The sequence below is a fragment of the Ursus arctos genome, unplaced genomic scaffold (genome assembly GCF_023065955.2).
Source record: "Ursus arctos isolate Adak ecotype North America unplaced genomic scaffold, UrsArc2.0 scaffold_2, whole genome shotgun sequence".
In the NCBI taxonomy this organism is placed as follows: Eukaryota; Metazoa; Chordata; class Mammalia; order Carnivora; family Ursidae; genus Ursus; species Ursus arctos.
The window spans coordinates 97,357,446-97,483,010 of record NW_026622874.1 but is presented as its reverse complement, the minus strand read 5'-3'; the positions used below and the strand labels follow the sequence as shown (position 1 = coordinate 97,483,010).

Genomic DNA, 125,565 nt, shown 5'->3' with positions numbered 1-125,565 from the left:
CTTGATGCAATGTTCCATGATTCATGACTTGCATATAACACCCAGTGCACCATGCAATATGTGCCTTCCTTAATACCCATCACCGGCCTATCCCAATCCCCCACCCCCCTCCCCTCTGAAGCCCTCAGTTTGTTTCCCAGAGTCCACAGTCTCTCATGGTTCATTCCGCCTTCTGTTTACCCCCCTTCATTCTTCCCTTCCTTCTCCTACCGATCTTCCTATTTCTTATATTCCATAAATGAGTGAAACCATATGATAATTGTCTTTCTCTGCTTGACTTATTTCACTTAGCATAATCTCCTCCAGTCCCATCCATGTTGCTACAAATGTTGTGTAATCGTTCTTTCTGATGGCTGAGTAATATACCATTGTATATATGGACCACATCTCCTTAATCCAGTCATCTGTTAAAGGGCATCTCGGCTCCTTCCACGACTTAGCTATTGTGGACAATGCTGCTATGAACATTGGGGTGCATATGGCCCTTCTCTTCACTATGTCTGTATCTTTGGGGTAAATACCCAGTAGTGCAATTGCTGGATCATAGAGTAGCTCAATTTGAGGTGTTTCAAACATACATGATCTGGAGAAGATGGGCCCTTCAAGTAAGATCTGATGATGAAGGTTTTGCTATTACACATTTCTACATTTTTCAAAAAGAAGAGAATGTCCCACACCCCATTCTCTGGAAGAGGAGGAAACATGCAGAGGTGGATTTTCCATACTGCTAGAGTATGCACAGGACACAGTCACCCTCAGTGGGGGAAATGTCCCAACAGAATTTAAGTTCATTAGGATGTGGACTTTCAGACAACCAATGCAGACCAACCTCTGGTGAGGCCGAACCCAAGAAGCTTTTCTCTTCTTCGCCTACCGACTTGCCTTCAGCTACCTCTGAAGCTCAGCTTTGTTCTCTAGCAAAACCAGAGATTGAATTTTATTAGGCTCTGGGAACATTGTTTCCTGGGTTAACTGCTCAGAGGGATGGGATTTTGCTATCATTTTCTAACTTTGGTGGGTGTGGGTCTGGCACAGTGATAGTTTGGGAGTACTGTTGGCCCTGGAAGCCCTTCTTCCTTCTTCTCTTTCTTCCTTCATCCTGTTTTTTTTAAAGATTTTATTTATTCATTTGACAGAGAGACAGAGAGAGCACAAGCAGGGGGAGAGGAAGAGGGAAAAGCAGACTCCCTGCTGAGCTGGGAGCCCAACATGGGACTCAATCCCAGGACCTGGAGATCACAACCTGTTCTGAAGGCAGACGCTTAACCATCTGAGCCACCCAGGCGCCCCTCTTCCTTCCTTCTAAACTCTCAGGGCCTGTGTATATGAGACAGTGATGCTGCATAAGTGTGTCTCTTGTGCATATCTGGGCTCTCCTGCAGGTAGGTTTCCCTAAGTCTAGACTTGGGGAGGGTGTTTGTGACAGACACTTTGGTTGCCTATCCAATATCCCATTTTTGTTTGGGACAGAATATAGCCAAATGTGATACATTATTATCATGTGGGGTATTATTATTGGCTTAAGCCAGTCATGACATTCACATTCCATACTTCCCTAGTCTTCTTGAGAATTCTGGCTAATAAGATACAAGGAAGGTCTGATGAGAGATATCTGAGACAGCTGTCACTCACCTAACAAAAAGGATCAATAAAGCTTGGGTCACCCCCTTTTATTTCCACCTGAGATGTGGATTCAGTGTCTGGAGGTGTGTCAGCAATATGCTGTTTCAAATTTTGTTCCTCCTCCAATACCTCCACTACTGGTGCTGGGTGTCATAGGAAGCATTCATATCATGATAGAATTTCTGGCTGCTTCTTTGTGTGGTGATGTTGGGTTGGCACAGTGTGGGGAGGAGTATTCCTGGAAGCCATTCCTATACGGAGACAATTAGCTACAACTTAGCTATACATAAGAATGACTGCAAACCACGTTATATCAAAACTAAATGTTCCTCAACTCAAATTTCTCTTAACAGGCTCTAAAAAAATGCCTGTGACCAACCACTCCAATATCACCTGACATGGAGGAAGTTGTAATAGACAGATACATGACCTTAACAGATAGAGGTTAAAACATTTCACTACTGTAAAATTTACAGAACTACATGACATTGCTAGCACCCCTCCCCATGGCCTTGGTAGGGATCTGAGCAAGTTAGAGTCTGAACTTGAAGCCTCATGTTATGACAACAGCAATGCCAACTCTACACCCTACTGACTGCAATATGAGAGACCATAATTTATATGACTCATCTCAATTTCAGAGATGTTCAAATATGAAAAAATGCACAGCTTGGAACTGACAAAATATGATATTTACAACATATATAACAGACAAAGGATTAATGCCCAGATGATAGTAATGACCACAAGTCAAAATGAATACAATTAATAGTCCAGGGGAGAAATAGGCAAAGTATATGTATAAGCATGTTACAGAAGGGGAACTGTAAAAGAAAATGAACATCAGAAAAAGATGCTCAATTACATAATTTATAGGAGCCAGGAATGGTTACAGAAGAGCCAACCACAGTGGCTTAAGAATAATGGTCTTATTTTTCTCACATAATGAGATGTCCAGGAATAGGACATCAAGGGCTGTATAGTGGCTTCAACAGTGTCAGCAAGGATCCTGACTCCATCTGCTGTCCTTATTATGTTGACTTGCTGCTCCATCGTGCAAGGTGGCTGTATCTCCAGTGCTCATGTCCACGTGCCAGCAAGTAAAACGGGGAATGGCAAACTGCTTGGTAGATTTTCTCCTTTAAATTCAGAAAGCAAACACTTTCCCAAAAGCCCCACCCAGAAGACTTTGGCTTTATATGTCATTATCAGGTGTCAGTTGGCCACCAGAGCTAGGAGAATGACATTATCATGATTGGTTGAGACCAGTTACCATTCAACCTGGCGGGCTTGGGACTTGGGTAAGGGCCTATCTTCCCTGAACCTCAGGGCTCTCTGAGGTAGTGCGCTAGTAAACCAGCTCTCCAGAAAAACTAGAGTCCTGGTTTAGAGGTTCTGTTTATAGAAAAAGATGTTTAATAGATAATTGACAGTCCTTTGCTATACTAGATATCACCTCTTCAGTGTCCACCTCAGATATGACCAAGGTGGACTATGCATAAGGAGAAACTTCCCAGATGATGAAGCCAAGGACCATGGAAAATGAAGTCTGGGAAGCCCTTCCCAGGGAATGGAATGATTACATATTGAATGCTTAGCTGTTCCCTTACCTTCCCAAACCTCACCTCTGGCTTTCTTCCCAGACTCACCTCCTAGAAGACTGATAGCTAAGCATAGGCCACCAACCTCAAAGCAGAATCCTGGAAAATTTCTCTGAGGAATCTGACCTGTCTGAGAGGAAAGACCTACTGGTACTAACATACGGGTTCTCCAATAAATCAGCAGGCCCAATCACCCAACAGTGAAAAGCCACCACAGCTTTCCATCTGTTTATTGCTAGTATATAGAAATAGCTGACTTTTATATATTGGTTTTTTATCATTTAACTATCCTAAATTCACTTTTTGATTTAGTATTTTCTACTTAAGGTTTTCTTTTTAAATGACATTTCTCCCCCATAAGTGACATATCTACAATGTTGACTTTCCACTCCATTAACATGGTATATCTCTTAATTTATTTAGGTCTTCTTTATTTCACCAGTGTTGTGTAGCTTTCTGTGTACAGATCTTGCACATATTTTATTACATTTTATATTTAAGTATTTCTTTTTTTAGGGGGCACTATTGGAAATGGTACTTAAAAATTCTTTTGTTTCCAATTGTTCGTTGTTCATATATAGAAATACAATTGATTTGTATATTGACCTTTCCCTTGTGAACTTGCTAAACATATTTATTAATTCTAGGAGATTTTTGGAGATTTCTTGGGGGTTTCTACATGAGAAATAATGTCTTCTGTGAATAGAAAGGGTGTTATTACTTCCTTTCCAATCTGTGTACCATTCTCCCCCTTGCCTTATTGCACTGGTTAAGACTTTCAGTACAGTGTGAAAGGGGAGTGCTAGACATCCATGCCATATTCCAGATCCTTGGGAAAAGCATTCAGTCTTTATTACGTATGATTAAGTAGATTCCCTCTCTCAGGTTAAGTAAATTATCTTCTATTTCTCCTTTGCTAAGACTTTTAATGATGAATAGATGTTGAATTTCATCAAATGCTTGTTCTGCATCTATTAAGATGATCATACATGTATTTTCCCTTAGGCCTTTAACGTGGTAAATTATATTTATAGATGTTTGAATGTTGAATCAGCCTTGCATATTTGGGATATACTCCACTTGGTAATGATGTGTTCTTCCCGGAAGGTTTTTTAACTGCTAATTCAATTTCTATGATAGATACAGGGATATTCAGGTTATATATTGCCTTTTGAATCATCTTTTGTTGCTTGTGTCTTTTAAAGAATTTGTCAATTACATTACAGTTGTCAAATTTACTGGCTTACATTTGCTCTTAGTGTCTCATTATTTTAATATCTGTAGAGTATTTATTGAGATATCTCTTGCTTTCCTAATACTGATAATTTTTGTCTTTACTCTCTTTTCCTCACCATTTTAGGCTATAGGCTTATCAGTTCTATTGATCTTCTCACAAAACCAGGTTTCAATTTATTTTCCATAATGTTTTTGTTTCCTATTTTATTTATTTCTGTTTTGATACATATTTTTTTTCCTGCTGACATAGGGCTTAATTTGCTCTTCTTTTTCAGTTCCTTAAGGTGGAAACTGAGTTCATTGATTTGAGATCTTACTTCTTTTCTGACAAAGGCTTAAATTTAATGCTATAAATTTTCCTTTGAGTATCTCATAAAATTAATAAGTCTGTTTTTATTTTCCATCCATTCAAAACACTTTATAATATCCTTTAAGATTTTTCCTTTGACCCATGGACTATTTAGATGTTACCTAGTTTCCAAATATCAGGGGGATTTTCTAGAAATCACTGTTATTGATTTTGAATGTGATTGATTGATTTTTAAAGATTTTACTTATTTGAGAGAGAAAGAGAGAGCGTGAGCGGGGGGAGGGGCAGAGGGAAAGGGAGAGGGAGAGGCAGACTCTGTGCTGAGCGGGGAGCCTGACGGAGGGCTCCATCCCAGGATCCTGGGATCATGATCTAAGCTGAAGGCAGACGCTTAACCAACTGAGCCAACCAGACACCCTGATTTCTAATGAATTTTAAATGTGGTCAGATAACACAGTTTTGTTTGATTCAAATATTTCTAATTTACTTAGACTTGTTTTATTATCCAGAATATAATCTAATTTGTAAGCATTCCATGTGCATTTGAAAAGAGTGTGTGTTCTGCTGTTGTGGGGAGCGTTCAATAAATGACACAATTGGGTCAAGTTGGTTGATACTATTGTTCAAATCTTCTGTTAGCTTATTTTCTGTTGACTTAACACTTTCAATTATGGATGAAGGGATACTGAAATTTCTAATTGTGAATCCGTCTACTTTTATTTGAGGTTCTGTAAGTTTTTGCTTCATATACTTTGAAACTCTGCTATTAGGTGCATAAACAGTTAGGTCTTTTATGTCCTCTTGATGGGTTGATGAATTGCTCCTTTTTAATGTTATAAAATAACTCCCTTTATCCCTTCAGTTCCAGTCCAACACCTCAGGGTCTATTCTAGTCTTCCCCTTTCCGTATCTGTAACTCCTTCAACAATGAGAAGCTGGTTTCTCATTATCCCGAATGCATTTACTTACTTGCCTGATTTCCCTGTATGAAACCAATTTCCCAACCTTTTCCTGCTCTTGCCCAGCTGCCACCCTTCTTGACTGCCCTCTTCCATAAACCCCAAGGGCTTATTGCTCTATAGTGATAATCAGGAAATGCCATCTCTTGGGGGTAATCTTTTCCTCTATCAGGATCATATCCCTAAAATATATACTCTATTCTAAGACAGCACTTTTCTACTGAATTATCATCTCCTGTTCTCTGATAAAGAACCCAAAACAAGAAAGGATGTTCAAGAAGAGATTCTCAATATCACCAATTAGTCATAGCAACAACATAAACTTGTCCCAGGCTAAATGACAAAAAGATGGAAGTAATGCCCAGAAAAAGGAGCTGTAGAAGCAACTCAGTTTGAAGGCAACTGTTATTTAGCTTAACATAAATGATTTGTCCTTTGTAAATACATAGATTTGTATCTTTAAGGTTTTTTACTTTTTTCTCTATTTATTCCTGGTAAACCTTCTTTTTGAAGAATTCAACCATTTTTCAACAGAATCAAGGGGAAAAGAAAACTTCTACATATGCACAGAGGTAGAGAGGGAGAGCAGGGTATCCTCAGAGACACGATATGGAGGCTATCACAGTTTTAAGAACTAGAAAGGAGCCAGGTGAGCTGGAGCAGAAATATAGCACCTTGGGGAAAGAGAAAGCATGGATAGCTCAAGTTTCCATCCTCCCCTCAAACAAACAGTTTTTTGGGCTAGCGTTTTTCCATTACAGCTACTCCTACCTGATATAATTTGCTCATTCTTTTTCTAAGAGCTTGTCCCTTTTTGTCACTTCTGTTTCTAGATTAAAAAGAGGAAAAAAGGAATGACAAAATGAAGATATTCCCTCAGCCTCCTTCTCCTAGTTGAAAACAATTGATTCAAGCTTTATGGACAGAGAGAGACAAGTGGAAGGAAATATACTTACACAAATTGCAATGACTGATCCCACAACCACAGTCATGTGCCACTTGAACTGTCTGATGAACAGGTCTGTGGAAGCCTGGAGTTGTTTACTAGACATCTGGTATACGATCAAGACCCTAGATAGATAAAAGTGTAAAATCAGGAGTGTCATTATAAACATGGTGAAAGAAGAGTTTTCTACTGACTCCCCTATAAAGAAGACCAATAATGACAATCACTGTGGATAAGGGGACTTTTATAGAAGTTCAGGTGTCCAGTGAAGAGGTTTCAGCACACCCTTGGAGCTATTATGCCAGCAATTCTATTTATGTCCACAATAAACATATAAGAATGTTCATAGCAGCTTTATTCATCAGATTCCCAAATTGAAAAAGAAAACAGAAATATCCACCAGTGGAAGATTAGATAAGCAAGTTTTTTGTTTTGTTTTCTTTTTCTGAAAGCCTGTCTTTATTGACCATTTGTTCATGGGATTAGTTTCAAATGATGTCTTTCTAATCCTTGAAGGTGCAAATATGTGAGAGATTTTTAAAAGCCAGACAGGGGTCACTGGAACGCCTCTCTCCTCTCCACACACACACAGGTTATCACGTCACCCACAGGAGATAAGCAAGTTTTGGTATCGTCATACAATTGAGTAACAACTAGCAAGAAAAAGAAAACAACTACTGATAAATTCAACAAAATGAATGTCTCAAAAACATAAGGTTGAGTGAAAAAAGCAAAAAAAAGGTACGTATTACATGATTCTTTGAGCATGAAATTCTAAATTCTTTTTTTAAGATTTATTTATTTATTTTAGAGAGATAGTGCAAGCAGGGGGAGGATCAGAAGGAGAGGGGGAGAGTATCTCCAGCAGACCCCCTCCTGAGCATGGAGCTGGATGCAGGGTTTGATGCCAGGACCCTGAGATGATGACCTAAGCTTAAATCAAGAGTTGGATGCTTAACCGACTGAGCCACCCAGGCACCCCTTAGTAAGAAATTCTAGAAGAGGCAAACTAATCCGTGGTGATAGAAATCATAATAGCAGTTGGCTCTGGTGGAAGGGGCTGAGCAGAAGGGAGCATGAGGGAACCTTATGGGGTTCTGGAAATGTCCTTTATCTTGAATTGGGTGATGGTTTTATATATTATATACATTTGTCCAAATTAGTTATACACAGATCTGTGCATTTGACTATATGCAAACTACACCTCAATAAAAAGGAGAAAAAACAGGGACTAGAGAGAATAAAAGAAAGACATGTATATTCATATAATTCATAACTAAATTTTAAACAATATTAACATGGTGGAGATGGTGGATAGAGTAAGATTAAGGGATGTGAGAGTATACTAAAGTATTTGTATTTTTTAAGGGGGAATATATAGATAATGATATACTTCTTTTTGATGCTATTTTAAATGAAATTGTTTTTAAATTTTATTTTTGGATTGTTCACTCATAGTGTTTAAGAATATAATTTATTTTCGCATATTAATCTTGAATCTTGAACCCTTGTTGAACTTGTTTATTAGCTCTAATAGTTTTTAGTGTATTCCTTAGAATTTTATTTATACAAGATCATGTCATCTGGAAAATAGAGTTTTAGTTCTTCCTTTCAAATCTATATGCTTTTTATTTCATTTTCTTACTTATTTTCTCTCACTACCTCCAGTGCCATGTTAAAATCAAAAGGGGTAAGTAAACAAAAGACATCAATAGAGGTAGGTAAACACAAGTACAAATAATGAATATAAGACTAAAAATAGAATGCAAAAATGTTTAAAACATAAGGAAAAATATTTGATTCATCCATTGGAAAGTAGAGAAGGAGAAAGAAAGTGTGATAAATGGGAAATTTGAAATAAATTAGAAGAAACAAGTCCTAATTTATATAGTTATTGCAATAAATGTAAATAGGTTAAACTCACCAATTAAGAGACAGTGGAGTGCAATCAAGAGCATATGCTCTGAGCGGATATCTCACTCCCAGAAAACACAGAAAAGAAGGGCCTGGACTTACTACATCTAACCTCTCCTCCCAAACTCACCAGTCAGATTCAATCTCTCTACCCCAGAAGAGAAATGAATGAAGAGTTTAAAAGCTGACAGAAACATTACACTAATGTCTACCCCTCCTAGGTGGAAACATCAAAAGTGAGGAACAAGTGTTCTCTCCACCACAACCTCTATAATTTACAAAGAACTCTTACAAATAGATTAGAAAAAGATAAATAATCTCATAGACAAAGGGGCAAAAGTCATAAATAGTCAATTTGCCAAACAGCCAGCCATAGGAATAGATGCTCAAATTCACTTGAAGCCAGAAAACTATAAATTAAAACAACAATGAGAAATAATTCCCTATTTCTGCCTGGAATGTGGAGGAAATGAAAGGAGAAAAAGAAATTATGCTTGTGAAACTTTGAAGTGTTCAAGCCTTTTTGGAAGGCAATCTGGCCATATCTATTAATATTTACAATGCATATACTCTTGAACTGGCAATTCTGGCTCTTAGATAGCTATTCCAGAGAAATAAAAGAACTTAGTTGAAAGGAACAGGATATTTATTGCAGCATTGTTCACAGTGGTCCAGACTGGAAATCAAACATATTTATCAATAGGGGGATTCTACCATGTTATGAAATGAAATGTTGATATGGAATAGAATTATAGTGGGTAACTTGGCAGTGTGAACATAAGGTATTACCAAATAAGAAAAGCAAGGTCGGAAGCCTGGGTGGTACAGTTGGCTGAGAGTCTGACTCTTGATTTCAGCTTGGGTCATAATCTCATGGTTGTGGGATTGTGCCCCATGTAGGGCTCCGTGCTCAGTGTGGAGTCTGCTTGAGGTTCTCTCCCTCTGCTCCTCCAGCTTGTGTGCTCTCTCTCTCTCTCTCTCTCTCTGAAATAAATAAATAAATCTTAAAAATTAAAAGAAAAGCAAAGTGATGAAAGAAAATATGGATTAAAGTATATCACATTTGAAAACCAAGAAAAAACCTATCTACTTATTTATAAGGTATGTGCATATTACATAAGCATAGATACATAAACATACATATATATCTGTATGACAGCAACTGGATATGAAGAATATAAAAGGGTACACAGCAGATAAAAATATTGATCATATGTAGGACAGAAACAGGGAGATAGGGTGTTCATTTAGGAAGAAGAAAGAGGGAGAGAGAAAGAAATTCATGACATAAAACACATGCACACACACACTCACACAAAGTATGTGTAATATGATCCCATTGATGTAAAACTATACACATGTATGCCTGAATGCATAAAGAGGTTCTTGAAAGGATGGTCACCAAAATGTTAGTTATCTCAAGGTAATGAGCTTTCAGGTGTCTTTTATTTTCCTCTTTATATTTCCATGTGTTATTCAAATTCAAATAAAAAGCACGTGTTATTTATATGATCACTTTTTTTTTTTGAGAGACAGAGAGCATTGGGGGAGGGACAGAAGAAGAGGGAAAGAGAGAATCTCAAGCAGGCTTGCCCAGCATGGAGCCCAACACAGGGCTCAATTTCACGACCCTGAGATCGTGACCCGAGCTGAAATCGAGTGTCAGATGCTCAACAGACTGAGCCATCCAGACGCCCCTATACAATCACATTTTAATTGTGGAAATAAAAAGTGCACTTTTTGGGAGGAATTCTCTTCCTCCTCCATTGAGGCTAGATCCCAAGAAAAGGCAGGATTAAGTGAGGGCAAAGACAGGCATACCCCCTAAGTACTGCCTTGGTGTCTGGTGACATGTTTAAGTAGGAGAGGACCAAGGACTTGAGGCAGGGGCTAAAGATGAACCTGGTGGCCCAGGAACAAAGCCAAGGGAGGGCCCAGACGACTATTTATATAGGGCACACGGGCCTGGGGGCTCTTTCAAGTTGTCTACAGCCAGAGAGAGATACCGCCACTGGAAACCTGGCCTGGAGCTTGAGAACCAGGCTTTCCACTGTCCAGCATGAATCCTGGGAATGGCAAAGAGCTCACTGTCCCAGATGCAGTGGCAACCTGGCTGTTGGGTAGGATGGGGGACCATCAAGCTGAGGATAAACTGAGACTCCTCTTGACCTTCTGCACTAATTAATTAATTAACATGGGGCTTGAACTCACCACCCTGAGATCAAGACCTGAGCTGAAATCAAGAGGTGGACGCTTAACTGACTGACCCACTCAGGCACCTCACTCATCTGCATTAATTTCTGCCTGTTCTCTAATCCAGAACAGCAAAGAGCCCTGGGCCAAAGCAATAAAGCCAGTGTGTGGTGTTACTTGGTAACATTGCCATTATTATTTTCCATATTATTGTCTCCAAAAGTGTCCATGTGGAGACCAGGTGAATATATAATATGCAAGTGCAATTAAAATTAGGAGGCCCCAGAGGCACCTGGGTGACTCAGTCAGTTGAGCATCTGACTCTTGATTTTGGCTTAGGTCATGATCTCAGGGTCATGAGATCGAGCCCCACATCAGGCTCTGTGCTGAGCATGGAGCCTACTTGGGATTCTCTCTCTCTCTCCCTCTGCCCTTCCCCTCTGCTCTCTCTCTCTCTCTCTCTCTAAAAAAGAAAAAAAATTATGAGGCCCCATAACAATGTGAAGAAATAATAACAGCAATAACAGTAATAGCAGCAACACAAGACACCTGGGCAGATTTTTAGCTTTTGCCCAAATGAAGATGGGAGGCAGGGGGGAGTGTATGAAAGAGATTCAGTCCCCCAATGGCTATTAGCAAACTCCAGATACATTCCCATTCCATTTGTTTTCTTGAAATGCGAGGACTTGGGCCCCAGTTTTATTCACCTACTCACCTCCTTCACCTCCATCAAGCACCTAGAAACTCCAGCCCTGCTTTCTTGTTCCTATAACGTTGGATAGACTTTCTTAAAAATCTAAGAACTGGGGTGCCTGGGTGGCTCAGTCGGTGAAGTGTCTGCCTTCAGCTCAGGTCATGATCCTGTGGTCTGGAATCGAGGCCCATGTCAAGCTTCCTGCTCAGCAGGGGCGTCTGCTTCTCCCTCTCCCTCTGCTCCTCTCCCCCCTTGTGCTCTCTCTTTCTCAAATAAACAAAATCTTTTTAAAAATTAAAAAAGAATAAGAGCTACTGGCACTGCTCTAATAAATGCAGTCATCCTACACTGTCGGCCATCTGCTTCCTGATTATTACATCATGTTTATTCAACATCTTATCAAATCTAAGGCAAATACTAATAAGAGAATTTCACTTGGGACAGAGCCAGGTATCTCTTCCCCAGCTTCGTAAAGCAACTGCTGCCTACTCTTTTATTCCTCCCCCTCCAACTCCTCCTTTAGTAAGGAGCTATGTCCTCCTCTGCACTTACTTCTTGGGGCTGTTGGAAGACCTAGGAATCCAGACCATCCCCCCTTAGAAATGCCAGACATCCTACCACTCAATTGCTCCTTTTCACTCCTGGGACTAGGTTGTAGGCTCCATATTCTTCCCAACACAGCTCTGGGACCTAGGCAGACACATTCGGCCAGAGCATACCAAGAAGAGGAATCAATCTACCTAATTATAAATGCTGCCCAGGGCAGAGCCAAGTTGATGACATAATTCAAACCCCAAAGGGATGCCAGCAAAGTCATGTCAGAGAAGCTTGTTCAGCTAATGGATGAGTAAGTCGCTACTGCACATAGACTTGAACATACTTTTGAAATTTGGATGGCAATCTGCAGGCATGGCTCCCCAGCCAGCACTGTATTCAGGACCATCTAGATGATTGCCACGCATCAGGCAATGGTCAATAGGAGCAGAAAGGGAAATAAGAACCATGGTGGTCCCTTGCCACCCAATGCCACCTCCCTTTCCCCTTTCCCCCAGTTCATGAATGAGAATGAGCTTGCAGTGAAACCATGAGGTAGGTTACAGAACCACAGGGTCAGCTATGGGCTTACTAGTGTGGCCCCACACTTCAAGATAGCTTAGCCATTATCCTTGGCTTTGCACAGCTGGATGCTGGCTCCTGGCTTTCAGGGGTGGACATCTGGTATCCTATCCTAGAGATACTCCAATCTTCTAGAAATCAAAGTTCCATCTCACACCCCTCCCAACCGTGAACCCGCTTCCAGTTCTCCACAGGGTTGCCAGTGCTAATTGCCATCTCTGAGGTCTCTTTCTCCATTAGCTTTCTCAAGTTTCCCAGCAGTATTTGAAACTGTTGACTATTTTCTCTATCCTGAAGCCTTACCAGAGTCTCCTGTCTTCTTGACCACTAGGCACTACCTCATACCCCCTTCTGCGGGCATTATCCAATGTTCTATTTGTACATATCACTTTCTCAAAACCAGGCACCATATCTTGTGCCCTTCTTTATATTCCACACAACATTCAAGACAGTAATTGCCCAGATTGTGATTTTAATCCATGCTTGACAAGTGGTTGCTTGACAAGTAGCCCAAATGCCGTGTTCCCTCAACCCAAGTCTGCCCATGTCTCCACTTCCTTTGCTCACATTTCCTTTCTGACGCATAAGCCTGCTTACCTCATCTCAGGATACCTCTCAGCTCTTCTTGCTCTTTCTTTCCTTCCTTTACAAAGTCCCCAAAGTCTTGTTTCCTCTCTTCATAGCAACTCACACGGTAACGTCCTGCCAATGCCTCAAATATCGCCAAAGTACAGCATCTCCAAACATGTGGGTGATGCAGCCTGTCAGGCACCCAGAATGAAGTCAAATGTGGAGAGAGAACAGCTGTAGTAGGAAAGAGAGCCACGCTTCGTAGCAGAATAAACTTAGAGTCTGAAAACACGACAGCAAAGAAGAAATGTGGGAATAAGTCTGAAGGCAAGAAGAGCTGAACCACTGTAGAACACTATGGTCCAAACCCCCAGACAAAGAATAATGACTTCCTCTTCCCACTCACTAGACAGCCTTGTCTACTGACGTCTGTAGAACAAAGCAACACACGGGGGGAGAGGGCCATGTATGTCTCCTTTCTAAAGAGAAACTAGACTTGAATCCCATACCTAAGCAGATGTGGGGAATGTGCAGGGGATGATGTCCTTGCTTAAAGACTGAGTGCTCTTTTTCCTGAGTCTGAATTTTCGTTGTTTTCTATGTAGCACTCAAGCACTAGAGGAGAAAAGGGACTCAAGCTGGGAGAAGGTTTCCCAATGGTGTGGCTGTAGGAAATGCATGAGAGGTTGAGAGAAAAGAGAAACTCTGAAATCCAGAGTTTATATAGGAAAATATTATTTTGATTCTATTTCCAAAATATATAATACAAATTATTTGATCAGACAAAATAAGAAAGATTGATGTACAAAAAGGAAAACTAAGAAAGCAGAGAGGAAGGTATTCTGGTCAGGGTCTGGTAAGGAGACAGAAATCCACCAGATCAAACAGAGAATTTAATATAAAGAATCATTAACCCGGTACACAGAGTTGTGCAAAGATAACTGGAAAAGCAGAATGAGAACACTATGGTGTTATGTAGATTCCAATGGCAGGAAGCAGCCACCACCCTTGGGACTGAAGGAGCTGAGAGAAGTTGTTAGAATGACAAAAACTTAGAAACGTAGGGGTCCATGGAGATAACACTCAGACCTCTGCACAAGGGCACTGCTCAACTCGTTCTGAAAGTGCTGGAAAAACCACAAACTGGATCAGCTTCTGCTCCAGCAAGGACCAGGTGCTGTCAGCATGAGGAGGGTAGCTGATGCTCACTGGAACAGGACACAAGCAGCAATCCCACAAGAAGCAGATGGGAATAGCAAGTGCCGTCTCTTTGTTGGAGCCTTGCCCTCTCCCTCTGGCATTCCCTATTAGAAGATTCTAAGAAGTAACCAGCAGGTAGAGCAGAGATGTTTGCAGAGTCCCAGGCCCAGACTCACAAAGTCGAGCATAGAAGGGTAAGTTTGGAGCTGAGAGACAATTGTGTATCTAATGGCAGAGGTAGACAAACCAGTAATTGAACTTGTTGCTTAGAAATTGCTCCTTGTGAGGAGTGCCTGGGTGGCTCAGTTGGTTAAGCAGCTTCCTTTGGCTCGGGTCATGATCCCAGGGTCCTGGGATCGAGCCCCATGCCAGGCTCTCTGCTCAGCGGGGAGACTGCTTCTCCCTCTCCCTCTGCCTGCTGCTCTGCCTACTTGTGCTCTCTCTCTGTCAAATAACTAAATGGAGAAAATCTTTAAAAAAAAAAAGAAAAGAAAAGAAAGAAATTGCTCCATGTGAGCAATCAACTTAGCCTTAGGTTTTCTAGCAACAAGGCCAACATGAAGGGATATCAAATGTTTTCTTTCCCAGTAAAGTTAAGCGTTCTGAACAGTAGATTCACGACAGCCATGTTTGTTCCAAAAAGGAAAGAAAACTGTATTATTATTATAGAAACCTAATAGAAACAGAAGAGAAAAGGAATCTACATATAGATGAAGATTATAGTAGGCAATAAATGAGAAAAAGGCAAAGTTACATCAAATCAGGTACTTACGAGAACCAACCTCATCAGGTGGGGAAGCCCCGTGGAAACAGCCAGGCTGGGGTTCTGACTGAGAAGCCTGGGTGGAGCGTCCTCTCCTCGAGTGAGACTTCCAACCGACCATCCCCCAAAAGGCCATATATATAGGGCAAACAACGGGGTCTGAAATTAAACATTTGTTTGCCTACGTGCAGTCTGGAGTGAGCTACATTTCTATGTTGTCGTTTTTCTATATTTTCAAGGAGCCTGGGCTATGTGTGTCTGCGTCCTCTCCTGGATTCCATTCAGGGGCTCCAGCCCAGCCTGGAGCAGGAAGAGATGTGAGACAATATTTGTAGCTCTTGGCGTCCAGAACAGAAAGGCCAGTTCTGACCTGGAGGTCAGATAATATATTTCAAACCACCAGGCTCCCAAGATCATTCACACAGCATAAGTCTCACAAACAATATTCCTTAGCCTGCCTGTGTACATGCAGGCCCAGGTGGTCGGCTATGTGGGACAAATCACAAGAACACCTGTCCATATAGAACAGTAAGGTACAGCTTTGGAGAAAAACGCTCTGTTAACTAAACTGTAGAAGACACAGGGAGGGAGGAGGGTTGTCTGGGGGAGAACTTGAGAGAACAAGGTCTCTAAGGGAGTGGAGCTTGGCTGAGTTGGGTCAGAGTTGACTAAGGGAAGGGAGTCATGCTCAGGAGTTTGCAAGGTGAGGGTCCAGCATGCTGGTTTCTCTCTGGGTCAGGGGTTTCCATCATGGGCTATGGTCACTTTCAGCTAGCTCTTTCCTGAATTTTCAGGCAAGGCTGAGAGCTGAATACAAAATAGGTACTCATCTAAAACCATAGCCAGAAAGTGTTAAGCATCTACCTCCAGGGTATACCTTGTAAGGCAAGGCTCAAGCCCTGCTACTAGTCCAGGAAACCACTTGGGGCATGGTATGTATACAAATCCTCAGGGATCTTCTTCTTGCTTAATTCTGCTCTCTCACCTCTCCCCTCACCCCATTCCCATCTCAACAACGTTGCCATGTGATTTATATCATCCCTGGGCATCTCTGTTTCCCAGCCTGGAATGCCCTTCTACCTAGAATGTCCTAGAATGCTCTGTGCCTGGCTAATTCACAATCCTCTTTTAGAACTCAGCTCAAGTAGCTTCCCTTGGTGGAAATCTTCCCTAGGCCCCGAAGCCTGGGCCACATGCCTATCCTGCGTACTCTCATAGCTCACCACTTACCATATGAAGCTGTAATTGCCAGTTACCAGGGGCAGTATAATCACTTACTTTGATTAATCAGAGTTCCTACTTTCCAGAAACAGGAGTTAATTCGGTTGAGTAAAGAATAATGGATATTAATAGGAGGATTCTGGGTACCCCCAATACTGCTGGGAGATTCGAAAAGCAAGCTTGAATGCTAAACTTCCAGGAACTACACCCTACACCATGCTCCAAACATGACTGCTGAGGCATCCACCACCACTGCTGCTGCCTGATTGAGCAGTAGGAAAAATCCCTGCTGTTGTTCACACCAAGGATGCCATTGACCTTGCAACCTCCACCACTCTTGAAAGCCATGTACCTCTGCTATCACCCTGACTAGCAAAATGGATTCTGTGAACCTTATTTTTCAAGTCACTCGTGTCTGAATTGAAGGATGGGATATTATGGAAGCCAAGAGAAAAGAGGGTCCATAAAGGAAAGAGTGGTCCATGACCACTGTTCACTTGTGCTGGTGTGTGCACACCAGAGAGAGCACAAGTGGGGAGAAGGGGTGAAGGAGAGGGAGAAGCAGACTCTCCGCTGAGCAGGGAGCTCAATGAAGGGCTCCATCCCAAGATCCCGAGATTGTGACCTGAGCCGAAAGCAGACACTTAATCAACTGAGCCACCTAGGCACCCCTAAATAAGTAAAATTTCTAAAAACAAAAAAACCAAAAAAAACCCAACCAGTCCAACTTAGACAATAAAACTATCGACTGCAGAATTCGCATGTGGAACATTTACAAGCATTGATTGTATACTGGGCCAAAAAGCAAGGCTCATCAAATCTCAAAAGATTTAAATTCTATGAAATATATTCTCTGGTCAAAATGCAATTACATTAGAAATCAATGACAACAGTATTAATGGAAAGATGTTCATTATATCTCAGTTGAAACCAAATTGAATGACAAATTCAGTATAATCACAATTATTCAATATAATCACAAAATAATTCAACAGGAATTTTTTTTCAGTTTCATAAATTGGTTGAAAGATTTCTATGGAAGCACAAAAGTCCAAAAAAAATTGCCCAGGCCCTTTTAAAGAACAAAAGTGTAGTCTTGTCTATCAGAAATGAGGAATCACTACAGAACTATAGTAATGAAGACTGGATGGTATTGGTGCTGGTACAGACAGACTCACTGAACCGAATAGACAGCCCCAAAACAAACCAATACACGGAAACCTGATTTACGAGGAAGGTGCACTGCAGAGCAATGGGGAACGGATGGACTTCTCATTTAATGTGCCAGGTCAATCAGGTACCCAAACATCCCAAACTTTTTTTTTTTTTAACGTTCTTTCATAAGTAATCCAGAGAAATTAAAATTAAAACGACATTAAGTCACACCCACAAATTTTGCCAAATATTTAAAGATGATAAAATCTTTTAAAATGATAATATCAAATGCTGGCAAGAATGTGGAACAACAAGAGCTGCTTGTGAAAGAGTAAACAGGCAAAACCACTTTTGAAAAATTGGCAGACTCCAGTAAGTCAAAAGGTACATCTACTCTCTGATCAGCAAAACCACCACCAGGGGACACCCTACAGAAACACCTGCCCGTGTAGGCTGTAAAGTTACAGGTGCAAGAACACAGCAATGTTTCATAATAGCCCATCAACAGTGGAAAGTAAAAATACAGTGTGATATAATCATACAATGAAACATCATGTAACAGTGGAAATGGATCAATTGCAATTACATGAAGAATATGGATGAATCTTAAATACCTTATTGAGCATAAGAAGCCAGACAGGGGCGCCTGGGTGGCTCAGTCGTTAAGTGTCTGCCTTGGCTCAGGGCGTGATCCCAGTGTTCTGGGATCGAGCCCACATCAGGCTCCTCTGCTGGGACATCAGGCTCCTCCGCTGGGAGTCTGCTTCTTCCTCTCCCACTCCCCCTGCTTGTGTTCCCTCTCTTGCTGGCTCTCTCTCTCTGTCAAATAAATAAATAAAATCTTTAAAAAAAAAAAAAAAAGAAGCCAGACAAAACAGAATTCATAGTGTATGTTTTCATTTACATGAAGTTAAAAATCAGGCAAAATGCACATGTATTGCTTGGGAATGCCTTATAAGATGGAAAAACCATAAAGAAAGATAAGGGCAAAAATATTATAAAAGTTAGAATAATGAGTACATCTAGAATAATAGGAGAGAAGGAGGGGCTACAACTCAGGAGAGACATGGTGTCAGGGGCTTCTGGAGTAAGAATTTTGTTCTCTTTCTTATTTTGGGTGGGAGTTATATGAATGATCATTTTATAACAATTTGTTAAACTGTTTTATGCATTTTCTGTTTTATTATATTTTCTAATAAAATTTTAAGTAAAATGATGTACACCCATTTTTCTATATGTGCATGCATACACATACATTTAAATCCTTGTATTTGTAAAAATCCTTAATATGTATAAATCCTTATATTCATATATGTACATGCATACCTATGCACTTAAATCCTTATATTTGTAAAAAGAAGTGTCTGATGCATAAATAAACAAAATAGTTGCCTATAGATGAAAGGGAATGGAGTTTGAGGGCAGTATGGACACAAGACTTCTCTTTGCATAATTTTCTGTACAGTTTTGCTTTTTGATTCATGTATATGCAATACCTATTAAAATTTTAAATCTAAAAAGTGCAGCCCCTGAAACTGGGGACATAATGAACAACTTGAAATATTTATCAGGTTGCTAAGAACCACAAAGAGAATGAATTTATTTCAAGTGGCTTTACAACACAGTTCTTTGTACTTGGTTAGGGGGATGCATTCTAAGGACAAAAAAAGTTTACAAAGGAATATTACAGTTGGTTCAAATCATATAAAGTTCACACTTTGTGACTGGTGGCTATGTCTCTTATGTCTTTTTCAATCAGCCCCTCTCCTCCACTTGTCCCACCCCCCATTTGCAACTATTTGTTGAAGAAACCAGATTATTTTTTTCTGTAGAGCTTCCTGTGGTCTAGCTTTTCACATCAACACTGTTTAACATTTTCTTTCAGCCTCTGTATTTCCTATAAATTAGTAGTTAGATCTAGAGGCTTGATCAAATTCAGATTCCAATTTGTTGGTGGGGGGGGCAAAGCTTCAAAAGTAATGACTGTGCTTCCATCTGGCACCATATTGTCTGGATATCTCTACTTTTTGTGATATGACAGCTATTAATGATTACTGAATAATTCTATCAATTCACAAGGGGTTACGAAATGATGACATTCTAGTGTTATCATTCCTTCTTTATTTATTAGCTAGAATATTGTTACAGAGAGAAATTTCCCCTTGCCAACCATTGGTTATATAGGAAAGACAGGATAAAAACTTGATTCTTTCCCTTTACGTATCAGTTTTTAAAATGAGTTGAGGGGCGCCTGGGTGGCACAGCGGTTAAGCGTCTGCCTTTGGCTCAGGGCGTGATCCCAGCAATACGGGATCGAGCCCCACATCAGGCTCCTCTGCTATGAGCCTGCTTCTTCCTCTCCCACTTCCCCTGCTTGTGTTCCCTCTCTCGCTGGCTGTCTCTATCTCTGTCAGATAAATAAATAAAAAAATCTTTAAAAAAAATGAGTTGATTGCCTAAAATTCTCCAGTGTTATCATTATAAATTTGTGGATTTAAACACATCTGTTGTGTTTCAATCCAGTGGAGCAGTTTTTGTCCTTGTTGATAATCAAATGTCCTTTTTTATTTTTTTATTTTTTTTGGTCCAGCGGAAGCCTCTTCAGGTCAGCTTCTGAGTTCTTTTGATAAACCCTGGTCATCTATAAACCAATCTTTGACTTCATTCAGTGGTTTTACTGTTTTTTTTTTTTTTAAGATTTTATTTATTTATTTGTCAGAGAGAGAGAGAGCACAAGCAGGAGGGATGGCAGGCGGAGGGAGAAACAGGCTCCCCACTGAGCAGGAAGCCTGACGCGGGACTCGATCCCAGGACCTTGGGATCATGACCTGAGCCAAAGGCAGATGCTTAATCGACTGAGCCACCCAGGCATCCCTGTTATTTTTAATAGTGGTATTGTTTCTTTGCAATTACTTTTTTTTAGAATGATAGTACATAGCAAGTAAGTAATTGTGGGGCTTTTTTAAAGTTTTTGTTTTAATTCCAGTTAGTTAACATACAGTGTTATATTAGTTTCAGGTGTACAATATAGTGATCCAACGATTCCATACATCACCTGGTGCACATCACAGCAAGTGAGCTCCTTAATCCCCATCACCTGTTTCACCCATCTCCCCACCCATGTCCCCTCTGGTAACCAGCAGTTTGTTCTTTGTAATTAAAAGTCTGTTTTTTTGTCTCTCTTTTTTTCCCTTTGTTCATTTGTTTTGTTTCTTAAATTCCACATATGAATGAAATCATATAGTAGTCATTTTTCTCTGACTTATTTTGTTTAGCTTTATACTCTCTAGCCCTATCTATGTCATTGCAAAGAGCAAGATTTCATTTTTTAATGGCTGAATAATATTCCATTGTGTGTGTATGTATACATATACATACACACACACACACCACATCTTCTTTATCCATTCATCTATCGATGGACACTTGGGCTATCAAAAATAATGCTGCTATAAACATGGGAGTGCAGGTATCACTCTGAATTAGTGTTTTTCTATTCTTTGGGTAAATACTCAGTAATGCGATTGCTGGATTGTAGGGCAGTTCTATTTTTAACTTTTTGAGCCCCTCCATACTGTTTTCCACAGTGGTTGCACCAGTTTGCATTCCCACCAACAATGCATGAAAGTAATTGTTTGTATTATTAGATTTCCAGTGTAAGAGAAATGAGATACAAATATAAACTCAAATAAGAAAATAAACCACTAATTCTAGAATAAATTTGAAATATCAATATGAATTCATGATTTTTAGTCTATCTGTGTATCTATCATCCATCTGCATTTTCTTCTGTCTGTTAAATGATCTAGAAACAATGTTACCCCAATAATCATGAGCAGTCACAGTGACCAGATTCATTTCTAATTTCATTCTATTCATTTCTTACTTATGTTTTTTTCCCCTTTGGCAAAAGGTTTTTTTTTTTTTATAATAATATTTTTTTATTATATTATGTTAGTCACCATACAGTATATCCCTGGTTTTTGATGTAAAGTTTGATGATTCATTAGTTGCGTATAACACCCAGTGCACCATGCAATACGTGCCCTCCTTACTACCCATCATCAGCCTATCCTATTCCCCCACCTCCTCCCCTCTGAAGCCCTCAGTTTGTTTCTCAGAGTCCATAGTCTCTCATGCTTCATTCCCCCTTCTGATTACCCCCCTTCTTTATCCCTTTCTTCTCCTACCGATCTTCCTAGTTCTTATGTTCCATAGATGAGAGAAACCATATGATAATTGTCTTTCTCTGCTTGACTTATTTCACTTAGCATTGTTTCCTCCAGTGCCATCCATGTTGCAGCAAATGTTGAGAAATCATTCTTTTTGATAGCTGAGTAATATTCCATTGTATATATGGACCACATCTTCTTAAACCAGTCATCTGTTGAAGGGCATCTCAGCTCCTTCCACAATTTAGCTATTGTGGACAATGCTGCTATGAACATTGGGGTGCATATGGCCCTTCTCTTCACTACGTCTGTATCTTTGGGGTAAATACCCATTCTATTCATTTCTTTTTTTTTAAATTTTATTTATTTATTTATTTATTTATTTATTTATTTTTTTTTTTATATTATGTTAGTCACCATACAGTACATCCCTGCTTTCCGATGTAAAGCTCGATGATTCATTAGTTGCGTATAACACCCAGTGCACCATGCAATACGTGCCCTCCTTACTACCCATCACCGGTCTATCCCATTCCCCCACGCCCCTCCCCTCTGAGGCCCTCAGTTTGTTTCTCATAGTCCATAGTCTCTCATGTTTCATTCCCCCTTCTGATTACCCCCCTTTCTTTATCCCTTTCTTCCCCTACCGATCATCCTAGTTCTTATGTTCCATAGATGAGAGAAATCATATGATAGTTCTCTTTCTCTGCTTGACTTATTTCACTTAGCATTATCTTCTCCAGTGCCGTCCATGTTGTAGCAAATGTTGAGAATTTGTTCTTTCTGATAGCTGAGTAATATTCCATTGTATATATGGACCACATCTCCTTAATCCAGTCATCTGTTGAAGGGCATCTCAGCTCCTTCCACGATTTAGCTATTGTGGACAATGCTGCTATGAACACTGGGGTGCATATGGCCCTTCTCTTCACTACGTCTGTATCTTTGGGGTAAATACCCATTCTATTCATTTCTAACTCCATGAATTCTTGGAGAATCAACACATGCTAGATCTGGAGCAAAACAGTACAAAGGGAGCCGGGGATATCTTGTGCTAGAAATCACATTAGTGAAGCTTTCTAGTGTTGGAGGTATGTCAGAAAGGACACAGAGTCAATTTGGCAGAGATCGTGAAAATTTGAATATTAGAGAAAAGAATGAGAGGGAATAATTAGAGAAAATGATAATTTTATAAAAGATTGGCTCAGTCATGCCAAATTTATAAAAATCTAGGTATCCACAATGATACTAAAAAAAGATAGTCATTTGCTACCATTTTAAACCAGCTCTTTTCTTTGCAAATTGGTCATTAAAGGAAAACAATTGAACTTTCTCTTGCCTTTCTGGGAGAAGCTATCTTTCAACTAACCTATTAGCTTCAGTAAATGAGAGGAAGCATTATTTTTATAAAAGGCCAGCCGGTAACTGTAGAAAGAACAATGGAGTTAGAAAACCACTCTTTTTGGGGCGCCTGTGTGGCTCAGTTGGTTAGGAATCTGATTCTTGATTTCAGCTCAGGTCATGATCTCAGGGTTGTGAGATCAAGCCCCCAGTCAGGCTCCGCGCTGGGCAGCATGGAGACTGCTTAAGAGTTGCTCTCACCTTCTCAATCTGTCCCTCCTCCCCTCTAAAAATTTTTAAAGAGAAAGAAAGTCACCCTTTTATAACACTTATAAAATGATTGATACAGGCAATCATCATCAGCTGTATTAAAATTATTAGGAGAATGGTTAATGGGGATTTCTGGAATTCATACAAGGCCAAAATGATACCACTAGATTACTTTCTGATCCCAAGGGGGGAAACATAACTCCTGTGGAGGGATCAGGCTTATATAACCTTATCCAGGGGCGCCTGGGTGGCTCAGTCGTTAAGCGTCTTCCTTTCGGCTCAGGGCGTGATCCTGGCATTCTGGGATCGAGCCCCACATTGGGCTCCTCCGCTGGGAGCCTGCTTCTTCCTCTCCTACTCCCCCTGCTTGTGTTCTCTCTCTCGCTGGCTGTCTCTCTCTCTGTCAAATAAATAAATAAAATTTTTAAAAAAATACCATGGGAATGGTATTGATGTCCCATGTTTAAAAAAACAAAAGAAAAGAAAACAAAAAACCTTATCCAGTGGTTGGTCACTCATGGTCATGGTCTACAATCAATACTGTGCATATCTCTAAATGTGTGGCAAATAGATTTTACGACATCCCTTTCCAAATGCTTAAGTTAAATCTATCAAATCTTTAACTCTTATTTTTTATAGGGAATACAAGAACTAGAGGACTAACTAAATGTTACCATCAGGAAGCAAGCAGAAATATCCAGAAGGTGGGACATTTGACAGGACAATTGGCCCTGACTTTTCCACTAAAAAGGATAAGGAAAAGGAAGGACTAGCTGGGTTTAAAGAAATCAAGGGGTTGGGGCGCCTGGCTGGCTCAGTTGGTGGAGCATGTGACTTCTGATCTCGGGGTTATGAGTTCAAGCCCATGTTGCATATAGAGATAAATAAGCTTTAAATAAATAAATAAGCTTTAAAAAAAAAAGAATGAAAGAAAGAAATCAAGGGATAAACCACCAGGTCCTGGAATGGATCTTGACTTTGAAAAAACAATTGTATGGGGGCACCTGGGTGGCACAGCGGTTAAGCATCTGCCTTCGGCTCAGGGCATGATCCCGGCGTTACGGGATCGAGCCCCACATCAGGCTCTTCCGCTATGAGACTGCTTCTTCCTTTCCCACTCCCCCTGCTTGTGTTCTCTCTCTCGCCGGCTGTCTCTATCTCTGTCAAATAAATAAATAAAATCTTTAAAAAAAAAAAGAAAAAGAAAAAACAATTGTATGGAATTTTGAAGGACAATGGAAGAAATTTGATTATGAACTGTGTATTAGATTTAAGGAATTATTACTCATTTTGTTCACTGTAATAATCTTATTTTGGTTATGTCTAAAAATATTGTTTCTAAAATATTTCTACTGAAATATTTGGGAGTGGAAGGTCATGATTCTGTAATTGACTCAGATACTTAAGCCTATGAAAATAAAGTAGAAAGGGACAGATATATGCCACAGGAATGTAAGGGAAATAACACTGTTGAGAGGGAAAGTGACTCAGGAGGGAGGAGAAATTGGTAGAGTGATGTCCTTGAACAGGCAGGAGGGGACAAGAACTAGAGGGAAGTGGAAGAACCAGTCACAGACAAGAGCAGGGAGGTAACTTTACAAAAGCAGGTGGGAAGATGGAGAACTCTAGTATAGGCGCCAGGAGGTGAGGAAATGTGCTTGTGGGAGAGTCTGCAATTTCACCTACAGGTGTTTTGTTTTGTTCAAGAGAATATGTTAGGTCATCCGCAGCGGGTGAGGTTGGGGAAGGTTTCAGGAGACGCGGGGGAAGCAGTCACCTAGGAGCGGCCGGTGGAAGTAGGGCAGTGGCTCTCAGGCTTCAGGGCACATCAGCAGCACCTGGAGGTCTTGTTGAAACAAAGACCGGCTCCTCCCCAGGGTTTCTGACTCAGCGGGTCTAGGGCTGGGCCTGAGAAGCTGCATTTCTAACGAGCCCCCAGGTGATACTGATACAGCCCATCTGGGGACCAGATTTTGAGAACCACTGTGATTACTGTGCTTCACTAGGGTCCCCTTGAGGTGTATGGTCTGCGTTTCAAATGAGAACTGTCAGCATGATGGAACGTTTTCCTCCAGGTGTGTTCTGCTGCACAGGTGTTGTTGCAAAAGAGGCAGAGGGTTGAATGAGCCAGAGCCAGAGATTATCACCAAAATAATCATAGGGGGGCTCCTTCTTGTCCTTCTGGATTCAGCTCAAATGAAACTGCTCAAGAAGTACCTTCTCTGACCTTTTAATCTAACCATCGTCCTCCTCCTCCTCACCGTCTTGCACTTGCACGTTGTTTTCTCTCACGGAACTTCCCACTGTCCAGAGCTGTATGTGTATGTTTTTATTTTGTTACTTGTTTCTGGGTCTTTCCACTAGAGTTCATGCACAACAAAACAGGAATCTTGTTTGTTTGTTTGTTTGTTTTTTCGGTCATTGCTATGTTCCTAGAACCTGGAACAGTGCCTGGACACCAGAGGTTCTCAGTAATTACTTACTGATGAAAAATAAGCAGGTGTGAAAAATAAGAAAGGGAGGAAGGGAGAGAGAGACAAGGAAAAAACTTACATAATTACAAAAATAGAAACACTGTTCATCGATATGCTTAAAATTAATATAAATACTTTGGAAAAATGGGCGTCTAGCTAGTTGCTCACCACCCCATTTTCTCTTCCTGAAGACTTTGTTTCCTAATTTCCCTGAGTGGGTTGTGGACATTGGAATTTGGGCAGCAAAGATGTATAACGCTTCCATGCCTGGACATAAAACACCCCATATAATCTTCTATTCTCTCTCTTTCTCTCAATCTCTCTCTCAGTGGGCCAGATGCAGAGGATCCAGTAGTGACCCTGGGAGGCTCTGAGGGACACTGGGGACTTAGGATGAAAGGGACCTTGATTTTAGAGTCACTGCTTAAAGGACAGCAATATGGAAGGCCTCCCTCAAACACTTACTGGACTCCGGATGAGCTCAAAATAAACTTTAGTATCAAGCCATTGAAAGTCCAGGGTTCTTTTTATTATGCGAAAAAGAGGAATGTCACAAATTGATTTATCAGGAACTACCAGTGTATCAATTAGAATCCAATGAGAAGAAAGAAACACACAGGATTTAATTTGAACAGGGAAAGTTAATGTAAAAAATTATTAATTATAACAGGGTAAAGAGAATTCTAAACAACACTATAGAGTTGAGGGAGAGAACCTGAATTCTAGAATAATTTTTTAGCTTACTAATTTACTCTAAAGTGGTATCTATTCTATTTATCCCATCTACTGAGTGTTTTCAAAGAATATTTCCACTTGGAAGATATCTACTTGGTTCTTTGTAGTATGTAAAGAGTTCAAAGTAACATATACATGGATTACGATAAAATTGACTCCAGGAGGGATCTGAGCTTCCACTCCCACCTGGAAGCAACACGGCAGACAAGGTGCAGTGAAGAAATGCTAGTTGGCACTGTGTTTCCCTGTCCCTGATGTCAGCAGGGCAAAGTGGGGAGCTGAACTTCCACCTTCACCCAGTGGCAATGAGACAGTGAGCGTTGATGCTCCATTGTCACCAGGCTGGCATCAGTAGGGCCCCGAAGACAAGTGAATACACACCCCACCTACATCTGCATGCCACACCTAAACAAGGTGACTGCCTGCTAAAAAGAACAAAGGTAAAATAAGACCCAGAGTCTCACAAAATAATTCCCAGAATGTCCAGTAAATGATAGAAAATCATTCATCATACCAAGTGCCAGGATAATCACAACTTGAATGAGAAAAGATCATCATCAGGTGCCAACGTCAAGAGTACTCAGATGTTGGAATTACCTGATTAGGATTTTTAAAGCTCCCATCGTAAAAAATGTTTGAATGGGCCATTACGAACGCTATATTAGTACAGCTACCATTTAAAAGACTGATCCTTCCAGGGGCACCTGGGCGGCTCAGCCACTTAAGCACCCTACTCTTGATTTCAGCTCAGGTCATGATCTCAGGGTTGTGAGACTGAGACTCGTGTTGGGCTCCACTCTGGGCATGGATCCTGCTTAAGATTCTCTCTCCCCTCCTCCCTCTGCCCCTCTCCCCCTGCTCGCTCTCTTAAATAAATAAATAAATAAATAAATAAATAAATAAATAAATAAATAAATAAATGATGGACCCTTCCAAATGTTGGCAAGGATATAGAGCAACTAGAAGTCCTACCCAGTGACGGTGGCAATATAAAATGGTACAATCAATTTGGAGGACGTTTTGGCAGTTTCTTAAAAAGTTAAGCATATACCTACCATATGATCTAGCCATTTCACTTTAAGGTATTTATTCAAGAGAAATGAAACATATATCCATACAAAGACTTGTGCACAAATATTCATAGCAGCTTTATTTGTAATAGCTAAATTGGAAACAACCCAAATGTCTATCAACAGATGAATGGATAGTCAAGTAATGGTATATCCGTACAATGGAACACTACACAGCAGTAAATAGGGTATGAACTATTGCCAGATGTGGAAATGTGGGTGGATGTCAAAATGATTATGTTGAGCAAAAGAAGTCACACAGAAAAAAGAGTACCTATTGTACGGTTGGTTACAAGTAGCTCTAGCAAATGCAAACTGAGCTAAAAAGACAGAAAGAAAATGTGTAGTTGCCTTGGGAGGAAGTGGGAGTGGAGGAGCAGGAAGGATTAGGAAGGGCCATGAGGACACTTTCTGGGGTGGTAGGTATGTTAATTATCTTATGAAGATTATCTTATGAAGATTGTTTTCCAGGTGGACGTATGTATTATAACTTATGAAACTGCATACTTTAAATATGTTTATGGTTTGTCAATTACACTTCAATAAACTGTTTAAAATAAAGGAGAAACTCCAACTAGCACAGTGGCTGAGGGTGACAGTACAGGACATTTCTAAACTTTTCAGGAAGTCAGGAATGTATCTGAGCTTCCCACCTGAGATGGGAGATAATATGCTCAAATGGACGTTCTTCAAAAACATGGTAAGCAAGAGCTACAATTAGCTTGTTGTTAACTTTACAACTGAGTTCACATAAGGTATGGTCACTGAACATATGGCTAGCTTTTCTATTCTACCTTCCTCCTCCCCAGATATCTTCAAGATTGTTAATAACTTTGCACAAGGTACTGCCTTCTTGGGACATACTTTTATTCTATATAACTGCTAGAGATGCTAAATGTTTGTTTTTCTTTTCTAAATGGGAGGTAACTCACAGGTCCTGTGATAGTGACTATTTAGAAAAGTGGTACACATGGAAGATTTGGGGTTTGGATCAATTTAAGTTTGGAGGGGCTGAGGAAATTGCATGCACTGAGCAGAAGTCACTCAGGTTTTAGATTCTAAGAGAACCACAGCTTGCTCTACCAGCTGCTGCTCAGAAAGAAAGAAAGAAAGAAAGAAAAAACAGAGAAAGGGAAAAGAAAAAGAAATTGAGGGGGAGTTTGGGACAAAAGTTTGAATTTTATGTTGTTTACAGTAATTTTACTTAAAAGAGAGTAAATGGGGATTTTATTTATTAACTAAGTAGGGGAACCTTTTGTATTATCAGAAATTATATTATTTGAAGGCTTTTTAAAATGCTGTCATTTGAGCTCATTACATAACATCTGGTTACCTAAACTGGAAAGGTAGTGCAACAGTAATAATTACATTCTCCTAGCTCAGACTCCTTCACTCACTTGCCCTTGGAAAAGTCCCAGCATCCTGCCCCACCTCTCTACTGAAAACGTAGGAGCCTTGTCTCTAAAAACCCTCCTTGTTCACCTTTTCCTTCATGTCCTGCCTTCTTCCCCCAGAGCCACTCATAGCACATGGTGTCTCCCAGGTACTCCCATCACTGCTGAAGTGTGGAGTCCCCCATCGTGTGGCCATGGCCAGCCAGAAAGCCCAGGATGCTGTCAACAGTGGAGAAGTGGCGAGAGCAAGACAGCAAGTGCCACACATCCCAGTGGTAGAACAGCACAGGAAAAACAGAAGAGATCTAACATCTATAACTTACAAAATGCCAGGCACTCTCTTTTGTGCCTTATATGTATTATTTCATTTACTTCTTCACAAAACCCATGAAGTACTATACTATTCTTATTTTCATTTAGAAAAGGAACATGGAAGCACCATACCATATACAAAATTAATGCAAAGTGGATTAAAGACTTAAATGTAAGACCTTAAATCATGAAACTACTAGAAGAAAACTTAGGGAAATAGCCTTTTAACATTGGTCTGGGCAATTATCTTTTTGGATATGACAATAAAAGCACAGGCAGAAATGCAAATACATGTATGTGATTGAATCAAACTAAAAAGTTTCTGTACAGCAAAAGAAACAATCAAGAGTGAAAAGGCAACCTATAGAGTGAGAGAAAATATTTGTAAACCATATCATTGTTAAGGACTTGAGCTCCAAAATACATAAGAAACTCCAACAACTCAATAATGAAAAAACTAATACCCAGTTAGAAAATGGGCTAAGAACTTGAGCAGACATTTCTCGAAAGAAGACATATAAATGGCCAACAGGTATAAGAAAAGATGCTAAATATCACTCAACATCAGGAAAATGGAAATCAAAACCACAATATCACCTCATACTTGTCAGGATGACTATTATAAAAAAAACACACAAACCCAAAACAAAGTGTTGTCAAGGATGTGGGGAAATTCGTACACTTGCAGCACTGTTGATAAGAATGAAAAATGGTGCAGCTGCTGTGGAATGTAGCGTAGATATCCCCCCCTCCAAAATTAAAAATAGAACTACCGCATGATCTTAGCAATCATACTTATTTTTTAAAGATTTATTTATTATTTTGAGAGAGAGTGAGAGAGTGATCATGAACAGGGGGAGGGGCAGAGGGAGAGGGAGGGACAATCCTTAAGCAGACTCCCTGCTGAGTAGGGAGCCCTACAGAGGGCTCGATCCCGGGACCCTGAGATCGTGGCCTGAACAGAAATCAAGAGTTGGCCATTTAACCAACTGATATCCAGGTGTTCCTAGCAATCCTACTTCTGAGTATTTATCCAAAAGAATTGAAATCAAGATCTTGAAGAGCTATTATCATTCCTATGATCATTGTAGCACTATTCACAATAGTCAAGATGTGGAAATATCCATCAACAGTTGAAAAGATATAGAAAATATGGTATGTATATACATTATTTAGCCTTAAAAAAGAAGGAAATTCTGCAGTATGAGGGACAACTGGGTGGCTCAGTTGGTGAAGCATCTGCCTTCAGCTCAGGTCATGATCCCAGAGTCCTGGGATCAAGTTCCGTATCAGGCTCTGTGCTCGGCAGGGAGCCTGCTTCTCCCTCTCCCTCTGCTGCTCCCCCTGCCTGCGCTCTCTCTCTCTCTTTCTCTCCAACAAATAAATAAATAAAATTTATTTTATTTATTTATTTATTTATTATTCTTTTTTAAAAGAAGGAAATTCTGCAATATGAGACGGCATGGATGAACCTTGAAGCCTGTATTCTAGGTGAGAGAAGCCAGTCAGAGAGCAACAAATATTGCATGATTCTACTTATAGTAGGTATCTGAAACAGTCAAATTTATGGAATCAAAGAGTGGAATGATGTTTGCCAGGAGCTAGGGAGACAGGAAATGGGGAGTTACTAATCAATGGGCATAAAGTTTTGGTTAAGCAAGATGACTAAGTTCTAAAGATCTGCTGTACAACATTGTTCCTATAATACTGTGTTGTATATTTTTAAAATTGCTAAGCAAGTAGCTCTCACACTGCATTCTTAACACAATAAAATTTTGAAGTAAAAAACAAGTCATTTTCATCAAAAGACACTATTCATGTGAAAGGCAGGCATGACGTAGAGCTGGAGAAGATATTTGCAACATATGCAACAAATGAAGCGGCTGGTATCCAAAATCTGTAAAGAATTCCTGCAAATTCATGAGAAACAGACAAATGACCCAAGTAAAAATGGCCAGAAGATAACAGGCATTTCACAGTAGAGGAAATTCAAATGACGAATAAACAGATGAATAGATGCTCAATGGAATTAGTAAGAAAAGAATGAAAATTAAAACCACAATGAAATACCTCTACATATTCTAAGAGACAGACGATACCAATGCACATGAGGATGTGAAGCCACTGAATCCCTCATATTTTGGTAAGAGAATAAATTGGGCTAACCACCTTGGAAAACTGGCAGTAAGTACTGAAGTTTAACATATACCTCAGGACTAAGCAGTTTGGCTTGTTGTTGTACACCCAACAGAAAGCCCTGCATATGCACACCAGGAGACACGGACAAGAAGATTTATAGTAGCAATGTTTAAAATAGTCAGGAACTGAAACCAACTCAATTGTCTATCAACCACAGAAATGATAAATACATTGTTGTATTTTCATACACTAGAGTACTATGAGATGAAAATGAATAATAGCTATACACTACAATATAGATGAATCTCACCAAAATATTGAATGAAAGAAGACACATCTTGGGGGCGCCTAGGTGGCTCAGTTGTTAAGCATCTGCCTTCGGCTCAGGGCGTGATCCCAGGGTCCCGGGATCGAGCCCCGCATCGGGCTCCCTGCTCCGCTGGGAGCCTGCTTCTTCCTCTCCCACTCCCCCTGCTTGTGTTCCCTCCCTCGCTGGCTGTCTCTCTCTCTCTGTCAAATAAATAAATAAAATCTTCAAAAAAAAAACAAAGAAAGAAGACACATCTTAATGATAAAAAAAGAAGACACGTATAAAAGAGTACATAACGTATTTCTATTTTTATGAAATGCAAAATCAGACAAAAATAAACTATAATGTTTATATTTGGAAAGAAGAGAGGATGGTAGTGACAGGGAAGAAGGCATAAGAGGGTTTCTGGGGATACTGGTAATGTCTATTTCTCGACTTGAGTGATGATTACGCAGGTGTGTTATTTTTTTTTTAAGATTTTATTTATTTATTTGACAGAGACAGCCAGTGAGAGAGGGAACACAAGCAGGGGGAGTGGGAGAGGAAGAAGCAGGCTCCCATTGGAGAAGCCTGATGTGGGCTCAATCCCAGAACGCTGGGATCACGCCCCAAGCTGAAGGCAGACGCTTAACGACTGAGCCACCCAGGCGCCCCCAGATGTGTTATCTTTTATTTCACTAAGCACTTATGATTTATATATTTTCATGTATGTTATAGTTCAACTGTTTTTTAAAAGATTTTATTTATTTATTTGACAGGGACAGCCAGCAGAGAGGGAACACAAGCAGGGGGAGTGGGAGAGGAAGAAGCAGGCTCCTAGTGGAGGAGCCTGATGTGGGGCTCGATCCCAGAATGCTGGGATCATGCCCTGAGCCGAAGGCAGACGCTTAACGACTGCGCCACCCAGGCGCCCCATAGTTCAACTTTTTTAAAAGGTGGAAAGTTTTGGCTGCTACACCAAGAGTCTGGCTCTTTCTCACAGTGAAAGGTTACTCTGGAAATGAAATCAACACTTTCCCTGGACCAGATTATTAAGGAATTGGGGTTTCCCTGCCAAACTCCTTCATACTTTTAGAATAAGGACCAATCTTGCCAGATCAACCATTAAGTGGAACCAGAAATCTATATTTTCATTTGAAAGCCCCTACTGTTTATCAACAACCCATTCAACTGTTATAAACATGAGTTTAGAAAGTCCACACAAAATGCCTCTGTAGCTATATTAAGCCCCAGAACTCCAGTTTTGACTTATGGACAAACAGGGAAATGCCTTCTCTCAGAGATATTCTTAGCTTCTTGCCATACCCATGTTTCCAGAAGACACAGCCAATTACCCACTCTCTTTCCAGATGGATTTTTTTCCCCCCTGAATCTCTGCTTTTTTCTCCTTCTCTTTTCTAAAAAGCAGGACTGGACATGATGGATTTCCATCCCTTTCTCTTATACTGGGACAGAAAGGAAACACTTTTGAAGGGTGAGGAGAGCAGATAACCATGGAAATTGCTTTTCTTTTCTTTTTTTTTTTTTTTCTCCATAGGGATTTTCCTTGAACAATCTCTTCTGGATTTGTGTTTTGGATTCCCTAATAGACTCTAATACCCAACCACTCACCCTCCTCCTAGGGATGATGTCCCACCCTGCAATGGCTGTCCCTGGAGTCCCACAGGGGCACAGGTAAGGAGATTGAGAGCTTCCCTCAGTCCCCTCACCCAGATTAAAGCATTCATCAATCCAAACCTTAGGCTGCACAATGACAGAACACAGGAGCCAATGATGAGAAGCAGCTGAAGCAAGCATGGTACTCCCCCAAGCCAGAAAGACCAATCCCACAGTCAGAATCTTGTACCCCATGAATGGATCCATGACAGCCTAGAGTTTTCTCTTAAATATCCAGTATGAACCACGGACCCATGCACAGCATAAAACAATAAAAGTTTAATAGGCCTTCCTAACATTAAACAGTTAACTCTAGCAACTTTCCAAGAAAGGGTGTGGAAATTGTTATATGGCATAAATGCATGTTCTGCCTAATACTGCAAACTCTTCCAGGCCCTGTGTCTCTCAAAATCCACCCTTCTAAGTCCTAGTCCCCCATCCCACTCCCCTCAACCCCTGGAATCCTAGTGTCTCACTTTCTGTCCTTTGGAACCAATACAGCTTCCTGTAAGCAGGCAGATTCCATTCTGGGGTGCCAAGGACCCCCCACCCCCACCCTGGGCCTTTGCATGAAGTCTGGCTTACACATCTGTGGGCTTAGTTTTTTCACAACTGTTTTAGGTAATAGTTCACCATATCCAAAAGCCATCAATGAGAGAATTTACATTTTGTCCTTCACTTTAAATTTTCACATAATGTATTTGGTGTTCATTGTAGTTGTTTTATTTACATTGTGACTCTGTAATGGGGGGACTTTGGCATGACAAATTCCCACTGTAGGAAAAGGGTATCTATCTGAGGGCGTCAGAGTGGATTATTCCAGAAGGCAATGATTAGCAAGAATAGCAGATATAAAGGCAGCTACCACTCCTAGGGGTGAGATCCAGACCTTCTGGAGAGGGCTCAAGTCAAGGCCCACTAAGTGGCAGAGAAGTCATTGTGGTGTCACAACAGTGGAACTTGCTGTAAACCTACCTTATGGAACCTCCTGGAAATCAGTGCTTTAAGGTGTTAGTGAGAGGTGTTCAAGGGGGAATACCAGGCGAATGCATAAAACCGCGCCCTGCTGAGCCCCGCCATGTAGGAATGCACAAAACCCACAGTGCATTCACCTGAAGCATTTTCCAGCTACCTCAGTTCCCTGGATGTGTTAAGAGCCACACCCACCCAGATCTCCTGTTACAGCTTTGGCCCATTTTAGATTTCCTCTCTGGCCACTCACAGTTCTGAAGCTGCAACTTTTCCAGTGCCCACTTCCACAAGCAAATTTCAGGTCTTTTTCATATAAAGTGCCATATTTATTGTAGTGTTTATGTATTTCACAAATGGGTATAAAGTGTGAAATCATACTACTGTTTTAGTAGGTTCGTATCGTTTTTCCAATGTGTCACTGACAGTTTTTGAGGATTATGCCCCTAATCCCATTTTTCCCATAAGCCCTGTGGTTTTCACTGTGTGATTTTAGTGATTTTTAAGAGTGCATATGTTGTGTTATTGCAGAACTGATTGTATATACAACTCTAGGCTAAAACATTTAAAAATCTTGGTGAGGGGGCGCCTGGGTGGCACAGCGGTTAAGCGTCTGCCTTCGGCTCAGGGCGTGATCCCAGCGTTATGGGATCGAGCCCCACATCAGGCTCCTCTGCTGTGAGCCTGCTTCTTCCTCTCCCACTCCCCCTGCTTGTGTTCCCTCTCTCGCTGGCTGTCTCTGTCAAATAAATAAACTAAATCTTTAAAAAAAAAACAAAAAATAAAAATCTTGGTGAAATGGGTGATTTCTAGGGAATTTTCAAAATTGATGTAAGAAGAAGTTAAAATCCTGAACTGATTACAAATCACAAATGAGATTTTTTTTAGGTTATCAACAATATACTACCAAGAAAGATGTCTAATTGGCTTTGAGGGTAAATTCTTTCAAATGCTCTAGAAATAAATCATTTCTATACTGTATAAATGCTGCCAAACATTGGGGAAAATGGAATATTTCCCAATTCATTTTATGAAACTAACAGAAACCTGAACACCAACTCCTGGCTAACATACACAACACAGAAAAAATACAAAACCTCCTATCCCTCTCACTTAAAAGTACAGCTGTAATGACTGTAAACAAAATATAAGCAAATCAGATTTGACCACTTTTTTAAAGGATCATAATCACACTGTGACCAATTTGGATTTATTATGGGAGAGGAGGACTAGTTATACATTAGAAAATCTATTAATATAGTTTATTGTATAAATAGGAGAAAGGACAATTCAAATAGGTGCAAAACCTATTTTGCGAAAACCTATTCTGTGAAATTAAACATTCAATAATTTTAGTGAAGAAAAGCTCTGGAAAAGTAGAAATAGATAAATATTTCTATATCATGAAAAAAAAATTTAAATCTACCTCAAACCAACAGCTAATATCAAAAGACAAAAGTAAAACACCCCAAATTTTCCTGTTAAAATAATATGGTACTTTACTATAATACGAGGATTGTAAAGTGCTTACTAAGTAAAGTACCAGTCAATATTCCAAGAATTTTACATTCAGTAGTTAAATCCTCAGAACAAACCTATGATGGAACTATGCCCAAGATTTCACAGTAGGACATAAAGTTTCTGTTATTCATGGGTGATATCGTTTCCTAGAAACACAAGGGAAGCACCTGAAAATTGCTGGAATCAATTATAATTCACTAACATACTTGGTTATAAAATATTTAAACAAAAACTAATAGCTTTTCCGTATATTTTCCCACATACTAGCAATGGTTAGTCGCCAAAATTTCAACAGAAATGAATTTTTAATTTTCTGTGAATAAAGTGATAAAAGTATAATATGTATGTTAATTCAAAAGTATACTAAATGACACGGAAGAAGAGTTAAATAAATAGATGTATCATATTCTTGGATAGGAATAAACAGTGTTGTAAATACCTTCATTCTCTCAAAATTAATTTATAAACTTAATGCAATTATGAGTAAAATTCCAAAGGGGTACTTCTTAAATATATTTTTCATATTTTATTTAAAAAATTGGGGGGGGCACCTGGGTGGCCCAGTTAAATGTCCATCCTTGCCTCAGGTCATGATCCCAGGGTCCTGGGATAGAGCCCTGGGCCAGGCTCCCTGCTCAGCAGAGAGTCTGCTTGTCCCCCGACCTCTGCCCCTCCCCCCTTCTCACAGGGTCTCTCTCTCTCTCTCTCTCTCTCTCAAATAAATAAAATCTTTAAAAAAATTAAATAAAAATAAAAATTTTAAATATAAATTCAATTTAATATATAGTGGATTATTAGTTTCAGGGGTAGAATTTAGTGATTCATCAGTTGCATATACCACCCAGTGCTCATTACACCAAGTGCCCTCCTTAGTGCCCAACCCCTCGCCTACTATCCTCCAGCAACCCTCAGTTTGTGTCCTGTAGTTAAGAGTCTCTTATGATTTGCCTCCCTCTCTGTTGTTCTTGTTGTTGTTTAAGATTTATTTATTTGAGAGAGAGAGGGAGAGCACAAGTGGGGTGGGTGGGGAGGGGCAGAAGGAGAAGCAGACTCCCCGCTGAGCTGGGAGGCTGGCGTGGGGCTCCACCCCAGGACCACGACCTGAGCCGAAGGCAGATGCTTAACCGACTGAGCCACCCAGGTGCCCCTCCCTCTCTGTTTTTATCTTATTTTATTTTTCCTTCCCTTCCCCTATGTTCATCTGTTTTGTTTTTTAAATTCCACATATGAGTGAAATCATATGGTATTTGTCTTTCTCTGAGGGGGTATTTTTAATCTAACAAAATAATCATTGGGTTCATCTGGGAGAAAATGTTCAAAAAATCACCAAGAAAATGCTTAAGTAATGAGAGGTACTTTGATCTTAAAATGTGCTCTGAACTAAAATGTGCTTTAAACTACAATAAATAAAAAACATATTATACTGAAAACAGACTAGAGACACTAATAAAACTGCAAAATCCTAGAGAGAAAAGCTAGACTCAGACCAAGCATAGTAATTAGCATGTGATAGAGGTAACATTTCAAACCAGTGCAGAACAAAGACATTCAATAAATGATACTGTGGGGTTTTTTTTGGTTTTTTTTTTATAATGATTTTTTATTATATTATGTTAGTCACCACACAGTACATCCCCGGTTTTCGATGTAAGGCTCGATGATTCATTAGTTGTGTATAACACCCAGTGCACCATGCAATATGTGCCCTCCTTACTACCCATCACCAGCCTATCCCATTCCCCCACCCCCCTCCCCTCTGTAGCCCTCAGTTTGTTTCTCATAGTCCATAGTCTCTCATGTTTCATTCCCCCTTCTGATTACCCCCCCTTTCTTTATCCCTTTCTTCCCCTACTGATCATTCTAGTTCTTATGTTCCATAGATGAGAGAAATCATATGATAGTTGTCTTTGTCTGCTTGACTTATTTCACTTAGCATTATCTTCTCCATTGCCATCCATGTTGTAGCAAATGTTGAGAACTCGTTCTTTCTGATAGCTGAGTAATATTCCATTGTATATATGGACCACAACTTCTTAATCCAGTCATCTGTTGAAGGGCATCTCGGCTCCTTCCACGATTTAGCTATTGTGGACATTGCTGCTATGAACATTGGGGTGCATATGGCCCTTCTCTTCACTACGTCTGTATCTTTGGGGTAAACACCCAGTAGTGCAATGGCTGGATCATAGGGTAGCTCAATTTTTAACTTTTTAAGGGACCTCCACACTGTTTTCCAGAGTGGCTGTACCAACTTGCATTCCCACCAACAATGTAGGAGGGATCCCCTTTCTCCACATCCTCTCCAACAATTGTTGTTTCTTGCCTTGTCTATTTTTGCCATTCTAACTGGCGTAAGGTGGTATCTCAGTGTGGTTTTGATTTGAATTTCCTTGATGGCTAATGATTTTGAACATTTTTTCATGTGTCTGTTAGCCATTTGTATATCTTCATTGGAAAAGTGTCTGTTCATATCTTCTGCCCATTTTTTGATTTGTTTATTTGTTTCTTGTGTATTGAGTTTGAGAAGTTCTTTGTAGATCTTGGATACCAGTCCTTTATCTGTAGTGTCATTTGCAAATATATTCTCCCATTCCGTGGGCTGCCTCTTAGTTTTTCTGACTGTTTCCTTGGCTGTGCAGAAACTTTTAATCTTGATGAAGTCCCATAAATTCATTTTATCTTTTGTTTCTCTTGCCTTTGGGGATGTGTCATGAAAAAGGTTGCTTTGGCCGATGTCATAGAGGTTGCTGCCTATGTTCTCCTCTAGAATTTTGATGGATTCCTGTCTCACATCGAGGTCTTTCATCCATTTGGAGTTTATTTTTGTGTATGGTGTGAGAGAGTGGTCAAGTTTCATTCTTTTGCATGCAGCTGTCCGATTTTCCCAGCACCATTTATTGAAGAGACTGTCTTTTTCCCACCGGATGTTTTTTCCTGCTTTATCAAATATTAGTTGCCCAAAGAGCCGAGGGTCCATTTCTGGGCTCTCTATTCTGTTCCATTGGTCTATGTGTCTGTTTTTGTGCCAGTACCATGCTGTCTTTGTGATCACAGCTTTGTAGTACAGCTCAAAATCCGGCATTGTGATGCCCCCAGCTTTGTTTTTCCTTTTCAACAGTTCCTTGGAGATTCGGGGTCTTTTCTGGTTCCATACAAATTTAAGGACTATTTGTTCCAGTAGCATTGAAAGTGTAGATTGCTCTGGGTAGCATGGACATTTTAACTATGTTAATTCTTCCGATCCATGAGCATGGAATATTTTTCCATCCTTTTGTGTCTTCCTCAATGTCTTTTAAGAGTGATTTATAGTTTCTAGAATAAAGGTCCTTTACGTCTCTGGTTAAGTTAATTCCAAGGTAACGTATGGTTTTTGGTGCTATTGTAAATGGGATGGATTCCCTAATTTCTCTTTCTTCGTTCTCGTTATTCGTGTACAGAAATGCAACTGATTTCTGAGCATTGATTTTGTATCCCGCCACGTTACTGAATTGCTCTATAACTTCTAATAGTTTGGGAGTGGCTTCTTTTGGGTTTTCCATATAGAGTATCATGTCATCTGCGAAGAGAGACATTTTGACTTCTTCTTTGCCGATTTAAATACCTTTGATCCCTTTTTGTTGTCTGATTGCTGTTGCAAGGACTTCTAGCACTATGTTGAATAATAGTGGCGAGAGTGGGCATCCTTGTCGTGTTCCTGATCTTAAGGGAAAGGCTTCCAGCTTTTCCCCATTGAGAATAATATTTGCAGTAGGCTTTTCATAGATGGCTTTTATGAGATTGAGAAATGTACCTTCTATTCCTAACTCTGAAGGGTTTTAATTAGGAAAGGATGCTGTATTTTGTCAAATGCTTTTTCAGCATCGATTGAGAGGATCATATGGTTCCTGAGTCTTTTCTTGTTGATATGATGTATCACGCTGATTGATTTGCGAATATTGAACCACGCTTGCATCCCAGGAATAAATGATACTGTGTTAATTTGGGTGTAATTTTCTAATTAAAGAGTAAAAATTTTGAATACAAAACAAACAAATCTATTGTTTTTTGAAAGTAAAGACTTACTCTTGCATTGGAAAGGACTTTCTACTGTAGTACAATACACATAACATGGAATTTATTATTTTAGCATTTTAAACTGCACAACTCAGTGACATTAAGTATATTCACAATATTGTACAACCATCATCACTATCTGCTTCCAGATCTTTTAATCATCCCAAAGAAAATCCCATATCCATGAAGCACATTCCCCATTTTCCCCTCCTTCCCACTGGCAACCATGAACTTTCTGTCTACGGATTTGCCTATTCCAGACGTTTCATATAAATAGAAACATACATATTGTGCCTTTTGTTTCTGGCTTCTTTCATTTCACATAATATTTCCAAACTCATCCATGTTTTAGCATGAATCAGTACTTCATTACTTTTAATGGCTGAATGATATTCCATCGTACGAATATACTACTTTTTGTTTGTCATTCATCAGTTGATGGACATTTGGGTCGTTTCCACCTTTTGGCTATTGTGAATAGTATTGCTACAACCATTTGTGTGAAAGTTTTTGTGTGGATCTATGTTTTCAATTCTCTTGATTTATGAATTTTAGGAGTGATTTCCATTTCTGCAAAAAGGCCTTTGGGATTTTAATAAGGATTACATTCAATCCCTAGATCACTTTGTGGTATGATATAGTATTGTCATCCTAACAATCATTAAGTCTTCTAACCCATGAATTTGGATGACTTTCCATTTATTTAAATCGTCTTGAAATTTTTCAGCGTTTTTTTGTAGTTTTCAGTGTACAAATCTCACACTTCTTTGGTTAACTTTATTTCTAAGTATTTTTTTCTTTTTATGTATTGTAAATGGAACTGTTTAAATGTCCTTTTAAGATTGCTAATTGCCAATGAATATAAATACAACTGGTTATGTGTGTTTTGTATCCTGCAACTTTGCTGAATTGTTTTATTAGTGCTAGTAGTGCTTTTGTGGATTCTTTGGAATTTTCTCCCTCCCTCCTCTCTCTCCCTCTCTCTCCACACACACACATACACACACACACACACACACACACACGTCATCTGCAAATAAATATAGTTTTACTTCTTCATTTCCAATTTAGATGTGTTCTGTTTTTCTTGCCTAGTTGCTCCGCCTAGAACTTCCAATACAATGCTGAGTGGAAGTGGTAAAAGCAGGCATTCTTTTCTTGTTTTATCATGAAAGGATGTTGGATTTTGTCAAGTTCCTTTTTTGCATCAATTGAAGTGGTCATGTGGGGATTTTTTTTTCCTTCTTCCTATTATTGTGATGTATTACATTGATTGACTTTTGTAAGTTGAACCGTCTTCACATACCTGGGATAAATCCCCCTTTGTCATGGTGTATAATGCTTTTAATATGTTGCTGGATTTAGTTCACTAATACTTTGTTGAAGATTTTTGCATCTGTGTTCATAAAGAATATTGGTCCGTAGTTTTCTTTCCTTGCAATGTATTTTTCTGACTTTGGTATAAGGATAATACTGGACTGATAGAATCAATTAGGAAGTGTTCCTTCTTTTCTTGTTTTTTGGAAGAGTTTGAGAAGAATTGGTTTTTCAAATATTTCATAGAACTTTTCACTGGATAACATCAGTAAAGCCATCCAGTCCTGGACTTTTCCTTTTGGGGGGGTCTTTGATTACTGATTCCATCTCCTAACTTGTTATAGGTCTACTCAGATTTTTAAAATTTTCTCTGAAGTCAGTTTTGGCACACTGTGTGTTTTTAGGTATTTGTCCATTTCATCTAGATTATTTAATTTGTTGGCATGCAACTCTTCAGAATATTCTTTTATAATCTTTTTCCCCCAGTAAGGTCAGTAGCAATTTCATTTTATTAATTTGAGTCTTCTTTCTTTTTTTTTCATAGTCTGGCTAAAGATTTGTCAAATTCATTGATCTTTTCAAGGAAGCAACTTTTCGTTTAATGGATTTTCTCTATTATTTTTGTATTCTCTACTTTGGTTATCTCCACTCTAATCTTTATTATTTCCTTCCTTCTGCTCTCTTTAGGTTTAGCTTGCTCTTTTTCTAGTGTGTGTGTGTGTGTGTGTGTGTGTGTGTGTGTGCGCGCGCAACGCCAAGGGACAAATTCATAAGAAACTTGACAGCTAAATTACAAGAAAAAAATTCAACTTATATACATCAAAAAAACACATGAATAAATTAAAAGACAAAAAGCAAACTGGAAAAATATTTAAAACCTGTGTCAGACAAAGGTTAACATTCTAAGAGCTCCTGCAAACAGTAAAATGAATATCCTAGCAGAAAAGTAGGCAATAGACAGGCCTAAGACAAAGAGTGAAAGAAAAATCATCCTAATGGTTACTAAACATATTAAATTCTCAACCATAATTGTGAATAAAGAAATTAAAATAAAAGACATAATAATTCTTCTGTTAATTTTTTTATTGGGGTGAAATTCACGTAACCCAAAATTAATCATTTTAAAGTGAGCAATTTGGTGGCATTTAGTACATTCACAACATTATGTAACTACCACATCTATCTAGTTCCAAAAACTTTCATCACCCCAAAAGGAAACTTGGCATCCATTAAGCAGTTACTCCTCACTTCCCTTCCCCCCAGCTGCTAGCACCATCAATATATATTTTTTCTGTCAAAGAGGAAATAAAGCAGTGATAATTGACATATCTGTACATCAGAATCACCTGGAAAGCCTCAAAAATTCCAATGCCCAAGGTCACATCCCAGACCAATGAAATCAGAATCTTTGGAAGTGGGACCAGGGTATCAGTATTGTTTAAGGTTCTCTACATGATTCCAATATACAGTCAAGGTTGAGAATGATAATAATTCTAATTCTAGTGAGTATATCCTAGTATAGGGTGCTCTGTAATTTGTACAACTTTTTGAAAGAACTGTCTGGCAATAATAATAGCTCACATGTATTGAGCTCTTATCATGTTCAGACACTAGGCTAAGTGTGTTATTAGTTCTTTTAATCCTCACAGCAGCCCTACTGAGCAATGTGCTCTCACCCTCATTTTACAGATGTACAGAGATACAGAGAAACTAAATGATGTAACTAAATTACATAGCAAATAAGTGTTTTCAATCTGTGCTTTAGCCACTACTCTACACTGTGGACTGCCATCCTTTAAAATGCTCCTTCTAGAAAGTTATCCCAAGGAAATCATCCTGGATGCACACTAGAATTTTCAGTGCATATTGTTTAAAAGTGAAAATTGAAAACAATTTAAATACCCAGATGTACAATAGGAAATTATTAAATTACATAAATTATATGATTGAATATGAGGTAGCTATTTTATTTTTAAAGATTTATTTATTTATTTATTTATTTGAGAGAGAGTGAGAGAGAGAGAGAGCAGGGGCAGAGGGAGAAGCAGACTCCCCAATGAGCAGGGAGCCCAACGTGGGACTCGATTCCAGGACCCCAGGATCATCACTCAAGCCGAAGGCAGACGCTCAACCCACTGAGCCACCCAGGCTCCCCAAGGTAGCTATTTTTTTTTAAAGATTTTATTTATTTATTTGACAGAGATAGAGACAGCCAGCGAAAGAGGGAACACACGCAGGGGGAGTGGGAGAGGAAGAAGCAGGCTCATAGCGGAGGAGCCTGATGTGGGGCTCGATCCCAGAACGCTGGGATCACGCCCTGAGCCGAAGGCAGATGCTTAACCACTGTGCCACCCAGGCGCCCCCCAAGGTAGCTATTTTAAATGAATAGTTGAATATATGTGTGTACACAGTTGAATTATTGGTAGGCCAAAAAAATGATAAAAAGAGTACGTACAATGTGTGTTTATATATATCTGATAAAATATACTCCAAATGCTAATAGGTATCTCTGAATGATAGACTGTGGATAACTTTTATTTTCTTCTTTTTGCATATGTATATTTCCTAATTTTTCTATAATGCTTATGTATTTTTGGTTTTTAAAATAAAATCCTAAATCCTGTAGGACTGGAACTTCATCAAGATAAAAAGCTTTTGCATAGCAAAGGAAATACTCAACAAAAACCAAAACAGAATGGGAGAAGATATTTGCAAATGTCTTATCAGATAAAGGGCTAGTATCCAAAATCTATAAAGAACTTATCAAACACAACACCCAAAGAACAAATAATCCAATCAAGAAATGGGCAGAAGACATGACAGATATTTCTCCAAAGAAGATATCCAAATGGCCAACAGACACATGAAAAAATGCTCAACATCCCTCAGCATCAGGGAAATACAAATCAAAATCACAATGAGATACCACCTCACACCAGTCAGAATGGCTAAAATGTCACGAATTGACAGATGTTGGTGAGGGTGCGGAGAAAGGGGAACCCTCCTACACTGTCGGTGGGAATGCAAGCTGGTGCAGCCACTCTGGAAAACAGTATGGAGGTTCCCCAAAACGTTGAAAATAGAGCTACTCTATGACCCGGCAATTGCACTACTGGGTATTTTCCCCAAAGGTACAAATATAGTGATCCAAAGGGGCACCTGCACCCCAAAGTTTATAGCAGCAATGTCCACAATAGCTAAACTATGGAAAGAGCCCAGATGCCCATTGACAGATGAATGAATAAAGATGTGGTCCATATATACAATGGAATATTATGCAGTCATCAAAAAATGAAATCTTGCCATACACAATTACGTGGATGGAACTAGAGGGTATTATGCTAAGCAAAATAAGTCAATTAGAGAAAGACAATTATCATATGATCTCACCGACATGTGGAATTTAAGAACCAAAACAGAGGACCATAGGGGAAGAGAGGAAAAAATAAAACAAGACGAAATCAGAGAGGGAGACAAACCATAAGAGACTTTTAATCATAGGAAACAAACTGAGGGTTGCTGGAGGGGAGGGGGGGAGAAATGGAGTAACTGGGTGATGGACATTAAGAAGGGCATGTGATGTAATGAGCACTGGGTATTATATAAGACTGATGAATCACAGACCTGTACCTCTGAAACCAGTAATACATTATATGTTAATTATTTGAATTAAAATTAAACAAAAATAAAAATAAAATAAAATAAGTTTAAAGGAGCACCTGGCTGGCTCAGTTGATAGACTGTGGGACCCCTGATCTCAGGGTTGTGAGTTCGAGTCCCATGTTCGGTGAAGAGATTCTTAAAAATAAAATCTTTAAAAAAATAAAATAAGTTTAAAATGTTAACTGTCTTCATCGACAAACCTCTTCCATCCCTTTGCCTTTGGGATACAGTATACTCTAGAGACCTTACACAAAACCTATCTATGCTCGCATCATCCCCTTCCCATTTCTGAAACTTTTGGGTTCTGGTCTATACTATCCCAAGCTGTCTCTGGTCCAGATGACAAGAGAATTAGATGTCACTATTTTCTTTAACCCCCAAACTCAACTTGTTTCCTTTCCCCCTTACACCTCCTATTGCCTTCATTTCTTCAAAACAAACAAACATCAAACCCTCTAGTGTTGCATGGTTGAGGAGCTAAATGTGACTACAGACTTAAAGAGAAAAGCATAGAAATAAAACCTACCCCATCCCTTCTCAAATATTTTTCTTCTTTCTCTTTCTTTCTTTCTTTCTTTCTTTCTTTCTTTCTTTCTTTCTTTCTTTCTTTCCTTCCTTCTTTTTGTGGGGGCGGGGGGCTTCTCCTTTATCTTTTTTCTCCTTTTCCCTGAAAAGAAATAGATAACGTACCACCACACTTCCCTCCCCCCCAAACGCCATCCTGGATTCAGGTCATACTTACTGTTACTATCCAGCTGCTTACTATACATCTTGTATAACTTGCTTAACCTGTTTCTTCTGTAACTAAATTAAACATATCTACCTTATTTGTGTTACAAAGTAGTTGTGTTGATAAATATAACTGGCGAATGTTCTGAAGACATAAAATACACTTAATAAATTCTTAAAGAGGCAATTTTTTCCCTTTAATTTCTTCTTTTGCTCTCCTGCCTCTTTTGACTACCTGTTAGATTTTCTTCCTTTTCTGTTCCTTCTTCTTCCCATTTTCTCCCTCCTCACTTCTTTTCATTTATTCATTCTGCAAACACTGATCAACAGTTGGGTCAGGCACACTGCTAGGGTTCTTTGAAGAGCTCACAGCTAACGTGGGCAACCTGGCTCTTAGACCAGTAGCTGCAGTATAATGTCTAAGTACTAGAACAGCAGAGAGGACCCTGCAACAAAATCTGGGCGCAGGGAGTCTTCACAGAGGAAGTGGTGGTTTGAAGAGGGCCTTGAAGGATGAAACTGTTCACAGATAGGCAGAGGAGGGAGGGAAGAACATCCCAGATAGAAGGGCCACATGCACAGAAAGAAACATGGGTAATCCCATAAAGGCAGAGGCAGAAGATGCAGTTAGAATGGAAGGTTACAGCCACATCAGGGATGTTTTTAAACCTGACTAGAGAGTTCGGACTTAGTAACCCAGCTCAGGGGTTCCTGGTTTTGTTTTTGTGTGGTCTCAGGAGTGGGCTGGCAAGATCGTTGAGCGATCTCCCCACCTAGGTGGGGAGGGGTTAGCAGGTACCAGCTGTGCAGAGAGAATTAGGAAGGTCTCATGCCAAGAACTTCCTAACCCCTCACTTACTTGCCCTTTGCTTCTCTCTTCCTTCTTTTTTTCCCTTCCCTCTCCTCCATTCCTTCTCCTTCAATCTCCTTTCCCTTCTGCCCTTTACCACTCTCAGCTCTCGGTGCATTTGGAGCCAGAAAGGTCAATGACAGCAATAGGAATTCTGTGAAAGTGCATTGGTGCCCACATGGTAGGGGCAAAGGGTGGTGTGGGAGGTGGTGAGCAGGGATCCCCACCGAGGCTCTTGGTCATTTGCTTAACTGTAACACACTTGCTTGGGGGGAAATGAAATAAAGCACAAGGAAACAAAAATGAGAGCAACAGGCACAGGATTTGAGGGAGGGGGTTTTCCAACCAAAGAGGCAGGAGGAAATCCATGTCCATGCTTCTATTGTTTTAATGCAAATAAACAAAGTGGTCTGAGGTATGGACAGTGAGAAAGTGAAGTCTCCTTCCCTCAAGCCAGGGTCCTGAGCAGCTTGCCAGAGTAACTCAGGGCCATGCCCTCCCACCAGCCCCAGGACCTCCCCCAGTCGTGACTGGCAGGACCAATTACAATTGGGGGCCCAGTGCAAAATGAAAACATTGGGCCCCTTGTTCAAAGATTATTACGAATTTCAAAATGGGGACCGCAGAGCATTAAACCCAGCACAGGCTCTTCTTAGCATGGGTCTCTCTGTGACTGTACAGTTTGAGCACCCATGAAGTCAGCCCTGATGAAAGGCGATGGTAAGATGGACAGGACAGGCACAATACACAGGAACTGACTCAGGCAGTACAGGAAGTGAGGCGGTTGGGTTCCCACCGTGGGGTCTGTGGACTATCTGAAGTATTTAAAATATTTAGTAGAAATGCATGTTGAAGGTATCCAATATCCAGTGGATATTGGAAGTAGAAAGGAAAATTTTAATAAATTTGAAACAAAAACAGGGAGAAGGTTACATCATAAATGCAATGTTATAAAAAGAGACTAAAAAGGGCGTCTCGGTTGTGGCCACTGCAACAAACTCCCACAGACTGGGTGGCTCATAGACAACAGAAACTTAGTTCTGGAGCTTGAAGCCCCAGATCAGAGGCCAGCATGGTCAGGTTCTGGTGAAAGACCTCTTTTGAGTTGAAACTGCTGACTTTAGTTTTATCCTCATGTGATGGAAAACAGAGACCAGAAGGAAGCTCTTTCCAGTCTCTTCTTATCAGGGCACTAATCGCATTCAAGGGCTCCACTCTCATGACCAAATTACCTCCCAAAGGCCCCACCTACTACCATCACATTTGGGGTTAGGATTTCAACATATGAATGGGGGTGGGGAGACACAAACATTCCGTCCCTTAACAAAGTCATTGGTGACGAAAAGGTTAAGAATCATGAAATAAAACTAAGTCATATCTTTACATTACAATGTAGTCAACTTGGGAGGACTGACTTTCTTTCTTTTCTTTTTCTTTTTTTTTTTTTTTTTGAGAAAGAGAGAGACAGAGACAGAGTATGCACGCACTGTGGGCAAGAGTGGGGGGTAGCAGAGGGAGAAGCAGACCCCCAGCTAAGCAGGGAGCCGGGACTCGATCCCAGGACTCTGGGATCATGACCTGAGCTGAAGGCACATGCTTAACCAACTGAGCCACCCAGGCACTCTTGGGAGGACTTTATGAGGGAAAAGCCAAAATCAGAAAAGACTCTTCCGTGTCCAACCAAGGAAAGATCTTCTTGAAGGGCCTAACACCCCCCTCCCTGTCTCTGAGTTGATCTGGAACTTGGTTAGACCCCCATGCTCCAGCATATATCCCTCTGGGTTCACACTACCATACCATCCCCATCTTAGCCCCTTCCTGGTCTCCCACCCTTACTCTCTTCCAAATATCTGACAAGACTTGCCCAGGTCTTTCTTCTTTTTGCAATGGCTACACTGTCATTTATTTAAGGAGAGCAAAGGGTCACCAAATTTGGCTGCCTTACCTCTTGTGGGTGGTTTTATGGAAAGGGAGGTGGGGATGAAGGAGAGGGAAGGCTAGCTGGAAAAAAGATGATATTGGATTTGTGGTCCTGAATTTTATTTGATTTTGTTTTGCCAAATTTTGAGAAAATATGGCCCCAGTTTATGAACATTATCTTGGTTTGCAAGGCAAGGGCTAAATTCTAATAACAGCCCTGAACTGAGGTTTCAGGGGCTGAATAGAGGACGAGGATGAGTTAGTATTTTCAAATACAAGTAACACAGGGCCATTACTCCATAAACCAAGAAAATGTTTTTTAACAAGTTCACAGTGATGCCAACAGGACTCCTAGCAATCAGGCCCTATGGGATCTTGTGCACTAGCAGCTCTGGGAATCTACACATCTCCAACTTACTATCAGGATCCTTTAAATACAAATGCCTGCCCCAACCAGTACACACTCAGCCTCTAATAAAAGCAAAAGAGCCCCTCCTTACTCTAGCTCCCAGTCAGCTTTGTCACTTGTTGCTGACTGGCTGCCCCTGGGCCTTGGCTTTCTGGCTCAGTGTGCCACTCCTCTGAGGCCACATTTGTCCACCCTAACCTGCTGCACTCCCAGCTCCACTTCCTCAACCAGGAATGGGACTCAAGCTAATAAGTGTTCAGGACCTTTCCAATCCCATCGCAAGTTGTTCCTGCTATCTGCCAGCAACATGTCCTTCCCCCTCATTTCTAAACAATGTCAGCTCCTAGCTCACTGTCTCTCTCTCCAATTTCTTACCTTTCCTAACACTCAGCAATTTGAAAATCCGTATAGATGGACCTTTCAACACTATACAACTTGTCACTTCTGTGAGCCTGCTCTCCATCGATGACACTGTCATCCACCCTCTTCAGTCACTCATGCTGGGCTGACCATTTTACACCTGGGCCTCTGTCCTCAAACTCCAAATATGTCATCTCCTCTTCTCTCTCAGGCAGTGGCTGTGGTTCTCATTTCTGAAAAAATTTCACAGACTCCCCCACCCCCATCTTCTATCTAGCCATCAGAATCTGTGTCCATATAATCAGCCTGCCCATGAGTTGCCAGGGATGAACCATCTATATTTGTATCTAAAGATAATCCTTCACTAGACCCCATCCTTCCTCACCTTCACAAGGCTATTGCTCCAGAAATTCTTCTTGCTCTCTCTTACATCACCATATCCCCCCCTCTTTTCTGAGTTGTTCCTATCGGCACACAGCTATGCTTTTATTTTCCCTCCCTTGACCCCACTGATGACCGAGGTTTGTTCTGATCACTGACGTAGCCGGCCCTTCTACCAGCTACTGCCCCATTTCTTTGATCCCTTTGCAGTAAAACTTAAAAGTAGATGACTCTACTCAATGTCATTGATTTCCCCATTCCCATTCTCTCTTAATCTTGTTAGAATCAGACTTTGTTTTAACCATTGCACTGAAACTGCCCTTCTTGAAGTTATCAATGACCTTTATAGCACATAATCCAACAATCAATCACAGAGTGAAGGTTCTCAGCACCTATCAGCAGTGTCCACACCAGCTAGTTACTCCCTCCTCCCTGATACACGCTCTTCACTTGTTTCCCAGGACACCTCACTTTCCTGGTTTCCTTTGACCTCACTGATTGTTCCTTCTCAGACTTCTTTGCTGATTCCTCCTCTTCTCACACCCTCTTGATGTTGACATGGCCCAAGGATCAGACCCTGATTCTCTTCTCTATTTACACTCACTCCCTTGCTGAGCTCATCCAGTCTCGTGGCTTTAAGGACTATCTATCTACCAACAGCTCCCAAATTTATATTTCTAGCACGTAACTCTTTCCTGAATTCCAGATTCATATATATCTACTCAAAATCTCCACTTGCATACACAGCAGATAGATGTGGGGAAAATGAATTGTATTTCCACCACCACCAACTGCCCTCTAAATAAACTACTCTATCCTTAGCTTTTCCCATCTAAGTTGATGATAATGCCATCCTTCCAGTGGCTCAGGTCAAAAAATCATTATTGCTTTGTTTTTTTCTCACATCCTACGTTCAATGCATCAGAAAATCCTATTGGTTTTACCTTCAAAATGTATTTACAATCTGACTACCTCTCAATACCTCCACGGCTACCACCCTGGTCTACGTCACCGTAATCTCTTACCTAATTGGTCTTCTTGCTTCCACACTTACCTTCCTACAGTCTTTTCTCAACATAACAGCCAGAATGATCCTTTTAATAGTGAGATCATGTTATACCTCTGTTTAAACTCCCTGGTGACTCCCTATTTCACTCAGTATGCATTCTTCACTCAGTATGCAATATCATCTCCAAGGGGATGAAATTTGTTTCTTAGGGGCCAGGGGGTAAAAAAAAAATCTTGGATATTACAGTGGTTTGTGGTCCTCTGAAGGCCACAGTACATAGAAAAATATAAGTTTATCTATGGTATTAAAATTTTATGAGAAGGTAGCAATTAGAAAATAAAGTCTAAAGAGCCTCCTAGGGAGCATAATACTTGGGGGGAAAAAGGTTGACAACAACTAACTCAGAGGAAAAACCAAATTCCTACACAGCTGTATATCATCTGGCCTCCATTACCTCCCTGAACTTTTCTCCTACTACTCTCCCCTTGATCATTCAGTTTCAACCACACTGGCTTTTTTTGCTGATTCTCAAGTATATCAGTCATGCACATTCATACACACACACACACACACACACACACACACACACACACACACACACTGAGACTTTGTGATAGTTACCTCTGCCACGGATACTCTCTCCCAGGTTTCCTCCAGGTTGACTCTCTCACCTCCTCCCAGTCTTTGCCTGAGTCTTCCCAACGTCTCCTCAGAGAGACTTACCATGACCACCCTATTTAATACTGTAGCATGTCCCCTCTTACCCCACACTCTGGCCCCCATTTACCTTGATGATTTTTTCCCCATACCACTTATCATCTTCTAACACACTACTTAATTTTCCTCCTATATGTATTGCTTGTTTTCTGTTTCCATCCACTAGAGTATAAGCTCCATGAGGGTACAGATCTTTGTTCTACCCACAGCCTCTAGAACAGTGGCTGGCATAGAATCGTAGCTCTCAATAATGAATGAATGAATCCTTTTCAGCCCTACAGGAAAAACTTAAATCCTAGAAGGAATTATAACTTCAGTTGAGTGTGAATCTATAAATGGAAAAAAATATGAGGCCAGGGCTGAGGATGTGACTCATGGCCACATTATTAATTCTGTCTGGGACCCCTCCTTAAGGTCATAAAAATAACTAGAAATTCAGGCATGTTAAAGCTGTATCTGGAGCCTAGCCCAGGCGGAGAGGGACTTTTTGCCTGGGCTTCACATTCACGAAAGCCTCAAGGTAGGTTTTGAACATTCCCTCTAAAGGCGGTTGGTTATATATTCAGCCAGAGACATGCCCACAAGAAAGGAAGGAGACTTTTCAGATTACGACTTAACTGGTGTCTCATTACAGTATTCTGCCTCACGGATTAACTTTATAAACATGGCAATTATTGCAGGACTGTCAAAATCATAAAGCTTTGTAATATCTCTGTGTTAAAAGCATTCATATGTTAAATCATGCCACAATTTTGGAACCCTGTTTTTGCTTCTCTTTCGTTTTTCACATACTCTTAAGTTTGAGAAATGAAGTGGCCTGAGCTTTGAGAGAGCCTGCATATGTTAGATGAGCTTTGTCACCTCTTGGCCACAGAGAACCAAGGAAGTGGACTCTCCAACATTATATGGGCTCCCAGCACTCACAGGCTGCCAGGCCCCAGACACTCAAATGCCTCCTCCCCTTCTGGCTCACCAGTGCTTCCCCCAAGATATGTACTTACAAAGCACATTCTTTCCCCTTTGCTCAGTTATCCCATAATAACTGAGGGTGGAGGCAGGGGAAAACCAGTGGGAAAGGATTACCCACAACTGCAGGCCCAGGTATGAATGCTGCCACAGAGACCATCACAGCAAAGGGGCACCCACCCTCTTTGGGTTTTGCGGCTGTGATTGTTGACTTTATGTGTCAACTTGGCTAGGCTAGGGGACCCAGTGGTTTGGTCAAACAACAGTCTAAATTATATATAACCTATCAACAGACTTCCCAACCCCCACTCTGCCTTTCCTGGCTCTTAACCCTGACACATCCATTCAGCCAGCACTTTTTGAAGACTGTGGGGTGATAGTCATTATCTTTGGGAATAAAATGTTAAAAACATCTCAGCCCTAACCTCTGTACTGCTCAGCTTGTAAGTGAGCTAGGTGGACAAAGAGTAGCAGTGAAGTGCAGGAAGTTCTACACTAGAGATATGAGCCCCGTCGATCCTGGTGGGACAAAGTGTGTATGTTGGAAGGGATCAGGTTGGGAGAAAATAAAGGAGTGTGTAGTTTCCAGGCACTTCCCAAAGTCCCAACCTCCAAATATCATCAAAGTAGGGATCAGGGTCAATATATGAATTTGGGGGTGGGGGCACACAAGCATTCAGACTATAGCAATTATCAATACTTTGAAACCGTTTGTATCTCTTTCTATCCCATCCCCCTCTCAATCCCAGAAATAACCATTATTCCAATTTTTAAAAAGCATTCCCTTGATCTTTATCGTTTTGAGGTAGATAGGTAGATAGATTAGATAATATCTCCTATTCCAAGAAGAGTGTCTGGTACACAGAAGGTGCTCAATAAACACTGGTTGAATGAGAAACTTTGCCCTCTACATGAGTAGTATGATTTGTGAAAATGAAACAATTCTGATGATGGCTGATGAGCATTGTCCTGTGAAGGGCTCCTCTGTGTCAAAGTAAAAACAAGGAATTTCTGAGGTAAAATTAAATGTAGCTTTAAAAAGTAATAATAACTGTAGTTGGCTGATGGAGCAATGGGAAAAGCATAAGACTCAGTGCCAGCAAAATTAGACTGGAATCTGGCTCTGCCACTTGCCAGCTAGTGTGCCTGTGAGCAGGGCTCAACCTCTCTTAAATTTGCACCCCCTTATCTGCAAAATGGGGATACAATTACAGCGTGGTTAATGAGAGGGATAGGTAAATGTATGGATAAAAATGCTCTGAAGAGTAAGTTAAAATGATGCTATGGGGGCACCTGGGTAGCACAGCGGTTAAGCGCCTGCCTTCGGCTCAGGGCGTGATCCCAGCGTTATGGGATCGAGCCCCACATCAGACTCCTCTGCTGGGAACCTGCTCTTCCTCTCCCACTCCCCCTGCTTGTGTTCCCTCTCTCGCTGGCTGTCTCTATCTCTGTCAAATAAATAAATAAAATCTTTAAAAAAAAATGATGCTATGAAGTGTCATCAATATTTAAGGCCAAGGAGGGGCGCCTGGGTGGCACAGCAGTTAAGCGCCTGCCTTCGGCTCAGGGCATGATCCCGGCGTTATGGGATCGAGCCCCATGTCAGGCTCCTCCACTATGAGCCTGCTTCTCCTCTCCCACTCCCCCTGCTTGTGTTCCCTCTCTCGCTGGCTGTCTCTATCTCTGTCAAATAAATAAATAAAATCTTTTAAAAAAAATTTAAGGCCAAGGAGAGCCTTTGCAAATTAAGCATCTCCACATAACTTTGTCTCTACATCCTCCTCCCAATTTAAATCTTATGTTATAAACGTACCTTATTTTGGGGCGTCTGGGTGGTTCAGTTGGTTAGGCGTCTGACTGTTGATTTTGGCTTAGGTCGTTATCTCCGGGTAGTGGGATTGAGCCCCGTGTTGGGCTCTGTGCTGAGTGTGGAGCCTGCTTGGGATTCTCTCTCTCCCTCTGCCCCTCCTCCCCCATTCAGGTGTGCGCACTCTCACTCTAAAAATAAAATAAATAAATAAACAAATAAACATACTTCATTAAAAAAAAGACATCCATCTTCTCTAATGAACTTTCTCCTCAAGCAACAGTACTTAGTTTTATTTTATTGAGATATAATTCACATATAGTAACATTCACCGTTTTAAAGTGTTCAGTTGAGTGGTTTTGCTACATTCACAGCCTGTGTAACTGTCATCACTCTATCATCCCAGAACATTTTCATCACCAACTAGCAGTTACTCCCCATTTCGCCCTCCCCTCGCCCCTGGCAACCACTGATCTGCTTCGTTTCTATGGATTTGGCTAGTCTAGACATCTCACCTAAATAGACTCATACTCTGTGCGGCCTTGGGTATCTGATGGCTTTCACTTAGCGTCATGTTTTCAAGGTTTATCCATGTCGTAGGACTTATCAATACTTCATTCCTTTTTACAGCTAGAGGAGAGTCCGTTGTGTGGATATACCACGTTTTATTTACCTGTTGCTGAGTTTATGGATATTTGGGTGGTTTCCAGCGTTGGGCTATTATGACTAACGCTGCAGTGAACATTTGTGTGCAAGTGTTTTGCGTGGACATGTTTCCAGATCTCTCAGGAGTCCATCCAGGAGTGGAGCTGCTCACTGAGTAACTCTAGCTGAACTTTTCCAGGAACCGCTGATGGGTTTTCCACAGCAGCTGCACCACTTCACAGCCCCATCAGCACTGCACGCGGACGCCAAGTTCGCCACACCTTCACCAACAAGGACTAATTATTTCTAGAATCACCCTTCATTTTACCTCACCAACACTTTCTCGGTCACATTGGTATTGCGGGTCTGGAAACTATTTAAAACAAAAGTTTTCGAGGTGACACTCGGGTATTAAAACAATGACTTCAGAGTACTGTTTCTAATTTTTCCTGGCAGGGAATATTCACTTGGCGGCTGCCTAGGGGAGGAGGCGGGGGACTAGACTCACAGTCACATCGTTCCTCACAGAATCCCGGGAGGAAAAGCCGCTTTGGGAACAAATCCCTGTCTTAAAGGGAAAGTGTCCTGGAATAGGGATAAGAGTAGCATCTGACTAGCTCTTCACGTGCTTTTATGTCATTTCACTAAGTTCTCACCCATAGTCACACCGGTGAGCAGTTTCGCCCAAGCTGAATGTCGACCCTCAGCGCGCAGGCGCACACCCTCAGCAAGGCCTCCTCCCTCGAGCCCCGCCCCTCCAGGCCCCTCCCTACGCCGACACGCCCCCTCCCCGCGAGCTCTGGGGCTGAGGGGCGGAGAGAGGGCTGTGACGGAGGGCCTGCCACCAATCCGCTTGCGTCTTCGGGAAGCGGCGCTCCGCACTGGCAGATTGAGGCTGATGATATACTCATGTTCCAATCCGCACTTTGGGGGCGGGGCTAAAGTCCAGGGGCGCAAGTCTGGAGGGGACCGCCTTGTGGAAGCACGTGACCGGGGACTGGAGCCGGAAGCTACCTATCTGATAGGGAGCGCCCCCAGCACCTAAAGCTGCGATGGTGAGTGAGGACGCATGCGCGGGAGTACGCGCTAGGGGTTCTGCATCCTTGTTTCCCAATCTTTTTGGTTCCCCGCACTAGGGCCTGTACTCCGCCCTTACCTCCTAACCACCCTGGGAAGCAGAAAGAATGGAGATGGGAGGGAAGGCGACGTAGAGGGCTGAAGAGGGATCTGTGCGAGGGTGTATGGGCGCTGGGGAGTAGTCTGCGGGGGTGGGGCGGGCCACCCGGGGAATTGGAGATGGGGTGGAGTGGGGGAAGGGAACAGTGGAGCTGCGGAGGCCAGCGGAGCCCAGGGTCAGAGGGTGAGGAAGATGGGAAGCTCAGCAAGATCAGTGTTGAGGGCTTTGTAGAGGAAAGAGGGTATGGAAGGGCTAGCTGGGGAAAGAGAACGTTTGGGGAGGCCTTGTCAAGAGAGACTTGGGTTTGCAAGTGAAGGGCATCTAGAGACATCCTGGCATGCTTTTCACTAATTGCATCTTTACCCACTAGACTTCTGCACTGACCCAGGGGCTGGAGCGAATCCCAGACCAGCTGGGCTACCTGGTGCTGAGTGAAGGCGCAGTGCTGGCGGTGCGTTCTGGGCAAGGGAGGGGGTCCACCAAGGACACATAGCCCCGTGATCCCTTTTAACATCGCCTAAGGTTTAGCCTAAGTTATCTCTATTCTAACTAGGTCTTAGCTATCATGCTTGGCAGATAGTAAGCTTTCAGTAACCAAATAAATCTCTGGAATCATAGTCTGGTAATTTTATTTATTTATTTATTCGACAGAGATAGAGACAGCCAGCGAGAGAGGGAACACAAGCAGGGGGAGTGGGAGAGGAAGAAGCAGGCTTATAGGGGAGGAGCCTGATGTGGGGCTCGATCCTATAACGCTGGGATCACGCCCTGAGCCGAAGGCAGGCGCTTAACCGCTGTGCCACCCAGGCGCCCCTAGTCTGGTAATTTTTTGAGGTAAAAGAGGTTTAATGACTTTAACAATGTCAGACAACTAGTTACAGGTTTGTTGATAACTGACATTATCCAGGTTTTCTCGAATATGTCTTTATTTGGCATTTATTTAAGAGGCTTTGTATTTTGTTTCATAGTACAATATAGTGTTAAGCTCTCTAGAAGTTTTTAATGGAGCTGGAGAGACAAGGCTTAAGGATAAAGTTGAAAGCAATGCAAGTGGTAAAGACTAGTGAAGGAGACCAGAAAATGAAGGATTCGACCCTTGTGTTGTAACTTGCATTATGACAAGGAGACTCTTGGAGGAGCTAAGAATTCAGCTGGGCTTAAAGGATGGATGGTTGTGAACAGGCAGAAAAGGAAATTATTCAGGGTTGGAGTGGTGGGTTTGTGTTGAAAAGATTTGGAAAGGTTTGGAAACGGATGTGGTCAGGAAAGATCTCACTGTGGAGGACTTTCAAGGCTGGGATGACACATTTGGGTTAATCTTGAGGGTAAGAGGAGCTTTGAAGGGTTTCAAACAGAAATGTGAGCTAAGGGGGCGCCTGGGTGGCGCAGTCGTTAAGCGTCTGCCTTTGGCTCAGGGCGTGATCCCGGCATTCTGGGATCGAGCCCCACATCAGGCTCCTCCACTAGGAGCCTTCTCCTCTCCCACTCCCCCTGCTTGTGTTCCCTCTCTCGCTGGCTGTCTCTGTCAAATAAATAAATAAAATCTTAAAAAAAAAAAAAAAAAAGAAAGAAATGTGAGCTAAGGAAATAGCTGAGCAAGATTATTCTATTAGATGTGAAGATAGGCCAGAAGGGGTGGGATTCAGAAGGTGGGGGCTGCTGCGAAAATCTAGGTATGAGACAGGTCTGGTGGCAGTGAGACGGAGTAAGGAGAGAAGAAATTTTAAAGGAAGAATCAATATATCTTGGTAATGACTAGAGATAGGTAATAGAGGAGACACTTCTCCATCTAGTAAGACTTTGAACCCAAGCCTAGAATGATGGTGCCTTAACAAACAGGAAATTAAGAAAGGAAGTGGATTGGGGAGGGGGTGAGTTAAGGAGAATTTTGATGACTTGACTTTAGACAGCAGTTAGTATATATTGCCAGGAGCTGTTTTGAGCACCTCACCAATATCTGTGTAATCTTCACAATGAGCCCATGGATAGGACTTGTCCCAATTTACAGATGAGAAAACAGAGGTACAGAATGTCCAAGAGAGCAAAGGGCACTGAATATGACCTAGGTGGGAGGTCCATGTTGACGAGGTGGGGAGAGGAAATTGAGACAGTCACCAGAAAAGAGGAAGCCAGGCCACAGTCACATCATTACCCAAGGGCTAGGTAGTAGGGAGGGGCTCAAGGATAAAGAGGATATTCGTTTATGTTTCGGATTCTGCAGACAGGGCAAAAAGTAGGTAGACTGAGGAAAAGAGGGGGCCTTGAACCTGTCAGTGGTGGGTGGGCACAGATGTTTGAGAATGGTTTTATCAATAAGTGGGGAGTGGGGGAGAAATCAAGTTTCAGCAATTAGGAAACAATGGTCAGTAAAGAAACGAACAAGAGTCACTGCTCACTGGGGGAAGCCCCATATTGTAAGGATGAAAAACAAGATGGTATCAAGAGGGGCAACAATATCATAGAGTTTCAGTCTTGTTTTTCCAAAAATGGAGGTGACCTTAGGGGTATTGGAAAGTTGAGAGGGAGAGGTTACAAATGCTAGAGCCAAAGTGACTTCCTAGAATTCTTTCCCAATTCTGTTCCCTAATTTCTGCCATCCTTCCTCCTCCCTCTGCATGCAGTCATCTGGGGATCTAGAGAATGACGAGCAGGCAGCCAGTGCCATCTCTGAGCTGGTCAGCACGGCCTGTGGCTTCCGGCTGCACCACAGCACGAACATACCCTTCAAGCGCCTGTCGGGTGAGCCTCAGCCCCTGCCCCCCTGGTGGTGGTGGTGGGAGGGGGTGGGGGTTGCCCCCAGAGGCTTCTCTTCTCAGGGAAAAAAAAAACAAAACAAAACACCTGTCTCCTGCCAACCTCCCACCATCTCCCCCTGGAGTCCCTGGTCCCTTTAGGATTCACCCCTGCATCAGAACTATGAGAAAGCAAGAGAAGGAAGGAGACATAGTGGAGCCCTCTTTACCTTCAAATCTCTGAGCCTTGAACTATCGAATGCCTTTGGCTTTTGATCCCACCAGTTTGTGTGACCCTAGAGTACCCCCACTAACTCTGTACTCCCTTCCCCCTCCTGGGCGGGGGAAGGTGTGTCTCCTCTCCAGTGGTCTTTGGAGAACACACGCTGCTGGTGACCGTGTCAGGACAGAGGGTATTTGTGGTGAAGAGGCAGAACCGAGGCCGGGAGCCTGTTGACGTCTGAGCCTGCCAGAGGGCAAGGGGCAGAGGTGGATTGGGTCCATGGGCCTCTGTGATGAGGAAGACGCAAACCTCCTCCACCTCTTTCTTGGCTTGCTGCTAGAACTAAGACTTTCTGCTCGCCCACCTCCCCACCCCTACCTGGAAGGGCAGAGGCTTGGGGACTTTGCACTGTGTCAAGGAGAGTGAGGGCAAGGTGATCTCCCTCTTCCCTCCCTCCCTCCCTCCTAATAAACATGAATCTGATGTTCCCAGGCCCAGGGATGTGTGTATGAGAGGGCGTGACAGGGGGTGGGGGGATATACCCCAAGTCTGTCTTCTGTCTTCTAGGGAGACAGTCACAGTCATGTATGTGGGCCCAGAGGGGTGGGGCAAGGCACCTGGGCATATAAAACTGGCAATCAGAGGCTAATATGGTAGGAAGGGAGCTGTGGGGAGCTACTTGGTGTGCATGTTGAAGGGAACCACTCTGAGCCCCTGGGGTCTCTGCTCCTGCCGCCAACACACAAACGAAAGTCATTCTTCTCCCTCCTGAACAGGCATTTAATAGTCTTACTTCAGTTGGAAGCAGTAGTTGGAGAATAAGTTACAGGAACAGACAGATCAAAAAAAAAAAGAAGAAGAAAGAAAGAAAAGAAAACCCCACACAACTTAAAGTGCTTCAGGCTGCAAACGTAAACATGAGGGGCAGGAGGAGGCCACCTGGCTTTCTCCCCTTTCCCCTGAGACAGGAGGGTCATTGTCGGGGTCCCTTTACCATCACCACCCTCTAATCTCAGCCCTGCGGGTGGGTGGGAGGGAGGGAGGGAATGTCAGAGGCAGGAGAGACAACTTAAGAGGAACAAGGAATACACTTTGTAAACTTAGAACCAGGGTACAGGGCGGGGGGCAAGGGAGCTCTTGGAGCCCCTGCCCTGGCCTCGGGGTGGGGCCAGCCCCCCCAGGGAGTCGGGGAAATACTGTTGGCTTAGTGCTGTAGCCATACCCGCCCATTTCACAGCTTCTTCCCTCGTCCCTCATCAGCAGACACAGACAGGCGGCCCTGCTGGGCCTCCTCATCCACGGTGGGAGGCATCCCAGGGGAGGCACAGTCTGGAGCGAGGACCCCCTCCAGGGGCTTTCGGTTTCTGGGAGTGTAAGACGGCAGAGAGTCCGCACGGTGCTACTTGACAGGCTCCACCACCAGGACCTTGCACTCACGCTTGGCAATCTTGTCCAGAGAAAGCACAGCCTTGTCCGGGGGCAGGTAGAGGGGGCGGCCCACAGGGGAGGCCACAGGAGGCGTGATGGCCCTGCGCTCCATCACGCTGCCCGACCTGGGGGAAGGCAGAGGCTGTGGGTTCCGGTCAGACCCCAGGACCCTTTCCTGCTCCCGCTCCAACTCCGGCCTCCACCGAGGCCAGCGGCACCCCTCCCACCTTCCATACCTCATGAGGTGGCTGCGGGAGGGCTGTTGGTGAGAGAAGGACTGAGAGCGGCCCAGGCTAGCCTGGTGTCTCTCCACCAGGTCCCGGACAGCAGGGCTGCTGGGGCTGCTCTTTCGAGAGAGGGGCCGGGCCTCAGGCGGAGGGTGGGACACACTGGCGGTGAACTGCAGCTTCAGTTTCATGTGCTGGCTCAGCTGGTGCAGGGGGACACAAGTCAGCACTCCAGCTCAGCCTCCAGGCCCCAGCCTGCCTTTCCAGTCAAGTTCCCCACTTGCCCCGCCAGTGTGGCATCGAAGTTCCACCTTCCCTCGGCCCCCGCTGCATAGTACCACCCGTGGTGTTCTGTCCATAGTGGCTGGTGCCTCTGACTCCTCCCACCCTGACATTCTACATAACCCATCACACAGTCCAGTCCCTCCCCAGCCCACCTCGAAGAGCCCCGTCCTCAGAGCCTGGAAGGCCACACTGAAGGTGAGAGCGCTGCCCTTCCGGGAAAAGCCTAGGTTGTTGAGGGGAGTGTGGCAGACAATGGAGTCCAGGGCTGCCTGCATGGCCCGGCGCTCCTCCTCACACAGCTGCTTTCCTGGGGGAGACCGGGGGTGGGGTGGGGGGGGACAGAAACAGTCACCAGTAAACTCATCTGTACGGTGCTCCTCCGTTCGCAAAGGGCTTTCATGAGCACAGTCTCATTTGCTCCTCAGAGCCACTCTGGAGTAAACTCCGTATGTATCATCTTTTGCTGAACTTTATAAATAACAACAGCTAATACTTAACTGCGTGCTGAGGTTCATCCTGACCACTTCACTTATGTTAACCATAAATCGCCATAACAACCCCATGAGATATTATTTCCCCCCTTTTAGAGAAGAGGGATCTGAGTGAGCCTCAGAGAGACTAAGTGACTTACCTAAAGTCACACAGCTAGTGAATGGGAGAGGTAGAAATCAAACATACCAGGGAGCCCAGATCCAGGGTCAATGCCCTTAAAATCACAGTCCCACTGCTTCTCTAAGCTTTCCATCGGTGACACTATGGAGACCACCCAGGTACAGAGCTGAAGTAGCCTGCCACAAGCCACCCACCTCCATGACTTCCTTTCCCCTCCTCTTTTGGGACAAGGCCCCAGAGGCTGACAGCCCACCTACCAGCCTGTGCATGCTCCGGGGTCCACACAAGCCTCACAGCAAGGAAGTCTTGGAGATTGTTGAGCAGTGTGTAGGTGACCGTGAACCGCTCATAAGTCCGAACAGGGGACTCACAAGAGGCAGTCATCACAAAGCATGGGCGGTCCAGGCGGATGCTGGGCAGGCTAGAAGCAGTGAGAGAGGGAAGCGAGGCATGTGTTGCCAAACAGGTGAACAGGACGGTGCCCAGCGGGGAGTCCCACAAACTCACCGGTAGTGGGTGTAGATGCTCTGGGTGAAGGGCAGCTTTGGGGTAGACCACTGAACCACAGCAATCAGGGGAACTTCTAGGCCCTGTGGGAGAGACAAAAGGAAACATCACGTGCATCTGAGGTCCCTTTCCATCTTTTGTCATCCCCTGGCCTTTCCCTCCCACTGTTTTTTCTTAACCTTGCTCCTTGAGCATACCAGCCTCTTTAACTCACCTCCTTGGCCCCTTGAGGGGGTTGCTCACCCCCTCTCAGCTGAAATAGGAAGTTGTGTTCCTCCAGGGCACTAAGCTGGCAGGGGAAGCAGCCAGAGGTACCAGGGAGCCGGCAGAAGGAGCCCATGGAAACTTCCCCAGACTGGTGACTAGTTCAGCAGAAAGAGGGACAGAGCTTGGTCTTTTCATGCCAGAGCTCTTGGCCCTACCCCCCATCCCCACTTCGCAGCCCTGCCCCCTCCTCAGAACCTCACCAGACATTGTCCACCAGCAGCACAGAGCCGTCGGGCATGACAGGTAGATAACTAGCGTTGAAGTTTGGGAGAATACGGATATCCCAGATGGAAATTTCCTCCTGGGAGGAGCTGTTCAGCACTGTTGGAGGTAACCACCTCAGCTCAGCTAAGAGTACCTGGACCCCTCAAGCCCCGACTTTACCCCTCCAAAATTGACTGATCCCCACCAGTGTGCCCACAGTAACTGCCACCCAGTCAATGCCCTTGCTGCTACCCAAGACCTGAGCCACAGATCTGCTCACCCTTGAGCACGGTCAAGTGTTTTCCAGCCACAGTGAACTGGCGGCATTTCAGAACCGGAGGGGGCAGCAGAGTCAGCAGGGTGCTCACTGCAGGAGAGGGCCCAGGCAAGAACTGATGAGCTGGACAGAGACCTCACCTCCAACCCACAGTTCTAATCTTCCTCTGCTCCCCGGATCAGGCACTTGCCAGTATCACCCCTCCACTCTGGCCCCCAAATTCCAGACTCTAGCATTTATTCTCCACATTCTCCCCACCTTGGGCCTTGAAAGCGCTCTGCTCCCCCCGGAAGGTCTCCCCAGGAGATCGGGTCTGCAGCAAGCGCAAGTAGCCTTGATCTCTGACCTCTGGTGCCTCAACCTCCCGTTTCCACACAGTCACTACAATCTGAGCACAAGGGGCACAGGACCTCGGTCAAGAGGAGAGCCAGCCAGCCCAGCCTTAGAAAGGGAGTCTGAATTAGGACAGCAGCCCCACCCCTTGCCAATCTTACCTTGGCCTTAGGTGTCCCTGGGGGCAGTCTATCCAGTGAAACGGTGAGTGGGAAGATGACCTCATCTGTGGACACAATTGGTTCCTCCACAGGCAGCTGGGGTTTGTGAAAGGGGTAAGAGGGCGGGAGAGTCAAAGAGGCAGCCTGCGGCGGTCCCTTTAAGATGTGATGTTCTCGGTTCTTGGCCTCTGCTCTACTCCGTCATCTGCCTCCTTCAGGCCCCCCAGCGTCCATCCCCTCCGGTCTCTGGAGCCCAGCAAACCGCCCCTCCGCCCTGTGCCGTGTCACCCCAAGCTCCTCACCGTGGTCGCTCCCCCTGAGGTAGCAGGGCCCGGGCCGTGGGTGAGGAGGGGGCTGCAGCCTCGAAACAACGCCCCACCGCCAGGATCCCCGCCCCCTGGGGGTTCGGGATCCTGGTCTGCGGAGCCACCGCCCCCGGGCGCCCCGCCTCCGGCGCTGACAGAGGCCAAGGCAGCCAGGGCCGTTGATAATTCTGCCCAGGCCCCTCGGGACCCCAAGCCCGAGCCGCCCCCGGCGCCGGACCCCGCTCCTCCCCGGCAGCGCAGCACCAGCAGGAAGCGGACAGTCTCCCCCAGGTAGAGATGGTTGCGCCGGGGCAGCGCCCGGTACCGGCCCGGGTCCCCCGCCAGCTCCGCGCGCGGCGGCAGCGGCACCGCCGGGAAATACATGGAATAGTCACACTGGGACTCCATGGGGCGGCGAGGACGGCGCGGGCGGGGGGCGAGGGGGCCGCTGGGGCGGGGCCCCGGAGTCCCGACACCCGACCGGTGCTGCGCGCGGCCGGGCCGGCCCGGGAGACCAGCCGGGACCGGGAACCGGGACAACGAACCCGGAACCGAGACCCCGCAGGGCCGGAACCGGGCTGCAGGGCCGATTGACTGGAGAGAAACCGGAAGCGGAAAGGAAGGGGCGTGGCCTCTGAGGCCCCGGAATTTGTGGGTGACCGGACCGCTGGGGAGAGGGGCGGGGTCCGGCTGGGGTTAGGCTGCAGTAAGAAGGGTTTAGGAGAAACTACAGGACAGGACAGATTTCTTAGAGAAGAAATATTAAAAGAACCCCCTCCAACTCCGCTTCTCCCAGGAAGATGCTCCATTCTCTCCCCTTTCCGCCCTACATAAAGCAAGTCAAAGGTTCAAATTATTTATTCATTCAACAAACATTTCACAGTGAAATGAGCATAGTCCAGAACCAAATAATTCATAGAGAAATGGACGCATTATTCCAACCCACACGTTCCAAATTTTGTCTTGCCTACTCCATGATTTGCTCCTCCGGGGGAATCTTTGAGAGTGCTATAGGGACCTCCCAGGGGGGTTGGAAAGGGGAAGGGGGGAAATGGGCGCGGGGGGGGGGGGCGGTACTGCAAGGAGCTGAATGCCTGGAATGCCTTGGCACGGGCTGGAAGACTTGGTGCCCACATCTGTGCAAAGTTTCATTCAACCTCTAGGGCACAAACATGCTTTCAGAGGGAAGCAGAAGTGGCATCTGGCCGCCCCATACTCAGTCGTGTGTGCCCACGTAGCTTCGCTGCTCTTCAGCCTAAGACTTAGTGGTCTGATGCCTAGGGGGAGAGTATCCTTGAAGTCTTAAGGGGCAGAGAGACTGTTGGGGGAAACTGCTTGGCATCTAGCTTGTCCTTGTACTGTAGCTCAGGGGTAGCCAGACGCTCACACGCCTCCTGGTCTGCGAGGCTCAGTCCACTCCGAAGTACGTAGCCCAAAACCTTACCTGACCCAAACTGGAAAGGGCGGAACCGTCGGTCAGTGATATATTTGGGGTCTAAAGCCTCACCCCCCTCTAGACAATGTTTAGCCAGGGCCTCTCGGCGAGCCCGGAGCTCTGCCACAGCACTCTCCAGCCGGCTCTGGCCGTATTGATTTATCCGTGCCCACAGACTGTGGTTGAAGTGAACGTAGAGAGCCCAGTCCAGGTGGTTCCAGGCTCGGGCCCGTGCATTCAGCTGCCTGTCCTCAGCGGTCACTCCACCATTGCTGACAGCGCCTCTGCCCTGCTCACCCCCAGCCTGGGCGTTGTGCATGAAGCCCACCACGTCATCCAGACCCCAGCACAGAGCATCTGCTAGTAGAACCAATGACTCATCAAAGTACTCGGCCACCAAGACCAGATCAAAGACAGAGTCCAGCCAGGCCAGGCTCCACTGGATGAAGGACGAAGATCCCAAATCTAAAGAGGCAGGGCTGGATGTCTGGCTGTGACCACCAGCAACTGTGGGAGCAGGATGGAAGATAGCATTGGGATCCAAGGGGTGTTGGGCTCGGGGGCCAGTGCCAGAAGGCAAAACATTCAGCTGTGGGAGGTTGGGATCTCTAGGTGGATGAGGATTCCCTCTCTTGGTCTTCGTCTCTGGGGGGAAGGGGAGACCAAAGTCAAACCACAGCAAGTTGCGTGCATAGTGGTCCCCACGGGCCCCAGGTCGATAGAAGGCTCGAGGATTGGCCAGGAAGGCAGCCAAGGATGGCGCCTTGCGGAAGGCTGATGAGGTGGATTTATAGTAGGAGAAAGCAGACCGGGCCAGAGCTGCGGGGTCTCGGACAATGGAAAAGAAGAAGCTGTCAGAAGGCATGACCTGAAGTACCTGCAGAGGAGAGAAAACAGGCATAGGGAGAAAGAACTGGGGCAGGAAGAAACTAAGAGCAAGCCCATTGTCAGCAGATCCCCTAGATTCCTCAAACCTCCTTCTGGAAACTTCTGGGCTCTGCTGGAAACCCCCAGCTTCCTACACTAACATCTTGGGCCAGTTACTTAACATCTCTGAGAGTCAATTTGCTCATCTGAAAAATGGGGATAACCATACCTTCCCACTGATTACGAAGGTACACAAGATAAAGGGTATGAAGGAACCTGGAACATGGGAAGCTACTCGAGAACATTAATTTCTTTGGGCCTGTCTGTATGGCTTTGGTCAGTAAAATCTCTAAGAATCAAATGTTGTCTTCACTTCTCCAACGAAAACCTATTAGATGCCTACCCTGGGACTCTTGGTCACAGCTTCAAGAAAGGAACTGGTCTCAGGCCTCCTCCAGGTGGGGATGTTGGGGGGAGTGGTCACTGGCAGCAAAGAGGGAGGAGAAGGGCCAACCATAATGCTGTCTCAAGTATAGGCATCAGGTAGGCAGGCCAAGCCCAGGATGGCCAAAGGCTCAGAGGCATCTTGGAAGGTAAAGGACACCCCAGGACTGGGCACTGGGGAGCTATGGACACTTGGTAGGGTGCTACCCTGAGGCCTGGGACACGTGATTCTACTTCTCAGCAAGAAGGATGGTGAGAATTGGATTGAGCCACACCCTAGGGTGGTCCTGCATGCAGATCCACATCAGGACCCAGCTCCTGGGCTCCCCGAAGGGTCTCTGCCTCTGAATATGGCTTGTCGCTAAACCTGACGCCCTCACACGACGTCCTCCAATCTGCTTTGCTAATGTGGGCATGCCTGCAGAGCAAAGCCTATAAACTGTCTCTTTGAAGGCAGGGGAGAATGGTGCGGAGAACAGTCTGTGGCATCACGTGGACCTGGAATAAAATCCCAGTTCAGCCATTTACCAGTTATGTTACTTTAGGCGTTATTGAAGTTCTCAGAGCCGTTGTCCCTCCATCTATAAATCTGGGTTAACACTTACCTTGAATGTGGAAGTGCGTGGAACATGGTAGGTACTCAGTGAATGGTGATGACAATGAAGGTCAAAGGTCAAAAACCAGAGAAAACTGCCTGAAAGATCATTGTCATCACCTCGCTCCCAGCAGTGACCCCTCACTGCCCTTTAGGTGATACTCATGACCCTCAGCTGCTTTCTCCAGCTCCAGCTTAACAGGACACACACACACACATACCACGATGACCACCACCACCACCACCGCATCTTTGCTGATATTCCACTCCCTCTAAAATACCTGATATTCTTCTTACTACAAAGTTGAAGTCCACCCTTTCCTTAAAAACCACTTCCCCAGAAGGCCCCGCCTCTTTTGGTGAATTTCCTCCCCGCAGTTGCAAATACAAACACACATACACATGCACACGTGCCAGGGAAGGCCCTTTGACTTGGGAGCAGATGGGCCTGAGTTCACATCTTAGCTCTGTGCTTTCTGTGAAGGAGGCCAGTCACTTAGCCTCTCTGAAACTTGACTTCCTCATCTGTGTAATGGAGACACTTAAAATGCCTTTCTGGCAAGGTGATGGTGAGATTAGTACCCAGCGGTCAGTAAGTATTCAATAAAAGTTCCTTCCCTGTATATTTTCATTTGCACCTTGGTTTTGTTTGCCCAAGAGCTCTCAGGTTCCTGGTGGTGTATGGGTGAGTACGTGAGCACATGCACACATCGCCCCCATTAGAACTGGGGAGGAGGGGTCGGGACCAGGCTAGGGCCTGGCACGCAGGCTTGGCATGTAGCTGATTCTCCACATCTGGCAGTGGAAGATGGTTAGAAGACAGTGGGTGAGCAGGGGCCCTGGTAATGTCAGTAGAAGGGGCCAAGAAGAACAGCTGGGGTGAGAGTCTGGGGGGTCAGAGTTGTCAGGGCACTGATACCAGGGGGGTAAATTGGTCAAGGAAAGAGACTGGAAAGTTCTAGATGGGAGAAAGCAGGACTTTGGCTCCCAGAAACTACTAGATAAGGGACAGCTGAGGAGAGGGGAACAGGAATCTCTGTGGCCCCCATGCCCAACTTTTGGGTGAAGGGGTGCCTGGGAAACCCCAGGCCAGGGGCATCCTCCCCTGGTGGTCTTGGCCACAGGACTAAGCCCATGTCTCTCCAATCCCAGCCACCCCCTCTTACACCCCTCACCTCTTTCAGGTTGAACCTCATGTGATGACAGAGGATGTGGAAGGCCGGCTTGGTACCTCCACCCTGAGGGCGGTAGCCTTTGACCCGAGAGGCCTGGAAAAGCCTTGGGTAGCCGAACTGGTAGCGGGCAGGGAGGGCAAAGCGCAGCCCGTGTCGGTCCCCGTAGCGATGAAGCAGATTCAGCACAGAGCTGCTCCCAGATTTATGCGTCTTCAGGAACACAAGTCGCTGCCGGGGCAGGCAGGAGGAAACAGCCGATCCCGGAGATGGGGCCAAGGGCTGTCGGAGCTGCAGGCCTGGTAGCCTGGAGAGAGATGGGAGGGGAATTTTCCTGTCCCTCATCAGCAGGTGGGCGGGCATCTTGTGGAGCAAGGACAGAGGACACAGAACCTCCTCTCAGTCCCCAAGAGTCACAGACCTAGGTGGCATGGGGCGGAGCAAATGGGGGGCATCTATCAGGCATTGGGACAAAATGGGAACTCACCTCCTCTGGAAGGGGCCCCCCCAGAGCTGGAGGGCAAATCCGATGGTCATGAAGACTCCCAGAGCCACCCCCAGGCTCCGAGGCCCCCAGAGGCGCATGGTCCTGGTAGGAGTCAGAGGGCCCATGTGGCACAGGTAAGGGTGATGCTAGCGAGGGACAGGGCAAGGGCCAGGCACAGAGGCAGAGACAGCTTGAGACAGCCGTGCAGCCGTGGAAGGCGCTGGTTCGAGATCGGGGGGTCATCCCCCAGGCCTGTTCGCAGCCCTGGTTGAGTCTGCCCCCTGAGTTAGCAGATTTTTGCCTCTGTCAGCGTCTAGAAGGGAAATGAGGGGGGAAGGGGGGAGTCTAAGGAGAGGGTAGAGCCTTCTCTCCTGCTGCTACAGCTCATTCCAGGAGTGGGAGCCTGTGGGGCGGGGTATGTGCTCTCTACACCCGTATCTTCCAGGTGGCCCACAACTACTCCTCTACCAGCTTCCCTGGCCCCCCCGCCTGCAGTTTCAACCTGAGCCTCAGGGATTTAGAAGGGGAGGAGAGAAAAGCAAGACCCTGTGAGAAAGACCAATCTGCTCATGTGTATGCCGGTGAACATTGGCCAGCCCCTGGCTTCCCTGGCTTCCTCATGAGCTCCTCTTCCTGTGACGGATGGGGATGGAGAACCCCATTCTGAGGCCACGAGGGGCAGCCATAAGGAGGGAATGGGGGGGGGGTCAGGGGCACAGGCTACTGAACCCAGGGAGGTCAACTACAGGAACGACTTTGTCATGAGTAGGAGTCAAAACTGGGCATCTCTTCCCCCTTCCGAAGTGCTCTCAGCACAGGGCAGACCCCAGGGGAGACGTGGGGTTACTGATGAAGCTCAGCTCCCCGGACACCCCCTACTCCCCCATGCCGGCTTTCCAACTCCCTCTGCACCCAGAGGAGATTGAGAGGGTGGAGCTGGAGAAGGGGGAAAAAAAAACAAAACCTCTGCGACATAAAGATACTGAAAGCTACAAACATGGAGCTTCTGAGCTCCTTCCCAGGCCCCAGCTTCCTAATCAACGGGGAGTCTGGACCCACCCCTTCAGATCACAGCCGCAACCATGGGCCACCGCCCCTCCAACAAGCCCGGACAGCCCCTTTCTGGGACAAGCCAGGAGTGACCCCAGGCAAGGAGAACCCACATTTGCTACCTAAAGACCCGCCCTCTCTGGCATCACCCCCTAATTCCCTCCCCCAACACAGCCCCCAGGATCCAGCCCCACCAGACTCCCTCCTGTGTCCAGATTTCTATTCCTTCCATCCATCTCTGTCTCCTCCCCTTACCCCTATTCCAGCCCTCTGTCCCCTCCAGCTTTGGTGATTGCTCAGTCTGTCACCAGCTCTTTGTTGGCCCCCTCCGGGGTTCTCTCTATGAACCCCCCAAGTCTCCTCCCATAAATTCGAGAGTCCCTCCACTGGCCGCGGCCTTGGCTTCACTTGCCCACTCACCAGGCCACCTGAGGAGCAGCAGGGAAATCGGGGTCTGGCCCTGCCGCCCGCCCCAGCCACCGCCCGGCTCCGCGCTGTGCTCAACTTTCCCCATAAACTTGCTCCGCGCCCAGGCTCCTCCCCCTCCCTCCCTTTGTCCCGCCAGTCCCTGCAGCTGCTTGGGCTTTAATCGCGTCTCTGGGTCTCTCCCTCCCGGCATCTTTCCTTCGTCAGGGCGCCCAGCCCTCCCTTGGAAGACAGCACTTCTACCCTCCTTTCACACTTAAGAAACAATTATACCTTTTCCTCTTAGCTTTCTGCAGAACAAAAGACTCATTCAGGCAACAGAAAGAAAGAAGGAAAGAGAAAATAACAGACAAGTTGAAAGAAGACTTTGTCAAGGACGTGACAAGGTAACCCCCAGCTGACTCAGAGAACAGGGGCCCCCACTTTGAAGGCAGGGGGCAGCGGTGTGGTAATATTAATGGCACCTCAGGTTCAGAAAGAATTTTGCAGAATTTTGCCGGTCCCCACAATTCTCCCCATTTTACAGATGAAGGGGCTCAGACCCAGAGGGTAGGCAACTTGCCCAAACGGAATGACAGGGGGCACGTTCCAAGAGAGGTCAGGAGCCTCTGCCAGGAGCATGGGCTCAGAGAAGGATGCTAGAAGTCCAGAGTCACACACAGGGTCCAATACGTTAGCTGTTTATTTGTAGAATAAACACTAAATCCAACACTGAAATAGGAAGTGTGGAAGCTTGTGAAGGATGTGGATGACAGAGATTATGAGATGAGCCCTTGTTTTTCTTTTTGGTATTTTCGTTTAAGAAATTGATGCCGAGAAAACTCCATAGAAACCAGGCCCCCAGATCTTGACCCTATTCACATACCCCAGTCCCCTGCCCTGCACCCCATCAGCACCCAGCTTTGCCCCTATGAGACCAGGTGCCCCACCCTTCCCCACGTCCAACTTCTTTCAAACCCCACCCCCAGTCGCAACTCTAAAACTCCTCCCTTTTTCCTTGTTGGGGCTGACAACTGGCCCAACAGAGGCTTGGTTGTCGAGTACACCTCCTTCCTAAATAAATACCCCTAGCCCCCTCCTCCCCAGATTGTAAATGAAAAAATAAATATTGTGAACACCCACCCACCCACCCCCAACCCACCAATGGTAATCTCCTGGATTTGGGGCCCCAGCCATTCACCCAAAAAGTCCCTTTCTCTACCTCTCTGCATCCCCCTTCAACTCCTCCCCAGACCCAGCTGAGGGGCAGGGGGGAGGAGGGGAAGGGCCATGAACCCTTCTGATGCTAGGGCACCCCTCCCCCGTTATCTTGGTCCAAGCAGGGCCAGGGCTGAGAGGAAGAGAATGAGGATGGGTTCGGTGTGAAAACCAACAGATGTCCCCCCAGTCCTGCTCCTGCCCTGGTTGTGGCGGACAAGGACACCTCCTCCTTTGCCCCCACTAACATCCCTTCGAGGAGGGCGAGGCAGCCTGGCTGGAGGGGCCACAGCTGCTGCCCCAGCCATCCAGTCATCTGCATAGTGCTGTCCCTCTCCAGAACCACTGGCGTCTTCTTCATCTGCAGGAAGGAGAGGATCAGAGACAGGGCTGAGAAAGAGGCAGTGGGAGACAGACACAGAGAAAGAGGCTGCGAGGAGAGAGATGTGTAAACAGGGAGGAAGAGAATTTGAGGTAACAAACAGAACGGAGATGGGGTGCCCGGGTGGCTCAGTCGTTAAGCGTCTGCCTTCGGCTCAGGTCATGATTCCGGGGTCCTGGATGGAACCCTGAGCCCCACATCAAGCCCCACGTTGGGCTCCCTCCTCAGCAGGGAGCCTGATTCTCCCTCTCCCTTTGCCTCTACTCCCCTCCGCTTGTGCTCTTACTCATTCTGCTCTCTCTCACTCAAATAAGCAAATATCTTAAATAAATAAGTAAATATCTTCAAAAAATAAAAACAGAAAGAAGAAATGGGAGAGAGAGACACAGGTAGTTAAATGGAGATTGGGAAGGGGAGAAAGTGAGTGACAAGAAGGCAAGGGGAGAGGTCAGACAGATGTGGGAATGAGAGACAAGAAAACAGACAATGAGACAGAGACAGAGACAGAGAGAGAGAGAGAGAGGGAGAGGATACACAGGAAAAGACAAAAACAGATGCACACAGAAGCAGCAAGCAGACAGAAAGAGGGGTGTTGGAGGAGCGACAGTGCGAGACAGAGACAGACAAACAGGAGGAGAGGAAAAACGAACGTCCCTCTGTGCCTTGCTTCTCTGGCAAACTCTATCTCGGGAGCCAGCCCAATGGTCCCCCACCCAGCTTCCCCACCTCCCCCAGGTTGCTCGCCCTCCCCAACAACCCACACCCTTTTGCTCCATCTAAGAGGCTTCCCACTGTTCTTTAAGAGTGTTTTGGTGTCTCCCCACTGGGCCGTGAACTCAGGATGGAGACCCTGTCATAGGTCTTTTACCCCTCACCTTTGAGGTAAGCGTTCGGTAAAGGCGTGTTCAAGAAGGAATGAATGAATGAGTGAGTAGAGATGTGGGGGCAGGGGCTCAGAAGGCAGTGGGCGGGGCCGGGTCGGACCGCAGAGAGCCGGAAGGGGCGAAGCCTTCGGGGCGCCCGGGGCTCTCACCCCAGTCCTCCAGTTCCAGATCGCGTCCCAGCGCGGCCACCCTCATCCTGGTCGTGGCCGCCCGGAGCTGCAGCCGCCGCCTCCGCGTCTGGAGGTCGACGCTCGAGTCTTCCTTGTCCATCTCTGGGTTGTCGAGCTGCTCGGACGGAGACACCCCGACCACCGGCGACAAGTACCTGCGGGCAGAGCAGCCCCGAAGGCTCCCTCCCGGCCCGCCCGGCCCGCCCGGCAGTCCGCCCGGCCCGCCCGCCGCCGCCCGGTCTCACCGGCCCCGCCCAGCTCCGGTCCAGCAGGGCGCCGCCTCCTGCGAGATGTCCGCTGCCATGCGGGAGTCCCCGCACACCGCCAGGGGCAGCCCGGCCCAGAAGCCCCTCACCCGGCCCAGCCGCTCGCGGAGCTCCCATACCTGGGTGAGCGGACAGCGCGGCTGGACTGGAGCAAGCGCCCTCCCACTTCCCACCACCCACCCACCCCCGTCCCCGCCCCCTTCGCCGCCCCCTCCCCCGCTCCGCGCCCCCACTCACCAGGCGATTCAGGCTGGTGCCCCCGGCCGTCGTGGGCCTCTCCTCCTCAGTCCCCGGAACCCCTGCCGCCCCCGCCGAGGTCCAGAGGCGCCCCACCTCTTCCCGGGGGGCCGGGGCTCGGCGGGTGCGACCTTGTAGCCGTTGGGGGTTCCCACATTGCTGAAACACCTAAGGCACAAGAAGAGGACCCCTCCGTCATCCTGTCTGAGAGCCACAGTGTCCCCACTCCAACACCCCAGTCTCCCTGACACCCCACACTGTCCCCCGACACCAGACTCTCAGGTCCACTCATCTGTCTCCTGTATTCCAACACCCCAGCACTGTCTTCCCCCCTCCTCAGGCTGACACTCCCACCCTTCTCATGGCCCCTGTACCTGGGCTGACACTGCCACACTGTTTTCCTGCAGATACATCAAAGCTTCTGAGATCCTCACCCCAATGGACTGGGCTGCCAGCTCAAAAGAAAAAGAGCCCTGGAGCTTCTCAGCCAGGAAGAGGAGACCATCTTGAAGAAGGGGAAGAAAGAGAAAGGGTGTCATGAGGGACTGTGATGTTCCCACAAATCCCGACCTGGGTCTTGGAGGGAAGCAACAAGGTGTTGGATAGGAGAAACTCACATGAAAACAGTCTCTCAACTCCATAAGGTTTAAAACTCCCTCCCCAGTCCACCCCAAGGCATCCCGAACACAAACAGCCCTCCCAGGCCCTCCTGAATCCCCTCACCCAGATAGGACCCCCAGTCAGGATCCAGTCCCTGGCTGTGGAGACAGCCATTGGCCACATTGAGGCAGAAGCCCCTGCAGGGTGGCAGCGAGGGGATGCCCCGACAAAGGGGGCAGCCGGTCAGACGCATCACAGCCCTCCTGCAGCCTTCAGACATGGGCACCTGGGGGCAGACAGCAGGACTTGTCATTCACAAACACGGTGGCTGCACTCAGCCAAGCTTGGTGCTGGACAGAGAGAAATCAAATACTCCACCTCACCTTCCCCAGGCTCTCTGTGGAGAGCTGGATGTGAATGTCTAGGGTTAGTGACCCCATGTGGCAGCAGGTGAGACCTGAAGACTGCCACAGATCTGATAAGGAAGTTTCCCAGGGGCCAGGCTGCAGATACCTTCTTCTTGGGGGGAGGGGGGCAGGGATGGAATTAGAGAGGCAGTGGGGAAAGCGGTCTGAGAAAAGATTCAAGAAGAGAAAGCCGGTCGTGGTTGAGAAGAGAGGAGACTGGGGGGGGGGGGCGGTTCAAGAGGTAAAGATGGGAGGTCAGGGAGAAAATGGATGGTGAAGAGAGGGCTTCGAAGGCCAAGGCAGGAATCTGACCTAAAGAAGCAGGGAAGGGGGAGCCATGGAGCGGTTCTGTGGGAAACGGCGGGGCGGGGGGGGAGGGGGCGGGGGTGGAGGCAGTACTTCAATCTCAGGCTGCTATGAAGATGAGCAGACCACCAGAGGCTCGCAGGGGTAGGGGGGAGTCATCAGAGAGCAAAATAGGGTCAGAGAATGGGAAGAGGTCATGGATCATGACACAAGGGAGATTTCACTCCCAACCCCTCCTTCCTGCTTTACCCTGGATACTGGGGCCTCGGGGCTGATACGGGAAGGTCCTGGACCTCTCCAGCTGGCACCTGACTCTTCCTCATAGGTCCTCTCTTACTTCTGCGTCTCCCTCCCTGGGCCCTGCCCACACTCACGCCCCCTCTTACCTTAAGTGTTTCGCTGACCACATCTCTTCCAGTTTCCAGGCCCTGGATAAAGGCCCGGGCAGCCACCAGGGCCCGGGTTATCTGGGGCAGGGGAAAGAAGATGAGAGAAACCATAGGGCCAGTCATGGTTCAGTCAAGACTGGAGCCAAGAGACTACACCAAGGGCACAAGCAGTGGGGGTTAGGTTTGTGGAGTTATTGTGGGGTTGTTAGGACTGTCAGGTGGTACAAGAAGGCAGTTTCAAGAGGCTCAAAGGAATTATAGTCTAGAAGGATAAAGGGGAACTGGGTTTGGGAAGAAATGGAGGGATAGTGTTTTATAGGGCTTGGCAATAGAAGGATGGCGTATCAGAACAGACAATGAACTTGACGCCAGAAGACCTGGGTGTAAGATACACCTCTACCACTTACTGGCTGTGAAACCTGAACTTCTGGGAGGCTCAGTTTTCTTGTCTGTAAAATAGGGGTACTACTATCTATCTCAAAAAGTTACAGTAACAATTAAATGAGGTGCTGTAAATGGAAGTCCGTCTCAACTATTAAGTGCCTAATTCATGGTTAGTTGAACCACAGGAAATTAAGATATTAGGATTAGGGAGCAGTTGGCAGAAAGGTGGCTGGGGGCCAAGAGCAGGTGAGTGGGTCAGGGATTCGTATGAAACTAGGGCACAGAATGAGAGTGAGGGGGTACCCAATTAAAGGAGACCAAAGAGCACTGGGTCAGGCAGAGGGGACTGGGGCTCAAGATAGGGGTCACCAGGTCAGAGATGGCTGCCATACAGGATGGGGGAGATCACCAGGTCAGGGGTGAGTGGGGCATGAGAGGGGGGTTGGGGTGAGTGGTGCACAGCTCAGAGGTCACCAGGTCAGAGGTGGCTGAAGCTCAGGCTTTGGGGCCTCTCACCTGCAGGTGGAGGCGGTGGGGTGCGTCCCCGAAAGGCTTCAGAGAGTCATCAGCAGAAGAGGCGAGGCGAGTGAGGCAAAACAGGTAGTCGGGGGAGAAGGTGTACTGTGGATGCAGCAGGGGGAACAATCTCTCCAGGAGCTGTGCCCAGAAATCCACCAAAGCGTCATCTAACCCCTCACCGGACCTCTCATAGTAGTCCCGCAGCCGAGAGAACAGGCCACTGAATACAGGGGCGTGCTGGGAATACAGGTGGCCGAAGGAGCGGTGGAAGAGCAGGGCCAGAGAGCGCTCAGATGACAAGAGTATCTCCCGAAAAAGCTCTGTGGCAAATGTGGAGAAAGGAGTGTGAGGTGGGGTGAGGCCAGAGAAGGATGGAAAATTGAAAGGGTGAAGGCAGGAAGAGACGGGGATGGAGGGGCAAGAGAAAAGTGAGTTAGAGCCTCAGGAACTCTTAAGAGACCTGGGAAGCCTGGGAAGGGGGGGACCAACATTGGACAGAATCTGGGAGTGGTGGTGAAGAGGAGCTAAGGCAGGATGTTTGCTGGGGTCATGAGCACAGAGAGGAGGTGTGAGGCCAGGTTTGGGGACCCCAAGTCCTCACCATCAAATTTTCTGTGCCGGGCAGCCAGTGTGTGAACAAGGAATGAGCCGTTCTCCTCCACCAGGCCTCGGAAGGTGGTCTCAGTCTCCCAAGTCAGCCTCTGCTCTATCTCACTGGAACAGCAGGTGTACTCCTGGGGACAGATCCGGAGGTGCTCACCTGGACAGAGGAGACATAGAGGAATGGGAGGAGGGGGAGTGTTATCATGAAATTCCTTCCTCCTTCTGTCTGTCTAGGGAGCTATCCTTTCTCTTCTACCTGTCTGCTCTTTTTTCTATTGTCTCTCCCTCATCCCCACCTGACCCTATCCCCTCCTTATTTTCCCCTCACGCAAATGGAGTCCATTGGCATTAGTCATGGGATCAAATAGTAATGAGCCAAATTAGTGATCAGTGTCCCCAGATGACCCTCCCCAACATCACACACTCCAGGCCACTAAGGACTTACAGGGCAGCATTTATGGGAAGAATGGGGTTTGGAAGGGTGGGGTTACTAGGTAAGCAATAAAGTATTATCAATGAAGGGGCTCCTAGAAATAGCGATGGGAACAAATAGAACTGTGAAGAAATACAGAGGGGGGTGTTAATTACTAGAACGGGATTCCTAGGGTGGGGGTGGAGTAAGAAACCTATTATGTGAACAGGAGGCTTATTGTGATCCTGGTAAGTAAGTTCAGGAGAAGAGATATTACCGGCATGACTATGGCATGAAAAGATTATTATAACGGTAATTCTGAAAGGGAGAAGAGTTATTGTGAACTGGGGAGGAGCCGCCCCCGCCCCCTCCCTCGCCCCCAATTCTCTAGTCTTCCTCTTTCTCCTCACCTGAGATCAGGGCGGGAGGGAGTAGGCTTAAGCTATATCCCCGGGCCCCCAGCACCTGCCGGGTCTCAACGCAACTCCGGGTGACCTTTGCCTCGCTCCCGGGTCCAGGACCAGGACCGGGACACAGAGACAGCAGTAGAAGCAGAAGAGATCGCAGAGCGGACATAGCTGTTGCCACCCTGGTTCACCAAAGTGTGTCCTAAGAAGGAAAGAACAGCCCGAACTCGGGAAGTCGGTTCTCTGCCGCGGGACCTCTCCGCCGGGCAGAGAAAGAGCGGGACCTCGGAAAACTGAACACCGAGCACGAATAGCTGGACCAAGCGGCATCTGCGGAGACAATGGGAGCCGGGAGCCGGACAGGGGGCGGGGTCCGAGGCGGGGCCCCGCCAATGATGGTAAGGAGCGGGCCTCAGAGGCGGGCCAAGGGAGAAATTAAGCCAATGTAGTGGGGAAGCTCGGCAGGGGGGCGGAACTCGGCGGAACTAAGGAGGCTGGTGGGGGAGGGGCGTAGCCTTTCTTGGGGGCGTGGCTATCCTATTCGAAAGGCGGGGCCTGGGCGGAACCCAGCCTATGGCAGTTGAGAAGCCAGAGTGAAGGGGCTACAACTAGTCTAGTGCGAAGCAGGGCCAATGGAGGGAGAAATTGGGGGCAGAAGGGGCCGGACCTGGGCGGAGAAAAGCTAAAGCAGGCCGTCTGCGCGCCCGAGCCCACGTGACGGGACGGCACGCGGAAAAGCTTGCGCCCGCACGAGGCTGCCCGAGCAGCGTGACTGGAACGTGGTGAGCACGAGCTCGCGCACGCTCAAGCCTCGCGACAATTACCACCAGTGGGACGGGCCGTTTGAGTAGGCGCCTGCGCACAACGTGCCTCGTGCCTTCCCGCGTTTTTCTGGATTCTTCCACCACCGGAGAGAAGCAGCCGGCGCTTGTCCTGGAGGTGGGGTGACCGCAGAGCCCCGAGGGACCCCAGGCAGTGATCTTTCCTCATCCCTGCCGAACCAGCCGCCGCTGTTCCAGGCTCAGACAGTGAGGCTCCTTTTGGACCCGAGAATATGCCCACTCCCAGCACTCCCAGCCTTGAGAGAGCAACCGCTCTCCTCCCTGCCTCAGTGTTTTTCTCCAGAGAGGCCAGGAACCCCAAGTCCTAGGCCCCAATAGACCGATAATCACTCCTTGCATTGGTTAGGAAGCTCCCCAGCCCACTTACCTCAGGATCTTTTCAGAGATACTATCTTCTGGGAAAATGGAAAATGGGAATTTGCCTTTACTCCTTCAGCGTTTCTGCCCTGTTCTAATGGCGGCTGCGGCCCGGGATCATTAAGCGCTTCCCATTCCCTTCAGTGTGGAATCTGGCTCCAGCCTGACAATGAAGGAGTGGGTCCTGTTTTGTTTGGGGGGGGGGTATTTGTAACGTGAGCGAGTTGGTCCCCTTGTACCGTGCAATCAACGCTTGCACGCCTGCAAAGAAGAATCTGCTTTAAGCGCCTCTGGGGTACGTCTTGCAGCCCTGGAAAGCCACCCCCAGCCCGCACCCGTGGGGCCGTGGTGTCTTAGGGCATGGCTCTTGTCTTTTTTGTGTGTGTGCGCGTCCACACCCCAAACCCGAGTTGCAGAGCAGTCCCCTTAGAAAGAAAGGGCATGGTTGGAGCCGAGGCTGGAGATGTGGGTAGAGGCCCTTTCCTCTCTCTCTTCCGCAGCTGGACCAGCATGCCTACGCTGCGGTCCTCCTCCTCCCCAAGCAGTGCGTCCTCCCCGCTGCGGAGAGCAGCAGGAGGTGGACAGAGGGGCTTGTCTGCATCCTCTAGTTCGTCTGTCAATGCGCTCTATGGTGACAGGGACTCGGACCCGACTTCACAGGGGTGAGTGGAGTTGGTGAGAACTTGTTGCGTTGCCTGGCTTTCTCCTGCAGGGTGGGCAGCTTTTCCCTGTCTGCCTGTGACTCCAAGAAAACGTAAGAGAAGCTTACTGGTTCAGAACAGTGACCTTTTCCAGCTCTGCTGGCTGTTTTTGTTTTTCGTTTTGGGTTTTTATCTCTTTCCTGCCTTGCATGTTGTAGGCACCAAAAATAATACATCTTCTTCTAAATCCAACATTCGGGTCACCCAAACCTTTCTTGAGTACGTTTGTATATTCAGTATATATAGTCTCTGTCGGCGTGGGGAGGTGGGGGAAGGAGAATTCTTTGTTTCCTAAAAGTAGTATATACTTGTTAGTTGGTGTGTGATGTTGCTTTATTTGGGGATTTTATAAACATATTGGTCTATCCTTATGTATGAGCTTACTTTGTGAAGGTTGTAATACTATATCTTTTTTTATTTTTCCAGGAAAAAATAACCTCATACAAGATCTGATTTATCTCCTGGTTATTTTTTAATTGGCTTCTTCTGACCCCTATCAGTGCTACTGTTGGGGACCAGATTTTACCTATGTTATAAACTTAACTCTAATCAATAACACTTGTGAACTTGTTTCAAGAGGTGAAATTCAACTCGAGGCACATACTAATCTCCAGTTTATGTATGAGTAATGTGTGACTTCCCAAGCCATGCTGATTTTTCTCCACGGCAGTGATCCCTCTTCCTAAGTGAATATTGTTTGATTTTTTGTTTAGAGACAATATTAGGAAAGGGTTGTCCTTTACCTACTCCAGTTTTCATTTCTTTCTTCACTGCTTTCTTCAAGTGAAAGTTTTCCTTTAAGATTTTGTCTCTACTCTGTTAAAGTAAACCTCTTCTTTAAAAAAAATCTGAATATATTTTTCTTGTGGAGAAGGGGCTACAGTTACAGACAAAGAAATTATAGTTCATTTGCCATTTTATATGGAGGGACCGGGGTGGTGTATCTAAGGAGAACCACACTCCCTCATAGGGATAGTGATTCTTTGTCAGCTGATGAAGGCAGTGACTTTGAAGATAGCCTGAGACGCAGCGTGAAGAAGAGAGCAGCAAAACGACCACTCAAAACAACCCCAGTGAGTCAGTTTTGTTTTGAACCTAGTCTGGGAAGCAGCAAAAACAAACCAAACCAAAACAAAAATCTAGAAAAGACTCAGGTCATATGTTTGGTGAAAGGACAAAATTTAGAGAGTGTTAAGGGACAAGAAGTAGAAAGAAGGCAAATTTTGAAGAGAAGATAAAAGAAGAGTATTGAGAGAGATGAAAAAGAATGGGCTTAAGGGACTTTTTAAAAGGAGAAAAAGTTAGAAATAATAAAGTTCACGATGTAAGAATCAGTTATTTCAGATCTCAGTAACTCAAATTCTATGAAATTGGCAGTTTAAGCCTGCTGTGTGACAATGATGAGACTGTTAATATCACTTTGACCTTTTAAAAATATTTCTGCTCTCTTTATATTTACTAGGTGGCAAAACATCCAAAGAAGGGGTCCCGAATAGTACGTGGTCGTGGCCAGAAAGACTCAGAGCTACCAGCCAGTGATCTCTTTGATGCTGTGAAAGCTGCCAAAAGTGACATGCAGGTAAAACAGTGTCTCACTCTTTGTTTCTTGATAACATCTTACCTGTTGTAGAAAGATAAGGACAAATGTTTACAAAATTGATTTAATGTGGATGATGTAGGGAGTATACCTTATATAAGGAAAGAGAGAGAAGACCATGGAGTGAATCCTTGGAATGATGTAAGGGAGACCTTGGATGTGAGGGAGTGCTCCTTTCCCAAAAGTATCACAGAACAGGATAGATTTTACTTTTATTAATCGGGTTGGAGGAGGCAAGCAGCGGAATTGGATAATCTAGAGAGAAATCACGGGTGTGGGTCGCAACTTGTTCAGCCTTGTCACTTTTTAGCTCCACTTTAACAGTTAACCTAATTCTCCCCCCCCCCCGCATTTTTTCCCCATATTTTACTGTAATTCTGTTATCATCTAAAAGTGTAGAAGGCTAATATATAGTTTTAAAATTTTTTGAACAATCACCCAGATCTCTAGTCTCAGCTCAAGAAACATTAATAGTGCCATAATATATCTTCTCTCAGCCCGTGCAGCCCCTCACCACCCAGAAATAACCACTAGAGTAAATTTTCTGTTAATCATTCCATTGTCTTTATGCTTTTGTCACCAGTGAATATGTTCTTTAAATGAACCATTTTTATATAGTTTTCTGTGACTTATTTTGATTATTTGAGATGTAGTCATATTGATGTATAATGTAGATATTTATAGTTTCTAGAACAGTTTTAGATTTTCACACATAAGGAGTTTTTCTATTTATGTTTTTGTTATTGATTTCTAATTTGATTGCATTATAGTCAGAAAATGTGGTCTTTGAAACGGAGACTAGCTTTATGACTTAGCATTTAGTTCGTTTCCTAAACTATTTCACATGTGCTCAAAGAAGGTGTGCGTTCTTCAGCTGTTGGATAGAGTGTTCTCTTGGGTGAGATCAGAAGTGTTAAGCGTGATAAAACTTTGATATTTCTGCTAGGTTTTGGGGGTTTTTGTTTGGTTTTGGTCTGGTATGTCAATTATAGAGAGATGTATTAAAATCCACAAAGATCTTTTTAGTTACTGTTTTGTATTCGTGCCTATCCTTGCCTTAAGTATTTTGAGCATTTGTTGCCTAGTAAATTGAACCTTTCTTATATATGTCATTTTTTATATTTTAAGACAAAAAATTGTTGGTTTTTATTACATTTACATTAGTTTTATTTTTAGTTAGCATTTGCATAATACCTTTTTCTATCCTTTTATTTTTTTCTCTAAGACTTTATTTTTAAGTAGTCTCTCCACCCCACCTGGGGCTCGAATTCACAACCCTGAAATCAAGAGTCCCGTGCTCTACTGACGGAGTCAGCCAGGTGCCCCTCCTTTTATCTTTTTACCTTCAATCTTTCCATGTTTGGAGTCTGTCTCCTGTGTGTAGCTTACATCTAGATTATGTTCTTTAATCCATTCTGTTAATCTCTCCTTTAAAGGAGAGTTTGATTCTTTTAGATTTATTGTCACTATTGATACATATAAATTTATTTCTGTCATTTAATATGCTTCTACTTTGTATTATCTTTTCTGTTTCTTTTTCTCCTCTTTGCTTGCTTTTGGATATCTGTCTTCCTTTTTTTTAAGATTTTATTTATTGAGAGTGAGAGACTGAGCATGAGTGAGCAGGGAGGGGCAGAGAGAGAGGGAGAAGCAGACTCCCCGCTGAACAGGGAGCCCGATGGGGGCTCCATCCCAGAACCCTGGGATCATGACCTGAGCCAAAGGCAGACGCTTCACCGACTGAGACACCCAGGTCCCCCTGGATTTCTGTCTTTTTTTTTTTTTTTTTTAAGATTTTATTCATTTATTCGACAGATAGAGACAGCCAGCGAGAGAGGGAACACAAGCAGGGGGAGTGGGAGAGGAAGAAGCAGGCTCATAGCGGAGGAGCCTGATGTGGGGCTCGATCCCATAACGCCAGGATCACGCCCTGAGCCAAAGGCAGACACTTAACCGCTGTGCCACCCAGGCACCCCTGGATTTCTGTCTTCTATAAGGACCTAAGCACACTTTAATTCTAATTGCCCCTTCCAGTTTTCATATTGTCTTGTAATGTTTAATTACATCTATTTCCCTTCTTCCAACAAATTAAACATTACTGTCTTATACAATGTTTGTATTTACTTACATTTTTATTATTTGGCTTATTATTGCTTCTCAAATCTTCCATACAAATTCACTCACTTGTTCAGTTTATTCTTTAAAATTTCCTTTAGGTAGAGTTTATTAACATGAAATGTTTTTGTTTGTATGGAACGTCTTTTACTCTTTTTCTTGAAAGGTTATTGAAAGGTCTTGAAAGGGTATAGAATTCTAAGATGATATTTTTCTCTCTCTCGGCACATTGAAAAGATTATTCCACGGCCTTCTAACTTCCCTTATTGCTGCTGGAGGTCAGCTGTCAGTCTAAGCACTAGTACAACATTTTGTAATGATGGAAATGCTACGTATCATCATTTAGTACAGTATCCACTAGCCACATGTGAATACTGAGTACTTCAAATGTGACTGGTGTGACTGAGGAACTGGATTTTTAATTTTTATTTGATTTAGTTTTTTTTTTTTAAAGATTTTATTTATTTATTTGACAGAGATAGAGACAGCCAGCGAGAGAGGGAACACAAGCAGGGGGAGTGGGAGAGGAAGAAGCAGACTCATAGTGGAGGAGCCTGATGTGGGGCTCGATCCCAGAACGCCGGGATCACGCCCTGAGCCGAAGGCAGCCGCTTAACCGCTGTGCCACCCAGGCGCCCCTTATTTGATTTAGTTTTTTTTTTTTTTAAAGATTTTATTTATTTATTTGACAGAGATAGAGACGGCCAACGAGAGAGGGAACACAAGCAGGGGGAGTGGGAGAGGAAGAAGCAGGCTCATAGCAGAGGAGCCTGATGTGGGGCTCGATCCCATAACGACGGGATCACGCCCTGAGCCGAAGGCAGCCGCTTAACCGCTGTGCCACCCAGGCGCCCCTTATTTGATTTAGTTTTAAGAGCCATATATGGCTTGGGGCTGGCGTATTTGTGCAGATCTAATCTATAAATTGTTTTGTTTGTAAGTGTTACTTGCAAATCCTTTTTAAGTGATCTCTTTTTGCCTCGATTGTTTTTGAGACTTACTTTGCTTTTGTGTTCTAATGTTTTATAGAATGCTTAAAGATGTAAATTTCTTTTTTATTTGTTCTGTTTGAAATCTGTTGGCTTCCAGGGTCTGAAGATTGGTGTCTTTCAACTGTGGAAAATTCTTTTCGGATATTGCCTCTTTGTCATTCCAGTATCATCTTCTGCAATTCAATTAGACATCAATTAGAGCCTCTCACTCTATTTTCTGTGTCTCCTAATAGCTCTATCAGTATTTCTGACAGTCTCTCCAGGCTACATTTTGGGTAATTTCTTTGATTTAATCTTCCAGTTCACTCATCTTTTGTTTTACTGTGTCCAATCAGTTTTTAATCTGTTCGTTGAAGTTTAAATTTTATTATATTTTTCTATAGATTTTTTGGGACCTTTTTCAAAATTGATTGTTCTTCTGCTTTAAAACTTTTATTTCTTTATTTGTAGCATGATTTATAATCTATAATAACTTTAATATTTGAAGTCTGTGAATACAATTGTTTTTTTCTGCTAATTCCTATTTTTACTGCCTTATTTCTTTACTAAGTTTCACTGAGAGCTGCTCATTTTTCTTGGAGCTCTGTATGTTGGAATTCTTTGGGCCCTGGGTTACAGGTGGGTTTTTAAGAGTGGAATCTGCATTTGCATCTGGTAGTTGACAGGGGACACCCCAGAATCACTTTGAATTAAATTCTCTTATTGAAAGTATTCTGATTGTATAGGTAGTATGGATCTGGACTGCGAATCCAGACCTGAGAGCTGGCTTATGGTTATGAATTCTCAAGGGAGAATTCTTTTTTTTCCCCTCCACCCCACACTAGTCATAACAAGCTAGTTTTCTTGCTGCCCCTTCTGACTGTAGGTTCATTTCTCGTTCCTACTTCCATGATGTGACTTTTTCCAGCACCTAGATTTATTGCAGGAGCCTCCTTATGGCCTCTCTTCTTAGAAAACCCAAAGGTTCTATATCTTATGTTCTACATTCCATGCAGCTGTCTGGACAGAAAGTCAGGATTTCCAGTGTTTAATAGAACCTTCAGGCCAAAAATCAGCTTTCTTATCTCCCAGGATACCTTCACTTCATTTTTGGCCTATGTGGAATTTTACTTTTCATTCCAGTTCAGCAATACATTTTAAAAGATGTTTTTAATATTTTAATCAGAAATGTAGCTGTTTCAGTTGGGACAGTCATACAGGATTTCCAGTTTGTCATATTGCCAGAAATAGAAATCATCCACCTTGTTTTCCTAGTCTTTGGTGGATGAGTGGCTGGATAGCTACAAGCAAGACCAGGATGCAGGATTCCTGGAGCTCATTAACTTTTTCATCCGATCTTGTGGATGTAAAGGTGAGGAAACTCCTACCCCTTTGTAATCCCTAGCCTTTTACTCCTATGTTATGAAACTTGCTACATTTAGATGAGTAGGACTAGTTATTTTCTAAATAAAGGGAGAAAGTAAAGCATAAGTTTCACTGATTAGATTACATTATAGATTGGTAAATGGGTAAGTGATCCAGTTAGGGAACTATATTGGTTTGGAGCTCAGATCCTTTGGGGAAAAATAACTAATCATACTAATGTGATGAAGATGATATTCTCAAATTTGAAAATAGACCATTAGACATCTTTTAGTCTTCCTTTCTCTAAATGAAATAATCTTTTATTATTCTTTATTTCTTAGCCATTTCCTTCCATATTTCTCCACTGAGGCTGTAGGCTCCCAGATCCCCAGAGGTCATGACCTCATTTACTGGGGCAAGATAATCTCAGGCAGGTTGTATATAAGAATCCAGAACTGGTGTAGTTTTATTGCTTTACTTTTTTGTTTTTTTGTTTTTGTTTTTTTTTTAAAGTAGGCTCCATGCCCAACGTGGGGCTTGAACTCAGTATCTTGAGATCAAGAGACATGCTTTACTGACTGAGTCAACTGTACGCCCCTGTTTGGATTTTTTTTTAAACCATTGTTTTCCATTGCTTTCTATTGTTTGATTCCTTTGGGTTTTCTAGAGACTTGCATTATAGCAGATACACAGTTGGATGGTAGCAGGTTTATGACTAGGATTCAGGTCTTCTGATTCCCCACCTAAGCTCTTTTCAGTATATTCCAAAGCTCATCTTCAGGTGTATGTGCAAATGGTCACAAAAATGTTATTTTTCTCATAAGCACCTCATCTCCTCCATTCCTCAGGCAATGTGACCCCCGAGATGTTCAAGAAGATGTCCAACTCCGAGATCATCCGGCATCTAACAGAACAGTTTAATGAGGTGGAGGAAGACAACCAGGACCCTCCTGCCACTTTTATTTCAAAATACAAGGCCCATTGTTCCCCTCTTTCTGATTTTGGGAAATAGGATAGCTTTTGGAAGGAGTTTAATTTCTTGGGGGCAAAAGGGACCCATAGATGTTATCTGAATATGCCTCTAGAGTTGAGAATTGCAGGAAATGAGGTATACCAGAGATACATTTTTTACTCTACAAATGGGTTTTGACATCCTGAGTCTGTATGGCTTCATAGACTTGATAATACTTTTCTCATCCTTTTCATAAATCTATAGGACTCAGGAGACTATCCCCTGACAGCACCAGGTCCATCCTGGAAGAAGTTCCAGGGCAGCTTCTGTGAATTTGTAAAGACCTTGGTCTATCAGTGCCAGTATAGCCTTCTCTATGATGGCTTTCCTATGGACAACCTCATCTCCCTGCTCACGGGCCTCTCAGACTCCCAAGTCCGTGCCTTCCGTCACACTAGCACCCTGGCGGGTGAGCACTCACTTTTACTCTATGAATGTTCTCTGGGGGATTTCCTGTTCTTTGGTCCTGGATGTTCTTTCTTACCTCTGTCTTAGCTCTTTACTTCAAGGGCAGCCTTCTTACCCTCAACTTCAATCAAGTTTCTCACTAGCGCTATTGTAGAAAAGGGTAGATTACAGTGAGTGACAGTTTTTAGCCTTAACTTGTTTCTCATAGCTCACCTGCTGGGAATATGCTGAGGAAGCCCAAAAGAGGGGGGGAAAATGTCCACTCCAGAACAGTCAGTCTTCAGATGTTAGGGTCACCCTGCTCTAGCTTTTCATTTTTACTGTCCGCCCTTTCTCTTTTTCTTTCTTTTCTCTTCTATCTTTTGGTGGCAGTGGTGGCAGCAGCCATGGTAGGTTTCCCCCAACTGGCCCACTTCCTGCTTCCTCCTCCTCTTCCCACTGAAACCATAGGAAGCTTTTTTTATTTTTTTTTTTGAATCTATTCTCCATCCTCTGATCTAAGTAATAATTCCCTTTTCTTGTTTTTCCTGGCTCAAAGCCATGAAGCTAATGACCTCCCTGGTAAGAGTTGCCCTTCAGCTGAGTCTGCACAAAGACAATAATCAGCGACAGTATGAGGCTGAACGAAATAAGGGGCCAGGACAGAGAGCACCTGAGCGGCTGGAGAGCCTGTTGGAGAAACGCAAAGAAGTAAGAAGTGTTCCCTGCTTCTTCCCTCCCTTTCTCCCAGCTTCCGTCCACTGCTGCTGCAGCCCATCTTAGCAGTGCCTGAGCACCTCTCTTTGGTACGACACAGGCCCCTACGCAACCTTTCAGGTCACGAACAGTGAAGTCTAACGGTCTTAATAGACCCATCCTTTCAGAGGTCATTGTGTACTTATTTTATTTCTGGAATGTGAGTACAATGAATTATTTCTAACTTAGAGTAAACTTCAGAGTTCTTCATAATTCCACTTTTGTTTAGTTTCCATTGTCTACATTCATTATCAGAAATGTGTTTAAGTGTTGTGCTTGCATCTTGTGCAGGGAGTTAATTTTTGACCTGGTCAAGTATATAGTCTGTAGGGCACAGGAGTACTAACGGCCAACCACTGACAAGGGAGGCCAACTGTTCAAGGACTGGAAAGTGATAGGCTTTTTTTCAGTCACTCCTGGGTTTCAGTTCTGTCCCAGTTAGCTAGTTTCATGGCCATATGTAACCTCTAAGCTTCCATTTCCTTTTCTTTAAAAAGAGGATAATTCTACCATTTTATGAAGATTAAATGAGATGGTGAGTGAATTGCTTAGTCTGGCACATAGTAGGATATGCTTTATTGCTTTATTTCCTTTCAAACTTAAAGACTACCAGAGGATGTAAGCCCTAACAAAATCTTTTACATCTATTAAACCTTTAAACAGCAATGTCTGTCACGAGACACTGATTCCCCTACTCTCCCGTAGTGTCTGAGACTCCCTGAGCACGAGCTTGACAGGACTCCCCATGTCTCACTGCACCAACTGACTGTTTTCCCACCCTCACCAAGGTCTCTTCCATGATAAACCTTCTTTCCTCACTCTCTTTTACTATTTTCAGTGTCTGTATGATCTTAAACCTTATGTACGTAAGGTTTGTCTCAGGCCTTAAATTGAGTCCACCACCGAGACTCTTTATTTGGCTTGTCTTAGGCTCTTGCTTTATCGGGTATTATTTCTCTTCAATTCTTATTTTTTTATTTTTTATGAGATTTTATTTATTTGAGAGAGAGAGGGGAGGGGGAGGGGCAGAGGGAGAAGCAGACTCCCCGCTGAGTAAGGAGCCCAGGCCCTGGGATCGTGTCCTGAGCTGAAGGCAGCCGCCCAACTGACTGAGCCACGCAGGCGCCCTCAGTTTTGGTTTTTGTTTTTAATCTCTCCCTCCCCACTGTTTTCTGTTCTTCATGTATAAATGCTTGTAGGCCCTTGATCTTCCCTGTATTCTCTTCTCTATGAACTACTCTATCTCTGCCCTTCCTTTTAGTATTCCCTTACTTCCTTAATTTCCATCTGAATCCTTTTTTGCTACCTAGCTTTTCTTTGAAATTATTCTCTCCAAACCAGTGACTTCCTAATCCCTGTGGTCAATGGCCTTTTCTCAATCTCCTTTTTCCAAACTTCTGTAGAATTTGGTACTGATGACACACCTTTCCTCCTTCCCTCCATCCCTTTTTCCTTTTCTTCATTTCTTATTTTTATTTATTTTTAAAGATTTTATTTATTTATTTGACAGAGAGAGAGCATGTGCAAGCAGGCACACCAGCAGGGGGAGCAGCAGACAGAGGGAGAGGGAGAAGCAGACTCCCCGACGAGCAGGGAGCCTGATGCAGGGCTGGATCCCAGGACCCTGGGATCACTACCTGAGCAGAAGGCAGATGCTTAACCGACTGAGCCAACCCTTTTCTTCTTATTTGAGAGAGAGCGTGCATGTGGGGGGGGGGGGCAAGGGGGGGGAGGGGGAGAGAGAGAATCCTCTAGCCGACTCCCTGCTGAGCACAGAGCCTGATGCAGGGCTCTATCCCAGAATCCTGAGATCCTGACCTGAGCCAGATCAAGAGCCATCCACTTAACCTGACTGAGACATCCAGGCGCCCCTTCCTTTTCTTTACACTCTGAGAAACAGAGACACTGGTAGAGTGAACACTGTATACAAGTTATGTAGATTTAACAACTAATATTTCACCATATTTGCCTCCTCTGTGTTTTGTATGTTTTATAGTAAATTATAAATATACTGGTATTTCCACCTAAAGATTTAAAATATGTACTCTACAAAATATGAAAAAAGTCATCTAAAAAATTATTCCCATATTAACCCAATACCATTTTTACATTCAAAAATATTCCTTAATATTTTCTAATCCGAATTCATATTTAAATGTCCCTGTGTGTCTGCAAAATGTCTTTTATAGTTGATTAATTCCAACCAGGATTTAATTAAGGATTATGAACTGTGTGTGTTGTATTAAGCTTCTCTTAATTTTATATAGAACTTCTGCCTCCCCCATTTCCCCCCAAGTATGTTGATTTATTGGAGAGGTAGGCTCAGTTGTCTTAAAGAATGTTTTCTTATAATTCTGCTTCCTTGTTGTTCTTGTAATTTTCCTTATTCTGCTTCCTTGATATTTATCATTCATTTAATCCAGGGTTTCTCAGCAACGGCACTATTAACATGGGGGTTGTCTTGCCATTGCAGGATGTTCAACAGCATCTCTGGCCTCTATCCACTAGATGGCAGTAGTACCCCCTCCCAGGGGTGACTATCAATGTTTTAAGAAGTTGATAAATGTCTCCCGAGGGGCTCCTAGTTGAGAACCACTGGTCTAATCTCTTCCCTCTTTTTTTGCTAGTTCTACTTTTTCTGTCAAACTGCATTTATTAAAAATTCGTTTTCTCAATTGTTGTTAGTCAAAAACGTATATAACTACCAGCTAGCGCCTCTAAATAGCCAAAGATAGCCAGAATAATCAGACCCAGAGGGGATATTTTTTACAAAAACACAAAGAAACCTCTGAGGCATTAGTTGACCATGCAGCTGCTTCTAGAATTAGAAGGTTTTCAGGGGTTCAGACTGTGTCCTGTAATAAGTAGGAAGTAGATGGAAGTCATACTTTACTATACTTTTGTAGCCTTATGCCAGTGGGGCACAAGAGAGATTGACTCTTTCCTCCCTGTCCTCCAGCTCCAAGAGCATCAAGAGGAGATTGAGGGGATGATGAATGCCCTCTTCAGGGGTGTCTTTGTGCATCGGTACAGGTGAGCGAATAGGCTCCGCTCTTTGAAGCAGCTGGTCGTTGGTTAGAATCTAAAAGTAGCAAGGCCCCCACCTGACCCTGGTTATTTGGTGAGTCCTAGCGCTAATGCAGCTGGAGCAAAAACTTTAACAACAGATGTTTTGAATTAGTAAGGTTTCATTCATTCCCAACTACAAAGGCTCTTGTAAGCTCTTTTGGGAGAGAAAATAAGAGAATAAGGCATTGTTGATATTATTCTCCAGCTTTGCAGAAGACCTTCCCATCCCCATCTTCCTGGGGCTGGAGACCTGAGAGGGCAAGAGCAAAGAGCCAAAAGGCAGGGCTTTCCTGAGGGTGTGCAACTTGGCAGCCTTTTCCTAGCCCAGCTTGCTGTGTCACTGCCAAAGGCAGGGGAGTTTTACGCTGTTTAAAAGAACTGGTGGAGTTAAAAATAGCATCCATGGTTTTTTCCTCACTCTTAACTAGATTTCAACCTCTGCCTTTCCAGAACTCTTCAGCTGATTTAATCTTTTCTTCAAGTGGAAGTTTGGCCAATGTTTAACTTCCAAAATCAGTTTTAAAAGGGGCAAGGAGGATATGCTCAATAGTTTTATGCACTATTACAGAAAGAAAATGTTTACTTTTTGTGTATTTATGTTAGGAGGAGGAGACGAAGGGCATGGGGCATGGTATTTAGTGAAGAAAATAGACTCTTCTATGGCAGCAAGATGTGTGGGAGGGTGGAAAGTGAGTTTGGAAAGAAGGTGATAGGGGTTCAGTTTCTTTCTCTCGGCCTAGGGATGTCCTTCCTGAGATCCGTGCTATCTGCATTGAGGAGATGGGGTCTTGGATGCAAAGCTACAGCACGTCTTTCCTCACTGACAGCTATTTGAAATACATTGGCTGGACCCTGCATGATAAGGTGCGTGTGGAAGTCTCTTTTCTCCTGTTCCCCTCACCCTCTTCCCTGCCTGAAGACACTGCAGCTTTTCCTGGTTCTGCCATTTGGAAGCTTCACTAGTGATCAGCCCATCAAGGAAGGCAGTGAACCTCAAAACTCCCCAGTATTGGGGAGGGTAGGATAAGGCAGAAGAGAGAAGGCTACATCCAGGAGATGGAACACCTCAAAACCAGAGTAGAGAGAGAAAAACTTCCTAGGAAAAAGCAAGAAAGCTAGGAAAAGCAAGAAATGGATTGGTAAGACAAGTGCTAGGGTGGTAGCCAAAAGATCCTTTTTATTATGATTGTTAGATTCCGCTGTAATCCTTTTATCTCTGAGTCATCCCAAAGTACTCAGCATGCAGGACACCAAGGCCCAGAAAGAGTCATCTGCGAAAGGGGTATGAAGGCCCAGTGGGTGTTGTTGAATAGTGAATAGTCAGTCATATTTCCATTTTCCTCAATAGCATCGAGAAGTCCGTCTGAAGTGCCTGAAGGCTCTCAAAGGGCTGTACGGCAGCCGGGATTTGACTGCCCGCCTGGAGCTCTTTACCAGCCGCTTCAAGGTGAAAGTGGGAGCAGTACTCCCGTGCCTCGCTCTTCCTTGTGGTTCCCATTTCCCACCTCATCTTCCATTCCTGTTGCTCTTATGTATCTATAGCTATCCCAGTATCTGCCTCCACGCCTTCTCTTTAGGAGCCTCTCAAATTCTATGACAGCGTGACGTTTGGGGATGGGTACAATGAGGTATTGAGTGATGTGCTCTTTCCTTACAGGACCGGATGGTTTCCATGGTCATGGACCGAGAGTATGATGTGGCGGTGGAGGCCGTCAAGTTACTAATACTTATCCTGAAGTGAGTCCTGGGGAATGGGGAGGCACGCATCTCAGAGTTTGACCTTTCCAACATTAGGCCCTTCCAGAGTCCTATCCCTCCACCTATCATAAGTTGATTCTTCCTTATGTATGGGTTGAAAGACAGAGGTCATTCCTGAGCTGCAGGATCTCTGGGGAAATTTCCTATTTTCTCTAACTCTCTATACTCCTCTGTCTTCCACTCGTCATTTACAAGTTCTTTGTCAGTTAATCCTCATTGCTTTTTTTTTTTCTTTTTGGTTCGTCTTTTGGATTGTTCCAAATTCTCATTTGCCTCTTTCTATTTCTAGCCCTGGTTGTGCTAGAGGACAACATTCATATCCACCTGCTTTTTATTCTTTTGTCATGGCAGGAACATGGAAGGTGTGCTGACAGATGCAGACTGTGAGAACGTCTACCCTGTCGTGTACGCCTCTAACCGAGCCCTGGCGTCTGCTGCAGGGGAATTTCTGTACTGGAAGTGAGTAGGGGCCTCTCATTTGTTCCTAGGATGCTATCCTCTGTTTTCTCTCCCGCATCTGCTGCTGCTCTTCCCAGGGACCACCCAGCATACCCATTAAAGTCTGTTTTGGTGTTTCCTTCCCCTTCTCAACTCCTTGAGGCTTTCCCTGGCTCTGCACCTCTTTCCCTTATTCCTTTCTTTCTTCCATCATGATTGTTCCACTCCTCATTTGCTCCCTTGCGTGGCCCTTTCCCCATGTTCGTTCTACCAGGCTCTTCTACCCTGAGTGTGAGACTAGAACAGGGGCTGGGAGACAGCGACGCCGAAGCCCACACGCCCAGAGGACTTTTTTCCACCTTCTGCTGTCCTTCTTTGTGGAGAGTGAGGTGACGTATGGGAAGGAGTTATTTGGCTGTTGTGCATGAGACCTGCTGGTGGAAAAGGATGGGAGCTGACTGCAGGAAGGAAAGACATGGTTTATCAGTATTTACCAGAATTTTCTAACGTGGCTTCAGTAACTTAACATGTACCCTTTTTCAAATGAAATCTTATCATTTGCAATGACATGGGTGGAACTAGAGGGTATTAAGCGAAATAAGTCAATCAGAGAAAGATAATTATATGATTTCACTCATATATGGAATTTAAGAAGCAAAACAGGAAGATAGGGGAAGGGAGGGAAAACAAAATAAGATGAAATCAGAGGGAGACAAACCATAAGAGACTCTTAACTATAGGAAACAAACTGAGGGTTGCTGGAGGGGAGGTGGGTGGGGGGATGGGGTAACTGGGTGATAGGCATTAAGGAGGACACTTGATGTAGTGAGGATTGGGTGTTATATGCAACTGATGAATCACTAAACTCCATCTCTGAAACTAATGATATACTATATGTTAACTAATTGAATTTAAATAAAATTTTAAAAAAACTGAAAAACAAAATCATGTACCTTCTTCCACAGCTCCATGACCATGCTGCTTACTTAGTAGACAGCCTGTGGGACTGTGCAGGGTCTCAGCTGAAGGACTGGGAGAGTCTGACAAGCCTGCTGCTGGAGAAGGACCAGAGTGCGTGCCGTGCGATAACCGGAGGAGGGGACTTTTCCCCTCCTAGTAGAAAACCAGGAGTCTTACAAAGGCAGAGGTGTCATGGGCAGTGGGGAAGTTGGAGTGACTTGGAGATGGAGGGTGGCTAATTTGTGATTCTGTGTTTTTCATCCTCCTGCCAACCCAGACTTGGGCGATGTGCAGGAGAGCACACTGATAGAAATCCTTGTGTCCAGCGTTCGACAAGCTTCAGAGGGTCACCCGCCTGTGGGGCGGATCACTGGGAGGAAGGTATGGCGTGAAGGGTGGGTGGGTTGGTTAGCAATATTAAATCCAGATAGGCATTGTCCATCTCTATCTTCAAGGGTTGGGTTAGGGTGCCCCTTCTCCGGCCCTCAAAGATTTCCCTTTCTAGAAAAAGAGATCTGAAGGAGCTGCCAAATGAATTCTCTCTTCCTTCCTGGGCAGATAAGATCATGGGGAAGAGGGATACAGAACCACACCCTCTGGACCCACTGTTCTTCTACATCTTTCCTTCCACCCCCCAAATGACTAATTCCAGGGCTTAACCCCAAAAGAGCGGAAGATCCAAGCCGATGATAAGGTGAAGCTGACAGAGCACCTCATCCCCCTGCTCCCCCAGCTCCTGGCCAAGGTAGAGGTGCCCACCATTCAGTATCTGGGAAGGAGCGGTGAATGGAAACGGCCTCCAGTGAGGACTGGGAGTGGGGCTTAGCATGTACGAGGGAGTAAGTAGTTCTGCTCAATCCCTGTAGTTCTCAGCTGACGCGGAGAAGGTTGCTCCCCTGCTCCAGCTTCTCAACTACTTTGACCTCAGCATCTACTGCACTAGGCGCTTGGAGAAGGTGAGGCGAGAGGAAAATAGAGTTCTTACACTGTGACGCTTCCTTGCTAGGGCTGGAGGTTCTACTGCCAAGATCTGGTTCTTCTCAAGAACCTGGGTTCCAGGAAAATCAGTAAGCCTTCCCTCTCACAGGCATCTTATCCTTGAAGTTTAATGCTTTCAACCATATTTTTTTTTATCTCCCCCAGCTCTCTGCCCCTCCAGAAGACTTGCCCCCCCCTTGCTCCCCCACAACACTGTCTTCTCTCGCCTCTCTTTCTGTCAGCATCTGGAGCTGTTCTTACAGCAACTCCAGGAGGTGGTGGTGAAGCACGCGGAGCCCGCGGTGCTTGAGGCGGGTGCTCATGCCCTCTATCTGCTCTGTAGTCCTGAGTTCACGTTCTTTGGCCGGGTAGACTTTGCCCGCAGCCAGCTGGTGGACCTGCTGACTGACCGCTTCCAGCAGGAACTTGAAGAGCTGCTGCAGGTAGGAACTGGAGCTGAAAGACGGGACACCCCAAGCTTGGGTCAGAGAAGGCCACGAGGTGGGGAATGTGGATCTGTGAATTCCCTGGGAAATCCCACTGTGGATCTTCTCTCTTCCTCAGTCATCCTTCCTAGACGAGGATGAGGTCTACAGTCTGGCCGCCACTCTGAAGCGCCTCTCGGCCTTCTACAAGTGAGCAGCTCCCCCTGTTCCTTCTCCTGTTTCTGCTGCCATCTGCGGCGTTGATTCCTCCGGTTCTGTTCCTGCGTAATGTTTCCCTCTCTTCCCCAAAGTGCTCATGACCTGAGTCGCTGGGAGCTCTATGAGCCATGCTACCAGCTCCTCCGGAAGGCTGTGGACACAGGAGAGGTTCCTCACCAGGCAAGTAGATGAGTCCGAGACGAGGCAGAGAGAAGTGTTTAAGGGCTCTGTGTTCTAGGTGGCCCACCACCTCAGGCAGTTCCAGTCCCGGAGGTGTGCGGTAGACACGAGAGGAAAGTCGTGTACGTGTTGTTCCCTGCGTTCCACTCTAGAAGGTGAACTGTGCTTTCCAGTGCCTGAAAGCAGCCAGCCTCTCTGGTTTCCTGGGAGTGAAGGATAGTGTTGAGGGATTCCAGGAGACGACGGACAAGTAAGGGAGAGGTGGCATGCCTGTCCAAGACAGAATTCTCTGAAGATTGTCCAGAATCAGTTCTTTATCCCCCCAGAGAAGGAATCAGGTGCCCCCTAATCTCATTTTCTCTCTTCGCTGCTTTTGTTTCTCTTCACTGCTTTGGGTATGTGTTGCCTCTTTGTCTTTCCCTTTCCTCCTCCCTCCCTCCCTATCTGCTCCTCTCTCTCTCCTGATCATCTATCTTTGTAACATTTGGTTGTCACAGGTGATCCTGCCAGCCTTGACTCTTGTCTATTTTTCCATCCTCTGGACACTAACCCACCTTTCTGGATCAGAGGCTTCCCAGGTGAATATGAGTCTGAGTAGGGGGAATGGGAATGGAGGAGCCTGTGTCTCCGTTCCTCCTGCTTAAGCCGCTGTCTCCACAGGAGCAGCTGTTGAGTTTGAAGGACAGGATGGTGGCCTTCTGTGAACTCTGCCAGAGCTGCCTCTCAGATGTGGATTCTGACATCCAGGAGCAGGTTGGCATGTACTCGGGTGGGACCAAGGAGGCATGCCTCTCCCTGGGGTCCGAGGAAGCCTTGTTCTAAGGGAAAATTAACTGTGTGATTTCTGTCTTGATCAATGTCCTGTCCTTTTCAAGCATTCTTTTTTTCCCCAACAGGCTTTTGTCTTACTAAGTGATCTACTTCTCGTCTTCAGCCCTCAGATGATTGTAGGGGGTCGAGATTTCCTTAGACCCCTTGTCTTTCTTCCTGAAGCCACTCTCCAGTCTGAACTAGCCAGCTTCCTCATGGACCACGTCTTCATCCAGCCTGGAGAACTGGGCAGTGGTACAAGAACTCTATACCTGGGGCTCAGGAGGGGTCTGGGGCTTGGGCCTGCCTCAGGCATTTAAGGGCAGGAGTCCGAAATCTGTGGTTCTGATATTTCCATTCTGCATTTGCTGCGAGCCAGGTCATTCCCAGGAGGACCATTTACAGATCGAGCAGCTGCACCAGCGGCGCCGCCTCCTGGCTGGGTTCTGCAAGCTCTTGCTTTATGGGGTCCTGGAGATGGACGCGGCCTCTGACGTTTTCAAACACTACAACAAGGTGCAGGGAGTGACGTCAGGCTGAGCGCAGCCGGGACTTCAGACACTGGAGCACTCCGGGAGGGAGGGTGGGGGAGGTGGTGGTATCAGGCTTGAAGGAAAAGTGGAAGAAGGCAACAGGAGTTTGGAATAAAGGGACAAAGAAGAGTCAGTAGCAAATAATCATGGGGAGAAAGCTGTTAGGAGGAAATTCTTTGGAAAGGAAATCTTTTTTCCATCCAGAATCTTTTTTTTTTCCTGTGAACGCAGTCTCCATAAACTGGTGTGTAATAGAAGAAGAAAATCAGAATGGAAGAGGGACCATCCCTACAAGATATCTAGAGGTTACCTCAGTTTCCTTGACTCACCATCGTGTTGATTCCTGTTTGTTTTGAGCACCTGCTCTGGGCCAGACACTGGAATCCAGGCAGCAGTGGAGCTTCCATTCTAGCGGGAGAGGCAAACAGTGAAGGCTTCAGTGCTGCAAAGACAGCGGACAGTGGCTAGCTTGTTACTCTTCTTCCCCCAAGAAATGGGCTCAGGGCAGAGTTTCTTGCCTTATTTTTTTGTCTAAGCTCTGATGTCTTTGGGCCCAGACCTGTTGGCTAGAGAGGAGGTCCAGTCAGAGTTGTTCTATACTTCGGTTCATGTTTCCTGACCTAAGGTACAGGAGGAAGGACACATGATGAGGGGTGTAAAGGAAGAAACAGAATGGAATGTCCTGCCTTGTGGTCAAACATTATCTTCTCCATTTCCTGTCCCTCAGTTCTACAATGACTATGGTGACATTATCAAGGAAACATTAACTAGAGCACGGCAGATTGACCGGAGTCATTGTTCCCGAATCCTGCTGCTGAGCCTCAAGCAGGTACTCCCTTCTGCCTGGAGTACCTCAGGCCTGTGACACGCCCTCCCCGAGCCCACAAACGGTCTGCTCACCCTCAGCCACGCAGGATGGGAGATCCTTATGAACAGGAACTTTTCTAGCTTATTTTGACTCTACTCGACCGTCTCCTCCGGAACTAGTAGATCCGTGGAAAGTATTAGCTGATGGGCAGTTTCCACCCTAACTCCACAGGAATTCAACTCTTAGGACAGAGGAGCAACAACAGTAAAATGATAGGAATTCCTGATTTTCTTTTAGTCTGCTTAGTCCCTTCAGTGACTATAGACATTTGTATTGTTGTAGAGCAAGGGGGAAGGCTCTCTCTGCTGCAGGGGGTCAGGGGTAGGGCAGTGGCCTGGGAGGGAAGAGTAAAAGCAGATGGCATCCCAAGCCCTTTAGAATTTCTGGGCCGAGAAGGGAATGCTGTAGTTCTCTATTTCCACTTTGTTCCTCCCTTCCCCAAATGCCTTCTGTTTCCTGGGCACAGTTGTACACAGAACTGCTGCAGGAACAGGGGCCCCAGGGCCTGAATGAGCTTCCAGCCTTCAGTGAGATGCGGGACCTGGCCCGAAGGTTTGCCTTGAGCTTTGGACCCCAGCAGCTACAGAACCGTGATCTTGTGGTCACGCTCCACAAGTGAGGAAGTATTGGTTGGAGGTCAGGGTACTTGGATCTTTCTAAGCGGGCTGAGCCAGAGGCCGTGTATGGGGAGAGCTGCAAGTCTGGTCTTGGAGGGAGGGATAAGCATGTCGAGGAGGAGCAATCCGTTTGGCCAGTGGGTGTTCTTTGGGAGGCAAACTGGGGACGGGGTCGGTACACTTGGACAGGATGCTTCGGCTTGGGAGGGAAGTGAGGAGGTACTGTCTTCCTAAAATAATTCTGCTCAACCAAGGGAAGGCATCAAATTCTCCTTGTCTGAGCCTCCTCCCGCTGGCTCCTCCAGTCAGCCCCCAAACCTGGCATTCCTGGAGCTCCTTTCCGAGTTTTCCCCCCGACTCTTCCATCAGGACAAGCAGCTGCTGTAAGTTAGCGGGTGGGTGGATAATGACGTGGATTGGGGAAGAAGGGAATGGTGAGGGCCCGGCGAGCAACTCAGCCTCTTCATCCCACCCCTTCCTTAGACTGTCCTACCTGGAAAAGTGTCTGCAGCGTGTCTCACAGTCACCGGATTGTCCCTGGGGTCCAGTCACCACCTACTGCCACTCCCTCAGCCCTGTGGAGAGCACAGCAGAGGCCATTCCTCAGGGCTACCCCCGCTCCAAGAAGAGGCGCACTGAAGGTGAAGTGCTGTGTGTGTGGGTGTCAGGGTACTCCGCACTACTTCCTTCCTGTAGAGCCAGTTCCTAGATAAGCAGCATATGGTCTTTGCCTCCTTCAAACTTTTGTCTTTGGGCAAATATTTCACTGAGCATCTGTTGTCATTAAGGGGTATTCGTTTTCTTCAAGATTTATCTGCCAACTAAAAATGGCAAACCTTTGTGAAAAATCAAGTAGAAACTGATGATAAAAACAAGACTGAACGAAGAAATCTTAAAATTTAGGGGCCCCTCTTTGCATCTAGTATTGTTATCTTCCAGATTTTAAAGATTTTTATACAACCTTCGTGATTTTTTAACTTTCAGATCACTACTTGTCTTATAATCTAAGGTTTTTTCTTTAATTTTCTTTTTAAATATAGTCTCATTTTAAGTGATAATATTCTAGAAGTCACGTTTGATGTGTTATGTGTTTTCAAGTGAATATATTGAAATACTCGTTCTCCCCATCCCGCAGCTGTAGGCAGAACCCCTCGTCCACTTATGTCTCTGCATGTGCCTACTCTGGACATTCAGAGAGTGTAGCCTTGGCTGGCCGCCTTCATTCACTCAGCAGAATGTTTTCAAGGCTCACCCATGTTTTAGCTTATATCGGTACCTCATGTCTTTTTTTTTTTTTTTAAGATTTTATTTATTAGAGGGAGAGAGACAGAGAACATGAGCTGGGGGCGGGGGGCAGAGGGAGAAGGAGAAGCAGCAGACCCCCCACTGAGCAGGGAGCCGGGTGCTGGGCTCGGATCCTGGGACTTCAGGATCATGACCTGAGCCAAAGGCAGACGCTTAGTCGACTGAGCCAGCCAGGTGCCCCAGTACCTCATACCTTCTTAGGGCCAAATAGTATTCGATTGTACGGCTGTCCCACATTTTATCTATCCATTTGCCAGTTGATTGACATCTGGGTGGTTTTCACATTTTCTTTGAATTGGAGTAGAGTTGACAGACAACGTTCCATTAGTTTCAGGTGTACAACATAGCGATTCTGTAACTGTGTGTGGTAACTGTATACGTGATGCTGTGCTCTCCGGAAGCGCAGCGACCATCAGTCACCATACAGTGCTGTCCCAGTACCACTGACTGTTCCCTGTGCTCTACCTTTCACCCTGTGACTTCTCATTTCACAGCTGGAAAGCCTGTACCTCACTCCCCTTCATCCATTCTGCACGTCCCCCCACCCCTCTGCCAACCACCAGTTCTCTGTATTTATGGGTCTGTTGCTGCTTTTTTTTTGTTCATTTGTTTTGTTTTTTAGATCCTTGTAAGTAAAATTGTATTACTATTTGTCTTTGCCTGATATTTCACTTAGCGTGATACTCTAGGTCCTTCCATGTTGTCACAGATGGCAAGATCTCTTTATAAAAGCGGAGTAATATCCCGTCGTCTGTGTATACCGTGTACTCTTGGTGCATTCACCTCTCGATGGGCACCTAGGGTGCTTCCGTAAGGGAGATGCCATGTTTCGACTGTTACATATGATGCTGCTGTGGGCATTCATGTACAGGTTTTTCTGTGTACGTATGTTTGTAGCTCCCTTGAGATATACCTCGGAGTAAAACTGCTGGATCGTATGGTAATTCTTGTTTAGCTTTCTGAGAAACTACCACACTCTCTTCTAAAGTGCCTGCGTCATTTACAGTCCCAGCAGCAATGGAGGAGGGCACCGGTGTCTCCATATTCTTCACAACACTGCTTATTGTCTTTCCTGTTTCCCCATCTTCTAGTGGTTATGAGGTGGTATCTCATTGCTTAAATCTGCATTTCCCTAATAACTAACGTTGGGCATCTTTTCATGTGCTTATTGACCATTTGTATCTTCTTCGGAGAAATGTCTATTGAAATCCTTTGCTTATTTTTAAGTTGGGTTGTCTCTTTGTTGAGTTGAGCTTTTTATATACTCCAGATACAAGTCCCATATCATATATATGATTTACAAAAAAATTTTTTTCCATTCTATGGGTTTTTTCATTTCCTTGAAGGAAGAAGAAAAGTTCCTAATTTTGATGAAATTCAGATTATTTAGTTTCTCTTTTGTTGTTTGTGCTTTGGTGTCATAGTTTGAAAAATCATTGCCTAATTTAAAATCATGAAGATTTTACACTTGTGTTTTCTTCTAAAAGTTTTCTAGTCTTAGCTCTCAGACTTTGGTCTGTCATCCATTTTGAGTAAATTTTTGTATATGGTGTAAGGTAGAGTGTAACTTTTTTATGTCTTGTGTACCACTTAAAAGTATTTTTATATCACCAGGAAACTCCTTTAGTTAACTAATAAATATTTGTTATGGTCCTCTTCTGTGCGTGATACTGTTAGGTGTTTTAGAGGCTGGGAAGGATCTTCAAGCAGCTTACCGTCTAATAGAGAAAATGCATTTATAGAACATTTTTTTTTAAAGATTTTATTTATTTATTAGACAGAGATAGAGACAGCCAGCGAGAGAGGGAACACAAGCAGGGGGAGTGGGAGAGGAAGAAGCAGGCTCATAGCGGAGGAGCCTGACGTGGGACTCGATCCTGTAACGCCGGGATCACGCCCTGAGCCGAGGGCAGACGCTTAACCGCTGTGCCACCCAGGCGCCCCAGAACATTTAAATTATGAACAGTCACCGGCAAATGATAACTTCCTGAGGGTCTTAAGAATTGACAGATGTGTGTTTTAGAATTCAGGGAAGGAAGGTATCACTTTGAGTTTAGTTGATCTAAAGCCTATGAAGGCTTCACCAAGAAAATGGAATTTAAGCTGGAGCTTGAAAAACGGGTGAGATTTATGTAAGCTGAACAGAGGCAGAACGAGTGGCGTGAGCTAGCAGGGCAGCACAGGCAGGACGTGGGAAGTATGCGTCAGCCCAGCATGGAGATGTACTGACCGGTTTGCCTAACCTGAGGGTTTGTAAAGGTAGGAGAAAACCGAAAAGACTGGTTCCATTGTTCCTTCAGCATACTTATCCAGCGCTCCGTGCTGGGAATAGAGCAGCGCCTGAAAAAAGACAAATCTCTCTTCTTTAGAGAGTGGCGGGTTGTGCTGTGTGCTGTGGTGGGAAGGCAGGAAGAGGGTGAGCAAACACTGGGGAGGCAGGAGCTTCAGGCTCCTCACGAGGGACGGGGGAAGCCTGGCAGAGCCTCCAAGTGCTCTGAGGAGAAAGAAGGAAGGGAGGGGGTGCCCGGTGTATATAGAAGAGCGTAACGGAAGGGGCGCCAGTGCACAGGGATGTGTCTGGCGTGTTCTGAGACCAGCCAAGCAGGCCAGATGGCAAATGGAGAGTATGTAGGATATAAGACCAAAGAGACTGGAGGAGCCCGGAGCATATGAGGTCGAGTAAAGACTCTGGCTTTTACTCAACAGTGAAACGGGAAAACAGAGCATTTGAGCAGAAGAGTGACAGGATCTGCCTTCTGTTTGTAAAGGATCCTTCCGGCTGCTGTGTTGAGAACTGACTGTAGTGGGGCAAGGGCAGAAGCAAAGGGACCAGCAAGGAAGTCATGGAGCAGGTAGACTGGGGGGAGCGGTGGAGGTGGGGAGAAGCGGCCAGACCCCGGATAGATTTCTAAGGTATCACTGATAGGATTTTCTGATAAACCGAATGTGGGGTCTAAGACAGGAGTTGAGGGTGGATTTGGCCTGAAAAAAGGGTTTTGACCTAACTGGTATTGATGGCATGGCTACCAACTGAGATGGGGAAAGTGGGGAGTGAGCAGAATAGGCCTTAGTCATGTTGCTGCAGGTGAAAATGCTGGACAGACAGCTGGGGATAGGAGTCTGGAGTTCAGGGGAGGACAAACACTTGAGATAAATTTGGGCGTTAGTAGTTAAAGATGTGAACCTGTGTGGCTAAGGAAGCCAGTGAAGATGGAGGACAGGAGAGGCTGAGGGGCTGAGCCCTTGGGCATCACACCATGAACAGGCTGGGGAGCGGGGGAAGGCCCGCCTGGTCCTCCCTGAGGATACAAAATCATGCGTGTGGCTGCTTTTTTATGTTCAGTTTGGCTTTGTTTTTAAGGATTTATTTATTTGAGAGAGCACGCGCACGCGTGCACGGAGGAGGGGCAGAGGGAGAGAGGGAGAGAGAATCCCGAGCAGACTCCCCACTGAACGCGGGACCTGACGCAGGGCTCCACCTCACAACCCCAAGATCATGACCTGAGCCAAAGTCAAGAGTCAGACGCTTAACCGACTGAGCCCCCAGGCGGCCCCAAAGTCCCACGTGTAGCTCTTCATTTTCTCTAGTCCTCTCCTTACATCAGTAGCGGCTCACTTTCCGGGGACTGGTTTCAGCGCACAGACACGGCTGTGGGAAAGAGAGTAACGGGGCTGTGAACACTTACAGGTGACAAGTGTTCATATCAGTTTGAAAATACCATCACCTGGGTTTTCTGAGCTAACCTTGGATTCTTTCTCCTCTTCTGCCTTCTCGGGTCTCTGCAGGAGAGACTCACGCCATGAGCCCCAGGCGCTCTACTTCCCCTCAGATCAGCACACTGGCATGGCGGTCCCCTCATTTTTCCTGGCTTTTAGAAAGTCTCCCATTTTTCTGTTCTCGGTAGCCCTCATTCTTCTACCCTTGTGCCTTCTGGTCCCCAAATTCTACAGCCATTTTAAGCCTTTTTTTTTTTTTCTGTTTTCCTTGAACAAGTCCTAGATACCATTCTGTCAGCCTTACTTTTTAGTATGTAGGGTTATGTTCATTTTTAGTCCTAACATAATGAGGCCATGTAGGTTCTCCATTTTCTTCTTTCTTAACTTTCACAAACCAAACCCTAGGCAGGTCTTGAAAATGTAGGAAAGGGTCTGTGGCGGTACCGGCTCTACAGGGCACATGCGCACCTGTGTCTCGCAGGCCCCTCCAGGCGGCAGAGAGAGGATGTCTCTTCATCCCAGGAAGAAAGCCTGCAGCTGAACAGCGTCCCGCCCTCACCCACCCTCACCTCCACAGCCGTGAAGAGGGGGCAGCCCCTGAGGGGCTTGGAAGAGGTGGAGGAAGAAGGCAGCTCAGAACCGCAGCTTACCCAGCGGTGAGGCCAAGGGCAGCAGCGTCTGGGCGTCTGGTCTTGGTGTCTGGCTGCCTCCATCCCGCCATTTCTGTTCTCTTGTTCCGCCTGCGGCACTCTGTCCTTCTCGGGTTCGTCCCTGCACTGTTCCCATTTTCTTAGCTTGAGATTTTCTCTCTCCCTGTGTGCTTTTCTCCCGGGTAGCATTGCCCACCGTCCCCTTTTTACCCTTTACTTTTATCCCCATCTCTGATTCTACTTCATTCCCAACAGCCAGCCCCTTTCAGGTAACCAGAGGTCAAGGTTCTCAAGTCCACGGCATTTCCGGACTCTGCTCAACCCTTCAGGTCGTGGTTTGGGCACCCGGCTGACCCGGTGAGCTTCTCGTCGTTTTCTGTCCTCACTTCACATTTAGCGGTCACTGCGAGGGGTTCTCCCCTAACCCACTGCTGCTGTGCCCATACTTTTTGGACATGTTTAAATCACAGACCACATCCTTCCAGGATAGTGTGTGCCCCCAGCGTGTAGAACTGACAGAAGGAGAGCTGCTCTGATGGAAGCAGCACCGAGAACCTGGAGCCCATTCCCCACTCTCCGTGTGCCCCCCCCCCCGCCCCGTGCCTCCCAGAGACTCTCAGGGCTCGTCTGTAAATAGCAGTGTGAAAGCCTCTGCCTTTTGCCGCTGCCCTCAGACTCAGCCTTATGGAAGAGGATGAAGAAGAGTTGGAAATTCACGATGAGTTAAGTGAAGAATGGCAAGATGCAGACAAGGTGAGTGGACCCGGCATTCCCTTCTCCCTCTAGAACCAGAGGCAACGATGAGAGAGAAGCTAGAATGGTTCTCCTCTGTTGTCCTGATGGTGCCCTTTCTCTGAAAGCTGCTTGGGATTTTTTTTGTTTTTGTTTTTGTTTTTTAAGAATCACAGAGTAGGGGGGCGCCTGGGTGGCACAGCGGTTAGGCGTCTGCCTTCGGCTCAGGGCGTGATCCTGGCGTTATGGGATCGAGCCCCACATCAGGCTCCTCTGCTATGAGCCTGCTTCTTCCTCTCCCACTCCCCCTGCTTGTGTTCCCTCTCTCACTGGCTGTCTCTCTGTCACATAAATAAATAAAATCTTAAAAAAAAAAAAATCAGAGTAAAGGAGGGAGATTTGTAAGTTGCTTGGACTTTTATTAAAGAAGGGAGGGAAAACAAAAATACCAAAAAGGACTCGGATAACACTCCCCCCCACCTTAATCCCCATATAAGTATTTTGCCTCAGAGTTTAAGAGTTGAAAGGAGTCCCAGAGCTAGAGATGATGGAAGGTCCCCTGGTCCCACCATTCCTCCCCCCTTCCCGCTCTTTCCCACCGTGGCCCACCTGCTTCCCCAGGAGCAAATGGCTCCAGACCAGTAGGAGCACATGGAAGTTGTGAGCTGGTCCTCAGCTCCACCACTTTGTCAAGTTAGCTTCCCTCAACTCAACCTCTTCATCTTTCAAATGGAGCTTGTAAACTGAAAAGGGTTATGGGTCCGCTGCTGTTACTCTCTTCCCTTCTCTGCTCTTTGTGGAGGAAAGAAAAGGCAGACTAGTTCAGGGGAATGGAGGGTCTTGTACTCAGAAGGAAAAAAAACAATGACATCTTCCAACAGAGACTAGAGAGCAAGGCCTCCATTAAAATGGTCTTTCCTAATGTTCCCTCAGAAAAATGCCATTCTTTGGTTCCAAACTGAACAAATTTAAGGGACTCAGTTGGCAAGCTAGGGGAGGACGCACCTCTGGGTCTGAACCTTCTGCCCGCCGTCCCTTGGCTAGTCTCCCCTCCCTGGCTGCGGCAGGGACCCACCTCAGAAAGGGTCCTTGGTGGTGGTTTGCCATGTGATGGAAGGGCCCGTCTGACTTCTGCCCGCTCTCTGCAGCACTCTTCCCCCAGTGAGCACGGGCTGGACCTCTTAGATTCCACTGAGCTGAACCTTGAGGTGAGTGTCCCCACAGACGGTGGAAGGCAGGTTAAGAGGAGCTGTGTGTCCTTGGGAGGTGCTGGCAGGTAACCTGTTACTATGCAGCAGGGGAAAGAGAGGCCATGGCCCGTGGCCTGCCCTCTCCGCTGTTTTTGGAACCCCAGGAGTAGCTGTGGGGGGAGGGTAGGAGGAGAATTAGAATGGTCACCTGGAGGAGCTTGCCATTATCTCTTTGCCCTTTGGGCTGTTTTGTCTCTGTGTTTTCATCTTTCCCATTACAGGATTTCTGACAGGACTCCGTGCCCCTCCCCACCTCACCTTGGAAAAGGCAAACAGGAGAACAGAGCGGAAGGAACCATTATTCCCAGGCCCCACTCTGGTCTTTGAAGGGAAGGAGAGGGGGCTGTGCCTTCCTAACCTCACCTTTCTCTGATGACGTTGGGACAGAGAAGCCTTAGGCGCCCTGTCCTTCCTGAGGCTCCCTGGCTCTGTCCCCGAGTTGAAGAGTGCGCCTTTTCCTGTGGTGTCTGGGGGGGGTGTGGGGGCTTTACCTGAGTAGTGCGGAGGCACTGCCTCCCTGTGTTGAACGGAAAGAGCCCAATAGTTTCCTGCATTTTTGGACCGGCTTTCGCAGCCTCTTTTGTGCCCTAGTGACTGATGAGCTCAATAAACGTGTTTCAAGCAGCTGGTTCCCGGGTGTGGCTCGAGATTGCTAAACTGAAGCACGTCAGGTTCTTTGCTGGTGTCTTTATTTTTTTATGTACATTCATTTTTTTTAATAACTTTTTATTATGTCACCACACAGTATATATATCCTTAGTTTTCGGTGTAGTGTCCGTGATTCACTGTTTGCTGGTGTCTTGAGCGGCTCTGCCTCCCTCCCCCCATGGCCCGGGGTACAGACAGACGCAGGCCCTGCACGCGCCCCGGGCGCTTTTGTGTACGGGCTCGAGGATGCTTAGTAACTGGGACACGTGGTGAGGCAGAGGATCTAGGAAGCCACCGCTGCCTGTCAGTAGTTTCTAGTGAGGACAGTTCACACCGAGGAGGGTGGCCTGTCACCTACACTGAGAACAGGCCATACACTTTGGCAGCCTTCACCCAAGGGTTCTTTCCAGGGAGAAGATCATGACTTCATCCCCAAGACACCTGTTATAACTTGAAATTGTATAGAATCGCGGTGTCTGAGTTAGGAGGAAACTTAGGAAAGTGACTCTAAATGTCCAGCCCCCAAATCCAAGACTTCGATGCCGCCTTCTCCTTTCACCTTGCCTTCCCAGCTAGTTCCTCACCAAGTCCTGTCAAGTCATTCTGCAAAATCTCTCTCATCTGTCCGTCTCTTCGCTCATCGCCGCCACCATCACTCACGTAGGCCGCCTCTGGAACCTGCCTCCTTAAAACTCTCTTTTGTTCTTGTTCTGCTTCCTGGAAGAGCACGGCACCCCTGCTCTCGCTTTGCCCCCTGACGAGCACTCAGGTATGTGAAGATACTCTTGTCACTTTCCACTTTGTTTAAGCCCTTCAGCCTCCTTTTAGATGTGATTTCCGGTTCTTCCCTGTCCTGGGCATCTGCTTTAACTTCTGGTTCTCACTGTGGTCTCCCAAGCTGGGTACAGCCAGGCGGCTGCTGGTCTGTGCAGAAGGAACCCTGACTCCCTGTGATCTGGTCACTCAGCCAAACCCCATTCTTCCTCCTCCTCCTCCTCCCCCTCCTCCCTCTCCAGCACCCTTCCACCCAGATAGATGCTAAAGTCGGGTTTAGGGGTCTCTGTTTGGAAAGGCAGCTGACCCATTCAGAGATCTTTAATCTGTATTCAGGGGGAACAGGTCCAGGGAGAGGAGCCCTTCCTATGGGATCTGGGAACAGAGTGGGAATACTAAGGTGATGATACCGAGGTCACTAAGGATCCAGGAGGAGAAAGATTCCCAAGTTATTTAAATACCAGCCAAGCAGAGGGTATTTCCCAAGATCAAAAGAACAACTCAGCAGCTCTGTAAGTGTGGAGATCTTTATGCATCCAGACAGCGCACGGTGGTGAATTGAGCCTCAACCTTAGAATATGTGCAAGTTCTAGATCATGCTCCCCGAATTTTTTGACACTCTTTATTGAGGGGGTGGGTTTAGCCCTCTCCCCGGGCTCTGTGATTGCTTGCTTAATAGAATATGATGGAATGATAGCTGGGTCAGTTTCTGAACCCTGAATTAAGCTAGCAGCTTCCAACATCCTGTTTCTTGACATGTTCGCTCTTGGAGCCCGGTCCATGCTGTGAGACAGCCCCAGGCAGCCGCGTGGAAAGGCCATGTTTGGAAAGGCCAGCAGCCCTAGCGGAAGCCCCAGCCTGCGTCCGGTATCAACCACCAGACGTGCTTCAGATGGGAACCGGCTTGTTTGTATTGTAACGTCCAGCATTTGAGTCATGCAGCTGAGGCCCCGTGTCTTCTGTGCCTTTTCCAAATCCCTGACCGACAGAATCTATAAGCACTATAAAATGTTAACACTAAATTTGGGGAGGTTTGTTATGTAGCACTAGTAACTAAAACAGAACCTTAGAGTCCTAAGACTCCAAAAGTTTGGGCATGTCTGTCAGTTAAAAGAGTTATATAGACATTTACCAGTAGTTTTTATTTACTTATTTTTTAAAAGATTTTATTTATTTGACAGAGTGAGTGAGCACAAGCAGGGGGAGGGGCAGAGGGAGAGGGAGAAGCAGGCTTCCCGCTGAGCAGGGAGCCCAACGAGGATGACGAGGACGACGAGATGATGATGGTGACGACGACGCGGGGCTCAATCCCAGGACCCCGAGGTCATGACCTGAGCCAAAGGCAGCCACTTGGCCGACTGAATAATAGCTTTTCAATTATTTTAAATCTTCAATTAAGGCTTTTTCTTTTTTAACCTTTGTTGTGGCCATGAGCGCTGCCGGAAGGTGAGTTGGTGGTGGTCTCTCCTAAATGACAAAGTGAAGAGATTTTTTTCAGATTGCTGAGAAAAGTCTTCGGCTAACAGGTAAGTCATCCTGTGTTTTGAATTCCAGGCAGCACTGACCGGGGATGTTACAGGATGAAAAGAGAGTCTGTTCTTGGATGGCTGAGAGGCTAAGGGGGCGGGATGGGGGAAGGTTAATTTTCACACGAAGATACTGTAACGTCTTCCTTGGGCTCCGTAGTTCCTTCCCTGAGATAGGGTGGAACACAAGCTCTGGAAAGGGCCCACACAACAAGTCTTTCTTGAGCACAGATTCCCTGCGAGCCCTGGGTGTGCAGTTGGGCTGGCCAGAGACGTCAGCACTGAAAGAGGGAGGTCAGATGGGAGCAGAGCACAGAGGAGTAGCCAACCTGCTAGAGGAACCCCAGGACGCTAGAGAAGACCTCTGGGCGGCAGAGGAGCCCTGAACCCTGGGGAAACTTGAAGGAACGCACATGTACTTTAATTCAGTAGGTGAGAGCCAGCAAAAGGATCGAGGGGCGGGGAGCAGCCCCTGAAGGATAAAGCAGCTCCTGTCAGCACAGAAGCCGCTCACATGGGGATTGGGGGCCCAGCCCGGGGCGGAGCACGGGTCCTCCGCGGGTAGGGCAGAGGACTGCTCCATTTTGATCAAAACCCTGTCCCTTAACATTTTTAAATGCGGGAGAGGCAGCTCAGCAGAGTTGTAACAGTGTGGGTTCTGGGGCTAAAATTTTTGTCAAATCCTGGCGTCACTGTGTACTAGCCTTGCAACCCTGGACAAGTTACTTCCTCATAAGGTCGTTGTAAGTATGGAGCTGATCTGTGGCACTTGCTCAGAGCAAATTTAACGCATAGTGTACACCCCGATGTTACCTCTCATTGTTACTTTGATAGAACGTAAATGGCCTTTTCACAACATTTAAAGTATTTGTGAAAATAAATGGATCAGTTATGAGTCTCACGCTACAAACTCAGGTGAGGATGGTCTCTCATAAAGTGGTGGCCTGTGGTCACAAGGGGCACCTGGCTGGCTCGGTCCGTGGAGCGTGTGACTCTTGATCTTGGGGTTGTGAGCAAGAGTACCATGCTGGGTGTGGAGATTACTTAAAATCTTAAATCTGGTCTCCCACATTGGCTGGGGGCTCGAGCCAGGCGTGCGCCGAGTGCCGCACGCTGTGAAGCGGACTGTAATCCCTGCTGGGATAGTGCTGCTTTGGGAGGCTAGGTTGCTTTGTCTCCGCGTGCAGAGCTAGGAAACTCTGGCACCAATTCAACCCCCATGGGCCTAATTCTAGAGACTATGTTGTTGCTGCAGGACATGAGCTGTGTGTGGCTGCAGGGATTTCACTAAGAAAGAAAGGTCAGAGCTGGAAGTGGCCATTAGCAGACCTGTGTCATCTAATGTGTGCCTCTGGGCCAAAAAGAGAAGAGGCCCAGCCATGCAGCCTGACGATACAGGGTTTTTGTTGGCAGGTTTAATGACCTTCTGTGTTGCTGGAACTCAAAACTCTGGAGACTGTTCAGGAATAGCCAAGAAAGTTTTGAGAAAGGGCAAGGGTCATCACATCAAAACAAAAGCATTCTACTTGGGACCTTGTGGTATTGAAATAGAAATAAGCAAATGAATCAACAGATAGATTAGGAAAGAGAAGCCAGAAGTAGATCATTTGTGAGAATTTGTGATCAAGATGGCATTTCAAAACAGCACGTAAAGAGGGGAGTCTGGGTGGTTCAGTCATTAAGCGTCAGCCTTCCGCTCAGGGCGTGATCCCAACGGTCTGGGATCAAGCCCCACATCAGACTCCTCTGCTGGGAGCCTGCTTCTTCCTCTCTCACTCGTCCTGCTTGTGTTCCCTCTCTCGCTGGCTGTCTCTGTGTTAAATAAAATCTTAAAAAAAAAAAAAAAGCATATAAAGAGACTTTGGTGACATTGGCTTTCCATCTGAAAGGTTACACTATTTTACACCTTCCCCACATTAAATAGGGGCTAAAAGAAAACCCTTCATAGAGTTTGGGATAAAAACAAAACTTACAATGTTATTTTGATAATTTGGTCTAAGCCATGCACAAAATCCAGAAATGATAAAATATGGACAGTCTGAACCTCATGAAAAAACGGGGAGGGAAATGGGAATGGGGGGGAAGTGAAAGAGAACTTTGACGTTTTCTATGTTTTAAATAGGAGACAGTGTGGCTTACAAGACAAAATGGAAGATGTTGGTGAGTAGTTGTGCCATTGCTTTTTGTCCCACTGACCCCCAAGCATCGCTCTCCCCTTGTGCGCTTGGGCTCGGAAAGACAGCCTTGCCTCCAGGGCTTAGAGTCAGCCCGGGGGGACCGGCCCCCTGGCAGCCACGGCCCAGGGCCCACCATCTGTGCAGTGGTTGCGCAAGAAGGAAATGTTCACTCAGGGACAACTTCTTGGAGCCGTTGGGATTTGGATCTTGCGGGGAGGATTGTGGGAAGGATTTCAGCGGGTGGGAAGAGGGCTTCCAGGCTAGGGGGGCTGAGGTTGCACGTGCCCCTGTGCTCTGCTTCCACACTGAGCTGGGGTCCCACCCATCAAGCGAACAGTAGTAGAGGAAGTGGTGAGAGCAGGTGTGAGTCGGGTTTGGAGATTGGTCCCTTGGATCCGAGTGAAGGTCACCAGGTTGAGAGGATGCTCGCTGGGCTGGGAGCAGCGAATGACTGACCTGGAGGCCCTGCTTTTCTAGGTTTTCAGGAGTGGATGGGATGACAGTGTCTGCCTCAAGAGACCGATCTGGCTTTTGGCTAACGCAGGATTAAATGCACCGAAACGGGCACGTGGGCAAGCCAGGCCTCAGATGACCGTGGTTCTGGGGCGGGGCCACATCGCTTTCTGACCACACCTTGGACCAAAAAAAAGTCCTCAGCACAGGCCCTTGGCTCTAACCCTGAGCTCACCAAGCTCCTCCAACCCCACATTCAAGCTTGGCACAGGACAGGACAAGATGGAAAGCGCTCTGTCCACAGCATTCTGGGTGCTTTGTGTCCTATAAATGAACAGATGCAAGAAAGCAGTGTGGAGTAGTGCTTTGTGGAAAGAGACGGCTTGAGACAGGAAGGCGGCAGGAGTGGGACAAAGGGCTCAGGTGGTCAGGACGGGAAGCCCTTGGGGTTTCCTGACAGGCTGGAGATGAAAGAGAAGAGCCACCCAGGACTATGCCTCTGGCCCAAGCAGCTGGAAGCCCCTTGCCCTCACTGTTGGGGGGGGGGGGAGGCTGCAACTGGGGCAGAGTTCAGTTTGGGGTTCGTTTGTGATAGGCGTCCAGGAGGGAATGCTAAGCGGGCAGCTGGACGTGATGACACTTCGTTTCAGCGGCAGTTGGGAGTGGGGGGGCCTGCACTAGAGATCAGTAGAGGAGTCAAGCTGGCTGGCTCCCAGGTTGCCCCCTGCCGGCTTTCCTGCTAAGGATCGTCCTCTTCCCAAATTCCCGTACATTCCCCACCCCTTAGCAGCAGGGGAGGGGGTCAGAGGCTTCTTCCTAAGCAGAGACCAGGGACCCCTGGTTCTTTCCTCTCCCACCCCTCGTACTTCCCAGGGCCTGGCCTGCCCTGGTGGTTCCTTGGAGACAGGGCTGGGAAAGGAAGCAGAGCCCGCTGCCCCACGCACATGCAGCACAGCCTGGGGTACAGGGAAAACCGTGTCGCCATGACTTTAAGTCTCTCAAGGAAGGGGGTCCACTGCCCTGTGTTCACCAAGCTGAGGCAGACAGAGAAGGAAGTGGGGCAGGGGCGTGGAGAACACTGAGCCCGGCTGCTCCCCGGGCCGCTCACACATGAAAACTTCCTGCGATGAGAACGGAAGCACAGGTGCTGTCCCCACCACGACAGCTCCCCGAGCTGAGGCCAGAGGGAAGCCATGGACAGGCCCCGGGCCCCGGTCCTGCTCTTAGCGCTGCTGACACTCTGCATCACTGCTGGTGAGTTGGGGGCTAGGAGGGAAGCGGAAGACATGGGGGTAGGGTGGAGACCCAGCCCCAGGGTCCTCCTATGTCTGTATCCCACAGGGACTCCTGAAGTGTGGGTGCAAGTTCAGATGGAGGCCACTAAGTCCCCGTCCTTCACTGTCCGCTGTGGATTCCTGGGATCTGGCTCTGTCTCCCTGGTGACTGTGAGCTCTGGGGGGCCTGATGGTGCTGGAGGGACTAGGCTGGCTGTTTTGCACCCAGAATTTGGCATCCAGCAGTGGTCCCCTGCCTGCCAGGCCCACTGGGAAACCAAAACCAGCATCTCCCTCACCGTGGAAGAAGGGTCTGAGGGGAGAAGCCCCAGTCCCAACACCACTTTCTGCTGCAAGTTTGTTTCGTTTCCTGAGGGCTCCCAGGAGGCCTGTGGGAACCTCTTTCTCAGCACAGACCAAGGTGGGGCTGAACAGAGGGACCGGGGAGGGCAGGGAGGGCCACCAGAGCACCAGCCGCCTGTCTGGTACTCTTCTTTGTCTATACACAGGACTCCCTGCCCCTACTCCAGCTCCCATACTGCGGGCTGACCTGGCCGGTATCTTTGGGGTGTCGGGGGTCCTCCTCTTTGGCTGCGTCTACCTCCTCCACCTCCTGCATCGGCAGAGGCACTGGTGAGACCCAACCCCTGTCGGGCCCAGTCTAAACCCCGGCGCCGGCGGGCTAGCCGCATGCTTTGCTTCTGACCCTCCTATCTCTCCCAGGTCTGTCATGAAGGTCCAGCCACCCCGCACCAGTCCCCCGATACAGACGCGAGCAAGGGTGAGGATTGGGGGACTGTTTTGGAGTGGGGAACAGAGTCGGCTGCAGCGGGGAGAGGGGAGGTGCTGTGAGGTAGAGCCTAACTTGGGCCTCCTTCCTCATCATCCCTGCAGGTGGCTGGTCGGGCCTCCTACACCACCTACACCACGGTCAACACCAGCTGCTACTGCCCGGCAACTCTGGACGTGGTCCTTCCGCCCCGGCCCCTGTCCCGGTGGGCGGCGCTGCCTGTGCGCGCAGTCGGCCAGCCCCAGCCGCCTGCCCCCTGGGCACCCCTGCCAGCGCCAGCACGCAGCAGTTTCATCTCCATGGAGAATGGACTTTACGCTCAGGCAGGAGAGCGGCCTCTCCAAGCCGGCCCCAACCTTGTCCCTTTCCCGGACTCTCTCGGGCACAGAGCCATGGAGGGGCATTTAGGAGTTCGATAAGAGGGCCCCCAAGTCCGCTTGGGCTTCCTCTCCTCTCAGACCTCTGGGACCCCCTTCTGGTGTCTGCATCCTGGGGGCGCATCATCTTTGCACATTTTATTTTATTCTTAGGCCTGCATAAGTGTCTCCACACATACCCGGCCAAGGCCCCCTTGCTGCGGATGTGGTCAGCACGTGTGCAGGTGTGGGTACATGTGGGCACACGTGTATCTATGTGAGGTGACAAAATCCCATCCCAGGTTGTTTCCTGTTTTCAAGTCCCCAGCCCTCACAGGTGACGTTGGTAACTAAGTTTAAAAAAAAAAAAAAAAAAGTGGTTTCTGACTGGAGCCTCGGCTGGACCTTTTCTTCTTCAGGGGTTAAGAACTTAGAGGCAGTTTCAACCCCTGGGAGGCAGGGGCCAGGTTAGACTTGGATGGGGCCAGGGCCTCAGCGTGGGAGATTTCTCACCTGCCCACCCCCCACCCTGGACAGGGGTTGTTCCTGGGCAGGGAGAGTCCTGGCCCTGTAGACCTTGCTGAGACACACCAGGGGCTGGGAAAACAAGACTGGGGGTGGGGGGAGCTGATGGCAGGATGAGCCATACTCAAATCTTGCCACATCCTAGGACAGCAGCAAGGGCTCCTGGGTCTTCAACCCAAGAAAAGCATCCCTGTGGCATCCATGTCAGGCTCTCTGAGATGGTCTGCAGATGGGGTCCTGATGTCTGCCTGCCACAGAATTCATGGGTGGGAAACTCACCTCAAATCTGCCCACAAGTAGCTTCCTCTGGCTCCTCTCATTATTAGGGGCACCAGCACTATTCCCCACTGGTTCCTTGGCGGGTAGGTAGAGGCCTGGTCAACACAGGGACTGAACACGCACTCCCCTACCCACCAATCTTCCCATCTGGGAGCCAGTCCTCTGGTAAACAGGGTCAGCAGCCTGGGCCTCATCACACCTGTGCCACAGGAGAATGTGATGAGAGCTGTGTAAGCTGCAAGGCTCCATAGGAACACGGCAGATTCTAGGGGGCAGACTGATCCTGGAGCCAGGCTCAGACCACACCCCCAACCAGGATGAATAGCAGCATGGGGGAGGGGACACTTGCCACTCCATCCCTTCCATCCCAGGCAGTGCCACCTGCCAACCCAGGAACCACCCCCTCTGCCTGGCTGAGGGAGGGCCTGCCCAGACCCTGTGTCCAACCACAGAACCTTTCAGAAACCTAGTTTACTATTCTAGGCATGCTCTAATGTAGCCTTCCCAAGACCCAGCACCCCCAGCCACCAGGTCTACACAGCACTGGGAGAGGGTGGGCCAGGCAGAGTGAGGGAGTTAAGGGGCTGTCTTCCTCAGCCAGTAGTCATCCTCCTCTCAGAAGCCCTCAGCACTGGCCTAATCAGCTCAATGGTCCCTGCAGGGCTAGGGGCTCAAGAGAGGTGAGGGTTTGCGGAGGTCCCTGGGGAGGGTCAGGGAGCTGTGAGAGAAGGAGTATAGACAGGGCCCAGCTGCCTTAGGACCACGTCAGGACCAGGGATGGGGAGTGTGGCCAATGGGGCTTGCAGGGTCTCAGGGGAGGCCTTGGGCTCCCCCAGGAACCCTCACTTTTCTAGGAAGGGAATGTTTGTGAGACAAAGGAGGGAGCTCTGAGGGATTGCCTGGCCTGAACCTGGCTCCACCCCTGGGCCACTTGCCCATCTTGGGAGTCAGGGAGAGCGCCCCCGGACTCGAGCCTATCTCCCACAAGCTCAGAGAGCCACAGCCAGCCTGGTCCTTGTAGCACCTGAAACCCCAAACCTCAGGAGCCAGGAAGTCCCACAGCCGGCTTGCTCCCCAGTGGCCAGCCCCACGTCCCAGAACCAGCAGCAGCACTGAAGCTGGGAGAGCAGAGTTGTGGCACCGTAGCCACAAGCCTTGGAGATTACGATCTGCTCTTTGTTCATTCAACACATGTGGCAATTGAGGCCAGAGAAAGAGAGGACTTCCCCAAGGGGACAGAACTGAACCGGCCCCCTTACCTCCACCGGGCATCCAGGACATGCCCTCTGCCACAATCTGAGATAAGGCTTGGGCTTTGGACTCCCCCCCCCGAGTTTGAATTCCAGGGGTCACTCCCTGGCTGTGAGACCCCAGCCTCTCTGAGGCTTGCTTCGCTCATCGCATACATAATAAGGTCATAAGGTCTGAGAGGAGTGTGAAGATTGTAAACCAGGACTAAGCAACTTTGCAAGGAGTATCTTACTTAGGACTTAACCCCAAGGGGTAGGTATTTTCAGGAAGTTCATTTAGCAAGTGTGGAGCCTGAGCCCGGGTCACTGAGCTGGAGGCCGGAGGTGCTTTCAGCAGGGAGTGAAGGAGGCACAGCGCCAGCTGCCTGGTCTGGACATCTCCAGATGCCTAGATGTGGGTCCGCTGGCCTGGGACGGCGGGAGAGGCCAGAGCGGGCTGGAGGGACGCGGGGAGCAGGAGGCCGGCCTGGACCCCAGGTGGGAGGCTGGGTGTGCGGGGACCACCAGGGGGCGCTGCTGACACCCACTGTGGAGGGGCCTGCGCGTGGTTTCCGGAGGCCCCTCTGCAGAGGACACCAGACCTTCCTGAGAGAAGAGCATCTTTGGAGGCTCCACAGGGTCTCGGGGAAAGGATAGAGTGACCCCTGCCCCTCCATAACGGGTCCCTCAGCCCTGCCCTCGCCCACCCCGGACACCAGCTCGCTCCTCCCCAAATGGCCCTCAGGACATCCCCACCTCATGGCTACCTCTACCCACGTCAGTTGCTCCTTCTTGCCTCTGCCCCACCCCAGAATGGTGTGGTGACCAGGATATACGGTAACAATTTTTTTCAACGTATGGCCCATCGATTTACATCTGAAGGGTCAAGGTTTTCCTTGACAGTAGAGCAGATACCCTCATCTTAACAATAGCTAACCCCTTAAGGCCCTGGAAACCTTGCTTCCAAATTCCTTAGAGACCTACGCTATCTCCAACCCCCACTAAGTAAGAAGTATGTCATCAGTCACTCCTCACAATCACGAGTGCACCTCTTTCTGCCCACAGGTCCTATCCCCAGGCTATAATAAGAACAACTTTTTTGCACCAAAAATGTCTCAGGAATTTTCTTGACCCTTCGCCTGGCAGCCCTACATCACTAGTACACCTGCCCTCTGTATGGTCCGCACTGCCCGTACAGACAGTCCCCACCTCTCTCGGCTCTGTACCCTCAGCAGCCACCAGTCCGTACTGACCCCTAGCCTGGGAGGTCAAGGTGCCTGGCACCTGCTTCCCTTCTAGGGCCCAGCGGGAAGAGTGAAGCGCCCAGACGGAGCGCTGGCACCTGGACACCACGGCCTCCTGGCTGGGTGTGTGACTTCTGCCCCTGCCAGGAAGACTTGAACCCTTGCTGGGCTCACCGCAGGGTGCTGGATGACATGGCCTCGCCCCCAGCCAAGTCGGGGTGTCCACCCTGCTCATGCTGACCCCTACAGTGCATGATGGGGGCCTGGGACCTTGAAAGAAGAAATAGGGCCAAGGTGTGTCTGAGGGCTCAGCCAGTGGGACACGGGGAGAAGGCCCTGGCCTCTTCTCTGGGCCTCTCCCAGGCGCTATGGGGGAGGAACTCGTCAACAAGGAACCCCAGGCTGCGATCCCACTCCAACACAGGGACACGCAAACGCGCAGGATACTAGGTGTGCTGGCCCAGCTGAGGGCAGGAGGAGGCTCTCCAACTTCAGGTTCTGGGCAAACCCTGCTGAGGAGGGCCAGTGACATCTGGAATCTCCACAACAGGGCCCTCGAACAGCCTCATTTCAACATCTGTGAAATGAATCAGAAATCTACGCTGTTTGGAGAAAAAGTAAACAGACAACATTACAAATGACAAAAGAAAAAAAAATCGGAGCGATGGGAGAAGGAACAATGGGGCCTTTCTGAGTCGATGACATCCAAAATAGAACCTGAAGTTGAGTGGGAGCCGTTTAGGCAAAGACTGTGCAGAGACCACGCCAGGCAGGGAAAGACACGCACAACAGCCCTGGTGAAAAGGAGCCCTGCGAGGGCCCCGAGCAGGTCAGTGTGTCTGCAACAAGGTGAGTGAGGCAGTGCGCAAGGTCCCTGGAAGGGACGTGGATTTTATCATAAGGGCGGTAGTCGCCTCTGGTGGGTTTTGGGTAGAGCGTGGCGAAATGCTCAGATGGGCGTTATAAAGGGAGCACTCTGGGGAGGGGATGAGAACACTTGTGTGGCAGGAAGAGTAGAAGTAAGAATTGGGGAGCTCTGCAATGATCCAGGTGGGAGACGGGGTGTGCGGGACAAGGGCGGTGGAATGTAGACGGAAAGAAGCAGATGATTCCCAACGTGTTCTGGAGGCAGAGTTGTTCGTGGCTGTGGGGAGCGGGGAGGAGGATGGTCGCAAGGGTCATGCCCAGTTTTCTAGCATGAGCCACTAGGTAGGGGAAATGCCATTCCCTTCAATGGAAGATTGGGAAGGGGTGACAAGGCACTGAGAAGAGATAGCTCAGGTTGAGACACCTGACCCACAAATGAGGTACACAGAGCCCATCGACGCCTCCTCAGAGCCCAGCAGCATCTCAGGAAGGGGCCAGACTGTATGCAAAATCTTGATATGAGAAAACAAAGTCCCAAATAAACAGAGCCATATCCCATGTTAATAAATCAAAAGGCTCGTTGTTAAAAGGTCTGTTCTCCCCAAATGATCTACAGAATCAGAGCTTTCTTCATCGAAATTCCAGCAGGCTTCTCTGGAGACACTGACCAGCTGATTTTAAGATTTATGTGGAAAAACAAAATTACCTAGAAAAGCCAAAACAATTTTGAAAAAGAACAAAGTTGGAGGATTCATGCTATTGGATTCAAACTTACGTAAAGCTAAAGAAATCAAGAAGTGAGGTAGAGGGGAAAGAATAAACAGAGCAATGGAATAGAATAGAGAGTCCGGACATAGACATCTGCCTATCTACCTTACTTTCTAGTCAGCTGGGTTTTAACAAAGGTGCCAAGGTAATTCAGCAAGGGAAGAAGAGTCTTTTTAACAACTGGCGCTGAAATAATTGGATATCCATTTGCAAAAAAATAAAAATGAACCTCGACCCATACTTTCCATTCTACGTTCTAAAAACTTAAACTGGATTGTAGACCTAATGCTAAACCTAACACTATAAAACTTCCAGAAGAAAAAACAGGGGAAAACCTTTGTGACTGTAAGTTAGGCAAACATCTCTAAGATTCAACACCAAAGCCATGATCCATAAAAGAAAACATGGATAAACCAGCTTCATCAAAATTAACAACTTCTGCTCTTTTAAAGATACAATTAAGAAAATGAAAAATTAGGGGGCGCCTGGGTGGCACAGCGGTTAAGCGTCTGCCTTCGGCTCAGGGCGTGATCCCAGTGTCATGGGATCGAGCCCCACATCAGGCTCCTCTGCTATGAGCCTGCTGCTTCCTCTCCCACTCCCCCTGCTTGTGTTCCCTCTCTCGCTGGCTGTCTCTCTCTCTGTCAAATAAATAAATAAAATCTTAAAAAAAAAAAAAAAGAAAATTAAAAATTAAAAAAAACCTACAGATTGGAAAAAAAATCCTTGCAAAACATGCATCTGATAAAGGACATGTAACCACAACATATAAAGAACTCTCAATACTCGATAACCAAAATCTCAATTTTTAAAAACTGGACAAAAGATCTGAAGAGATACGTCATCAAAGAAGAAATACAGATGACAATTACATGAAATGAACTTCGAAATCACTAGTCACTAGGAAAACGCAGATTAAAACCACAACAAGATACAATACCCAGAGCTAGTGAGGACGCGGAGCCTCGGAAACTCTTGCTCTTTGCCAACGGGGATTCGAAATGGTGCCAACTGGTAAACACGTTAAGTTAGAGCAAGAACGTTCCAGAGGCCTTCAGGCCCCGGGCGCTGAAGGGAGTGGACTCTGGATGCCGCAGGAACCAAACAGCAACAACAACAAAAGGTACAACCACTTTGAAAAACATTTTGGCAGATTCTTACACATGTAAATACATATGCACCGCATGAGCCAACAGTCCCACTGCTAGTATTTACCCCACAGAAGCGAAAACACGGCCTCCCGCAAACCGCATGCTAATGTTCGTGCAGTTTGATGCATAATCACCCAAAACTGTGGGAAAAAACCAACTGTCCACCAACCAATCAACTGAGGACGGGATAGACAAGTTGTGGGACATCCACACAATGCGGTATCACCAGCAGCAAAAACGAATCAACCACCGGCACATGTAATAACGTGAATAAATCTCAAAAGTATTTTGCTCAGTGGAAGAAGCCAAACCCAAAAGGCTAGGATTCCGTTTATAGGACTGTGAACATTAATTAAGGGTAACCAGTAAAATAAAGTGGGGAGGTTGGGAAGGGGAGCCCTCTCGGGCCTTACCTGAGCGGGGAGCAGCGAGGCGGCCCGTCAAATCCAAGGGGAAGGAGCTGGGCCTCTCAGGGGGCTGCTGCTTAACAGCCCGGCCTTTCCTCCCCGCCCCACGGACGACCCAGCCAATGAGAGGCAGCTCCGCCAATGAGAAGCCGCTGGAGCTCGACCTTCCAGGTGACTCCAATCAACTTGTTTGTAGCAGCCTCCCCAGCTTCCCCCCTTTCCCCAGGTTAAAAAAAAAAAAAAAAAGTGTTCCTCTCTTTTGTTTGGTGGACTTGCCTCTGATTTTGCTCTAGCTGGTTTGTCACGGATTGTCATGCCCCGCTGTTCCCGAACAAACCCATTTTTTGCTGGTAAAAATAACTGGCAGTTTTATTTGGAAGGTTAACACAACATTCTAGAAAAGGCAAAATTATAGGAACAGAACTCAGAGCGCTGACTGCCAGGGGCTGGAGCTGGGGAGAGAGGATTGACTACAAAGGGGCACGAAGGAGCTCTGGGGGTAATGGCAATATTCTGTTTCTGGATTGTGTTGGCAGCTAAACAACCTTCTTCCTCTTTTTCTTTCTTTTTCTTTTCTTTTCTTTTCTTTTTTTTTTAAGTAGGCTCCAAGCCCGGTGTGGAGCCCTGTGTGGGGCTTGAACTCATGACCCTGAGATCAAGACCTGAGCTGAAATCAAGTTTGGGGTGCTTAACCGGCTTAACCGACTGAGCCACCCAGGCACCACCACCCCCCTTATACCTTTTAAAAACTCACTGCACTCCAATACCTGAAAAGGACACTGTACGTAAACTAGACCTCACTAGACCAGATTTAATTTTTAAAAAGACACAATTATCTAAAAAGCAAACAATAAGGTAATAGGAATAAAATGAGTAAATCTAACAAAACATACATAAGATCGTTTTGGAAAAAGAATATAAAACTATTGAGGGGCGTCTGGGTGGCTCAGTCAGTTAAGCAAGGGACTCTTGATTTCAGCTCAGGTCATGATCACAGGGTCGTGAGATCGAGCCCCCATTGGGTTCCATGCTGGGGGTGGAGCCTGCTTGCGATTCTGTCTCTCCCTTTCCCTCTGCTCCTCCCCCCACCACACACAAGTGCTATAAATCTATCTATCTATTAAAATTCACTTAGTTATACACCATGGTCATGGATAAGAGAATCAATATCGTCAATATGTCAACTCTCGACAAATTAGTCCATAAATTCACACCATTCCAGTAAAAATCCCAACAGTTTTTCTCATGGCAATGTGTAAGCAGATACTAAGATGCAAATGAAAGTGCAAAACACCTAGAATAAATAAGATTTTGAAGAGCCAAAATTAGATGAGGGTCTCACATACCAGATATTGGTACTAATTACAAAGTTACTGAAATTCAGACAATGTGGCTTTGGCACAGAGATAGGCAAATAGCGCAATGATAATAGAGAGCCTGGAAATAATCTTTGCACATGCGGAACTTTTAAATATTAAAGAGGTAGCATTACAATTCTCTGGGGAAGGATGGGTGGGACAACTGGCTGGAAAAAATAAATTCCAACTTCACACCCTATACAAAAGCCTATTCCAACTGGATGAAAAGCCAAAAATGAAAAGCAAATTTGTAGTCTTTAGCAGAAAATACAGGAAGGTATCTTTATGACCTTAGGAATAGGACAGGATTTCTTAAATAAGGCATACAAAAAAAAAGATCGATGAATCTGAAAAGATTCGGTTTAAACTTCTATAGTTCAGGGGCACCTGGGTGGCTCAGTCAGTTAAGCATCCCGCTCTTGATTTCAGCTCAGGTCATGATCTCAGGGTCCTGGGGCTGGCCCCACGTCTGGCTCCCGCTCAGCAAGGAGTCTACTTGTCTCCCTCTGTCTCTGTCTCTCCCTCTGTCTCTCTCTCAAATAAATAAATCTTTAAAAAATAATTCTATAGTTCAAAGGTACAATAAAATGAAATAATAAGCCACAAACAGAAAATTGGCATTTGCAACATATATAATTGATAAGGAATCAGATATCAAAAGATCTATTCAATGGCAAATCAATTTAAAAATAGATAAATATAGAAAAGAAATAAATACAAAGAGGCAATTCGCAGAAGGGAAAATAAAAATGGCCCTAAGTGTTAGAAATGTTCTCCTCCGTGGCTCCTGGCTGGCTCAGTCAGCAGAGGGGGTGAGTCTTGATCTTGGGGTTGTGCGTTTGAGCCCCATGTGGGGTGTGGAGCCTATTTAAAATAAAAAATAAAAAATAAGAAAAGAAAAAGAAATGCTCTTCTCCCTAGAAATCAAGGACATGCTGATAAAAATACCCATTTCACACCCATCACATTGGTAAAAATTAAACTATCTGATTCATGTAATGTTGGAGGTAATGTGAGCAGTGGTTGGGAGTGTGTCTTGGTATTGTTTGGAGAGTATTTAAAAAATCCAAATGTGCATATCCCGTGATCCATAAATTCCACTTTTAGGTGTATACACTGGAGAAACTCTAGTGTACCCACATGTACTCAAAGAAACATGTAAAAAATATTTATTGTAGCATTATTTACAACAGTCAAAAATTTAGAATAACTTAAATGTCCACCAACAGAGAATAAATAGATTGTGGCAAATATTCATAATGAAACATTGATCAGTATTTCAGTGATCTAAAGTTCATCTATCAAAATAGATTAGCATCTCAAAGTCATAATATAGAGTTTAAAAGAATTCTGATCCCAATTCCAATGTATATGTGGATTTTTCCCAACACCACCAAGCAATGCTCTGACCCCAGCTGGGTGTCCTACAACTCAACTAAATTCTGACATATCTCCCTGGAGATACTATCGGATCCCACAGGCTAAGAACCCAGTCCAACAAAACTGCTCGCTCCCCCTAATTCAGAAGTCACCAGGCTATAGATGGGAGGTTCCCACAACCCCACTTTGGGTTCCATTAATTTGCTAGAGTGGCTCACAGAACTCAGAGAAACATTTTACTTACTAGATCACTGGTTTCTTATAAAAGGATATAACTCAGGAACAGCCAGATGGAAGAGATGCCTAAGGCAAGTTATGGGGAAGGGGGGCTAGAGCTTCCAAGCTCTCTCTGAGCGAGCTACTCTCTCTACAGCTGAATGTGTCTACCAACCCAGAGGCTCTCTGAACTTCATCCTTTTGGGCTTTTATGGAGGCTTCACAACCAGGGCATGACTGATTAAGTCATTGCCATTGGTGATTGATTCAACCTCTAGCCCTTTTGCCCTCCCCAGAAATCAGGGGATAGATTCATGTGTGGTTCCCCTGAAAACCAGCCCCCATTTCCAGGTACTTTCCAAAAGTCACCTCATTAACATAAACATAGTCGTGGTGGAGAAGGACTTGTTACTAATAACAAGATACCACTTCATTTTTCTTTCTTTCTTTCTTTCCTTCCTTCCTTCCTTCCTTCCTTCCTTCCTTCCTTCCTCCCTCCCTCCCTCCCTCTCTCTCTTTCTTTCTTTCAAGCCCAGTGTGGAGCCCAACATGGGGCTTGAACTCATGACCCTGAGATCAAGACCTGAGCAGAGATCAAGAGTTGGACACTTAACCGACTGAGCCACCCAGGTGCCCCAAGATCCCACTTCATTTTGACCCCTGATGGGTAATACACCTGCACCTGGCTGATGTCAACATGTCCCCTCTGGAGGAAGACACACCTGGGCTTCAAAGCTTCCTACAGATGTAGTCCCAAGTAAGATGAAGTATCAACAACAACAACAACAACAAAATCACCAAGCACAACAAAGTAAGTCATCATGACGAGAAATGCACAAACTATAGAATCAGATTGTCAAATATTGCTGATATTGGAATTATTTGACACATCATAAAATAATATATCTAAATATTGGAAGCATGACAAAACAAGAGAATGTAAAAGCAACCAGGCAAACTGGGGTGGGGTTGGGGGGCCTGGGAGGGGGAACCACAGACAGAAACTCTAGAAATAGAAAATATAAAAATTAGAATTAAAAAATGGATAAATTAAACAGCAAATTAGATAGAGTGAGAGGTGAAATTACTGGATGGGCCTAAGATCCAGAGATATGATCAGAATGCAGCATGGAAACACAGCAATGAACAATATGAAGGGAAAAAAATCAAACATAAAAGACAGTAAGAAAGTTGGATGCAGGGGCGCCTGGGTGGCACAGTGGTTAAGCGTCTGCCTTCGGCTCAGGGCGTGATCCCGGCGTTCCGGGATCGAGTCCCACATCAGGCTCCTCTGCTGGGAGCCTGCTTCTTCCTCTCCCACTCCCCTGCTTATGTTCCCTCTCTCGCTGGCTGTCTCTATCTCTGTCAAATAAATAAATAAATAAATCTTAAAAAAAAAAAAAAAAGAAAGTTGGATGCATCTAGTAATATGAACTTCAAAAAGACTGAAAAACTGGGGAAGCAGCAGTATTTGAAGAGACAATGGTTAAGAATTTTCCAGTTTTGATTCAGGAAGCCCAATAAATACCAAGCATAATAAATAAGAAGTCCGCAACTAGAAACATTCTGGTAAAACAGCAAAACACCAAAAACAAAGAGAGTATGTTAATAGCAGGCAAAATGAAAAACAAAAACAAAACAGTATCCGCAGCACAGACACAAGTATACAGCTAGCTTCTCAATGGAACCCAAAAGATGGTGCAATGTTGTCTTTGAATTGTGACGAAAAAATAATGTCCGCCCTGATTTACACACTTACCTAAATTATTTTTAAGAACACTGGAAAAATAAAGACACTTTCAGACAAAATAAAAGTACCAGAAAGGGGCGCCTGGGTGGCACAGCGGTTTAGCGTCTGCCTTCGGCTCAGGGCGTGATCCTGGTGTTCTGGGATCCAGCCCCGCATCAGGCAGCTCCGCTGGGAGCCTGCTTCTTCCTCTCCCATTCCCCCTGCTTGTGTTCCCTCTCTCGCTGGCTGTCTCTATCTCTGTCGAATAAATAAATAAAATCTTAAAAAAAAAAAAGTACCAGAAAGAACTTGAGTTCTGAAGTACAAAAGGGGATGGGGAGAAGAAAGGAGTGTGTCGGTAAATCAAGACAAACAGGAGGGGCAAGGAAGCATGAGAGACTATGGACTCTGGGAATCAAACTGAGGGCTTCGGGGGTGGGGGGGACGGGAATGGGATAGACCGGTGATGGGTAGTAAGGAGGGCACGTATTGCATGGTGCACTGGGTGTTATACGCAAGTAATAAATCATGGAACTTTAAAAAAATAAATAAATTTAATTAAAAAACAACAACAACAAATTGAGCTTATCAAACAGCAACAACAATGCCTGGTTCGTGGGATTTAAAATATCAAGGTAGGAGCCCCAGTTCTGGTTATGATGGAGTAAGTAATACTCTATCCCATGTCTCACACTGATTACAACGAAAACCCTGGACAGGGTACACGAAGCAGCT

General features: G+C 45.8%; 6 protein-coding genes across 8 annotated transcripts; 3 read left to right on the top strand and 3 right to left on the bottom strand.

Moving 5' to 3' along the window:
* Window positions 1–55,630: 55,630 nt before the first annotated feature.
* On the top strand, window positions 55,631–59,314 carry LAMTOR4 (late endosomal/lysosomal adaptor, MAPK and MTOR activator 4). 2 transcript variants are annotated; one of them, XM_026516149.4, is made up of 4 exons: window positions 55,631–55,745; window positions 56,238–56,318; window positions 58,489–58,606; window positions 58,966–59,314. In XM_026516149.4, the coding sequence occupies exons 1-4, from the start codon at window positions 55,743–55,745 to the stop codon at window positions 59,061–59,063; spliced, it is 300 nt and encodes a 99-aa protein (XP_026371934.1). In that variant the 5' UTR covers window positions 55,631–55,742; the 3' UTR covers window positions 59,064–59,314. The 2 variants fall into 2 exon arrangements, with proteins under 2 accessions (XP_026371934.1, XP_057171210.1); XM_057315227.1 differs by having other exon boundaries at window positions 58,489–59,314.
* TRAPPC14 (trafficking protein particle complex subunit 14) lies at window positions 59,310–64,054 on the bottom strand. 2 transcript variants are annotated; one of them, XM_026516146.4, is made up of 11 exons: window positions 63,426–64,054; window positions 63,124–63,219; window positions 62,888–63,017; window positions 62,633–62,719; window positions 62,349–62,469; window positions 62,096–62,243; window positions 61,882–61,964; window positions 61,632–61,795; window positions 60,915–61,069; window positions 60,487–60,680; window positions 59,310–60,375 (listed from the first exon to the last, which is right to left on the bottom strand). In XM_026516146.4, the coding sequence occupies exons 1-11, from the start codon at window positions 63,834–63,836 to the stop codon at window positions 60,222–60,224; spliced, it is 1,743 nt and encodes a 580-aa protein (XP_026371931.1). In that variant the 5' UTR covers window positions 63,837–64,054; the 3' UTR covers window positions 59,310–60,221. The 2 variants fall into 2 exon arrangements, with proteins under 2 accessions (XP_026371931.1, XP_044246147.1); XM_044390212.3 differs by lacking the exons at window positions 62,888–63,017; window positions 63,426–64,054 and having other exon boundaries at window positions 63,124–63,416.
* Window positions 64,055–64,271: 217 nt separating this feature from the next.
* Window positions 64,272–70,022, bottom strand: GAL3ST4 (galactose-3-O-sulfotransferase 4). The gene is made up of 4 exons (XM_026516147.4): window positions 69,899–70,022; window positions 68,429–68,741; window positions 67,945–68,248; window positions 64,272–65,740 (listed from the first exon to the last, which is right to left on the bottom strand). Exons 2-4 carry the CDS (start codon window positions 68,551–68,553, stop codon window positions 64,706–64,708), a joined length of 1,464 nt encoding a protein of 487 aa, XP_026371932.2. The 5' UTR covers window positions 68,554–68,741; window positions 69,899–70,022; the 3' UTR covers window positions 64,272–64,705.
* A 1,050-nt stretch (window positions 70,023–71,072) lies between these two features.
* GPC2 (glypican 2) lies at window positions 71,073–77,376 on the bottom strand. Its single transcript, XM_026516145.4, has 10 exons — window positions 77,071–77,376; window positions 76,247–76,405; window positions 75,643–75,965; window positions 74,740–74,820; window positions 73,764–73,926; window positions 73,415–73,545; window positions 73,041–73,208; window positions 72,783–72,922; window positions 72,517–72,692; window positions 71,073–71,462 (listed from the first exon to the last, which is right to left on the bottom strand). The coding sequence occupies exons 1-10, from the start codon at window positions 77,234–77,236 to the stop codon at window positions 71,209–71,211; spliced, it is 1,761 nt and encodes a 586-aa protein (XP_026371930.1). The 5' UTR covers window positions 77,237–77,376; the 3' UTR covers window positions 71,073–71,208.
* A 1,400-nt stretch (window positions 77,377–78,776) lies between these two features.
* On the top strand, window positions 78,777–106,295 carry STAG3 (STAG3 cohesin complex component). The gene is made up of 33 exons (XM_026516144.4): window positions 78,777–78,928; window positions 79,938–80,040; window positions 80,430–80,546; window positions 84,926–85,022; window positions 85,864–85,940; window positions 86,232–86,436; window positions 86,974–87,125; window positions 90,130–90,203; window positions 90,980–91,103; window positions 91,588–91,686; window positions 91,897–91,976; window positions 92,349–92,456; window positions 92,710–92,824; window positions 93,401–93,506; window positions 93,673–93,776; window positions 94,048–94,140; window positions 94,262–94,351; window positions 94,616–94,816; window positions 94,938–95,008; window positions 95,110–95,197; window positions 95,695–95,775; window positions 95,858–95,950; window positions 96,094–96,262; window positions 96,387–96,523; window positions 97,268–97,369; window positions 97,875–98,023; window positions 98,280–98,408; window positions 98,509–98,666; window positions 103,529–103,703; window positions 103,953–104,054; window positions 104,372–104,450; window positions 105,578–105,637; window positions 105,901–106,295. Exons 1-33 carry the CDS (start codon window positions 78,777–78,779, stop codon window positions 105,907–105,909), a joined length of 3,699 nt encoding a protein of 1,232 aa, XP_026371929.2. The 3' UTR covers window positions 105,910–106,295.
* Window positions 106,296–112,383: 6,088 nt separating this feature from the next.
* On the top strand, window positions 112,384–114,066 carry PVRIG (PVR related immunoglobulin domain containing). Its single transcript, XM_026516143.4, is given in 6 exon segments — window positions 112,384–112,461; window positions 112,463–112,511; window positions 112,599–112,952; window positions 113,041–113,164; window positions 113,255–113,312; window positions 113,426–114,066. Coding segments are annotated over 6 exon segments (978 nt in total). The 3' UTR covers window positions 113,741–114,066.
* Window positions 114,067–125,565: the final 11,499 nt, after the last annotated feature.

Excerpts from the sequence above, each read along its gene's own strand:
- GPC2 (XM_026516145.4), bottom strand. The coding sequence starts at position 77,236 with ATGTCCGCTCTGCGATCTCTTCTGCTTCTACTGCTGTCTCTGTGTCCC. Across the intron at positions 73,927-74,739 it reads TGGTCAGCGAAACACTTAAG|GTGCCCATGTCTGAAGGCTG; the intron begins GTAAGAGGGGGC and ends GTCTGCCCCCAG. Across the intron at positions 71,463-72,516 it reads TCTGGAACTGGAGGACTGGG|ATGAAGAAGACGCCAGTGGT; the intron begins GTGAGAGCCCCG and ends TCCTTCCTGCAG.
- LAMTOR4 (XM_057315227.1), top strand. Across the intron at positions 56,319-58,488 it reads GTGAAGGCGCAGTGCTGGCG|TCATCTGGGGATCTAGAGAA; the intron begins GTGCGTTCTGGG and ends CTCTGCATGCAG.
- GAL3ST4 (XM_026516147.4), bottom strand. The coding sequence starts at position 68,553 with ATGGGCCCTCTGACTCCTACCAGGACCATGCGCCTCTGGGGGCCTCGG. Across the intron at positions 68,249-68,428 it reads GGGGGCCCCTTCCAGAGGAG|GCTACCAGGCCTGCAGCTCC; the intron begins GTGAGTTCCCAT and ends ATCTCTCTCCAG. Across the intron at positions 65,741-67,944 it reads TGAGGTTCAACCTGAAAGAG|GTACTTCAGGTCATGCCTTC; the intron begins GTGAGGGGTGTA and ends TCTCCTCTGCAG.
- TRAPPC14 (XM_026516146.4), bottom strand. The coding sequence starts at position 63,836 with ATGGAGTCCCAGTGTGACTATTCCATGTATTTCCCGGCGGTGCCGCTG. Across the intron at positions 60,681-60,914 it reads TGAGGACGGGGCTCTTCGAG|CTGAGCCAGCACATGAAACT; the intron begins GTGGGCTGGGGA and ends CCCCTGCACCAG. Across the intron at positions 60,376-60,486 it reads TCCCGCAGCCACCTCATGAG|GTCGGGCAGCGTGATGGAGC; the intron begins GTATGGAAGGTG and ends GCCTTCCCCCAG.
- STAG3 (XM_026516144.4), top strand. The coding sequence starts at position 78,777 with ATGCCTACGCTGCGGTCCTCCTCCTCCCCAAGCAGTGCGTCCTCCCCG. Across the intron at positions 92,457-92,709 it reads GGGGAATTTCTGTACTGGAA|GCTCTTCTACCCTGAGTGTG; the intron begins GTGAGTAGGGGC and ends TCGTTCTACCAG. Across the intron at positions 96,263-96,386 it reads GCCTGGAGAACTGGGCAGTG|GTCATTCCCAGGAGGACCAT; the intron begins GTACAAGAACTC and ends GCTGCGAGCCAG.